Source organism: Peromyscus eremicus, chromosome 19, assembly GCF_949786415.1.
Source record: "Peromyscus eremicus chromosome 19, PerEre_H2_v1, whole genome shotgun sequence".
NCBI lineage: Eukaryota > Metazoa > Chordata > Mammalia > Rodentia > Cricetidae > Peromyscus > Peromyscus eremicus.
In genome coordinates, this window is record NC_081435.1 from 38,480,455 (window position 1) to 38,624,633 (window position 144,179).

General features: G+C 41.3%; 2 protein-coding genes and 1 non-coding gene across 3 annotated transcripts; 2 read left to right on the plus strand and 1 right to left on the minus strand.

Moving 5' to 3' along the window:
- Positions 1 to 4,197: 4,197 nt before the first annotated feature.
- Positions 4,198 to 4,270, plus strand: Trnak-cuu (transfer RNA lysine (anticodon CUU)). Its single transcript has one exon. It is a non-coding gene; the product is annotated as a tRNA-Lys (tRNA).
- An 11,477-nt stretch (positions 4,271 to 15,747) lies between these two features.
- On the plus strand, positions 15,748 to 100,085 carry Hsd17b4 (hydroxysteroid 17-beta dehydrogenase 4). Its single transcript, XM_059246180.1, has 24 exons — positions 15,748 to 15,920; positions 17,894 to 17,947; positions 32,058 to 32,165; positions 34,722 to 34,781; positions 37,571 to 37,592; positions 37,692 to 37,738; positions 39,684 to 39,768; positions 41,345 to 41,532; positions 49,071 to 49,162; positions 52,789 to 52,813; positions 54,862 to 54,990; positions 56,465 to 56,565; positions 62,163 to 62,399; positions 66,649 to 66,700; positions 71,255 to 71,326; positions 72,771 to 72,874; positions 74,081 to 74,146; positions 77,461 to 77,530; positions 78,258 to 78,364; positions 79,439 to 79,525; positions 83,852 to 83,938; positions 85,043 to 85,181; positions 94,484 to 94,611; positions 99,674 to 100,085. The coding sequence occupies exons 1-24, from the start codon at positions 15,863 to 15,865 to the stop codon at positions 99,761 to 99,763; spliced, it is 2,208 nt and encodes a 735-aa protein (XP_059102163.1). The 5' UTR covers positions 15,748 to 15,862; the 3' UTR covers positions 99,764 to 100,085.
- LOC131896100 (large ribosomal subunit protein eL24-like) lies at positions 61,147 to 61,796 on the minus strand. Its single transcript, XM_059246691.1, has 2 exons — positions 61,780 to 61,796; positions 61,147 to 61,516 (listed from the first exon to the last, which is right to left on the minus strand). The coding sequence occupies exons 1-2, from the start codon at positions 61,794 to 61,796 to the stop codon at positions 61,147 to 61,149; spliced, it is 387 nt and encodes a 128-aa protein (XP_059102674.1).
- Positions 100,086 to 144,179: the final 44,094 nt, after the last annotated feature.

Consider the following 144,179-nt stretch of genomic DNA (forward strand, 5'->3'; position numbering starts at 1 on the left):
CCTCCTGTGTGCTGGGACTAAAAGTGTGTATCACTGCCACCTGGCTGCTTAAGCCATTTTTGAATAACATTTCATTACTCATGACTGAGAGAGTTCTGGTTGATACAAGATGCTTTTGTGAGATAGGTTTTGCATTCTCTGTGGAGAGTTCTAACTGGGTTAGGGAGGAGAAACAGCCTAGGGAGCCTTGTAATAGAATACAGACATGGTCAGGGAAGACATGTCAGTCAGAGCCTCAGACTTGAAGTCCTGAAGTATCATGAGGATATATGGATTCAAATCTACACTATTATTTTATTCATTTTTTAATCAAAATTTTTTATATTTGTTATATATTTGTTTATTTTATTATGTTATGTATATGAGTATTTTGCCTATATGGATGTCTGTATACCACATGCATGCCTGGTACCCTCAGAGGTAAAGACTGTTGTGAGTCATTATGTGGGTACTGGGAATTGAACTAGGGTCCTCTGGAATAGCAACAAGTTCTTTAACCACTTAGCCATCTCTCTAATCCCTTTATGCATTTTAAAATTTTCATTTAAAGTATTTTGAAAGTCTATAAAACAAAGAAAACAAGGTTTATAGTTGAAATGTGGGGAACTGACTTATTTTTCCTTGAGTCTCAATGTCCTCTTCTGTAAAGTGGGCATATTATATTCAGAATAGTTATTTCAAGGAGTTATTATAAGCAATGATTTACATAAAGAACCCAGACCAAAATATCTAGTATATCATTCACAAGTAGAAGATATCACTATTATTAATGCTTTGAATTTTTCCTATTTTGGAATATGTGATAATGGATTTTATTGCAACCTTGAGGCAGAAATAGAGTCAACATCACATAAATCAAAAGCACAAACTCTTTAGAAAGAAGCCATTAGATTTATTAAACATTCATTGTGCTGCTCAGATTTAGTCACCAACTCTTCCAAGCTGATAGACAAAGGGACAGCTAAATACAGTTTATTTGCTGAATGTGTTGGCTAGGTGTTTTGTTTGTTTGTCAGCCTGACAAAAGCTGGAGCCATCTGGGAAAGGAAATTTCAACTGAGAAAATATCTTCATCAGATTGGCCTGTAGCAAGTCTGTGGGACAATGTCTTGATTGATGGTTGACGTGGGAAGGCCCAGCCCACTGTGTGCAGTGCCATCCATGGGCAGCTGTATAAGAAAGCAAGCTGAGCAAGCCATGAGAACAAGCCTACCAGCAGCATTTCTCCGTGGCCTCTGTTTCAGTTCCTGCCTCTAGGTCCCTGCCCCCTTGTGAGTCCCTGCCTTGCCTTCTCTCAGTGGTAAGCTGTAAGATGGAATAAACCCTCTCTTCTCCAAGTCACTTTTTGCTCATGGTGCTTATCACAGCATAGGGAGCAAACTTGGACACTAAGTGTCAATGAAGAGTTGAGTATTTGTATTCTCTTTGCTCTGGTTAAGGCTAGAATACCTTGTCGATGGCAGTCCTCCTAATGGATGGGTTCGGGCTAAACTTTTTCCACTGGAACGGTGGGAAAAACAAAGAAACAAACAAACAAACAAACAAACAAAAAGAGCCAACCCAGCACTAATCAAAAGAACCCAATTCTGTGCCTGGCAGGATGTGAACTCCCTGTGGTCTATCTTGTTTCTGTCATAATTCCAGGAGGTAGAAACATCATTGTACAGATGGGAAAACTGAGGCTTTAGAGGGAAGGAATTGTTGAAGGATTCCCAGCTGCTAAGCTGTGGAAGCATTTCTAGCCCAGGCTGTGTGGGTTCAGACCTCCTCCCTCACACTCTTATGCAAACTGTCCACGACCCTCCCCTACCCCCTGTACATCCAGTCGAGCAGGATTTGCCTCTGCCCTCTGGCTCCTGTGTGCGCTATATCAGGTCTCAACTCAACAGGAGACCTAGATTCCAGGCTCAGGATTCCCTGGGTCATCCGCAAGGCTCAGCGTGGGATTTTCCAGTGGCAGTGGGGGCAGAACTGAATCATTTTGAGGAACTAGGATGTCTTTTCTGAGAAGAATTGTTATATTCTGTCTGCCTGTTTCTTTATACATTTGAAGATGTCCCGTTGTGGGAGGACAACCATCCTTTCCTAATGAATCACATGCAGTCGATTTCATTCTACATAGTTGTATTGCGATGATCCAGATGGGAATGAGAGGTAATTGCTTTGATTTATTTTATTTTTATTGATAATGCTCTAATTGGGAGGTGGATATGATTTGAAACAAATGATATTTATTCTATGTGAATTTCGTATTAATAACACATTTTGCTTCACAATGAATTAAAAACAGAACACTTTCTACTGTGCTATAGCATCTTCAAGTTTTCCATGTCATGTGGATGATTATACTATGCCACCTGTGCTGTTTGTCAGCTATGATCATTGTCTTGGCTTGTCTCCTGGAGACGCTGGATATGTAGGTGACTTGGTGACAACAGAAATCAGTGAAAGATGTGGGCAGAAACTTAAACACAGCGCTGAGCCATTGGATACGAGTGATTCTCATGAAAGCAATTTACACACTACAGGTGCTGAAAGTCAAGGCTGTCACATTGTATGACACCAAAGGGTTTGTTTGCATTGTATTTAAAGCTCTAGATAGGCTGTATTAGGCGACTTCTATGGTCTGGATGAGCATTTCAAAAAGTTCCATATGTTAAAGACTTGTTATCCAGAGTGGCATCATAGGGGTGCTGTGGATCCATAGGAGGAAGGACCTAGAGTGCTCTTAGGCCATTGGAAACATGCCCAGAATTATTGTGAGGCCTGTACTCCTCCTGCTTTCTTTTTAGCTTGAGATGTGAACACTTGCACTTGTTCAGCCTTGCATATCCACAATGAAATGAGACCCTCATCAAAGGCTTAGGATAAATTGGCCTAGTCTTGGACTTTAACCTTCAGAAACAAAAGCCCAAATAAGCCTCAACTTCACAAGTAGCTTATCAAGTGTTTCGTTATCATTATACGAGGCTCAGTGATACAGAGGGATGGGCTGGAAAGAGATTGAGGGGACTCGCCTTGGTTCTCGCCTGCTGAGCATTCATTGACTGTATTTGTGTAGCCCACGCCATTCCAGACAATCTGTGCTTGTAGAGATTGTTCCAGTCTTGACGCAGCTTAAGAACAAGTCTGACCAAATCCCCATTGTTCTAGCTTGATTCAGAGATGGGGAATGACAGGCACTAGGGTGCTATCCTCTTTGCTGAAACCTTTAAGATAGATCTTGACTTAATCATGCCTCAGCCCAAGTTCAAGGTTAGCCTTTGTCTCTCTCTGGAATCCCGGGACTTTGGAGCCCAGTTGTAAATAGCATTGGCTCTAGCAGGTCCAGAGCTAGGAAACAGAACGGATAAAATGGCAGGGATGTAAGCTAATGGTGAGTTGGAGTCCTATGTTTCTCCATAACAAACAAGTGTCGTGAAAGAGGGCCAGCATGAACAGTAAAAAGCCTAAGGAAGAGGAGTTTGTGGCATTGCACCAGGAGACTTTTCCCATCTGAAGCCCGTGGGAGGAGTCCAGGATTTGGGTGTGGGTGTGTTAAGCTCCTCCAGAGCTTCTGCCATCGGTGCAGCATTGGACTCCAGTGCCACATTCCTTCCTTTAGCCCTCTGGATAGTTTCACACCAAAAAGATTTAGCTTTTCTTTTCTCACTCTTCTTCCCTCTAAGAACTCTGGATCTCAGTTCGCTTCCTCCCCTGCCTTTCTTCTCCACGATGCCTAGACTACTTTCTGGCAGTGTTCAAGTGAAATTCACATTTTCATTCAGCAAATGTGCTTGAACTCTTTGAAGACATGTTCTAGATGGAATCTAATGGGGGACAAAAAGGGAGCTCCATGACAGGCCTATAATTCCAGCATTTAGGATGCTGAGGCAGGAGGATGTTATCTTTGAAGCCAGGCAGGTAAGACACTCTCTCACAAAACAAAACAAACACAGAAAATGAAGTACCAGATATTTGGTGTTTTTATTGGGCTGTATCAGCCAGGGCCTGAGGAATCACAACCATCAAAGGGTCACAGTCATCATTGACGTACCATTCTATTACTCTTCTAATATACTTTGTCTACTATTTCTGCTGGCAGCCTCTGACTAATTCTGCTGAGGAGAATCATCCTGATTGGCTCTATTAACCATCCCTTTACCAGGCTACATTGTAATGAAAAACCAAATCCCCAAGTGTTACTGGATCCTAATGGCCCAGCTAGCTCAGTCGGTAGAGCATGGGACTCTTAATCCCAGGGTCATGGGTTTGAGCCCCATGTTGGGCACTAGATGTTGCTGAATCCTAATGGCTCCCTCAAGGGAAGGAGGGAGAAGGCATGGTGTCAACAGCACAGACACCAGGAGCCAGTTAAAGGCAAACATCAGACTCATTTATTCAATAATGGGGAAGGCACAGCACCCAAGCTGTGTCCCAATCTGGTGGCATGGCATGGTCATCCTTCATTGGCTGGGCATGATCAGGATGACAGCGATAAGGAACTCTGGCATCACCTGTTGCTAGGCCCTCAGACTCCAGTTTGGCTCATAAAGAAGTACATTATGTCTCAGACCGGCCTCAAATGCTGGTTCTGCCGTGCTGAGTGGATGAAGGAGAGCTGTCTCTGAACGTGGACACCAGAAGCACGTTGCTGGCACTGGACCTTCAGAGAGGCTCCTGTGTCCACCTTCAGCAATGTCTTCCTTCTATTTCCTCTAAGCAAAACTGAGGAAACCAAATGTAACCTTGGACTGGACAATGCAGACAAGAGGCTCCTTTTCCCTGACTGAAACCAAATGTGTTCCCCAGTGGCAGCCACATCCAAATTTCCTTTTTGTTTTAATAAAACAAAATAAATATTTACTTCGGAAAAAAAAAAAGAAGTACATTATGTGCATGCCTCGGCAACTGGTTTGAGTCAATATCCTTGACCCTATGGGCCTGTTCTACTACACCCAAGCCCCTGTGTGGTGCTTGGGTGCAATGTGTTACCATTTATTGTAGCTCTTTTTAGGATTTTTTCTGAGGAGCAAAGTACCCAACAATGATATGCATTGTAGTCGGAGATATGTCCTGTGTCATTCAAGAGCTCGAAGGTTACTCCTGGTCCCTAATGTCATCTAATTGCTTGATGGCCGACTCCAAAGGTAATTGAATGGTTAAACCAGTGATCTAGACTCTGGTGGCAAATCAGGGGACAGAGACAAACACCGAAAGGCACCTTCAGCCCAGAGACAGGAACCCCCTGGTGTGGATTAGTGTTAGCTGCATTCCTTCATAGAGTCAGTCTGGGAACACAGCGGAAGAGGCTGCTCCCAATTTCCTCTACATCTCTTTGCAGCAGGATGCACAGATATTGTCTCTATCTTTCGTCAGCTTATGGATTGTTAGGAGAAAGAGGGCTAGAGTTGATGGAACAGAAGTTGTTGGTGTTTCCCAGCACGGGGGGAGTCTAGCTTGAACATGCTTTCTGACCTGGTGTGATGGCTCACGCCTGTAATCCCAATACTGAGAAAGGAGGACTGTCGTGAGTCCAAGGCCACCTTGAGCTACAGAGTGAGATCCTCTTCAAAGACGTCATTAAGTATATAGATGAATAAATAAATAAACCAATCCACACACTGAATGAGCTGTTACTGTGGCTCTTTACTCCCTCTTGTGGTGGTGTGTTGCCATTGTCATCTATAACACCCAAACCTGTCTGGCTGAATCACCTTAGTTCTTTACCAGCAGAACATAATTGGTGACCATCTTCACGATTTGGTGGGTCATGCCCTCGAGTCTGAGTCGTTGCAGTGATTTCAAGGTTCTCATGTTCTCTATCTATTAAATTCCCAGTTGTACTGTTGGTGAACTCATCATGTTTTAGGGCTGCCCATGTTAAGTCTTGCCTCACAAGGCACCCCACTCCCCACCACTCTTATTTTCTAGTGAAATAGCAAAATCTAGAAAACCCGCCAGAGTTTTGAAATCTTGCTAAGCTTCTCATGGTTTTCAAGATGGTTTGAGCATCTTCTGGGGCCTGGCGTTCTGCAGAACAGAGGATCAGAGGAAGGCTGAGTAAGGCAAAAACAATATTATAAGACAAAAATTGAAAGAGTAGGATATTTAGAGAAATACACAAACAGGAGGATATTCTAGATATCTCAGTAACTAGGGTACAAGTAGTAACAATACCAGTGAGAACATGCATGATGGGGATAATATGAGCTACAGACTTGATCTAACGGCCATATGTAGAGCCTAAGCCCCAGACAACAAAGCAGGCATTCTTGTCAAATACATGTGGAATCCTTATTAACACTGCCAAAACGATGGCTCAGAAGGCCCGTCTGATATATTTCAAAAGATTGAAACCAGTGTGTCTTCTTTGATAGGAATGCATTAAGTTCAAAATCATCAGTAGGAAAGATTATTAGAAAATCCTCCTGTTTGGTAGCAAATAAATTTGTAAAGAACCAACACATGAAAAAAAAAAGGTATGAGAGAGGTGGGTATGGTGGTGGTGTGGGACTACAAGCCCATTGCTTTGGAGGCTCAGGCAGGATGGTTTTTACTTTTATACACTGGTCAGCACCGAGTGCCATCCCTATATCTTGCGCTTTGAAACAAGAATTGATGCAATCTCCTCACACTTCTAAACTAAGATTAACCCAGCTGTAATTCTCTCCTAAATCTTTCTTTTGCCCAACGTACATAACTCACAGGACTGTGGCAACTGCTCACGGCATTCAGAAAACACCAGCAGACGTTACCAAAAACACAAATGACATTGCCAGATTCGGCACAATCCAGACCTGTGTAGCCGTTGCCAGCAAAGTGATTTAAGGCTATCTAGGGATGGAGCAAAGAAAGAAGCTTCCTGTAATGCCTTTGGTGGATTTCTAGTCTACTGTTGCTAGCTGACCAGAGTTGATGAACCTAAACTCCATTGGGAAATATTTTCATGAACAGATTAGTTATGCTTCTGTGTGCTCCTTCTGATACCCTGAACGAACCCAAGGCTTTCTTCCAGCTGTGTTACAGCTACTGTTTCCACTGGGACTGGACTTCAGGTCCAGTAAGGACGCAGGACATAAACTTTGCCATGCCAAAGAATGTGTAAATTTCTTTCCTACAAACGACTTCCTTTTTTCTCCTGCTCCTTCTCCTCTTCTACAGGATATCACTATGTAGTTCAACTGGTCCCAAAACTCCTATGTAGTCCCAACTTATGATCCTCCTGCCTCAGCATCTCCAGTGCTGGGGTAATGGGCTTGTGCCACCACACATGACTTCCTACAAAAATTTTCTTCCTATAGCAGAATCAGTGAATATTATCTGTTTATGGATGGGAAATAAGATAAAGGAGGAAGAAACTTAATCTCAGCACTTGGGAGGTAGATACAGGAGTTCAAGGTCATTCTCAGCTACATTAGCAAATTTGAAGCCAGCCTGGCCTACAAGAGACCCTATCTCAAAAAACAAAACAAAACAAAACAAAACAAATGGAAGACAAACTAAATAAAAAACAAAACAAAACCCATAATACTTGGGTTTAGTGGCTCATGCCTTTAACCCCAGCATTCAGGAAGCAGAGGCAAGAGGGTTTCTAAGAGTTTTAAGTCAGCCTGGTCTACATAGCAAGTTCTAGCCCAGCAAGAACTACACAGTGAGACTAACAAAACAAAACAAAGAATCCAACCAAACAGCATCACTACAAAACCAAACCCAACCAAACAAAAACAAACAACCTGTGTTATATTCATTTTACCAGCTGAGTTTGAGACGAAACCAAATCTAAACTTTGGCAAGATGCAGCTGTCTTGGTTACTGTATCCCCTAGAGGATTTCTTATGACCCTCGAAGAAAGACATTTCCATTTCCATCCATGACTTGACCCTGATTTATGCAGTGTAATTCTTGGACAGCTTGCATTATCCCCAAATCAATCGATTTTCTTATTTACCTCTGCTACTGAGGTCTAAGTGTGAACTCAGCCTGTAAAAGCTGCAGCTGAAACCCAGCTGTTTACTCAATGACGGTGTTTCAATTAGTTGGGAAATGAAATTTTCATCTCAATACTTCAGATTTTGGTTCCAAGAAGGTAGTTCTCACATGTACCACATGTGATCCCAATATGTTTAAAGGTTCAGTGCGGGTCTCTCCCTATTTCACACACCTAGCTCTTCAGCTGGAGACAGGAAAGTGAGGACCACAGGAATCAAGCCTTACAGATGGAAAAAGAAAGATTTACTTCGTCCTACTGCCCAGTCCCAAGTATATCCAGGCTGCCCCTTCATGTCTTAAGTGATAATCTGGACCAAGCTGTCACACAAGAAAGGGGATGGTTGAGTTGCTTACCATCTGAGAAACCGTCTTGGCAGCTTGCTGGTCCACATGTTAAAAGAAAGGAAATAGAAGGAAGAAGCCTCTGGAGAGATGTAGGAAGGGAAAGAGAAATGGCGGGGTGCTGTGGGATGTTCTGTATGGCAAATGTGTTGCTCTGATTGGTTAGTAAATAAAACACTGATTGGCCAGTAGTCAGGCAGGAGGAAGTATAGGTGGGACAAGGAGGAGAATAATTCTGGGAAGCAGAAGGCTGAGTCAGAGACATTGCCAGCCGCTGCCATGACTAGCAGCATGTGAAGATGCTGGTAAGCCACTAGCCACGTGGCAAGGTATAGATTTATAGAAATGGATTAATTTAAGATATAAGAACAGTTAGCAAGAAGCCTGCCACGGCCATACAGTTTGTAAACAATATAAGTCTCTGTGTTTACTTGGTTGGGTCTGAGCGGCTGTGGGACTGGCGGGTGTCCAGGTGTCAGAGATTTGTCCTGACTATGGGCCAGACAGGAAAACTCTAGCTACAGCGGGGCCTTGTTATTATTGCATTTCTCCCATGGTATTCCTCCCTTCCTTCCTTCCTTCCTTCCTTCCTTCCTTCCTTCCTTCCTTTTTTTCTTTCTGAGACAGGGTTTCGCTGTGTAGTTTTGGTGCCTGTCCTGGATCTTGCTCTGTAGACCAGGCTGGCCTCAAACTCACAGAGATCGGCCTAGCTCTGCCTCCCAAGTGCTGGGATTAAAGGTGTGTGCCACCACTGCCTGGCTCTTAAAAGATTTATTTATTTTATGTATATGGTGCTCTATCTACATGTAGACCTTGCATGCCAGAAGAGGGCATCAGATCCCATCATAGATGGCTATGAGCCACCATGAGGTTGCTGGGAATTGAACACAGGATCTTTGGAAGAGCAGTAGGTGCTCACAACTGCTGAGTCAACTCTCAGCCCTATTCTTATCCATTCTTACATGGTTCACCCAGGGAACATCTCTGACATTCTCCAATCATTGATCATTCCTCTTTGAGGAGAAATATAAAGTATGTGGTCTATCAGAGGGTTGAGAAGTGTCTTCTCTTTTGTTTACTGTGACCAAATCTAAAACATGGTTTAAAGCTTAGATACATTTAAATTTAAATCAACTAATGATTGACCCTGGATAAGCTTGTTTAAACACATTCTCTGTGGCACTTGCTGCTGACTCTCCCTTGTTTATTCACCTTTGCGCCGATGCTATTTTATGGACAATTTTTGAATAGAAAATTATGTTTTAAGAGGCTGGGGGCTTAGCTCAGTAGTAGAGCACATCTAGTTTGTACAAGACTCTGGGTTTAATCCTTAGTGCTTTAAAAAATAATTTTTTTATTATAATAATTTTACTCACATAGAAGTTACTAAATTAGCCAGGCGACAGTGGCACACGCCTTTAATCCCAGCACTCTGGAGGCAGAGGCAGGCGGATCTCTGTGAGTTCGAGGACAGCCTGGTCTACAGAGCGAGATCCAGGAGAGGTATCAAAGCTACACGGAAAAAACAAAACAAACAAAGAAGTTGCTAAATTAGTGCAGAGAGTAGATACATTACAGCAGGCTTGAAGAACTCTTAAGTCCACGTACTGATGTAAGATGATTTGAGACTAGCTAGATTTGAGCTGAAGCCAAGTGCAGGTGGGTTGAGGACCACTGAGGGAATTAACTAGACTCTTAATTTGTCACAGTCTGTATCGCTGACCTTAAGGAAATCTCTAGTCTACTAAGTTTTTCCTCTATGCATTTAGTCTAGAAGACAGAAAAGGGAAAAATCCCACAGGTCATTTATTTACCCTAAATGCACCAAGCTATCTTTGTTTCTGTTTTGTTTTGTTTCTGGCAGAGTCTGACTATTTAGTCCTGTCTGGCCTGGAACTTTCTATGTAGACCTGCCAATGGCCATGTCAGAGGAGCAGCAGGTGGCAGTTGACTTCAGGGCATTGGCCTAGCAGCATGCAAGGCACTGATGGGTGAATCTCTAGTAGGCAAAGCCCCGAGAGCCTTGGCCCCAGAATGGCTCTTGCTACTGCTGTGCCTTCACATGTTTGCCGCTGTCATTTTTCTCTGGTATCTGGCATGGTGTGAATGGGCTTGGGGCAATCCCCACTGCCCTTAATGTGGTGTGATCATTTCATGGAAATATCCTGTTCTAGTGGGCATTCTTACCTGTGGATTATTATTGAAGATGATTTCCTCCTAAGCTGTACTGTTTAACTGATGCAATGATTTTATGCAATGATAGTGTTAGTTTAAATAGGATTTTGATGATTGAGGGTCTTTAATAAACATAGTAAGAGATAAAGGTTAGCTTAGTGGAAAAACTAATGGAGGTAAAAGCAAGATGTGGTGTTGCCCCTGGGGCTGCAGAGGATAGAAAATAAGAACAAGGAAGTGTCACACAGCTGGTTTCCCTTGAGGAGCCACATAGACTGTGGTTTAAGTTAATGATTACAAAAAACAACTGAGTCCCAGAAGCTAAGATAGCTCAAGGTCTTTTAATATTAATGTTGAGAGATGTGTTCGTGGGTTTCAGGGTGCACCAGGGCTAAAACAGAGCTTTAAATATGACTTATGGTTAGATTAAGATGTTTCTGTTAATGGATTTTAGGTAGAAAATCTTGGAACACAATTTAAAGTTTAGAAAGGCACACTTTTAATAGCCGAGTGAGGGACTCATTGAGGACAGGGAACAAGGACAGTGACAGCCTGGTTATTGCTGGCTGACATAACTTTCTTGCTAGGATGGGTTGGTGATCATGGGTAATTATTAATTCCTTGGGTCTTTACTAAATATAGTAAGGGATTATTTTATTATTTTGTTATTAATTATTAATAATTTCTGCCCTCAGCTTCCTGATATAAAAACTGTTGATGAGTGGGTTTGTACCCCGAGGATTTAAAATAGAGATGACTGGTTGTTTTTATCTGTAAAACTTTAGATTTCTGATTCCTTTAAGATTTTTTTTATAAGATTACCTTTTGAGATAAACGAAGTGATTAGTCCTTTTTTTTTGTAACCACAAAATACAGCCTGCCAGTAAAAGAACTGGCTGAGAAAAACACCTTGCTTACTTATACTCTGATAATCTATAACCAGTTGCTTGGGTATGAATGTATGTAGGTTCTTGGGACAACTTGTTTTTCACCTGTAATACATAAAATGTTTAATCATGTAAGGAATATGGAAAATATGTTGGTTTTTACTTGTATTCATTGTAGTCATTCACTTAAAAATAGATTGAAACCACATTGTAATTTTTATATTGCTTGAAGGAGTTTGCTGGGGTATATAAGCTATAAGGAAAGAAATAAAGTTAGCTAGAAGGAAGACATCAAGAGAGACAAAAGGGGAAGATTAGGGTAGAAGAACAGAACAGAAAAGAAATAGAGTGGAACTAACAACAGTAAAAATAATGAAATGAAGAACTAAGCTGTGGCCCTCAGAAAAGCCCTCGTGTGTCTATTGGTCTGTCTAATTCGTCTGCTCTGCATCTCCTCTTCAGTTTCTCCGACCTGTGGAAGCCTTGCCATTCATCAGCACTTTAGGGGGAGATCCTGACATGTTGGAGGGGTGTGTGTGTGTGTGTGTGTGTGTGTGTGTGTGTGTGTGTGTTTCCCTTTTTCACTGGGCCCAGAGAATTAAGTTCTCCTCCCTCAGATAGAAAAGTCAAGCTGCCTGTTGGGTCCACCTCAAATCCTGAGCTGTTAGAGGCTGGTTCTCACGGCAGTGGTATAGACCAGACTGGCCTTGAACACATAAAGATCCACCTGCCCCTGTCTTTGAAGAGCTGGGATTAAAAGCATGTGCCACCATGACTGGACTAATGTGCTTTTTTTTTTTTTTTTTTTTTTTTTTTTGGTTTTTCGAGACAGGGTTTCTCTGTGTAGCTTTGGAGCCTTTCCTGGAACTCATTTGGTAGCCCAGGCTGGCCTCGAACTCACAGAGATTCTCCTGGCTCTGCCTCCCGAGTGCTGGGATTAAAGGCGTGCGCCACCACCGCCCGGCCTCCAATGTGCTTTTAATTAGTAAATATAAATCTCTTTTTCTTCTAGGACTCTAGGGCAAGACAATTATATACTCACATACATTATACAATTATATGCAATATATATATATATATACATATACACACATGTATATATATACACACATACAATTATACATATAAATCCATACTTATGTTGCAAACCTCTTTGTAGCATATTAAATCAGACACCTCCTTCTACTTTGACGATTGTAATTTCTAAATATGTAAGCATTCATATTCTAAACATATTTATTCGTAGACTTACTTTGTCACCTGCTTTTACCTATTTCTTTTGGCTGTGGTCCAGGACAAGCTAGAAATAGCCAGGGCTGGGTTTTAAGATTGAGATTGGCTAGTGGAATACCAAGGAAGACTATAAGACAAGATCACAGCTGACATTCTGCAGTGGTTACTTTGAGACCCGAGCTACCCCAAACACCTGTTGGAAGACATTGCTGGCTGGTCAGAGGTCACAGCTTCTCCGTGGCCTAGCAGCTTATCTCAATAAGCTCCCTCCCTCCAGTAGAACTTTCTGCCTCTACCTGCCCTTATCTGGAGAATGTCCCCAGGTCTTATCTAAAAGCTGTTTCTAAAACCAGATGCCCGATTCATCTTTACCTTGACTCTTGGCACAGATCTCTGCTAAGGACACTTGTGCTAGGAACTCTGCTATAGGACCCTACTGCCACATACTATGTCATGTAATAGGAGCGAGCCACTTAATGCAAATTAGGGTTTGTCCCCAGGCTCCCCAGTCCCGTATATTCCTTATACTCTGGAATAAAATTGAGCTGATTTACAGAAATCTGTCTCCAGGAGGGCTGTGTCTGTTCGTGCTCATGGGCTGCCAAAGCTTTCTGTTGCCCTGTCCACCTCTTTCCCCTGTCGAGGTGGTGGCCAACAGGCCCGGGGCTGGGGTCGGGGGGAGATCCTTGCAAACACCAATACACATAATCAATATTTCCCCCTTTGAGCTAGCTTGAGGAAGTTTGGCTCCTCATTGTCACGGTAGCTGTAGAGGTTTCCCCAGAGTGGCTCAGGGTCACGAAACCCACACTGTTACAGAGTGGTCGCTGAGCTCATGCCAGAGTCAGGTTCCCGATTCCCTAGACTATTTTTTATATTTTAACTTAAGCTTCTCTTTTAAAATGCTCGCACACTGGGCTGTGCGTGGTCAGTAAGGAAAGCAGAAAAACCAGCTAGGCGCGGGACAGACGTGCCTTCCGGGCGGAGGTGGCCTCTACCCTCATGGTTGGAAGCCAATGGGTCGGAGAAAAGGTCCCAATGTCCCGAGCTGGACGAGCCCTTGGCATACTGTACTTCCTCCCTGCTTCCCCCCTTAACCACTGTCTGTGGGTGCTGGGCTTAAGGCAGAGCCTGGAGCCGGGTAGGCAAGCGTCACTGGCTCCATATCCCGCCCCTTTTCCCCCTAACTTTCTCCATTGGCTCTGCTTTTCTATTCGAGAATTGTGTGTTCACAGTCTGAGTGAAGGAGGTTGGCTTTACCGACGGAGAAAGACTTAAAAAAAAAAAAAAGCAGAACAGAAAGCAAAGTGGATTGGTAATTTCAAAATTATTTTCCTTGCGAGGAAAGCATAGGAGTCAGGACAATGGGCCAATAAGGGGTTAATTAGCATCGTGTTACTTTATTTTATGTAGATTAAGCTGGAGAGAACCTCATTACCTTGGCAGCTGAAACTCGCCTGTTTGGAAATTTTGGCTGTTAGCTGGCTAATTTTTTTCAAGGACTAAAAAATCTTAAAAAAAATTATGTTGAACCCAGGATCTCACTCATGCCAGGCAAACTTTCCACCACTGAGATGCATCCCCTCACCTGCCTTTTATCTTGAGTCTTGTATGCTCTCTGAGCTGGTCTGTTTGGCTTTCAGGGAACATGGGGATTCAAGGGTCAAATGCGATAAGCAGATTTGAACGGATGGCTGTGAGAACAAAGTACTGGCTGAGCTTTGGGCTGCCAGTGAAAGGCCGTGAACTTCGGAGTTGAAGGTGTGGGTTAGGCAGCTACTCCTCTTGCTCTGCTGGAGCACTGAAGCCACATTTCCAGATCTCAGAACTAAAGTTGTTGGCTAGGTACCTACCCCAGAGTCTTCACTCCCTTTCCTCAAACACAACCGACTAAAACTGAGGCCATATTCTCTTTCAGGAGCGGCTCTTCCTGTTGTTTGCTTTGATGACTGACCCACCATAGCATATCTTGTTAAGGCAGAGTATGTCGTTCAGTTCCTTACCCCTCACACCCAACGACCCAGAAAGACCTATTCATGCCATTCGAAATGCACCCAAAATTTTCCTCTTCAACATTTCCCCTTCTGTCCTCTTTTCTCTCTTTCCAGGTCTTTTATACATTCTTGTCCATCTCTCCTCAGCCCTCCTTAAAAGGACAAAGTGACCTTTTCATAAGTAAATGTATTCTAACCACCCTCCGGAGTAATCCTGCTCAGAACCATTTTCTGCATGAAATTCATACATTGAATATGATCTAACTAGCTCTTTTAGTTTTGTGGCTCCATTCTCTTCCTGCCCCAACCTAGCTATTACCTCCCCTCGCTATCATGCTCCACCCCACCCCAATTTAAACACTTCTGCTTCACTTCCTTGGAACAGCCTTTCTTTTTTCTTTTTCTCTCCATGGGTGCATAGTGTTCCTTTATGTTGCCACCATCTGTCAGCACACCTACACACTTTTCTCACAAGTCCTATCAGGCTGCAGTGCCATTGAAAGTTAATCAGCACACTGCCAATAGCATCCATAGTCTTTTTGCTCAGCTCTAAGTTTGTTTCTAAGACCTGGTTGCTCAATATTTGTTGAATAAATGACTGACACTGTATGGCTGTTCCCAACATGTAAATACTAAACTCACTTAGCCGCCTTTTTTTTTTTTTTTTTTTTTTTTTTTTTTGATCCACTGTGTCTGTTTTGGGAAAGGCAGTGGGGGGGGGGGGGGCTCCAGCATTCTGAGTTTTGACAGTTTCAGAATGATTTTCATATAGTAGATCCAGGGGATACATTCTGAGAAGTCTTGATCACTGCTACGAAGGATAACTTTCTTTTTTAGAAGCTAAGTCAAAAAGCCTCTCCTGAATGGAAGCCAAGTACTATTTATCTAGGTCAGTGGCTGAACTCAGATCACGTCGTTGAGTGAATGACGAAGCTATAGGGAGCTATATGCAAGGAGAGTGCGGGACCAGTCATTTCGCCACACAGATCCTGGCAGCCCTCTCTTCTAAAAGAATTTCCAAGCCAATTCTCTTGGACAAATTTTTCTCACGAAGTGGAATCGTCCTGGACTACATTTCCCAGGATGCCAAGCCAGGCCCCCCCCATCCCCCACGCAGGCGCACTTGGAAACAGACGCCAATTTCCTGAAACCCGTAGGTCGCTCGCTGGTGTCCCGCCCCTTCTCTCCCGGCTCGCTGTCCTGGTCTTGCAGAGCGTACCCAGGGGCACTGCCAGGGTGTGCGTGGTGCAGGGTAGACTCATGGCTTCGCCGCTGAGGTTCGACGGGCGTGTGGTCCTGGTCACCGGCGCCGGGGGAGGTGAGCCTCGCGCCGGGCCCGCTGTCCGGATGGCAGGGCTGCGGGGGTGCAGCTGCGGGCTGCGGAGAGCTCGTGCCGGATTGAGAGGGACCCGGGTGGGCCGGGCACGCAGGGTCACTGGGCACACTGGGACACTGGCCATGCAGGCAGGTGCTCCGGAGTCCCCAGCCGGGAGGGAGCTTTCAGGACCCACGGCTTTCCCAGGGGACATGTCAGGAGGTTGCTTGGTGCACAACTGGGTAAAAGTTCGTCCTCTCTGGTGCGTGGGCATGGAGTGTGAGTTTTGCTGCCTTTGGACGCTTAGGCCTCTGTCAAGTCACATATGGGCTTAAAAAGACTTCTTGGACCTGGCGTTCCACCCAGGGGACTGAGATGCCAGCCCCTTGACTTTGAAAGGTCGGTCGTTGAGTGTTTATTTTCCTCCGTCTCATGATTCAAGTTCTCGAGAGGGCCGCACACACCAAAGTTCACCGGGAATTGTGGCAAAGGTCTCACACTCAAGTGTGTGAAAGGGCGAGAGATGATACGGGGATAAGGTGAGAGGAGAACCTGAGAGCAAAGGCATTTCTGAAGTGAGCCAGCCAGTGGGAAAGCTGCCAATCTTTTATTTCATAATAAGAGAATTGCAATTGAAGCAACACTAATTTTAAGGGACAGGAAATTAACTCACACTTAGGTAGATGTTTTGCAGTGAAATTTCTCGATTAGTTTCACCCCAGTGAGTGGCCTCTAACCTCCAAGTGTAAGGCATTAACTTAATGGAACTTTGATCTCTCGCTCTTAAAGGGGCTGCCATGCACCAATCGTTATTATTGAGACAGGGTCTCATCTATGCCAAGCCGGCTTTAAACTTCCTCCCTCCATCTCCCAGAGGCTGTCATTACCCATGTCTGCCACCAACACTGGGAAAAAGTCTGATTAATTTATCCATTTTGGTTTATTTGTATATGTATTTATCAATTTACCCCAAATATAAATTTCCTATCAAGCTTCTCCACTTAGCAATGAAATGTATCAACTAAAATTGAGAAAAAAAGTTAAAGAAGTTTATGCTAGACAAAAATCTTCCATCCCTGGTTGCTAGCCTCCCTGGTCAATTCCTCAAAGCTCATCTCTACTTGCCAATCTCAGGTATTCAGAGTTAAAATGATTTGCAGTTGACAGCGGCATGTTCAAGGTTCAGCACAGGTTCTAGAAATCACTAGATAGTTTAGGACAGGAAAGAATTCAGCAGAAGCATTTGGGTTTGTGTTGGGGTTTTGGAAGTCACCCCTTTGATCTGTCATTGGATCTCTGCCATAGTCTAAGTGGCCTAGGACATTAGGGACCTGAAAGTATGGAAGCTGACATTCAAGGATTAGGAGACCAGATCAAGTAGTTACCTCTCCAGGCCCGGTTTTTTTTTTTTTTTTTTTTTTTTTTTTTTTTTTTGGTTTTTTGAGACAGGGTTTCTCTGTGTAGCTTTGCGCCTTTCCTGGAACTCACCTTGTAGACCAGGCTGGCCTCGAACTCACAGAGATCCGCCTGGCTCTGCCTCCCGAGTGCTGGGATTAAAGGCGTGCGCCACCACCGCCCGGCTCAGGCCCGGTTTTTTAAATATGAGGATATTTCAAGAAAAGTAGCTTCTTAAGCAGCAAATGCCAGAGTCCTGGTAATGTGGTATCTTTGTCATTTCTACTTTTAAAATTTCACAAAAATTCACCTAGTGATGGACTCTAGTTCACACTTGGCGTCTAGCAGCCAGAGAGGATGCTAGGGAATGGTGGGGAAAATAGATGGGAAAATAGGGTTCTAACTTTTCTAACTTTCACAGCCAGAAGGAGGGTGGACAGGATGTTGAGAGAACCAGGAAGATGCTGCCTGCTATTGTAACTTAATTGTTGACTTGTTATTTTAAAATGGGAGATCAAGTTTCATGAACTAAAATAGTCATACTGACATTTCCCAACTTTCTCTTTATTTTGTTTGACCAGGATTGGGCCGAGCTTATGCCCTGGCTTTTGCAGAAAGAGGAGCATTAGTTGTTGGTAAGTTGTGGTTTTCTTTTAAATTAGTAGCCGTCAGCAAAAACACAGTTTTCCCAAGTGCCCTTTGTCTTCCTAGTACACAATTAGTTAAGGTTTAATTTCATAGTTTTTACTTCTGTCAGAGAATTTTTGAGTTTAAGGCTAACTTTTTTCCTTTTTAAAAGTTGCCTTATTTATTTATTTTAAAAACCTGGCTTGCCGAGATTATAGGTATCCATCACCATGCCCTGCTTTACTCACTTTCTAACGTGAACTATTTTTGTAGACTTTCTCATTTATAAGAATTGATAAAGAGGTATAAACATTGATTCTTGGCTTTAGTCTTGTGGGCTGTTACTTTTTGAGGTAGGAGCTCATCCCCTGACGAGAGATGAAAGGAGAAGCCCTCGGTAAATACCTTGGTAAAAAGTAAATAATTGCAGTTGGAAGTTTGGAGTCAGGAGGCCATAACGATGAGTTATCTATCTCTTAAAAACAATTTCAATGGAAACCTTTTTAAAACTTAAAAAAAATCGAATCCTGATGTCAACTATGTGAGTGTTAGTTCAATGATGGGGTGGAGACTGATGGAAAGGTGAGCTCTTGTGGACTACTGAAGGATTTAGTAACCCGCATAGTTAGGATTGGCCTCGTGTGTTTGTCCACAGTTGGGAAAGAATGAGTGCTAGAGCAGGGGTATATGCAGGGTAGATGATCCGCCCTGATGATATGTTGAAGCGTATTTCCTAGGATGAAACTGTTGGCTGGTAGTGGCCTCCTAAACATGGACACTGTAATATTTGGCAAGGATGTATATTTCAGTCTCTCTTTGACAGGTCTTCTTGAGGATGTTTCATGGCCAGGCCCGAAGACACGTGCTGTTACTATTTTTTCTTTCTTCACGTGCTATGAAGTTCTTAGTATTTCTACCCTGTTTAACCTGTTTATTTATCATGTAAATTCTACTCACAGATCTCGTTCAATCTTTCCTATCTCCTAACGGACCCAAGAACATTTCCGTTTGCAAAGAGAGCATTTTGGTCATTGGTGCTTTTATTGTTGACAAGTTCTTTTCTGGAGGAGAGGCTGCATGAATCCCTCTCCCCACTTTTGTTTTAACTAAGAAATGAACATAGTATGTAAACTTGTTTTAAGCCAGGGGTCATGGGGATCCTTGTAATCCTAGTACTTAGGAGGTGGAGACAGGAGGATCAGAAAGAAGTCCAAGGCCAGCCTAAGTTACATGAGAAACTCTCTCAGAAAAAAAAACAACCCCAAACAAACAAGCAAACACTCCCCTCAAAATCAAACCTCAAACCCTAGAACAGCAAACCAAACACATACAATTGCATAGACACCCTCCACCCCCACATCACCAGTCTTTTTTCTTAAATAATTTCACAGCAGGCAAGCTTGGGCTCTACAGTCAAGCTCTTTCTTAGAGTATTAAAGGAAATAAACTACAGTGTTGTAAGAGCGCACATCAGTTCTTGTTTTCCTACAGCCTTTGAATATGTCAAATTCGGATGGTGAGTGTTTGAGTTCAAAGAAGAGATCAAATATACAAAGACAGCATGTCTATTCATTCTCTCATTGCCTTGGGATGGTTGTTGTGGTATTGCGAAAAGTCCTAGGTGAAAGTTCTAGAAGGCAGAATTCAAGTATTTGCTGAACATGGCAGAAACTGTTTTAGTTAGTTGTTCAAGGGCAGGATTCAGTCTTTGTGAAGCTATAGACAGACAAACAGACACACACACACACACACACACACACACACACACACACACTCTTTTAAGTTTTGAGACAGTTCTTGTAGCCCAGCCTGTCCTGGAATTTGTTATTAACCCTGGCTGGCATTCATCATGCACTCTTTCTGCCTCAGCTTCCCAAATGCCGGGTTACAGGTGTGCACCACCACACCAGGCTTGATACAGCGGACCTTTTTGATGGTTGCTTACCTTTTTCTTCATCGGTGACTTTCCTGAGAACGTTGTGGGCCACCAAGGCAGTTTGTTCCCATCTAATCAGTACTGTGCTCTTCTTCAGCATTAAAAACAAAAAGCATCGATATCTTGCTTCAAGGCCTCAAGGTTGCAGTGTAGAGTGCTAACCTTTTTGTTAATTGTTTTTGTTCATTGAGGTGATTCAGCTTATCTTGTTTCCGGAAGATTGACCTATCATAGATCCTGTACTTGGCTCAGAGGACAGTAAGAAGTGTAAGACCTTGAGAAGTAAAGTAGCTTGTCTCCCATCTAAATCATCTTATGCTAGATTATAATGAGTTTACCGTTTCACATTGTAATGGCTTGTCGCGATAGACATTTATGTGGCCAGATAGACATTTATGTGGCCATTCAGCTGTTCCTGTACTGTGATCTCAGATGACAGATCAACTCTTTTTTTTTTTGTCGGAGCTGAGGATCGAACCCAGGCAGGGCCTTGCGCTTGCTAGGCAAGTGCTCTACCACTGAGCTAAATCCCCAACCCCGACAGATCAACTCTTACCTGGAGCATTGCTATTGGGTCAGAGGGGACATAATGCTGTGTGCCAGACAGTTTATGTCAACTTGACAAAGCTAAAGTCATCTGAGAGGAGGGAACCTCAACTAAGAGAATGCCTCCATAGGAGCCAGCTGTAGGCAAGCCTGTAAGGCATTTTCTTAATCAGTGATTGATTCAGAGGGGCCCAGCCCATTGTGGGTGGTGCTGTCCCTGGGCTGGTGGTCCTGGGTTCCATAAGAAAGCAGGCTGAACAAGCCAGTGAGGATCAAAGCAGTAAGCAGCACTTCTCCATGGCCTCTGCATCAGCTCCTGCCTCCTGCCTTGTTTGAGTTCCTGTGCTGACTTCCTTTGATGATGGACTATGATGTGTAAGTGAAAACCGAATAACCCCTTACCCTCCCCGCCTTGCTCTTGGTCATGGTGTTTCATCACAGCAGTGGAAACCCGAAGACACGCTGGATCTGTGTGCTGGTTGGCTCTAGAAACTCCTCTTCAGAAGTGGCTTGGTGACTTCCCCTCCTGTTTCTGTGACCAAATCCTTTAGCCAAGCCTGAAGCTAAGGGCATCATTTAAGAAATGCTCTAAGTTCATGATAATACAAATGCTGTACTTTATATCCCACTTTAATATAAAGTATTACAGAATATTTAAATTTGAGCATAAGATTTTCTTTTGTTTTAACTAAGATACAAGCTTCATTTTAAACTCAAGCCCCATGTTACTAGTATCACACACCTGTAATCCAGTGCATGGGATTTATACTCTAACAATCCGAATTTGGTTTTGTGTAAATTACAGATTTCAGTGAAGGTTTGCGCATGTCTGAAGTAGGTGCTGGGAACTGAGCAGGAGATGAGCTGTACCCAGTTCTCTCAGTAATGCTTTATCTTGAGAGCATGAACACAAGACAGATGGAGGTCTTCTAGCAGGAACTTCAGCTAAAAGTCAGAAAGTTTTGTCCTCTGGAACTGAGGGAGTAGCATCTTGGACAAGTTAAGTTACACTCTTATGAACTAAGATGGACATGACTTCCTTTCTGCGCTGTACTTACACAATAATGGGTGAACCAGATCTTAATTCCTGTGGGCTACAGTCAGAGTGTTTCCACCCTTGTGTGATCCCGACAGCTGGGAGATAAGTCAATGAGGAAAATCCATTGATTGACTTTGAAACCAGGTGAAAGTTCACATCTTGCCTCTATTGCCTAATTACATGAGCTCTTTGTAGCTACTTTCCCTAATTTGTAGGGTTACAGTGAGATTAAATTGTATGAAAAATTGAAGACCTTCATAGAAGATAAAGGAACCAGCAATTCACCAGAGTACCAAGTATACATTGTGTGCCAGAACTGGACTGAATTCATAAGTCCACATGAAATCTTGCAAAAGAATGGATTTTAAAAAGTTTTTTTAAGTGTGTGTGTGTATGTGTGTGTGTGTATGTGTGTATGTGTGTATGTGTGTATGTATGTGTAGTCGATGGTGTATGTGTGGAGGTCAGAGGACACCTTTCAGGACTTGGTTCTCTCCTTCCACCATGATGGTAGGTCTTGGGGATTAAACTCAGGTCATCAGGCATGGCAGCACAGGAGCTATCTCACTAGCTTGAAGCTGAGATCTTGTTCCCTTAGTGTTATTGGGAGGTCTTGTGTTCCTCCAGCCTCCACCAACCGGCACAGCAGCAGTCTTGGTTCTTGTGTTGAAGAGAAAGAATTCAGAGAGCGGTAGGTAAGGTAGGTAAACCCAGAGTGTTTCTAATAGTAATAAAGTAAAATTGCACTCTTTAAAAAAATCATTTATCATACATGTTATGGGTGTTTTGTCTGCTTATGTCATTCACTGTGTATGCCTGGTGCTCAGGAACTGCAGTTACAGAGGGTTCTAGAACTGACATGTATGTGGGTGCTGGGAATCGAACTTGAGTTCTCTGGAAGAACAGGGAGAGGTCTTAACCATTCAGCTATCTCATCCGCCCTGAAATTACACTCTTGAGGCTAGAGTGGACTGAGTGTGGCAACACTTCTCTGTCTTTGTGGGGTCTGAACATATATACCAGTCTTCTGTTTCTCTCCCTTGGCCCAGCAGGGGCAGCCTAAAGGGGTTGGTCTCTTTCCTGGAATTGGGCAGGATTTTTGGAAGAACCATTTACTCACAATTTATTCTGTTATTAGGTTTGTGAGGTGTAAGGGTATGTATGAGGGTTTAACTAAAGTTTATCTCAAAATGGCAAAGGCATATGGCACATGCCTTGTGGGCACTGGTGGGAACTAGTTGAGACTATTGTCCTTGTTTACTCAGAGCTGGTGGGCAACCTTGGCATTTGGAGGCCTGGTCGAAAGTCTATTTCTCTTTATTTTTTCTTTTCCATACCCATTAGCCCACAGATTCCACATGTGTACCCTAACATGAGGAGGCACCCAGTGCCCTTATTTAAAACACATGTCTCCTCAAGATACTTAAAGAAAAATGCCTGCTTTAGGCATCCATATTCCCTGCAAGTGTAAATACAGTGCTTGTTTGGTAATCCAGAGTGCGCACTGACTGAGTGAGCAAGTGAAACATAGAACATGAGGAGACAGACTGAAGAAGCATATGCAGATGCCAGTGTATAATGAACAGACTGCATTTGCTGGCTCCTCCCTAGATGATTCTATGAGCACCACCAACCCAGTTATGTGAGAAAACCTCCGAGTCACGTTACAGTGCCTCTTACCAGTTAGAGGAAATCTTAATAAACTTAATAGACTTAGCATCAGTTGGAGCTGTTTGTTTACCCTACAGTTACTTATTGAGTGCCTGTTATGAAGAGAACATCATCTGCTAGACAGAGCATTGTAGTGGGAGCTGTATAGGATTTTAGGGTCCCTACTTTGTTTTTTCTTTTTTCTTTTTTTTTAAATTGAAATGAGATCTTGTTGTATAGCTTAGGTTGGCTTTGAACTTGTGAATGTCCTGCCTTAGCCTCATTCCTGCTGCGAGTGTAGGCATGTGCACCTATGCCTGGTGGCCCCTACTTTTAGGAAGCTTAGGTTGTAGTAAGAAGGCAGTAGAAAGATACACAATAATATTATATGTGAAAAGAAAATAAATAATGATAGATGCTGGGAGGGGAAAAAATGAAGACTGATTGGGATAGAAAATGCTGCAAGAGGACTTTGAGGAGAGACCTCCAGAAGTGGATTGTGAAGGACTGACCTGGAGATCGGAGGTTCAAGAGTTTCTGCCAGAGATGCCAGCTGGTGCTGAGGCCCTGAGATGGAGACAGGCTTGATGTGTTTTAAAGTTAGCAAGGGGGTCAGTGTGCCTGGACTTGGTGGGGCCACTGAAGGGAGTGAAAGTTAGAGGTGAGAGCGTCGAGTCAGCAGGAGGCTGGACCGGGTGGCTTTTGACCCGATTCCGATGGTGAAATAGTACAGAGTGTGAGTGGAGGAGCAACGTGACCTGGTGTAGGGGGTTAATGTTGTTTTTTTTTTTTTTTTTTTGGTTTTTCGAGACAGGGTTTCTCTGTGTAGCTTTGCGCCTTTTCCTGGAACTCACTTGGTAGCCCGGGCTGGCCTCGAACTCACAGAGATCCACCTGGCTCTGCCTCCCGAGTGCTGGGATTAAAGGCGTGCGCCACCACCGCCCGGCAGGGGGGGGGGGGTTAATGTTTTATTTGGTTGCCGATTGAGGACTAGATGACCCAGACCAAGAGTGGAAGGGAAATGGAGAGTCATGATGGCTGGGTACATGGGTTGGTGGTTTTTACATAGGCTTTGTAATTTTTTAAAATGAAGATAAACAAGTATAAGCAGAGAGGCAAGCCAGAGCCTATTGTAGTAATCCACCGCATAGGATTTGGTGTCCTCCAAGGCTTCACGTGGGAAAATTTAGTCGCGTGTGTGTGTGAAGAGGGTGAAGTCTAGTCTGATAAAGATGTTTTGAGGTGGGACCTTTGGAGGAGATTAGGTTTCAGTGGACCTTCTGTGCACTGCCCATGAAATCTGGTGGCTTTCTGAGGAATGAAGAGCCAGGGATAGAGAAGCGCCGGTTCCACCTCTTGTCATGTGGTCATGTGGCGTTAACTCTGTCATGTCCTGGCCCCTATGTGTACATACAGGTCACCCTCAGGTACCATTCATCAGGAGCTGGCTCTTACTGGCTTGGAGCTCACTCATTTAGTCAGGCTAGCAAGCTCCAGGTATGCTCCATCTCTGCTTTCCCAGCCCTGGGATTGAGTGCACTGAAAGATCCTAACCTTTCAGGCTTACACCCCCAAGCCTCAGGAAGACAGAAACTTCAAGCACCAGGAAATGAGAAACTAAAAATCTAGTTCCAAGGGCAACCTGACTCAGCCACTACTACTCAATCACCCCTGCCACAATGTAACAATGTAAAAAGATTTCTGTTAAGAGATGTGCTCAACTGTGACTGGGATAGTTGCAGGTGTTCCAGGAAGGACCACTGTGACCTTTGTGTAAACTCCACTCCCGCCCTGATACCCCCTTGAGGTTTCAGGAAGAATGTGCATGCGGACGTGACTGTACCCACTCTGTGATCACCCTGTGATCAGGCTATGAAATTGTATGGGAATTGTAATCTTGTGGGTTTTGTGGGTTTTTTCTTTAAAAGCCCTTATGGGGCTACAGTAAGATGCGACTCTTGCTCTTGGGAGCAGAAAAGCCCTTCTGTACAGAAGCCTTAATAAATTCCTCGTGCTGTTGCATCTTGGGGCACCCACTTGAGACCCTAAACTTTGGGGTCCAACATGCACCACCATACACAGTTCTTTCATGTGGGTTCTGGGGGTTAAACTCAGGGCTTCATGCCTGCAAGGCAAGTCATTTACTGACTGAGCTATATCCCAAGCTCCATGTCCCTCTCCCCTCTTGGACACAAGAACTCATGTAGCCCAGGTTGACCTTGAACTCCATATGTTAACAGAGATGACCTTGAACTTCTGGACTTTCTGCCTCCACCTCCCAAGTGCTGCAATTGCAAGCGTGTGCCTCCTTGCCTAGTTTTTGTGGTACAGGTACTCTAACCCAGGGCTTTGGGCCTGCTAGCAAGTGTTGTACTAATGTAGCTATAGCCCCGGCCCCTCAACCTCTTGTTTCTGTATAAAACAGCCTGCTTCAGGTAGTTAGCTATGGTAAGGAAAAGCACGCCATAAATCCATGTAAGAAGTGGTAGTGCTTTCTAAAGGATGGTAGGGGTGGAGGTTAAACTCTGGATATGTTTTGAAGGTAGGTGGGGTGGGGTTTATTGAATGTTTATATGTGAATTGTAAAGGAAATAAAAGTAAGGATGATCTCAAGGTTTTTGAGTTGAGCATCTGAAGAATTAAGTATGTCTATTTTCTAAGTCTGGGAGGAATGAAGGAGGAGCAGACAGGCAGACAGGAGACATTTCTGTTCCATTTGCTGTAGGCAGTGGGGGCAGCATTCTGAGATGGAGGTCAGGGGTAGGTTGAAAACATATTTCCCTACTTTATTTTCCTCCTCTTCTCTCTCTGTCACTGCCACATGTAGCCCAGGCTAGCCTAGAATTCAATCTGTGGTCAAGGATAGCCTTCAACTCTTGATCCTCCTGCCTCTGCCTCTTGAGTGGCCAGTCTCTGTTACATATCCACTCTTGGTCTCTGACAGATCAGGTCCCAAACAGAAAACAGAATATTAGATTTAGTGCTTAAATCGGCTGGTGCTGCCCTGTGTTCCTCCTCTGACATGTAATCGGAGCATTCTCCTGTACAGGGAGTGTTTAAAGCCAGGGCTCTGATTACGAACTGAGTACAGATGAACAGGAAAAGAGGTCCAAGGATCAGTCAGTTTTCTTTTCCAGTTTTCTTCTCCTTTAAGAAAATGTTGGCCTCCTTGGTGAGGCAAAGAAAATCAATTTGAGGGATTGCTAAGGCTTGGCTGCTGGTGTTGAAACTGATCTCAACTGTGCTGAGCTATTTCGAAGAGGATTAAGCACCCTTCTCAAGGGAAAAGGGCTGAAGGAGCTCTCCCTTAGACTCCAGGCCCTTTTGTCATGTAGGCCTCAGCCTTCTTTCCCTCTGGACGATGCAGCCACAAGGCACCATTGAGGAAACAGAACTGCAGAGGGAGAAAGGCCTTGACACAGATAAGCGCGGAGGAGCCAGCTGCTCTTCCTGGGATGCCAGGAATGATGCGGTTTACAGTCTGGTGACCCTGCTGTCGGATGGGTCAGGGTCCACCTGTATCTCCCACAATCTATGTTTTTACTGAATCCCAGACCCTTCCCCCTAAATCTTGAGTATTGCGTTTGGTCCATAAAACCCATCCTTATGAGAGATGTCATTTGTACTTTACTACTAAGTGACTTCTGTGTTATCTTAGGGCCAGACTAAGCCTGACTCCCACCAGCATTCTGTTGACCTCAGTCATTCTCCCTAGACCCTTGTCTTGAGCATTGTCCCATAAGTCAACGAGAAACCATCTTACAGATGAAGCCATATGTACTTTGTTTTTTTTTTTTTTTTTTTTTTTTTTTGGTTTTTTTTTTTCGAGACAGGGTTTCTCTGTATAGCTTTGTGCCTTTCCTGGGACTCACTTGGTAGCCCAGGCTGGCCTCGAACTCACAGAGATCCGCCTGGCTCTGCCTCCCGAGTGCTGGGATTAAAGGCGTGCACCACCACCGCCCGGCATATGTACTTTGTAAAGAGCTCCAATGTAAACATGTCTTAAGCTTTGCTCTACTTACAGGACTGAGTTAATTGTTATCTGAATACTACTCCCCGCCACCGTCCCCAAATTATGCTGTGCTTAAGTATGGCCAAGGTAAAATGATCTGGGCCAGACTCTAGAAGTCTTGGTCCAGCACCACTTAGAGTAAAATCGGGTTGAGTTCATTCTTACCTCACTCTGATGGTGTTTCCCTGTCTGCTATAAAGCCTGCAGGGGAACCCCCCACAGAGGACAGTCCTCAGGTAATTTTGGGGCTTGGGCATTCTAATCACTAGACCTGTCAAAAACAAATTTTCTTTAGTGTTTATCCAGTCTGTAGTGTTTGGTCTGAGCTGCACAAGTGGGTGAAGTCAGGAAGCTAGTCCAGGGTTTTGCTTTCTGCGTGGCTCTTCACTTCTGAGCCCTTCACACATTTAGATACATTTGTAGCCATTCTAGAAAAGATTCCTCCTGAGCCAAGACTGGATAGGTCTTTTTTTCAGACAGTAGGAACAATATGATAGCCAGCCCGGTTTTTCCCTCTGTTCCCTGGCAGTCAGGTAGCTTAAGATGAAGCTGGACAAGGTCCTCAGCAAACACTGGCTATGCCTTGTAGAAGCTGTTTTTCTCTAACATAAGTATTGGTAAGTCACACACACACACACACACACACACACACACACACACACACATAACACGTCGTTAATTTTTCTTTTCTGTCTCATGAAACAGGTATTATTGTCAGATAACTTAGTTTGCCCTTGAACCCCTGATCATCCTGCCGCCACTGCTAAATGCTGGGGTTGCAGATACTTTATATTTACGTTTTTAAAAATACTTTTGGAGGCCAGTGAGATTGCTCAGCAGGTTAAGGCCCTTGCAGAGAAGCCTTATGACTGAGTTCCTTCCCCAGGACCTATGTGGTGGAAGGAGAGAACTGACTCTTTGCTTTCAACTTCCTTATGAGTCCCATGGCACCTGTGTGGCCCCCAAATGCATACACTTAAAAATTCTTTTTTGGTAGTAATCAGGACATAAATATAAACTGGTTAAGAAAAAAAAATTCATTGGGACCAAGCTATTGTAAACTTAATGAAATGCTTTTTTTGGGATGTGGGAGGTGCTAGGGATTAAATTCAAGGCTTTGTGCCTGCCGCACACATGCACATGTTCTGTTTCTACTGCTCTCCACCCCCAGCTGAATGAAATGACTTTTCTTCTTGTGCTGGGAATTTAACTTAGAATTTTATACATGCTGGGGAAGTGCTTTTCCATTGAGCTATATCCCCAGCCCCAAAGTAATTCTTTTTAAAAACAATTTTTCAAATTATATTATTATTATTATTGGTGTGTGTGTGTATGTGTGTATGGAGGGTGGGGGTGTGCACGCCATAATGTACATATAACATTCAGAGGACAGCTTGTCAGTTCTCCCCTTCCCCCATGGGAGTCCTGGGGTTGAACCCAGGTCATCAGGCTTGGTATAATCTCCTTTACAGCAATGGGTGGAGAGTTAGAAGAAATTTCTTTTGAGACAGGATCTGATGTAGCCCAGGCTGGCCTAGAAATCACTGTGTAGCGAAGGATGACTTCGAAACTCTTGATCTGCTTTCCTCTGTCTCCCGCACATGCTGGGACACCTGGCCTTTAAGTTATTGGGTCATCTGGCTGGCTTTCATCTCCATGGTCAGTGGAACTGGATATGACTCGGTGACAAATCCTTTGAATGTTACATGACTGTGAAAATGTGTACATTACGCAGCACTCTTTAAATTAAACCAGTATTACTCTTGGTGGGTGGGTGGAGAGTTAGAAGAAATTGCTGTATGAACTATTATAAACTATAGTGGAAAGAGTAGCCCGTGATTAATGAAAGCACTGAGTGAGCCTAGATTATATGGCATCTGTGTGTGTGGTCCAGGGGCATTTTAGATTCTGCTGATCCATGAACTTCCAATATAGCTGTTATTTACTGCAACTCTGAGAGTAGATTTTTAGGAGAACCTGCCCCCAACCCAACCAAACCAAACAGAACCAAACAATCCTTAACAGGCTGCCCAGCTAGCTCACCGATGTCTCTAAAATGACAAGAAAAGGGAAAAGAATTTGCTTAAGAAACAAAACCAAAAACCTTCCAGGGTGCGAGCTGATTCTTTTCTTTTGAGACAGGATCTGATGTAGCCCAGGCTGGCCTAGAAATCACTGTGTAGTGAAGGATGACTTCGAGACTCTCAATCCGCTTTCTTCTGTCTCCCGCACATGCTGGGACACCTGGCCTTTGAAAGGGATTTTTAAAGGGAGAATTTACAAATATTTCCCACTTTAGAAACTTGTGATGGATCAGCTGAGAACACTATTCTCAGCTGTCATGATCTTCCCACATACGCCATTAACCCGAGGGGAGTGGCTACTTTCTCCTTTTCTCTGTATCTTCCTCAAGCGAACATGCTTGATTTTCTTAGTAGATATGATTATTCCTTTTAAGGCCAAGTAGCTTGGGGTGATAGTTAGAGGAGCACAGTGCTGCGGCAGTAGGAAGTCCTGGCTCTAGACTCAATTTTGCACATGTGAGTTTGAGTTAAAGTGTAAACCATGTTTTCATCATTGAACACAGGAGCAGTTATTATTGCGAACTCTTGAAGAACCGTGGACAATAGATGCCTCAGTGTATAATTGTTAAAAGATGGGATACCTACATAAATAGAAACTACTTGGCTTGTTGCTATTGCATGTGGAACTTTGAGCATGCATTGGAGTGGCTTGCTGCATAGCATGGGTACCGTCAGTTCTTTTCAGATTTGATTACAAATAAACTTGTAAATCATTGCTCCCTCGGCCATTCAGCGCTTGAACAGCGTGTTTCTAGTTCTGTGATTGAGACCTGGTGATTGAGGGAATTTGTTAGTTTAGTCCTCTAATATAGAGACCTTTTGAATATCTGTTCCAGTACTTTTAACGATGTGTCCTTTTTCTCTGCGTTAGCCAACCTTCCATGTTTGTGTGTCTGGTTGCATTTTCTGACTTCTCCACTTGGGGGCAGTGTTTCACTACACAGTGGAACAATTCTCCACTTAAATGCTATATTTGTCAGTTTTGTCTTGGAAGTTCTTGTGCTATTTTATTTTTTTTAAAGGAGGAAAGGGAAGGGGGAAGTAATGTAATTATATTTTAATTAAAAATGTAAAGTTAATTAAAAAGAGTCATCAAAACTCTTGCTTGTCTTAAAATTTTGATTATTTTTAACTAATTGTTTTCTGGCATTTGAATAATTGCATGGAAATGAGCAATTAATAGAGTTCAGATTTTGAAGAATAATCTCCCTTTCCATGTCTTGAAGGTAATGTAAACGTGTTTATTATTTGTGTCTTTACAGAGAGTTTTCATTTTTAGCAAGGCTGGTAATATTATTAGATTAGGAAAACATCCCTGTCTAAATTTAGGAAAACTCATTTCTTTAAAAAAGAAAAGGACTGAATACTCATATCCTGTGGCTGTTTTTAGTGTGGCTAGGTGTTGACTTTTCTCTTTGTCTTCCCTTAATCACCTAAGTCACCCCACTTCAATTAAAAGGGATGCTTTTCTTCAGAAAAAAAAAAAAAACACCACTCATCAATATTGAAAAACTTAATTGTAGTATATAACTTCTCACCATTGGTAATTAGTAATTTATTAGGTTTATAGTCAAAATCATGTGGTATCCCTGCAAAAATGATCCATTCACAATACAGTCTTCACCCCAAATACTTTTCTCCCCTCTGCCAACATAACATTGTTATTGATGATTTGGGAATTTCACATAATCAGGCACTCTGATCACGCTCATTTCCCAGTCCTCCCGGGTCTGCCCCCCTCCCCTTGTGACCTCCCTTCCTAAGAGGAGGAGGGAGGAGGGAGGAGGGAGGAGGGAGGAGGGAGGCCAGTCCCTTAAAGAAAACCGAATCCTTCCCACCCCACCCCTGCCAGGAGCCATCAACCCCAAATATTTTTCTTCAGTCCTGTTTCCCTCAGTTACTTGGCATTGGTCTGCATGTTTCATTAGTGTTGGCATGTTATTTTTGAATTTCTGTGCAGTTGAATTTGTCATCTGTCCCTAGTACTCGGCTACTTGGCTTTGATAAGTACTCTATACTAAAATCTTCTGTTATTCACGTTCAGTGAGTCAGAGACTCTGAGGGCGAGCACTGTTCTCATGCCTTATGTGTCCCACTGTAGGTGTTCTCTGAGTATAGTCAGTCGATACTTGATGACGGTAATTGTATAATTGAGAGTATGGAGATTTTGTGTGTTTTCTTGAGACTAGTGACTGAAAGAAAACATATTAGTTTGGTATATGATTTGTGATCTCTTTTAATAGATATTTTCCTGAATTCTAGATAATAACATTGTGTTTTAGGAAAATTTACAAGTGTTCTTAGTGGTTTAAAAATCATATGTATGTGCACATATACATTAAATAATGGTTTTTTTGACATGGGGAAGATACTTTATAGAGTGTATTTATTATCTCTAAAAACTTTATTGTAGTAAGAAGACAATGTGATTGCTAACCTCAGTTTTAGGTTTACAGTCACTATTATTATAGGCACTTTGTTGTCATAATAAGTCTGTGTAACTGTTTATCTTGCATAATTAAAACTTTAGGCCTATTAAAATCCCCCAGGTCCAACTTCTCCCAGTTCTGGAACCATCTGTATAGTCTATGAATCTAGCAATCTGACTATTCCAAAAGCCACATATAAGGGGAACTCTTCAGCGTTTGTCCTTTTCTGGTTGTCGTACTTCGCCGAGCAGGACATTGGGCCTGTTTGGATAACACACGTTTATGTATATTTAGTAGGACTTACGATAATGTAGCTGGGAAGTGGGCAGATGATCGAAGAGTTACACCAGTAATCTGGACTTTATATCCAACGTATTTGGGAGATGTGAAAAATGAACTGTTTGCTTGGTTTTGCCTTGCAGTGAATGACTTGGGAGGAGACTTCAAGGGAGTTGGTAAAGGCTCCTCAGCTGCTGACAAAGTTGTGGAAGAGATAAGAAGGAAAGGCGGGAAAGCGGTGGCCAATTATGGTATGTGACAGCTATAGACTGTTGACTCTCCTTCCGCTGATAAAAACTGCTCCCACTAGTCATCGCTGAGACATAACTCAGCACTACACTGGAACTGTGGAACTAGATCTTACCTGTATCTACCAAGCCTTGTGAGAACAGACTTGATATCATGTGAGAAATGTCTAAACTTTTGATGTAGGTAATGTCATAAACTCTTCTGATACTTAAATTGTTGTGTTCTTAACAGGGTTGTTTAAACTAAAGATCTTACAGCTTTCCACAGCATCATCTTTAATTCTTCTTAGCACTCTTAAGAGAGTCTCACAGTATACCGTGCTAAGTGGCGAATGGCCCTTGGCTGTATCAGCTGCCATGTTCTGTTGTGCTCAAGCAGTTGCTACTGAATGTAGCTTTAGCCTTGCAAAAACTCAAGTGTCAAATTAGATGTGAGTAGGACATGGAAAAACCTGCCGATACAGCTTTCACATTTTGATTTGCTAGTCTAGTGGTATTGGAGAGGACTTTGTTGAATAGATTGACTTTTCAAGCTTGTGGCTACTGACTTCTCTGCAGCCAGCTTGTGGTAGCTTGACTTCATTTTGACAACTTACAGGGAAGGAAGCAGAATTTGATCCATATTATTTGAGGGAGTAATGAGATGCTTACTATTTTTTTTCCCCACATTGGTGACTTAGAAAAAAATGTTTCAACATTTTCTTTAAACTTTAGAACCTTAAAAACTTGCGAGGATAAGAACTCAGGCTCCTCCCTTTTGCAGCTCTCATTGGTGTGGTCTGTATCTGTCGATCAAGACTGCAGCCCCAGGCCGGGCGGTGGTGGCGCACGCCTTTAATCCCAGCACTCGGGAGGCAAAGGCAGGCGGATCTCTGTGAGTTCGAGGCCAGCCTGGTCTACAGAGTGAGATCCAGGACAGGCGCAAAGCTACACAGAGAAACCCTGTCTAGAAAAATCAAAAAAAAAAAAAAAAAAAAAAAAACAAAAAAACAAAAAAAAACAAAAAAAAAAAAACAAAACAAAACAAAACAAAAAAAAAAAAAAAAAAGACTGCAGCCCCTCCAGGTTTTCCAAGTGCTCAGGCTTTGCAGGGAATTAGAAGCTCAGCAGCCCTTGGGAGGGCTGGGTAGGCGAGGCCCAGGAAGCTGCCAGTGACCACGGAGCCTGTGCAGGCCTCATAGGCTCCCCTGGATGAGTCCTCAGTCTTACCTGGGAAGTCTGTATTTGCAGCCGTCCAGACAAAGAGCATTGGTGACCCGAAATTCTGAATCCTAAGCTCTGCAGCCTAAAATGTCTTGAGTGCTAACATGGTGTCAGGTGTGGAACATTTCACAGCCGACTTTCACCTGACAGACTGTAGTCAGTTTTGAACAGGCACAGTAGAAATTATATATGAACTTACCTTCAGGTGTGAGTGTAAGGTGAATTCACAGGACATCTGAAAAAATGTTCTGTGTAGAGTTGGGTTATAGCCCCAAGATAGATCATTATGTGTAGGCAAATCCTCCAAAATCTGAGAAAAAAACCCCCAAAACTTCTGGTTCCCAGCATTTTGGGAAATGGCTACATATATATAGCCATTTTACACATATACATAGACACACACACACACACACACACACACACACACACACACACTATTTTGTTGTATAGTTCAGGTTGGCCTGAGACTTGAGACACTCTTCCCCCAAGCCCACCAAATTCTGTGATTACAGGGGTGTGCTACCTGGCCTCAACCTGTATCCCATACCAGGGACTGTGTAGGTCCCATGGAAAGGCGTGACACTACTTCCTGGGTCCTGTGAGAGAGGCTGACATCATTCCTGGGTCTAACAGAAGACATTTCCTGGGTTCTGAGGAGGGAGGGCACTGGTGCTATTCTGCTGTCAGTGGTGATGGAAAGTGACTGTAGGCAGTGCCCCGCCTTCGAGCTTACCAGCTCAATGTGCAAACCCACAATGTCTGCTTCACCTTTTGTGGTTACTGTTTCAAAACTGGGTTTTTATTGACAACTCATGCAGTTATATAATGATGTGTATGCTTTTACAAATTAAATGTGTACCTCCATCTCTCCCAAGTTTTCATTTGCCGTTAAGATGAAATACCTGAGTCGTTATGTAAAAGTAAATATAAATTAAGTTAAACTAGACATTTGCCTGCTGTGCTGGCCACACTTTGGAACATTCAGTAGCCGTATATGACTATTGACTACTATATTGTACAAGGGTGGAAATAGGGCGTTTTCGACTTCACAGGAAATTTAAAAATGTAATTAACATGTAATTACTTCATACCCCTGCCCTTTTCCATAAGCAGTTTTATTGGACAGTGTTGCTGTGGTTAGTTCTCATCAGCATCTCTTGTCCACCCCAGTCCACCCTTATTTTGCTGGTTAATGAGCGGTCTGGCATAAACACTTCCTTGGTAATAGTAGACTGTGTTGATTGCTATGTGCCTTCCTTGAGTTTATTCTGTTTGGTGAGAGTGTCAGTGGCTCTGAGCCACAGAAGGTGACTTGTGTGGAAATGATTGACGTTTCGTCCTCATTGCTCTTCTCAGACTCGGTTGAAGCAGGAGAGAAGCTCGTGAAGACGGCACTGGATGCTTTCGGCAGAATAGGTGATGTTTTCTGGCATTTACGCTTTCTTTACTTTCCATGTCTGTTGCGGTGGTAAAAAACCGCCGGGAAAAGCAACTTGGGGGAAGAAGGGATTCATTTTGACTTGTAAGTCTAGGATACAGTATGTCATCGTGGGGAAGTCATGACAGGAGTTCAAATACCGGTCACCTCAGCAGTCAGCAGCGGGAAGTGAATCTGCGTGCTCCTTGCTTGCTTGTGCTCAGTTCGATTTCCCCGTCTTACACAGTTTAGAAAACCCTGCCTAAACAATGGTGCCACCTAGAGTGGCCCAGGTCTTTACAAATCAATTAGCTTAATTATGATAGTCCTCCACAGACATGCCCGTAGGTGAGCTCAATGTAGACAATCCCTCAGTGGGACTTTCTTCCGGGTGATGGTAGGTTAGGTTAACTTGACAATGAAAGCTAACCATTACATGGCCCTAATGAAACACTTTCTAGCTTCCTAAGATAATATTTTTCAATTGGCATTTGCTTAGTAAACAAATCTCTCTTGCTAATGAGATTTTTGGGTTTGTTTTATAAGTCAAATATTTTATTTAACCTATTTTATTTCATAATAGATTTGAGGTGATAATCTTAATAGCATGTATATATTTAGCTTTTTAAATTTTTTTGTGCCTTAAATGATTAAAAAGTTTTGTGAGCATAAGCTCTTTGCCCCTTTTAATCATAATTCAATTAAGTCTTAAATACATTTCTGAGATAAATCAGTATTTTGGCAATAATGGACCTGGCACATTATTTTTAATAATTATGTTCATTTAAGTGTTTAATGAACATTTTAAAGGTTTAAATGATTTGATGTCTTATAAATTTAGAAGAAATTTGTGTAAGTGTCTTAGTTAGGGTTTCTGTTGCTGTGATGAAACACCATGAGCAAAATGTAAGTTGGGGGAGGAAGGGTTTATTTGGCTTACACTTCCATATCACTGTTCATCATCAAAGGAAGTCAGGACAGGAACTCAAACATGATAGGAACCTTGAGGCAGGAGCTGATGCAGAGGCCATGGAGGGGTGCTGCTTACTGGCTTGCTTCTCATAGCTTGCTTAGCCTGCTTTCTTATAGAACCTAAGGCCACCAGGCCAGGGGTGGCACTACCCACAATAGGCTGGGCCCTGCCCCATCAATCATTAATTAAGAAAATGCCTTACAGGCTTCCAGCCAGATCTTTTTATTTTTTTTTATTTTTTATTTTTCAATAAAGACTTATTTATCACATATACAGTCTTCTGCCTGCACTCCAGAAGAGGGCACCAGATCTCATTACAGATGGTTGTGAGCCACCATGTGGTGGCTGGGAATTGACCTCTGGAAGAGCAGACTGTGCTCTTAACCCCTGAGCCACCTCTCCAGCCCCCTATAGCCAGATCTTAGGAGGCGTTTTCTTAATTGAGGCTCCCTTCTCTCAGATGACTTTAGCTTGTATCAAGTTGACATAGAACTACCCAGCACAATAAGGCTCTTCAGTTTAGGAGTGCTCTCTTGGTCCTTCATATCTAGATACTCCGCCTGGTTTAGTCCCACACATTCTTACTAAAATTAATGGATTGCTAGAGGGAAACAAAATTGTGTTTTCAGTCTGGACGCACCGCTTTTTGTCAATTGAATGTATCCCTTCCTTGTTAGGTCTGACACACTTTTTCTAGTTTGGTTAGGTTGGCTCGTAAGAGCCATGGTCATGTGTCACGTGACAGGGACAGAAACCACAGAGTGTGTGAAGGCAGGATGGGGAGAGCCACAGGGTTCAGGGTTCCAGTCGTTGAATCTTTAAAAGCTTTACTTTTCATAGTGAGATTATGAAGACATATCAAATAGAGCATTGGTTTCTGACTTCAGTGGTTTTGTTTGTTTGCTTCTTTCTTTCTTTCTTTCTTTCTTTCTTTCTTTCTTTCTTTCTTTCTTTCTTTCTTTCTTCCCTTCCCTTCCTTCCTTCCTTCCTTCCTTTCTTTCTTTCTTTCTTTCTTTCTTTCTTTCTTTCTTCCCTTCCTTTCCTTTCTTTCTTTCTTTCTTTCTTTCTTTCTTTCTTTCTTTCTTTCTTTCTTCCCTTCCTTTCCTTTCCTTTTCTTTCTTTCTTTCTTTCTTTCTTTCTTTCTTTCTTTCTTTCTTTCTTTCTTTCTTTCTTTCTTTCTTCCCTTCCCTTCCCTTCCCTTCCCTTCCCTTCCCTTCCCTTCCCTTCCCTTCCCTTCCCTTCCCTTTCTTTCTTTCTTGATTCCTTTTTTTTTGAGACAAGGTCTCAGGTAGTATGGGCTATCCTCAAACTTGCTGTGTAGCTGAGGCTGGCTTTCCTCTGATGAGCTTCCTGGCCTCACCTCCCAAGTGACTGGATTGCAGGCCTGAATCCTGGTGCTTACTTAAGCGGCTTGCTGAAGTTTTGACCTGTCTGTGACTGTTGCGGAGCGAGGAGAGAACTGTTAACTTTCTGATTGGATTTTGAAGTTAAGTACAAGATGGTATACAGCTGATTTCGGAGTCCTCAGAACTCAAGAGGGCATAGCTAGCTCTGTGAGCTAAAAGGGTTTTGGTAGAAGAAAGGAGATTTAAATATTTACGTCTGACAGGAAGCTATGGCGTGATGATTGCGTTTTTGTAAGTTAGTTATTTTTTGCTATAGATATAACATTTTGTTTTGACAGCATTCTTGTTCTATTTAGTTTTTCTTGGGGGGCTTTTAAAAACAGTTTTTAAAATAAATGTGAGTGTGAGCAAGTGCAAATTAATATGCTTGCTTTCACTTATGTAACTTGGCTCTTTTTTTATATTCTAGATGTTGTGGTCAACAATGCTGGGTGAGTTTTTATTTTCATTTTCAGTAAAGTACACACCATTGTGTCTAGCACTACATATTTTCCCTTTCACTCTGACCGTACATGTTATCAATATTCTAGAATCCTGAGGGACCGCTCCTTCTCTAGGATCAGTGATGAAGACTGGGGTAAGCTGTTTTTCATGCTTCTGTGGAATGGAATGATCCATGATCCATTTTGTCCTTTTAATATTTAACAAGTTTTTACAGTTAAGGAAATACCTTGTTTGCTGCCATTGACATAAATGAATTTAGTCTATTGATGATGACTTATATAGGTAGAACTATCATATTTTTAAACATTTAAAAAATAGTGAAGTCATTTGCAGAAGTTACTGAAAACAGTTTTGTTGCCTGCAATGTTTCTCCTTTTCTCTACCAAGGAGGCTGTCAGCTTTTTTCTTTTCTTTTCTTTTTCTTTTTTTTTTTTTTTTACCAGTAAAACTCTTTTTAATAGCTTTTTACCATGTTTTATCTAGCTGTGTCCCTCACACCCTCCCATGAGTAGAGCAGGATTTAGAAGAGCCCAGGGCATTACAAATTAAAGACAAAGCTTTTCAGAAGAGGGCAGGACAAAACCTGCATGTACATCTGACATTTCTAATAAATAGGAAATCTTTTTCATTTCCCTTTCCCGTGTGGCACAGGTTGAGGTTATACAATGATGAAATCCCATGTGTAGTTAATTTTTCTTCTGTTGCTGTTCATGGTGGTTCTCATCAGCCATCACAAGTAAACAAACCGGTGGCTGAGACAGTGGCAGGCGTAGCAGCTGAGCTGGGATGAGCACATCATTGCTAAGAGTTCAGCTTCTGGCCCTAGAACTTGGAAGAGGCGCAGTGTCCTTGTGACCCAGAATTAAGCAGAGGAAAGCTTTTAGTTCCCTTCCCTTGGAACAGTTGGGGAAGGAGGCTGAGAAAGAGAAGATTGGCTGGCAAGTGGGTCTTTTCCGTCTAACTGGAGAGATCCCATCCTACCCGGTCCACTGCCCATCATCCCTTTTTCTAGCCTTGTTTTTGCATTTATCTTCCCTTTCATCTAATATTTGTATTAAAACCTTTTTTGGGGTTCCAAAGTGAAACCAAATAGTTAATAATGGTCAACATTCATTCTAGAGTTGAGAACACTCAATCTAGAGTTGTTTCTCTTAAGTGTTCCCTAGTGGTCCACTCACTGGATTGATGTCTTTGAAGTAGACTCCCTCTAACTCATTTGAAAATCTTGGCAAAAATAGTATTTTATAAATATTCCCTGATGATGAGCAGCGAGGTCTAACTATGTTTTGTTATCTTGAGTACAAGCTATATATGTAAAATTCATGAGTATTATTTATTTAGATTTTTGCTTTTAATGCATGTGTATTAGTTCATGTGTATGTATGTGTGTGTGGGTATGCATATACATTTATATGCCAGAGACAATGCTGGGTTATTATCCTCAGAAATGCCACCTGCCTTCTTGGAGATAGGGCTTTTCATTGGTCTGGAGTTCATTAATTAGGCTAGACTTGCTGGTTAGGCAGTTCCAGGGACCATCTTTACCTCACCAGCACTAGGATTACACACATTTACCACCATGCCTAACTTTTCCACATGGCTCCTGGGACTCAAACTCAGATTCTCACGCTTATGTCACAAGCACTTTGCCAGCTGAGCTCAATCCCTGCACATACTTATTTAAGGGTGGTGGTGGTCAGAATTTGCTGTGGTAGTTTGTGTTGCCTGGTACACATTCAAGCAGAGATGTCTGAGCCATCTCTCTGCACTCTCAGTTTCTATTAACAAGTTTTTATTTTGAAGGGGCATTAATTAAATACAGCATTATATTGAGATATATGCAAGGATTACAATAATTTTATAAATGATAGGAAAAGCTCATAGGTATGGGTATGAATTGTTGATTGGTAGTGTAGTTGTAACAGAGCAAAAGTGGTTACTTGGGTATGACAGTAGGTGGTTATGAATGCTGGGTATAAAATGAGTATGTTTGTGTAAGTTTGTGTAATATGTTTGGATAACTTTAAGACATAGCTAACTTTTGACAAACTATATAATACAAATAATGTCTTTTTTAGATATAATTCAGAGAGTTCATCTGCGAGGCTCCTTCCTGGTGACCCGGGCAGCATGGGAACACATGAAGAAGCAGAAGTATGGAAGGTAAAGTTGCTTGAAGTCACCAGAGAGGCCTGGAGATGTTCGCACCAAGTGCTCCTGAACAGTTGTTTGGGGCTGGGGCAAGAACTCTCACTTGTGTGCAGGCTTTAAAGTGCCGTTTACTGCACACTCTCTAGGTGTGGGTTTTTCTTTTCCCACATGCTTTTCATTATTGATACACTTCCCATGAACCATTGTCACTTTTGGTGTGTGACACTATTCTTGGGGAGACAAGGTGTGAAGCAACGTCTGTTCATCTCAGATAGGGAACCAATAGTAGACAGAAGTACAGAAACCGCCAGAGTTCAGCTTGGCAAAGAAAACAATGAGTTTTACTGGAGTTCATTACAGGAATGTGGGTGAGGGGCCACTAACAGGAGAAATGACTCAAAGACAGCTGCATCCCCCAAATTCCACCTCAGCATGGCTGACAGCTCACAAAAACTGGACACCTGGAGCTAACTGAACAGCCTGCAGGAAGCTCAGCAGGTTGGAGTGACTTTCCAGGGGCCTCAGTGGAGTGGGGCCTCTTCCGGACAGCTCAGCTTGGCCGAGAGTGTCTTTCAGCAGCTGTCTTTGCTACTTATATGCCCTTGGGGAGGGGGAAAAGGATCTAGTGGTCTAGTGAATCCTGTTGGTTTCAGGGACTTCCTGAAGTCTTTGAGTAGTTTACTTACTGAGTTTCCTGAGCTACCCAGCAGTGTGGCATATTTTATCTCCCCTTAGAACATCCTGTTGTTTCCCTCTGTAATCATCATGTGGCTTGATGAGCTTCCTCCCAAGATGGAAGATTTTCAGTTTTGTAGGAAACTGCACACAACAGCGTTAGGAAGCAGTGCAGGCACCAAAGATTTGCTCTTTAATCAGAATCTTGTTTGGTGTGCCCGGTAACCGGCCGGCCGGAGATGAGTTGCCATTTCTTCTGATGCTAGCCCACCATGAGCTAGACTTTGTGAAATGCTTGGCAACAGGACTCCTGTTTATTCCTGTGCGAGTGTAACTTGCCGTGGGTCCATTTATACCATCCACGCCGGTGTCAGGCTCAGCCCTGCCATTCAGGCTTCAGACAGTTGTAGAAGCAAATTTTTACTGATGCTGTTTTTCCTTTTTTTGACTTCTATTTTATCTTGATCTTGACAGTTCTGAAAGTAAATGATGTGACTTATTTTATTTGTTCTAAGTAAAGTGAGGTTGGGTTAGGTTATAAGATGGCATTTAGTATTATCCAGAAACTGAGCAGTCAAGCCATGACCATATTTCCTCCTAAAATTTTAATTTACATGTTGCTAGTTTATATTTATAAATATTATTGTTTTTGATAGATAATATATAAACATTATTATATTTAAATTCAATTGGCTCTGACCAGGTGTTCTGTCTATGCACTTAAATCCTACAGTTGAATTTTGAAATGTCACATTTATGTCAACATTATTCTAACTAATGAGTCACGGCTGTGAGAAGTGAAGGATGGTGTGTGGAGTTGCTTTTAACAGGCACCACAGCATCAGGCTAGAGTTAGCATTTCAGTGTTAGCAGAACATGGGAGAGATAATGCTGAGGGGCTGTTTTCTTTTAGGATCCTTATGACTTCCTCAGCTTCTGGAATATATGGCAACTTTGGCCAGGCAAATTATAGCGCTGCAAAGATGGGCATTCTGGGCCTCTGCAATACTCTGGCCATTGAAGGCAGGAAGAGCAACATTCACTGTAACACCATTGCCCCCAACGCTGGGTCCCGGATGACCCAGACCGTGATGCCGGAAGGTGAGTGTGCTTAGAGCCTGCACATCTCTTGCACCGTGTGTATGCAGTAAGCTTTGCAAAGGGACTTGATCTTCTGAATCCTGAAAAGTTCTTTCCCATTTCAAAAGCATTCCGTGTAATTTATGGCCGTTGTTGAAAAGTTTAGAGTACAGTGGAAAGGATGAAAAGTGACCGTTGATCTCCTCACAGAAGTAAGCTTTCATCCTTTATCTCTGCGTAGTTAGATGTACATGTGTATCTCTGTTGACAGGATAATAAGACAATTATTTATAATAATAGCTTGCTAACATATAATATATAAACTATAATGTGAAATGCATAACATAAATATGAAATGTAACATGCTTTATTTTCAGAGCAGTTTTGCTCTATAGGAAAATGGGGCAGTATGTTCAGAGTTCTCACGTATGTCTCCCTTCATGGTTTCTGTTAATGCCTGGGGTATCTTGTTATAATTGATGAACCAATACTGATTTGTCATTGTTAACCCAGGTTTATAGTTGCATTAGGATTCACCTTGTCTTCCACAGCTGTAATACATACCCTTATGTGTCTACGTTTACAGCATCATGCAGAGCTCACCTGTGCCTCACCTTTTCCTTCCCTTTTTCTTCTGGATGCCTCTAGGGGAGGGGCATTGAAATGCATGTATTGTTTGGACATGTTCCATGGTATGGGAGTACCACAGTTTGTGATTACTTACATATGAGGGCGTCTTGGTTGGTTACTTGGGTTTTGTTAATTGTGAGTAAAGCTACTGTGCTAGGTGTTTTTATGGTAACTTGGCACAGGCTAGAATCATTTGGAAAGACAGAAACCCAATTGTGAAAATGCCCTTATTATACTGGCTTGTAGGGAACTTCTTGACTAATGATTGATGTTGTTGGACACATCCTGTAGTGGGTGGGGCCACACCCCGGGCAGGTTGTCTTGGATGGTATAACAAAGCAGGTTGAGCAAACCATGAGGAACAAGCCCGTAAGGAGTACTGCTTTGTAGCCTCTTCATCAGTTCCTGCCTCAGGGTTCCTGCCCTGAATTCCCTGGAGGATGAAATAACGCCCTTTCTCCCCAAATAGTTGTAAATCTCTCCCCTTCTTGTTTCATGTGTGTTTTTTCTTCAGTCTGGATTCGTCATATGAAAGGTAACGTGTGATTCGTGCCTTTCTTTGTCACTCATGTGCTTTTGGTATCCATCTGCCTTGTATTTTCTTTCTTTTATTATTAGAGCCCTTAGCATATTTCCTCCCAGCTTGATAATTCCCACGTCTCTGCTGTGTTTGAACCCGGCTCTGGCACCTGTTCCTCAGCCTGCATTCTTGTTGCCTTTAGGATGAATCCGTTTTTGTTTAATTCTGAACATGCTGCTTCAGGTCACACGAACTCAGGCAGATTATTTGTATTGTTAAGAGTTAGGCTGTGCTTCCTCTTTGCTTTAGGCGGAGGTATCAAATCTTTTTTTTTTTTTTTTTTTCATTTTTTTGTGCCTTTTTTTAGTTCCCAACATCAGTTTATTGTTACTTACAGATCATCTCTCCACTTCTGCTGTATGAGTTATGTTCTGTCTGTCTGTCTGTCTATTTTACATGTTGACTGAAGTTTCCCCTCTCTCCTCTCCTCCCAGTATCCCCCATCTCCCTTTTGCCTTCCTCCACCATCCACTCCTCCTCCATTTCTATTCAGAAAAGGGCAGACCTCCCATTGATATCTACAAAACATGGCATATCAAGTTGTAGTAAGACTAAGCCCCTCCCCATGTATTAAGGCTGGGCAAGGTGACCCAGTAGGAGGAATAAAGTCTCAAATGCCAGTAAAAGAGTCAGAGTCAGGCCTTGCTCTCACTGTAGGAGTCCCACAAGAAGACCAAGCTACACAACTGTCACATATATGAAGAGGGCCTAGGTCAGTCCCATGCAGGCTTCCTGTTGTAGTTCAGTCTCTGTGAGCTCTTATGAGCCCAAGTTAGTTGATCCTGTGGGTTTTCCTGTAATGTCCTTGATGCTTCTGGCTCCTACAATCCCTCCTCCATCTCTTTAGCATTCCCTGAACTTGGCCTAATGTTTGGCTGTGGGGCTCTGCATCTGTTTGCACCAGTTGCTTAATGAAGCCTCTCTGATGACTATTGGGCTAGGTACCAGTCTATGAGTATAGCAGATGTTGTTAGGCATCATTACATTGACATTTTTTATTCCTCCAGTCAAGTTTTGTTTTATCCCAGGTGTCTGGGCCATCCAGCCTCTGGGTCCTGGCACTCCAGGCAGTATCAGGAGTAGGTTCACTCTCACAGCATGGGTCTCAGACTGGACCAATCATTGGTTGGCCACTCCCACAATCTGTGTCACCCTAATCCCACCAAATCCCATAGGCAGGACGGACTGTGGGTCGAAGGTTATGTGGCTGGGTTGGTATCCCAGTCCCTCCACTGGTAGTCTTGCCTGGTCACAGGAGGTGGTCAGTACAGGCTATGTATCCCCTTTTGCTAGGAGTCTTAGCTGTGTCATCCTTATAGATTCCTGGGAGTTTCCCTTACACCAGGTTTCTACCTGACCCGGAAATGACCCCTTTTCCAGTCGGCTCTTTCCATACTCTTCCCCTGCCCCCACCCACCTGATCCCTCATGTTCCCATTCCCACCTGCCCCCAGTCCACCCATGAAATCTCTTCTATTTCCCCTTCCCAAGGAGATCTGAGTGTCCGCCTTGAGCTCTCCTTGTTACTTAGCTTCTCTTGGTCTGTGGATTGTAACACAGTTATCTTTTACTTTACAGTTAACATCCACATGTAAGAGAGTCCATACCTTGTTTGTCTTTTTGGGTTTGGGTTACCTCACTCAGGATGATTTTTTTCTAGTTCCATCCATTTGCTTTCAAATTTCATGATGTCGTTTTTAACAGCTGAGTAATACTCTGTTATGTATGTGTACCACATTTTCTTTATCCATTCCTTGGTTGAGGAACATCTAGGTTGTTTCCAGGTTCTGGCTATTATGAATAAAGCTGCTGTGAACATAGGTGAGCAAGTGCCCTTGTGGTATGATTGAGCATCAATTGGGTATATGCCCAAGAATGGTATAGCTGGGTCTTGAGATAGATGGATTCCCAAATTTCTGAGAAACTACCCTATTGATTCCCAAAGTGGCTGTACAAATTTGCATTTCCAATGGAGGAGTGTTCCCTTTGCTCCACATCGCCTCCAGCATGAGCTGTCTGTCACTTGTGTTTTTGATTTTAGCCATTCTGACAGTGTAAGGTGAATCTCAGAGTTGTTTTGATTTGCATTTCCCGGATGGCTAAGGATGCTGAACATTCCTTTAAATGTTAAAACATTTCTTTAAATATTTCTCAGTCATTCTGTTGAGAATTCTCCGTTTAGATTTGTACCCCATTTTTTAAATTGGATTATTTGATTTGTTGATGTTTAATTTCTCGAGTTCTTTATATATTTTGGAGATCAGTCCTCTCTCAGATGTGGAGTTGGTAAAGAGCTTTTCCCATCTGTAGGCTGCTGTTTTGTCCTATTGACAGTGTCCTCTGCCTTACAGAAGCTGTTCAGTTTCATGAGGTCCCATTTATTGATTGTTGATCTTAGTGCCTGCACTATTGGTGTCCTATTCAGGAAGCTGCCTCCTATTCCAATGCATTCAAGGCTATTTCCCACTTTCTCTTCTATGAGGTTCAGTGTATCTGGATTTATGTTGAGGTCTGTGATCTGCTTGGACTTGAGTTTTTTTGCAGGGTGATAGATATGGATATATTTGTATTCTTCCACATGCTGACATCCAGTTATACCAGCAGCATTTGTTGAAGATGCTTTATTTTTTTCATTGTATACTTTTGGCTTCTTTGTCGAAAATCAGGTGTTCATAGGTGTGTGGTTTTATGTCTGAGTCTTCAGTTCAATTCCATTGATCCATGTGTCTGTTTTTATGCCAATACCATGCAGTTTTTATAACTACAGCCTTGTGGTAGAGTTTAAAATCTGGGATGGCAATACCTCGAGAAGTTCCGTTATTGTACAGGATTGTTTTAGCTATGCTGGGTTTTTTTGTTTTTCCATATGAAGTTGAGTATTGTTGTTTCAAGGTCTGTAAAGAATTGTGTTGGGATTTTCATGGGGATTGTGTTGAATCTGTAGATTGCTTTTGGTAAAATGGCCATTTTTGCTATGTTAATCCTACCGATCCATGAGCATGGGAGATATTTCCATCTTCTGATTTCTTCTCCAATTTCTTTCTCCAAAGACCTGAAGTTCTTGGCATACAGATCTTTTACTTGCTTGGTTAGAGTTACACTAAGATATTTCATATTATTTGTAGTTATTGTGAAGGGTGTTGTTTCCCTGACCTGTTTATCATTTGTATATAGGAGGGCTACTTTTTTTTTTTTTTAAGTTAATCTTGTATCCAGCCACTTCACTAAAGATGTTTATCAGCTGTAGGAGTTCCCTGGTAGAATTTTTAGGGTCACTTATGTATACTATCATATCATCTGCAAGTAATGATACTTTGACTTCTTCCTTTCCAATTTGTATCCCTTAGATCTCCTTTTGTTGTCTTATTGCTGTAGCTAGAACTTCAATTACTACATTGAATAGATAATGGAGAAAGTGACAGCATTGTTTTGTTCCTGATTTTAGTGGAATTGCTTTGAGTTTCTCTCCATTTAATTTGATGTTGGCTGTCGGCTTGCTGTATATTGCTTTGATCGTGTTTAAGTATGTTCCTTGTATCCCTCATCTCTCCAAGCACTTGTGCTTACCCTACTGTTTAGTTTGGGTTTCCTTAGAGACTCTGTTAAGATAGCGTTTGTGTCATGGAACACTCTGAACTGTAGTCTGTTGTTGCTACATTAGAGCATTATTCATATGGCTGTGCGTTCTATACTTTTATGATTCACTTTCTATTTGTTTAAATGGGCTGGAGTCCTAGTTTGAAACCATTAGAGGTCTCAAATTCTGGTAAGTTATGACTTTGTTTATATTTGATTATAAGATATTAATGTTTCTGATTTATTCACTGTGACCCACACTGGTCACTCAAAAGTGTATGGTTCAGTCTGTAAGTTTTGTGTATTTCTGTGGTTTCTCTTGCTACTGACTTCTCGTATTATCTCACTATGATCTGAGAAGACAGGACGAATTAGTTCTTTTGTATTTGCTGAGACTTGCTTCCTCTCCTAAAATGTGATGTATTTTAGAGGAAGTTCTCTGGGTTGCTGTGAAGAATGTGTATTCTGCATCTGTTAGATGGGCGTTTTGTAAGTAATTGTTAAGTGCATTGAGTCCATAGTATAGATTAATTCTGAAGTTTTTTTTTTTAATTGGTTACCAGTCCATGTAAGTTATCTGCTGATGAGAGAGGGTGTTGAAGTCACCCACTCTTATTTTGTTGGTACCTATCTGTCCTTTTATGTCCATTAGTGTTTGTTTTGTCTGTACATGTATAGCTATGATTGCTATGTATTCTTTTCTTCCTTTTCCCATTGTGTGTGTGTGTGTGTGTGTGTGTGTTGTACATTTGTTTGTGTATGTATGCTTTTACATGTGTGGATGTGGGTGTGCATGTGCATGCATGTGTTTTCTATTTTATGTGAATGTGAAGACCCCAGGTCGATGTTGGGAATCATCCCTCATCTTATACATTGAAGCAGCATCTCTCAATCAAATCAGGAGCTTGCCAGTATAGCTAGTCTTGCTAGCCAGCTTGTTCTGGCATCTCCTGTCACTGCCTTCTGAGGCTAGAATTAGAAGGAGGGTGCCACACCCATCTGGCATTTATGTGGGTTTCTGGGGATCCAAACTCCCATCCTCACAGTTGAGCACAAGCACATTAAGCCGCTGGGCTGTTTCTCTAGTCCCATGTTCTTTGTGGGTTGTCTGTGTTATTAATATGTTTCTGCTGGTCTTTGTCTCTTCTGACTACTCTTGGATTGAAGTTTGCTTTTTCTGTTATCATCCTATCTGCACTGGTGTTTGTCTAGCTTCTGCTTGCTTGGTAAGTTGACACAGATTGTTTTTTCCTCAGTGTGTGTCTTTGCCAGTGAAGTCTATTCCATAGAGACAACAAAAGAAGCATCTTGTTTTAAAACCTAGTCAGTGAATCTGCATATTTTAATTGGGAAATTAAGAGTATTTACATTTTGGATCATTGAGAGAGGTTTTCTAATTCCTTTAATTCATTGTTTTTCCGTTTGCTTGGACTCCTGTTCGTTTCTTCCTGACTTACTATTACGGTCCTCCCCCTCCTCCTCCTCCTCCTCCTCCTCCTCCTCCTCCTCCTCCTCCTCCTCCTCCTCCTCTTCTCCCCACCTCCTCCTCAGCATCATCAGCACCGCCATCAGGGGTTTGTTGGTCTGTAGAGCTGGACGGACTCTTGTTAGTTCTTGATTCTTCCATTGTTCCTGCCATGCAGTTTCTTTCCTGGGTTCTCTTGGTTCAGACTTTCTTCCTTTTCTGTATTTAGGATTCCTTTAAGTTTCTTTTGTAATAACTGCGTCCTTGATGCTTGAGCAACAAAGTAACAGTTTTTCAGGAGAAAAGTAGAGTTGCCTTGGCAAAGATTGGTGAGCAAAACTGCATATAGCATGCAATTAGATTTTATATCAAAATTTTCTCTGGACTGTAGTGGTGCACGCCTTTTATCCCAGCACTCGGGAGGCAGAGGCAGGCAGATCTCTGTGAGCTTGAGGCCAGCCTGGTCTACAGAGTGAGTTCCAGGAAGCCAGGGCCACACAGAGAAATCCTGTCTTGAAAAACCAAATTTTTTTTTTCATGTAAGTATAATTGTATTTGGTTATATCAATTAAAATTTGCACAGTCCTTTAGGTACAACTATAAGGGATTATAAACAAATAAGGTATTATAGGATATAGTCAAATCTTACTTGAGCTTGGAACATCTTAGTACCATAGGCAAGGAAAGTACTTTCAATTACCAGCTTACTCAGGAAGACCCGGGAGCAGGGAGTTGAGTCTTGTGCTTGCAGAGCCAACACTGGAGTCCAGGTCTTCGCTTTCCTTGTGCAGCTCTGTCTGCACTAACATGCTGCTCGCAGAAGTGCAGTGGGAGCTCCTTCTTAGAGGCTTTCCTCTCCTGCACAGCTGCACGCTCCGTCTCATCGTCTGTGCTTACACTGGCCAAGGATGCTTGTAGTTTCCTAGATTCTTGTTCAACGGCAAGCTGAGTAAAATGACTTTGAGAGGGAGTGGCACCTACGATTGTCAATTTTTGTTTTATGTTTCTCAACAGTTCTAGCCTAGGCAGCTCTGGTAATTTGTTTTTTGCAGTGAATATATGCAACCCATCATTGAAAGGCACACATGATACCTATGACTGGAGAAACTCAAGAGTGTGTTAGGTTTTTCTCAGTTGGGATGAAACAGCTCTAAAATCTTTTGAGCTTAGATTAATTATCTAGATATAATTTTGTTCACATTTATTTAAAAAAATCTCTGATTATTTATGTAAAATATTTCCAGAAAGTAAAATGATTTACGAAACCTGTATGTGCTCTTGCTTATAGATGTCCTTGTGTCTATTTCAGATATTGTGGAAGCTCTGAAGCCCGATTACGTGGCCCCTCTAGTACTTTGGCTTTGCCATGAGAGCTGTGAGGAAAATGGCGGTTTGTTTGAGGTATTTTGAGACTTTGTTTTTCTTCTAAAGCCTTGTTTACCTAATTAAATTTTAAAAAGATTGCATATTAGTATTTCCCAGATGCTTACATTTAGAAAAGTCTGTGCTAGTTGTCTGACTTGATTTGTGAAATATTATGTATATGTTGTTAGGGAACAAGGGTTAAACCAGAAAAGGTGGCATATGCTGTCTACACTGTTACATGTAGTCAGCACTCTGGAGGCCGAGGCAGGGGGACCTGAGTTTGTGTTCTGCTGGGCTACATAGCAAGACCCTGTTTTGAACAGACAAGTGTGGATCCATGCCCCCTTTTTAAAATTTTTTTTAAAATGTGACATTATCATTATAAATTCTTTTTTCGAAGCTGTTTGTTTTTAATATATTTTTTTTCTAATTGCACTGTGGCTTATTTGATGTGTTTCGTAAAATATAAAGTCTCTTGATTTAAGAAGCTGAATGATAATGCAGACAGTTCGAGTCAACTAGGCAGGCTTTGAACGTTTGACCTAACACTCGCCAGCTTGCAGGGTCACGGTGTAAATTAACCCTGCAGAGCTTTCGTTTTCTTGGGGTCATTGTGACAATTATAAATCATTAAAGACCCTTGGCATGGGAGCCTAGTACTTCCTTCCTCCACGTTTAGTTATAAATCATATTTGAGTGTGACAGATCAATACATTCAGCTTGTTTATTTTAAATTCAGCAGTAAGCTTTTCTATTTTTCCCTATTATGAAGCTTTCCACGTTTATTATAAAAACAAAAGCTACACACAGTCCCATCATTTGTTGGAATCATTTGTACTGCTAGGGATTGAATTGAAGGCCTTATGCAAGGCAAGGGCTCTTTCACCATCTCAGCTCTATTATGTTTATATTTTTATTTTTAGACAGGGTCTCACCTAGGCCAGCCTTTAACTTAGTTCGTAGCCCCAGGTAGGCCTTGAACTTGAGCTCTTCCTGTCTCAACTGCTCAGGAAGGTGGGATAAACAGATGCACATCACTAGACCTAGCTAATTTACATATTTTAAATGTCCATTTGTGTCTGATCTTATTTTAGCCTAAAGTGTTGTATATTAGATCTCTCCTTACTCCATTTTTGATACTCTGGCAATAATGAACCTATAATGTATAGATTATAGCATTCAAAAAATACTTTTTTTTTTTGGTTTTTTGAGACAGGGTTTCTCTGTGTAGCTTTGTGCCTTTCCTGGATCTCGCTCTGTAGACCAGGCTGGCCTCGAACTCACAGAGATCCACCTGCCTCTTGCCTCCCAAGTGCTGGGATTAAAGGTGTGCACCACCACCGCCTGGCTTCAAAATACTTCTTAATAGCAAAAGAACCTGCCTCAGTTTGAAGTAATATATTATTAGCCAATTTCATTTGAATTAAAAGCTGATGATGAATGAAGGAGAAAAGGTCTCTATATATTTGAGCACAGCTATATGCCTCCACCTTTCTAATCATACCAACTGAATGTAAATTATGGAAATTAAACATAGGAAGAACTTTGCTCTCTTAATTTTACAGGATAGAAAAGTTTAATGATATTGAGCCACTTAGAACTTGAAATTTGGTCTGACCTCTTTTTACCTAGCTAGGAATCAAAATATTACTTATTTCTTTATAATTATGTTATTATTAACTGCACAAAATAGTATATCATCTTTGTGGAAATCTTAAATACATAGGAATGTAAATAGAAGAAAAATAAAACCATACATCAATTACTATCCAGAGAACTACTATTAATTTTTTTTAATATCTCCTTCCAGTCTTCTATTAGGTGTACATTTTACATAGACTGTTCTTTTAGGCGGATACTTTATATACATCCTCATCTCTGTAACCATACAACTGAGATCATGCTTACATATAAATTCTTATGTTGTTATTTTCAGAGTGGACTTTTTTAAAAAATGAGTAATATTTGATGTATATAATTGAAAAATATAGTAAGAAATATATGTAATGACCTGAGTTTAAACTTGAAAGTATGCTTTGCTCAGTTCTGATGGATTCCTGGAGTTGTTCGTGGTAGATGCAGATTGTCCAACTGCTGCAGTTACTTTGGCCTCTGATAAGAGTCTGTAGTTTGTTACTTCACTCACAATATGGTTAAAGGCGATGTCATTACCAGATTGCTGGAGAAACACCTCAGTCAGGTGGGGTGGTCCCAAGTTAGAGATGCTGACCCTTGACCACCTCCCGAAGAGCTAACAGGCAACCAGAGGCAAGGCTTAGTAAGATTCTAATGAGATGGAAGGCAAGACATGAAGTCTACTTGGCAAGAACAGAAGTCGGGCCAGCTGAGGAGGAATGAAGAACCACCTGCTGTGAGAAGGGTTGCTCATAGTGTTTGCTGAGGTGGGCAATGGAACTGTTTTGCCCAGGATGACTTGAGCCTTGAGCAGGAAAAGTGCCCCGTGTCTTCCAGCTAGCAGAGGAGAATAACCACGTTTTGCTATGTCCGCTTTCACTTTGTGGTCAGCTAAGGTGATTCCATGTAGTCCCAAATTTAGAATGAATGTTTAGGAGGAAATATCTAGCCCTATTGTTTACTTTAAAGCTTTGGTCAGTCAGAAAGGTGCCCAGTGCAGGCATGCTTTTAAGTAACCAGTCCAAACAGTTTAAGGATTGTTCATTGAAAGGCTGATGTTTGAAAGTTTGAAGTTGCCTTCTTAAGAATCTGTCTCTTTCCCTGATTCCCCATCACCCTTACCTGTGGTCAAAACTGAAGCTGATTAAGCCACTATTAGTTGGATATATTATAAAAGGTGTGAGCACATTGTCTTTGTTTGGGTTTCTGTTGCTGTGAAGAGACACCATGACCATGGCAACTCTTACAAAGGAAAGCATTTAATTGCTACTGCCTTGCAGTTCAGAGGTGTAGTCCATAATCATCATGGCAGGAAACATGGTGGCATGCAGGCAGACATGGTGTGGAGAGGTAGCTGAGAGTTCTACATCTTGATCCACAGGCAGCAGAAGGGGACTGTGTACCACACTAGGCATATATAGCTTGAGGATGTAAGACCTCAAAGCCCACACCTATAATGACATACTTCTACCAACAAGGCCACACCTCCTAATAGTGCCCCTCCCTATTGTCCAAGAATTCAAACACGAGTCTATGGGGGCCATACCTATTTAAACCAGCCCACACAGTAAAGGCAAAAGGTTATGAAACTTCTTAATGGTGGATCTAGGTCCACTATGTTGTCTGCTATTCATATGTTTCTTCTGTTATGCATGAGGAATTCCGATAAGTTCTGGCCAATAGTAGTGTGTGAAAGTATATGTTTCCTCAATCAGATACTTTCCTCCCCCCACCCCCAAGGTTTACCTGAATGACCTCTAAAATATTGCAGAAAGAAAACGTAGTATCTCTTCCTGTGGAAATAGAATGTGATCTTTTGCCTTATCTCACCTCATGCATCCCCACAGCTTTGCCTGTGGCAGGCTTCTGCTTTGATGCTGTCAGCATTGCGAAGGCTTAGACCAGGGGTGTTGTGCAGAGCTTAAAGCCTCATTCACTGTCATCTAGTGTCCTAGTCCTCCGCATAACTAAAACGTTCTCTTAATGATTTACATCAGGTGATTTTTTTTTTCCCTTCTTTTTGTTAGGTTGGAGCAGGCTGGATTGGAAAATGTAAGTCTCTGTTGGGTTTTGGCTTGTGATAGATTTTTTTTTTAATTTTATAATCTGTCTAACCATTAGAGCTGGATAAGGATTTTGCTTAATCACTAGTGTTCACATACTCAGACTTGAATACTGTTCCAGCAAAACGTACTAAAGCATGGGCGTCATTCTGCAGCCTCTTGTACTCTTAAGGACTTGTCTGCCGTCCCATAGACAGACAAGTTTGTCTTACTCTCTTCAGATAGTGTGGTTTCTTTTGTGTGGACGTTTATACTCCCTCCAGTGACTCTGGCATTCCGCATGCTTCTTGCTGTTCCATCAGAACAGTGAGTCGAAGAGAGAGCTGTCTGAAAGGTGGGAGGAGCCCATTCTAGATGGACAGGCAGATTCTCCAATTCTCTCATGTAATTCTCTTCTGTTCAGATATCAGGAGTAACAGAATATAGTGGACAGCTTTCAGGGACAGAAGCTGCAGCTGGTCTGTGGGATTTGTTTCCCCCACAGGAAATTCATTTGCTTCACTCTTGATGATTTCTTTCTTAAACCTTCTGAGCTTCAAATATTGTAGTTGCTTTATAGAGTTAAAAAATGTGGAAAATTGCCGGGTGTGATGGTGTACTCCTTTAGTCCCAGCACTCAGAGGCACAGGCAGGTGGATCTAGGACAGCCAGGGCTGCATGGAGAAACCTTGTCTTGAAAAACAAAGTAAAACAAAACAAAAAAGTAGAAAATTCAGAATCTCAGCTTGCTTTTAGTTGTCTGCTGGTATCACAATTAATCACAGAATTAACTGAGTTATTTAGGAGACTTATCACTGGAGGACATTGGTACACATATTGTAGAATACATACATACATACATACATACATACATACATGTATATATGCATGCATCAGTGTTTGAGTCGAGTTAAACATAAAGTGACTTATAGTTCTCAAGCATTTTATTATCTTTTTTTTTTTTTTTTTTTTTTTTTTTTTTTTTTTAAAGATTTATTTATTTATTATGTACACAGAAGAGGGCACCAGATCTCATTACAGATAGTTGTAAGCCACCATGTGGGTGCTGGGAATTGAACTCAGGACCTCTGGAAGAGCAGTCAGTGCTTTTAACCTCTGAGCCATCTCTCCAGCCCCCATTTTATTATCTTAATGGCATTTAAATAGCATTTAAAATAGCAAGGTTAATGTTGCAGTAACAGCTGCATATGGGAACTTTTACAGGAAGAAAAAAAAGTCTAGAAACTTGGCATCTTTTTCACTGCTTTAGGATGTCTGAAATTGAGTGGCCACCAGTGCCCGCTCGCCATCATGTTCCAGTGTTATTAGCAGTTAGTTATGCCTGCGGAATGTTGAAAAAAGAAAACAATGTTAAATTTCTCAAGAGAACTTAAGAGCACCGGTACTTCCTGTGACCCTGCAAGGTTCTGTGGGGCTGTGGAGATGCAGGGCCAGCAAAGGAAGGTTGAAGGAGAGTTGTTGGTGGCTGTGTAGTCCAGGATTTGTAACTGGAACCTCTGCTTGCTGCCACATCTAGTTCTCGGTGGGCAGCAGCAGACACTGTCCTGCCAGTCGTCACCTATAAACAAGGAAAGTGGGGTGTCTTTTGCTAAGGGATCTGTGGTGGGTGTGACTACATGTGACTGAGTCTCCAGGTTCAACAGGAGACTGTGCAATTAGCAGTTCCTGACAGAGAAGTCTTCTCTTTGGCTTCAGATATTTCTTTTTTCAATTGAAATTTAATTTAATTTTGTGTTATTTAACTTGGCATATGAAGTGGTAGGTTTTACTACAGCATTATCCTCCATTTACGTTCTTATGCTTCATGTCTATTCATTTCCCCCTGCCCTTCAGCTGCAGATCTTCTTCTAAAAACCGGACATTTCTGCTAATGGGCTTTTAAAGAGAAATGTATTCTCAGGTTTTTGGTAGAGCTCTTCAGAAGCCGGAATGTCTTTCCTCTAGGATTTTCCTTTCTCGTGAAGATGGCTCTCCAACACCTTATGTTCTGTCCATCAAGCTATGTGCTCAGTGTCTTAGTCTTGTCTCCCTAACCAGTGCGCTGGGAGCGGACCCTTGGAGCCATCGTCCGACAGAGGAACCAGCCCATGACTCCCGAGGCAGTGAGGGCCAACTGGGAGAAGATCTGTGACTTCAACAATGCCAGCAAGCCACAGACTGTTCAAGGTACAGTCCCAGCCATTTGGTCCTGGTCAGGGAGCAGAGGCGACAAGCTGTCTTCTCGATAAGTAGTTTCATCTGTTCCAGCTGTGCTGATGCAGACACTTGGGTCTCGGGCACATATGTAGTTTCTGCTCCACTGGGTGCTAGGACTCTTCATCCTTAGGAGAGCATTGATGCTCTCATAGGCAGTTTGCTCAGTGTTTCTCGGTCCTGTGTTTGGTTGGTGGGTTTCTGGTGGATGGACAGTAGTGGGGCGTGTATTCATTTGTACTATATGCACTTTCTCCCCAAATGGTGCTTAGTTTTGGAGTCCTCCATTTTCTAGCCATATGCTCTTTTTATTTTTATATTTCTTTTTAAGTGTGTGTGTGTGTGTGTGCGCAGGTGCCTTTGGAGTTCAGAAGAGGACATCAGATGTCCTGCAGCTGGAGTTAAAGGTTGTGAACTCGCCAGTGTGGGTGTTGGGGACTGAACTCAGGTCCTCCATAAGAGCAGAATGTACTCTTAACCTTGGAGCCATCTCCCCTAGCCACATGCTCTTAGGCGGATGCAGTTTTCTCCATCGCCCTCAATGTGCACTCATCTGGTTTTTGCTCCCGCTTAGCTCTCTTGTTTAGTTATCGAGGTGGCACTGAGTCAGCACATTGGTTTGCTCTTCTCCCTTCCGTCCCGGCTCCTCCTCCTTTTCTCACCTGGACATAGTTTTAGGACTTCAGAAAAGGTCAGACCTCGATTGTTCGGCAAGATTTTCCCAGATATTCTGAGCCATGTTGTTCTTCTGTTAGCTGGACTCCTGCCATGTGAACAGCTAATGTAACTGTTCTTACTGCCTTTGTTTCCGAGGTCTGCCTTATTAACTGCATGCTAAGTTCCTTTGAGGCAGAGACCATTTTACATGTATTTATTTTATGTGGTGCTGAGGGTAGAACCCAGTACCTTGGGCATGCTGGGCAAGCACTGTACCACCAAGTAGAATCCAGTTTATGTGGAATACTTTTTTTTTTTTTGAGACAGGGTTTCTCTGTGTAGCTTTGTTGCTTTTCCTGGATCTCACTCTGTAGAGCAGGCTGGCCTCGAACTCACAGAGATCCACCTGCCTCTGCCTCCCGAGTGCTGGGATTAAAGGCATGCGCCACTACCGCCTGGCTATGTGGAATACCTTTAAAAATATTTTTTAAATTAATTCTTTGGAAATTCCATGTATGTGTACCATGTTTTTTGGTCGTATTTACCCACTCCATCCTTCAACGGCTCCTATATTCGCCTTCTAAGCTCTCACCCTTACCCCAGTCTCAACTTCATGTCCGCTTTGTTGTTGTTTTCCTAACCCATCTAGTTCGGTACCGTGGTTGTGGGGCCACCCACTGGAATGGGAGGGCCAGTGGGAGTGTGTGGTAGATGTTCTCTAGCATATTGTAGTTTTCTTTACTCAGATTTTACAGCAAAGCTCTATCTTTTCTTGTCTTTTTAATTGTAGAATCAACGAGTGGTATAATAGAAGTTTTACATAAGGTAGATTCCGAAGGAGTCTCACAAAATCATACCAGTCACGCGGCATCTACAGCCACACCGGAATTTGTAAGTAGGGGAAGTGCCTGAAGCTTGCCTACAGACCCATCCTCCCATCTTTTCCCGCTTAGCCTTTCCCCTGGAAACAGTCACTCTTTCGTTGATCATGGAGACAGTCAGTGGTGTGTCTTCAGAAGCCGTTTATGACTGTCTTTGGAATAAGATTGAGTTTGAAATATAAGGAATTCATGATGACCACATGAGCATGTGGCTTGAAGTCAATTCTGAAGCTATCCAGATAACTCTGTTCTTCTTTTCCACTTTTCTTTTATCTTGTACTCTGAGAGTTTTCTGGGATGTACCATGCTTTTTGCTTTGATGGAGATCTGTCTTGAGAGGAGGGGATTTGGGTATTGCTTTCCAAAGGTCTTCTTAGTGTGTGAGTTGGAGTAGGAGAGTGGAAGGTACCAGTTCAGCTTCTGCCCTTGGAGTTTCTATGTGATAGGTATAGGAGCTGAAAGCTTTTCTCTGTTTTCAGGGGGATCGTTTTGTGTGTAATTTTTGATAGTCTTTCTTTGGAGTTGTGATTAATCAAGTTAGTTGCCCAGTTGATGTGTTGACTAGCCACACCTTCCTTGCTATTTGAAAAGTAACCCAGGGAAATACTAGATGGAAAACAGAGAAAGCGGTTACCTCTACTGCTGATGTAAAGGACCTGAGATGATGTGGGATCTAGTGGTGATGTGTGGTTCTCCTGTGAGTCTGCCATGATGTGGGATCTAGTGGTGATTGTGGTGCTCCTGTGAGTCTGCCATGATGTGGGATCTAGTGGTGATGTGTGGTTCTCCTGTGAGTCTGCCGTGACGTGGAATCTAGTGGTGATGTGTGGTGCTCCTGTGAGTCTGCCATGATGTGGGATCTAGTGGTGATGTGTGGTGCTCCTGTGAGTCTGCCATGATGTGGGATCTAGTGGTGATGTGTGGTGCTCCTGTGAGTCTGCCGTGACGTGGAATCTAGTGGTGATGTGTGGTGCTCCTGTGAGTCTGCCATGATGTGAGATCTAGTGGTGATGTGTGTGCAGCTGGAGAATTTCTCTCCAGGTCCCGCCACCAAGTCCCGCCAGTCCCAGAGCCCGCTTATAAAATAAACACACAGACTCTTACATTATTTAAACTGCTTGGCCATTAGCTCAGGCCTGTCATTGTCTAGCTCTTACTCTTATATTTAGCCCATTTCTATTAATCTTTACTTTGCCACGTGGCTCATGGCTTACCGGTACTTTACATCTTCCTTGTCCTGGCGGCAGCTCCCGGCAGTCTCTCCCTTCCCATCCTGTTCCCTCAATTCTTTTCTCTGTTAGTCCCGCCTATACTTCCTGTCTGGCTATTGGCCAATCAGAGTTTATTTACATATAGCGATATCCACAGCACTTCCCCTTTCCTTCTTTTTTTTGAAAAGGAAGGTTTTAACTTTAACATAGTAAAATTACATATAACAAAACAATTATCAAGCAAGAATTATAGTTACAATATTAAAGAAGAGATCCTATGGAGCAGACATGTCTCACTGTCCAGAAAGTCTAAATTTTTAAAACATTTTAAATGCCATATTCTGTAGGTCTTTGAAGTGTTTGAAGACTACCTATCTATCTGAAATATATCTATGTATACCTAGAAGACTTAACTAACATGGCTACAAATATGATTATCATAGATGACTAACTATTAATCTATTTTTTAATTATCTGTTACAATTTTAAATGAGTTACATAACATAATACCTCAAACAAGAATAGAAATATATATACAGTATAACAAAATTAAGTTTAAATTTGTATCAATAAACTAAAATCTATAGCAATGTAAAACATTTTAAACAAGTTGTTACTCTTTAAAAGTAGGTTCATTAATCTACCCTTTCATCCTATCATATCTAAACTATCCCCTTTTTTTTTCTTTAGAAAGAGATTGTATTTATAATCAACCTGCTTTAAATAAAAATATTGGTTTTTTTCTGTCCCACACCAGAGGGCTCTTCTGATTTGGGACACAAGAATCTCTTAACCATTTTTTTTTTTTTTTAAAGCAATATGTCTGGGTTTAGAGGGGGAGTGAGCCAATTCCATCTCTAAAGCCAGCTTGGTATATTTGGGAATTTGGGCGTAGCTTCTCTTACTACTTCTTGTTGGAGGGGGCCGCTGTATCTTATGGGGACACAAAGAATATTTTAGGATTATGGAGTAGTCCATGAGGCTGTATTGTCTGAGCCAGTTGCCTGAAGCCGTTTTGGATGTTGGATCATCTGGGCCATGGTGTCATTGGAGACCTTTCAGGCGGTCTTGGCTGGTCAAACCTGATGTATCTTAATCTGGAACAAATCCATAGCCTCTGGCTTTCTGTGGAAACAAAAGCAGAGACTCTTTTCCAAAGCAACATATCCTTATATCCAAATTTTGAAGTCAAGGTACCTTTAAAATTTACATTTTGGCATAATTCAACAGCTTTTGTAATCAAATGTTTTTCTTCAGTTACGAATATCAAAGACAATATAATCCAGATTTTCTGTGTGATAGCCATCTTTACGTGGCTTATTACCTTTAATGTTTTTTAAAGACTTTATTTTTAAAAACTATCTATTTGTTTATATAACTGTATATATATTTTTTCCTTTTAAGCCTACGTACATTTTACACATATTGTAAAGTATTCCATCTGAATCAGTCTTATTGTGAACCTACTCCTTTAAACTGCAGCATTCTAAGACTGAAACAGCCCTGTGGCTGCTGGCTCTGCCCACTTTAGCTTCCCAACATGGTGGTGGTCCGTTTTTTCCCCCAGCTCTGGGAGCCGTAACTCTCAGAAATAGTGGGTCTACGCTTTTATCAAAGTAGCGTGTAGCCCAGAAACCTCTTTTTTTTTTTTAATATATACTAGTAAAGACTAAATCTACCACACAGTGTAATGTGCTGCTGGCAGACGCCTTATTCCTGCCATTCTGCCGGTCAAACGCAGGCCAGGAACCCGCCAGTAGTTCAAACCCGCGTTTTGTGGCGTCTAGCTGCCTGTATGAGACATGAAGCAGGAACCTGGTTTTGGCTCTGTTTAGAATTGGTTATTAAATATTCTCAGGTTTAAGGTGGAAACTCGAGCCGTTGGGCGCCATTTGCAGCTGGAGAATTTCTCTCCAGCTCCCGCCACCAAGTCCCGCCAGTCCCAGAGCCCACTTATAAAATAAACACACAAACTCTTACATTATTTAAACTGCTTGGCCATTAGCTCAGGCCTATCATTGTCTAGCTCTTACTCTTATATTTAGCCCATTTCTATTAATCTTTACTTTGCCACGTGGCTCATGGCTTACCAGTACCTTACATCTTCCTTGTCCTGGCGGCAGCTCCCGGCAGTCTCTCCCTTCCCATCCTGTTCCCTCAATTCTCTTCTCTGTTAGTCCCGCCTATACTTCCTGTCTGGCTATTGGCCAATCAGAGTTTATTTACATATAGCGATATCCACAGCCTGTGTGGTTCTCCTGTGAGTCTGCCGTGACGTGGAATCTAGTGGTGATTGTGGTGCTCCTGTGAGTCTGCCATGATGTGGGATCTAGTGGTGATTGTGGTGCTCCTGTGAGTCTGTCGTGATGTGGGATCTAGTGGTGATTGTGGTGCTCCTGTGAGTCTGCCGTGACGTGGAATCTAGTGGTGATTGTGGTGCTCCTGTGAGTCTGCTGTGACGTGGAATCTAGTGGTGATTGTGGTGCTCCTGTGAGTCTGTTGTGATGTGGGATCTAGTGGTGATTGTGGTGCTCCTGTCTGTTACTCTGCCTCCATGTGCAGTCCTTCTTCTGACCACTCACACTCCCTATCTCTTCATGGCTAACTTTAAATGCTTTGGAAATAGATTTGAATATTTTGACATATTTTGGGGGAGATGGCATCCATAGCTTATGGGGTGTCTGTGCTACAGGTTCTTGGTCATGTTCTTCTTTCTCCTGCCAACCAGAAGCATCACCTCTGTGCTGAAAATGGCTGAATCAATAACACTTAGAAATTTAAATAATTCCAAAACATTTTTAACAAAATGATTCCTTAAGCCATTATTGAAAAATAAGTGACTTTTTGTGAACTATGCCCTAAATGTAGATGGAATGAACACACAAAAGCTGAACATTAAAGTATAACTTTCTTTTTTGTTGTTTTCTTGGCCATTAGTAACCCCTCTTCAGTCACAATTTTTCTAAAATTTTGGAAAAGGATCTTCATTTTAATGGTTCTTCCCCCCCCCCTTTTTTTTTTTTTTTTTGGCTAGCTAAGCCAGATCTTTTCAGGGACAGCATTGATAAACTGTATTACAAAATGTTGACATGGTTGTCAGCCAGAGGCCCCTCACTGTGTGAGGAATAGGACTATGAGTAAGGTTCTAGCTCTTGCTCTGTGACATTTGTCAGTTTACTGTTCACTGGATGTAATGTCAGGTCAGGAGATACAAATATATATATGTATGTATAATTTATGTACATATAGAGTTTTTTATTTTATTATATATATAAAACTAATATAAGATATATCTAATTTTTATTATATAAATATATATTACATATATATGTATATATATTTCTCTCTCTCTTTTTTTTTTTTTTTTTAGAGATTGATCTTTATTCAAAACTCTGATCTACCAAGTTAGCGTTTTCCACCAGCTCAGGAGCAGAGACCTTCACAGGTTTCACAATCTCTTGTTTAGGTGCTGCTTCGGTAGGGGCCTGGGCAGCAGCCCTTGCTGTCTTCTTGGACGCCTGCTCAGCCTTTTCTGCTTCCTCGGCAGCCCTGATAATCGCCTGTTCTCGCTGAGCTTTCCTAACTTCTGGTTTCCGACTCCTCCTGGCCATTATATCAGTAGGAGACGCACCAGTGACAGCCCGCTGGAATTCAACTGCAGGGCGGGTTCTTTGCTTTTGAATTCCTTCCGACTGCCCCTTCTTGTGTTTTCTTCTGCAGAGGACAGTCCAGTTTATCTGCCGAAGATTCCTTTTTTTTTTTTATCTGCCGAGGACAGTCCAGTTTATCTGCCGAGGGTTCCTTATTTTTATTATATATATATTATATATGTATTTCTCTCTTTTTAGCCTACATGTGCTTGATGTATATATTATGGCTTCCAGTTTAATGTTTTTATGGGGATACTGAGTGTGTGAGTGAGTGGGTCTCTGTGTCTATGTCTGCTTCTTGGGCTTTTTCTTCTGTTTCTTTTGTCCTAGTCTGATGTGTTAGTTTTTGCTTTATTCTATCACATTACATTATTTATCATATTATTTATTTATTTATTTACTTATCCCTTAGAAGCCCTGTTTGTTTTCTAATGAGAGACAAATGGGGTGGCTCTGGATGGGAGGGGAGGCAGGGAGGAAGTGGGAGGAGTAGAGGGAGGGAAACCATAATTAGGGTATATTATGTGAGAAAAAAAAATCTATTTTCAATCAAAGGAAAAAAGTGTAGTAGACAAGAAGAAATCATTTTTTTTATTTATTGCCCTGGTATTTTGTGACCCAGGAAGATGTAGTTATGTTAGAAATCTGGCTTTAAGCCTGAGAATATTACTAGCTATAGGTACGATTTGAAGTCCAGCCGTCAGATACTGCTGTGGAGGGTAATAGTCTACCTGTTTTTCTCCTAGACTAGTGGTATTGGCTATAGGCTTCCTTCATTTTCCTCTTCATACACGGAACTGGAGAGTATCATGTATGCCCTTGGAGTAGGAGCGTCAATCAAGAATCCAAAGGATTTGAAGTTTGTGTATGAAGGAAGTGATGACTTTTCCTGTTTGCCCACCTTTGGTGTTGTTATTGCCCAGAAGTCCATGATGAGTGGAGGACTAGCAGAGGTTCCTGGGCTGTCAGTCAACTTTGCAAAGGTATGCCTGCTAAGAAACTTTAGTTGGCTTTTTTTTTTCTTGTTTGTTTGTTTGTTTGTTTATTTATTTATTTATTTATTATGTTTTTGATAAATGTCTCATACTGTATTGAGGGAGACCTGTTCCCTCTTATTCCCCCAGGGTACTCTTGAGCAGGGAGAAATGAGGAATTTGTAGATATAAGGATATATATAGAGAAAGACAGACAGAAACACAGGATAGCCTCAGGAGGGCCTGGGTCCCAACCCACTAGCTCCTTCTGTCTCTACTGAAGGACTGTTTAAAAGAATGCCAAGGGGTGACACAAAAGACCTCCCTGCAGCACAGCCAAATGTAGAACATTCCAGACACTTGGTGACCATGCACGTGGTCAAGCCATCCCCTAGTGCAGCCCTGTAACTGGAGTATTCCTGTGTCCACTCGGCTCCTGTAGCTGCTCAGGCCCAATTAAACACACAGAGACTTACATTATTTATAAACTGTATGGCTGTGGCAGGCTTCTTGCTATCTGTTCTTCTATCTTAAATTAACCCATTTCTATTAATCTATAAGTTGCCATGTGGCTCGTGGCTTACCGGTATCTTTACATGTTGCTTCTCATCGTGGTGGCTGGCAGCGTCTCTCTGACTCAGCCTTTCACTTCCCAGAATTCTCCTCCCTCTTTGTCCCACCTATACTTCCTGCCTAGCTACTGGCTAATCAGCGTTTTATTTATCAATCAATCATAGCAACATATATTCACAGCATACAGGACATCCCACAGCACTGCCCTACTGTATAAAGCAAGCTCAGATCTCAGTAGAAAACCTTTGTGGGCTCCCACATTGTGTTACACACTACATATATATATATATATATATATATATATATATATATATATATATATATAATTAATACATTATATGAATACATGAATACACATACATATATAAAAAGATTATATAAATTATTTCTATTAAAGTAAAATCGACTAAGGTGGTTGGCTTAGGAATAATGTTTAGTATATCTTTTGATTTTTCTTTTCATGACTAAAAGAGGGGAGAGTTAGTTTAAAATTCCAGGAAGAAAATACTTCTGTATAGTCTCGTAATCCTGGAATAGTGTTGTTAATTCTCTCTCCACCATTCACTCGTTACTGTAATTGTAAGTAACTGCCCCAGGCTTTGGCTTCTTTACCCAGAGAGTGGATAGGCTATCTTTACCTCATGACACTGATGAAGGGGAACACCCACTAATTATCTGGGGGAAGGATCTCTAGGACAGAGAAAACAAGTGTGAACAGGCCCGGAGGGAGCATGTACTTGACTTGTTTTGAAACAGCAAGGCATCAGTCTTAACTGGGTGCAGAAGAGGCTCTGTTCATGGCTGTAGGAGAAGGAAGCCTGTGGCAATTAAAGGGTGTTGGTTTACACTCTTTTTGCCCTGTAAGATTTCTTTTTTCAAAACTTTTTTCTTTAGTTCTTTGACAGTTTCATACAATGTGTTTTGATCGTATTCATTCCTGCACCCCCAACTCTTCCCAGATTCACCTCCCATTCTCTACCCACCCAATTCTGGGTCTCTCTCTTTTTTTAAAGCCCAACCAGACAAATTTGTGCTGCCCACATATTATTGGATGTGTGGTCTTCAGCTGAAGCCTGGCTAATGTACCAGGGCTGTGCTCTTGGGGAAAACTCTTTCCTCCCAGCAGCTAACAGTTGCCAACAGCTCCCTGGCTAGCGGTGGGAATGTATGTCTGGCTTCCCTTCAGCTGATGCTGTTCATGAGCATGGGAAGCAGTTTGTGGCCCTTTAAACTGAGGAATGATGTGAACCAGATATGTTCACTTTCTGACTCAATCTTCCTGTGTGGAGAAGGGTATGAGAGGCAAGTGCAGAAGCTGAGAAACCATTAAGGAGTCTATTGTAGTAATCCAAGCAAAGCTCTAAATAAAAGGACAAAGAAGGTAAGGAGGAAGGTGTTTGTTTCAAACAACAGAAATCATGTAGATATAATTATGTATAGATGTATGTATATATGCCCAATATATATAGTATTTGCATATGATATATTATATACAGTCATATAGTTATATACCTTCTGCTTACATGGTTTGAGACAGAGTTTTGCTATATAGCTCCATTCTGTCTTTAAACTTGGAATCCTCTTGTCTCAGCTGTCTGAGTGCTAGAATTATAGGCATGTTCTGTCACTCATAATTTCCCAAACCTTTTTTGTAGTATACATGTGCATGTGGGTACATACATGTATGGGTTCACACAGAGGCCAGAGGTCAATGTAAGGTGCCATTTCTCAGGTGCTATCTACCTTGTTTTTTGAGACAGGGTCTCATTGGTCTGGAGTTTGCTGATAGACTAGGCTGGTTGGCAGCAAGCCCCAGGGATCTGCCTGTGTTCACCCTCTCAGCACCGTGATTCCAAGCATTCACTGCCGTAGCTGGATATTTTACATGGGCTCTGGGCAAACTCAGACCTACATGCTTTTATAGCAAGGACTTTGCCTTCATGTACTTGTTTTAAGGGAGGATGGTCAGGAGATTGTTTAGGACAAGCTTGAGCTGCCTGGTACTTATTTAAGTGGAGATGAAGGAGGCGTAGTTGATTGTGTCTAAAGTGGTAAGGAAAGATCTAACCAGGATCTTCCACATTCAGGTAATGTTTAAAAGTGTGGGACCAGCTAAAATCACCTACTCTGTGAATTTAAGTAGAGAAGACACCTGAGTTTAGGGCCTCTGAAGTGTTTGGAGGTTGAAGAGCAAATCAGATAGGGTAGGACAGCCCATGACATCAGCAGCATGACGTTAAAGAAGCCAGAAGAAAGTGTTTCAAGAAGGAAGAAGTAACTGAAGAAAACTTGAAATCTGCACGGTCTGTTTTAGTGCCTTATGTAGGTGTGAGCTGCCTCCAGCAGTGGTCACTGAATCAGAGCTATGAGCAGGTTTCTGTCTAGTTGAACTGATCAGCGCGTTGCTGATGGCTTTCCTGTCGGAGTAATGGGATCTCATTTTGTTAGAATATTTGATAACGTTGGAAGGAAAGGCTGGAGGCCTGTGTTGGGCACTTTGCCTTTTTTTTTTTTTTTTTTTTTTTGGTTTCTCGAGACAGGGTTTCTCTGTGTAGCTTTGCGCCTTTCCTGGAACTCACTTGGTTGCCCAGGCTGGCCTCGAACTCGCAGAGATCCGCCTGGCTGTGTCTCCCGAGTGCTGGGATTAAAGGCGTGGGCCTCCACCGCCCGGCTCAGTTTGCCTTTTTAATCTCTCTCCTGTGTGATACATGAATCAGGTAAGACGCTCGCTTTCTGTGACCAGGAGTGATAGCCATCTGGAAACCTGCTTCTCAGTTTCCCTAGCTTTGGGATTCAAGGTAGCCTGGCACAGTGAGGAAGGCCCTCCTTCCTGTTTCCCATCGCCCTCGCTGCTCTCTCTCCCTCCCTTCCTTCCGGATTGGGGGCAGGGTTGAAAGCTGTCCTACTGTAGTAGGGTGTGGAGACTCTGCTCAGGTTCACTTGCCACGTGGAGACTCCGCTCAGGTTCACTTGCCACGTGGAGACTCCGCTCAGGTTCACTTGGCACGTGGAGACCCCGCTCAGGTTTACTGGCATGTGGAGACTCCGCTCAGGTTCACTTGGCACGTGGAGACTCTGCTCAGGTTCACTGACACGTGGGGACTCTGCTCAGGTTTACGTGCATGTGGGACTTTGCTGTACTGAGTGCAGGTTGCTGGTTCCTTGCGGTGTGTTTGGTTTCTGCTCAGATAACACAAAGGGAATGTTGACATTAATGATGTTTTTGCCTTTGGATAGGTTTATAAGGTTTGTCTTTGTGTTTTAGTTGAGTCATCTCTATTTAGCTTGTGTTACTTGAAGTTACCAGCTCTGGCCCATTGGTTCATTTTTACCGAGTGGATACTTGCTGAATGCCTATTATATTCTAGGCATTATGATAAGCGCTTGGAACAGAGCCTGATTGATTGGCTCCATTGATAAATCATATATAGTCAATAAGGATCCCTGGATTCTAAGAACACAAATATATCTTATCTCATCCAAAAGATCTGTTTGTCTGTATGTTGCTGTACTAATTATTTCTGCATTGCATGATTAAGAAGTGAAAACTATACTGAGATAGATGACACAGGAAGAACACTGATGTGGGACTTGGATAGTAAAATGTTACCTGTGCTTAGCAGTACCCAAAGGTAGACACTGGTATAAGAAAGTTTGCTAATAAATTGCATTTGTTGTAACATAGGTTCTTCATGGGGAGCAATACTTGGAGTTGTATAAACCATTTCCTCGATCAGGTGAGTTTATGTGAACTAATTGCCTAATATTATGCTTTAATTTTCTGATTAACACCCGAAGCTATCCCATTGTGTTAAACTGACATAGTCCAACCCATCAAGATTTCAGCAGCTTCCATGTGTGTGACCTTAGAGTAGATGATGTTAACCAGTCCCTGACTGTCTTCCACTAACAGTCAAATTATTGATTTAATACTACCGGTTTATCTGTATTGACATATGCACCATTATGATTGTGTGTCAGTTATGGTTCCTGTGGTTGTTTATCTTGATACTGATTTGCATAAAGCAAACAACGCTGAAAGATACAACATTTGTAATTTTTTTCCTATTCCCTTGGAAGAGAAGAAAACCAAACCTGCCTAATCATTTTTTTCTTTTCTTAGTAATACTTTGGATGTTCACAAAAGCTTATCTATCTATCTATCTATCTATCTATCTATCTATCTATCTATCTATCTATCTATCTATCCGTCCATCCATCCATCCACCCATCTATCTAACTATCCATCTCGCTATACTTTTTTGAGATAAGGCCTCTTGTGGCCCAGGGTTTTTTTTTTCCACTAGCAGAGGATGACCTTGAACTTCTGACCCTCCTCCTACTTTCTGATTACTGGGATTAAGGCTTGAGCTACTACACAAGGTTTGTGTGGTGCTTGGAATGGAACCAAGGGGTTTTGTGTGGTAGGCAGCACCCTGCTGACTGTACTATATCCCCAGCTCCATTTTTTCATTTAAAATATGTATTTAATTGAAACAATTATATCACCCCCAGCCCTTTAGTACCTCCCAGCTACCTTCCTTTGAACTTCTGCCATGTTTCCCAACTCTCAAGTTGATGATAGCCTTTACCTTTGACTATTGTTACATATGTATATATACAAATACATAGGAATATAACCCACTGAGTTAGTTTTTGTTGTTTGTGTATATATGGATTCAGGACTGACCACTCCTAGTGGACATCCAAAAGGGGACTCACCCCTGGGAAAGTATGGCTTTCCTCCTTAACAGTCAATAGTTGCCTATAGTTCTTTGTCTGGGAATGGGACTCTGGAATTTCCCTCCTGTGTTAACGTGTCCATTGAGAGTGCCATTGCTCTAGTCCTCTGTATTCAGTCATCTCTAGGAGATTTCCTGAAATTCTGTTCTGGCTCTTTCAATCTTTGTGCCCCCTTCTTCATGATGTCCCTTGAGTTAGAGATGCAGAAATTGTGATGTAGATGTTTGCATTGGGGCTGGGTTTTCCATGATCAGTTGATCATGTGATGTAGATGTAATTATTGGGGCTTGGATCTCCACAATCCATTGATTTGTGCATTGTGTCCAGTTGTGGTTTTCTGTGATCACCTTCATTTGCTATAAAGAGAGGCTTCTTTGATGAAGGGTGGTAGCTACACTCCCTAGGGGTATAAGGATAAGAATTAGAATGTAGTAAGGAATTTATGCTGGTCTGGAAAAATTGGGGTAGTAAGTAGATTCTTTTCTAATGTCCATGACCTCGCTAGCCCGACAAAGTTGGCTAGATTTTCAGTACCAGGCACAATTTCTCTCATATTGAGTGATCCTTAGTCTAATTAGACAGCTGTTGGTTACCACAAACCTCTAAGCACCCTTATTACACCTTTATGCATGTCTTGCCATGCTAGCAATTGCCATGGTTTATAGGTGTTGCATCTGTGTAGAACTGTTTAACTGCCTCCCTCCCTTAGTCGTTTGCATTTTCTGGAATCATGGGAGCTAGAATGCAGGAAAAGATGTTCAGGTTAGGTCCAGGTCAAATCATTCAATCTTGTGCTCTAAGTGTGTGATGTCTTCAGCAATAGGGGCCCACCTTCAACCCCTAAGAGGCAACCAAGCCCTACCTCAGTAATATATGTTGTTTTGCGAGTTACTTGAATTACCCTGACCAGCCATTCAGAAGGAGGTTTCTTGTGCCCAGTACTGGGGGTTTTGTTAGTTTATGGTTCTTGTGGGGACCATTGTCAGCCCAAGTAACTAATTTCTTTTACTACTTTTTGCAGGTATTTATATGTGTATGCATATACATTCGTATGTATTATATAGAACTTTAGGTAAATAGAAAATAGTGTGATGCCTTGAGGCTTTATCAAACATCCTTAGTGCTGTTGGCCCCTCTTCCTGCCCCTCTTCCTTCTGTCTGATCTCTCCCTCCTTTGCAGTTGGAACCCCTTCCTCATTATTCCATTTTCTGCTTCTTATCACCTGTATTCTGCTGTTCCACTCCCATCCCCCTACTCTCCAGTTATTCCTTTATACTTCCCAACTTCTGTGGTCATTACTCCATGTTGTAGGCTTATATCTGAGGATTTGGAGCTGGGAACCACAGATGAGAGAGAACATGTACCCAACCCATATTTTTATTCTTTCACAATAATTTTATGTATTTTTTGATGTCAAAATGTTTGTATATTATATATGTATATTATATAATGTATATATATTATATAATATATATTACCAAATAAGATTGTTAAAAACAAAGGAAGATTTGGTATCTTTTCACATCATATAATGTAGAAGTCAGCAAGTAGACCCCCCTCCCCCCAGCCTTTCTATTTTACAAAAACTTTGAGCTTTGTAACTGCTTTTAAAGTGTAATGGCTTTGTTTCCTTATATTGCAGAATGCATTTCTAGTCTGTTTATTTAGTCTGAGCCAATACACAGTTGGTGGTGACTGTAGGATGCTCACCATTTTCAAGGTATAGCATCAGGTATTAGATGCTTTTTTTTAAAAAACCTGGCTATGTCTGCTATTTTAGTGAAATATAAAATCTGCACCTCAGGTCTTGTGTGTGTGTGCACATGCTTGTATCTCTCTCTCTCTCTCTGTGTGTGTGTGGGAGAGAGGGAGAGGGAGAGAGAGAGAGAGAGAGAGAGAGAGAGAGAGAGAGAGAGAGAGAGAGAGGGAGGTCATTTCATAAAGGTCCCTGCATGTTTCATGTGTAGCCAGCCTAGTGGGTTCCTTTAGGGAACCATTGTTAAAGTAAGTAGATTTGTATTACATATTGCTCTTTGGGATTTTATAATATGAAAAGGGAGTAGATATATACTCCAAATGATTATAATTATATACTGATATAATAGGAACATATGGATAATACTTTTCTTGATTTCTTATACATTTTTATCCTCAAGTTATATTTCTTGGTAGTTCTTTGTCTTCATTAGTGTCTTTTTTTTTTTTTTAAAGATTTATTTATTTATTATGTATACAGTGTTCTGCCTGCATGTATATCTGCAGGCCAGAAGAGGGCACCAGATCTCATTACAGATGGTTGTGAGCCACCATGTGGTTGCTGGGAATTGAACTCAGGACCTCTGGAAGAGCAGTCAGTGCTCTTAACCTCTGAGCCATCTCTCCAGCCCTCATTAGTGTCTTTGTGTGTTTGTTATATAGTTTTCTTTAGGAAGTAAGAATACTGATTTAAGATGCAAGCCAGACATGGGAGTACCATTTTAATCCTAGCACTCTGGAGATAGAGGCTGTTGGGGGATCTGAAGACAGTTTTCCCTAACTTGAGGATGAATTGTGAGTGTAGCAAGATTTGAGAATAAAGAAGCAAGAAGGGTTGTCATAGGCCTTGAAACTCAGATTAAGAAGTTTAGGCTCCTTTCAGAAGGCACTGAGGACTTTACTGAAGAGTCATAAACAGATCGTTTTGGGAAGCATCACACCGACGACCTTTGTGATGCTTTTTTCTCTTTCACCATCTCCCACCAGTAGATACTTGGGAAGTTATTTGGTTCTCTGTGCATCTGGAATCTTTGCTTTCTGTTCATCTGCATGCCCACTCCTTGCTGACTTTGTCCCCCCTCACCTTCCCAGTGTCCTCTGCCTCCATTCCTGTTCCGCAAGGGACTTTCACCTCACTGCAGCCATAGTGCTGAATCTCAGATGCAAACGTGTTTGCTGTTTTCCTATTAAATCCTCAGATAGCTATCCACGGACTTTGGGATTAAGTTAAAAGTGTACCAGTCTCTGTATATTCAAGTATTAACACGGATTTGCTTTCTGTGAGTCAAAGCTGACATTCAAGTTGTGTGGTCGGGGGCTGGGTGTTAGTCTCAGTTGTGTAGAAAAAAGAGAAAAAAGGTCTCAAGGAAATGAATTTTTTTCTTTGACAGTTTCGTACTTGTATATAGTACTGTCTGGTAATCTTCACTCCCTTCTTCTGTTCTCCCACCCTTCCCCACTTCCTCCTTCCCACAGCCCCCCCCCCCCAGTTGTTATTTATATTTTTGTGATTGATTTTGTTATGTTGCCCACGGAGTTTAACCAGTTAGTGAGGAATAAATGTTCAGAAAAGAATGCTTCGAAAGTGTTTCCCAGAAGCCGTAGAGATTTCAGAAGGAATGGGCTAAATGGGATTGGTGCTCACCCAATATTTAGATGCCAGCTGGACATTGCAAGAGGAGTCACTGGAAAATATTTAAAACCATAACTTTTTAGCTTTGCTGAAGTAAGTGGAAACCATGGGAAATTCCTTGATGGCTTAATGTAATTATTTATCTTACTTTGATTTTAGGAGAATTGAAAAGTGAAACAGTTATTGCTGACATCTTGGATAAAGGATCTGGCATAGTGATTGTTGTGGACGGTAACACGTTTATAATTCTTATAACAACATTGTTAGATTGATAGGCTTTGTATGTAACATATTTCATCACAGAGAATGATCCAGTTTGTATTCATTTTATAATTTGTAAGAGAGCAAAGTAAGCATTTTAAAATTTCATAGGGTGTTTAAGAAAAGTGAGGGAGGAGGGGGGCACACCGGGGCTAAGGCTGGGGCAGGTGGGTTGAAACAACATAACCAAAGCACAGAAGTGAGATGCATGTCCCTGTACCAATCTTAGGAAGAGTTGTGCCTGCTGCAGTAGGGTTGATGCAGCTGGGCTACGTCATTGATGCCCTTTTAAGATTTACTAATTTACCATGTATACAGTGGTCTGCCTGCATGTATGCCTGCATGCCACAAGAGGGCACCAGATCTCATTACAGATGGTTGTGAGCCACCTTGTGGTGCTGGGAATTGAACTCAGGACCTCTGGAAGAGCAGCCAGTGCTCTTAACCGCTAAGCCATCTCTCCAGTCCATTGATGCTCTTTTATGTGTTAGCTATTCAGAACTTGATTATTCTAGATTGCAGTTGGGTTTCTCAACTGCATTTAAGACTGTTGAACTCATAATATGGTTTAAACACCATAGCCACATTTTATCTGGGGTAGGAAAAAAGCTTATGGTAGTTTATAAGTATTGGGTTAATAAAGTGTAAGTAATTAAACATAAGCTAAAGACAGTGAAAAAACTTAATTAAGTTTAAGAAGAGGAAAAGAAATAGAGGTGTAAAAGTTTGCTCCTAAGAATAGTAGAAATGTCAGCTCTGCCTGACATGTCGTTTCTGAGGGAAATACTGGAGACCATGCCCATGGTCTTTGACTTACCATGGGGTTGCATCCTGTAAATACATTGAAGTTGAAATATCATTGGTTAAACTGCATTAAAAGCCATGAATGATTGCATGATAATGATCTCAGCATTCAGTTGGCTGAGGCAGGAGGAACCTTTTTTGTATCGGGCACTCTTTTTCTTAGGGATAGAGTAGTGAACAAAACAGGCAGGATGGCATCCCTGGGGCCACTCCTCTGTCTCCGTTCCTGGTCACTGTCTCCTGAAGTCCCATGCTCTTAGTGCTTTGACAGTATTTCAGAGTTTGAGTGTGGTAGATTGAATTGTCTTGAGGAATTGTTTGAAATGTTAGTGGCAGATAAAACTTGAGATATAGGTGGTAGTTGGGGGATTTAAGAGGTCAAATTCCCCACTGTTCATGGTGAAGGGCTGGGGAGCTCTTCCTGCCTTCAGAGACTGGAGGTGAACACACTGCACTAGAGCTTTGCAAACGCCCATGCTCGTTGGAAATGCTGACCTTGGCACTGGCTGTATCTGATTTTTTTAACTAGTAAAGGAAGTGTTAAGCCCATCTTCATTAGCTAGACGTATTTTGTGTAATAATTCTTTTTTCTCTTTTGCTTCTTTTATAGTCCATTCTTATTCTGGGAAGGAACTTATATGCTACAATCAGTTCACTGTCTTTGTTGTTGGCTCTGGGGGCTTTGGTGGAAAACGGACATCAGAAAAACTCAAAGTAAGATTCTTTTGAGATATAATATTTATACATTTTTATGGGGCATATTATAGCAACTCAGTATATGTGTTCAGTGTATGTCAGGAAAAAGCATTTGCATGTCCTGGAACATCGATCGTTCGTGTGTCTTGGGAATTTCATACTCTGGATGTGTGTTGCTTGACCTCCCTACTCTCCTGGTCCCCACTGGCTGCTGGTCATGCCATTGCATTCCTTCCCACCACTCTTTCCTGTCTAGTGACCGCTGTCTACTTTCCCTTTGGAAACCCACTTTTCATTATGTGTGGGTATGTGCGGGTGTCTGGGGAAGCAGAGGCAGCATCCTCCGGAGGGTGCTGGGAATCAAACTGGAGTCCCTTGCAAGAGCCGTATATACTTCATCTCCTGGGCTGCCTCTCTAGCCCCACCCCATTTTTGTTTTTTGTAGAGGAAATCTAATTCTATAGAGCAGGTTGGCTTCAAATTTGTAGTGATCCTCGTGCCTCAGCTTCCCAGGGTGCTAGGGTTGTAGGAGTGAGCCACTGTACCCAGCTTCCTTCACTCCTCTATAAGGCTGACTTAGTCTCCCAGTGAGTCTGTCTGTGGTAACTTTCCTCTCCCCCTTCCCTTCTCCCTCTCCTTCCCGCCCTCCCCCCCCCACACTTAAAAGTGAGTGAAAAGTCTTCTTTGAAAAGCAGCAGCCTCTTACTGTAGAGGTAACCTCTTTCCTCGTGGCCTATAATGTAATTCCAATTACAGGGGAACCTGATGTCTCTGGCCTCCATGTGCACTTTCATTCCTATGCACACTCCACATAATTAATAATAAAAAATCAAATTTTAAAAAGCTGACAAAAATGTATTATTTTGTTAACATGGCAAATTTAAAATATGTAAATTGTTTAATTCTTAGAGTTGTTATCGTCTTTTTACACAGGAAAAACTGTCTTTTTACACAGGAAAAACTGTCTTTTGTCCTCTGTGACCTGGAGAATAGTTCTGATAATATTTCTTATATTGAAAAGAGTCATTTTAGGGAAATTGTAATTTATAAAAAGCTAGGAGTTATGAAATTTTAAATGTCATTTTTCTCTGTGTATAAAATATTAAAAAACCCTTTATCCAGTTTGCAGCGTTTATTATAATGACACATGGTTGTCTATTGGATGTCAGTTTTGTTAGAGAATCACATATATTTAAGTTGATACACAAGGTCTTTTGATTTCAGGCAGCTGTCGCTGTACCGAAACGACCTCCTGATGCTGTACTGAGAGATACCACCTCACTCAATCAGGTGAGAAGTGCTGATCCACCCGGCTATGATACTGCTTTGTTGAAAGTGTGGACACTCTACTTCTGTGTGTCTCTAGTGGAGTAACTAAGGCATCTTATTCCAAGCAAGGAAAAATGAAACACCAGCCTTTGCTCTGTAGAGTAAGTTCTCAGAGAAGGGCACTCCATTGAGTGATAGGCAGAAAGGTTTGCCCGTAATGATTGGCTTTGCAGAAAGATGGTGTATGGATGTTTCCTCCTCAGAGATGGAGGGCTTTCAGTTTGTCAGGGAAGAGGTTGAGAAGTATGGCAGAGGAGGAAGCGTGATGCATGTCAGGGTGTGTGAAGGGTGAAGTCACATTTACATTAGCGGGTAATGGAGGACAATGTGTATGGGCAGATCTTTACAAAAAAAAAATGGAAAAATTGTGCCACTAGAGAATAAACTTTGTGCTGGGTTTTATACATTAGTAAATTTTAGTCAGCAAGTAAACTCAACTGTATAGTTTTAGCTCTACAAATGTTACTTCTTGGATATACTGTTTAAATGTCTATAGGAGAGTTTCTTCACTGGTAGTTGGCTTGACTGTACAAGTAAAACAAGTGTTTCATGAAGACTAGATTTCTGTGCAGTGATGTAAAAAGGTCAAACAGTGAACAGCTCTCAATACCAGGCATTGCATTTGAGGAGAATGAGAAACAAACTGTAGTCTCACAGATTCGTGTCTAATGCTAATTATATTGTTAGGATTTCAGTTGTTGTTGAGTAGGTTGTACTTTCCATTAAAATACAGTTCTTTATTAAAATCGCCACTGTGCTAAATTGAAAGCAGATATGACCTCAAAATCAGTTTTTCTTTTGGGGTATCCTTTCAGATTTAGGCCATCCCTTTGTAGGGCTGAAAATTAAAGCTATCACAAATGCATCATAGGGTCACTTGCATGGACCAGGAAATGGGAATTTTCAGTAAGTTGTACTGAAAGGGATGCTGGTGAAATCTTTAGACATTAAAGATGATTGAAAGACAACAGTGAAGTAACTTGCAGAAGTAGATGGGCATCAGATTTCTCCAGAGCAGGGCAGGGATGGGGCACCATTCTTGAAAAAGAAAAGTTTGTGTCAACCCAGCTGTCCTTCAGGAACGTTCCACACGAAGGAGGGACTTCATCTAACCAAGTACTGCCTGAGGAACCCTGACAGAGGGATGAATGGCCAAGTGCAAACCCAGGACTAGGCTAGAGACTGCAAGGGCAGAAGTGACGCTCGAGAGAGTACAAGTGATACATCCCTATGGGAGCCATAAAAGGGATCCGGAGACGCACTGCTCTTAAGGACCCATGGGAGGTGAACGGCAGCAATTAAAAACAAACACAACTGAGTAATAAGTTGAGAAACTGAGGAAGAAAAAGAACAATGAAATAGAAAATGAAGGGGATTGGAGAGATGGCTCAGGGGTTAAGAGCACTGGCTGCTCTTCCAGAGGACCCAGGGTCAATTCCCAGCTCCCTTGTGGTAGTGGTAGCTCACAACCTTCTGTAACTCCAGTTCCAGGGGACCCAGCAGTTTCTTTTGGCCTCTGTGGGCACTAGGCATGCATGTAGTGCACAGACATACATGCAGGCCAAGTGTCCATACAAATAAAACTAAGTCAGTCCAAGAGAAAAGAAAATCAGAACAGGAACTGAGAGGATAGGTCGAGAATAGTTGGGAGAAAGACTCAAAAGGATCCAGTGTCCTAGATAGAGAGAAAACTGTCAGCAGCTGTGAGAACAACACTGAGATGCAGTCCTGTAAAACTACACATCTGTTTACCTCTGTGTACGCCGTTCATAACGGTGATGGCTTGGCTTCCAAGATTGCTAGTTTGGAACTGTGGCATCCTTTCCCCATAGCAAAGGGCTGTTTGCTAGTTCCTTAATGGATGGCTGTAGGGAGTACTGTAGGGAGGTGTTTTGCTTTGGAAAGGTTTTTTTTTTTTTTAAGCTCTCTATGTCTCGCAGGGCCTCAGATTCCCCTTGGTGCTTTCCATTCATCAGGCAGCTCTTAGGGAATATTTTTGTCTCATCCTCTTCTCCAAAAGAGAAGCTTTCTGGGGCTTGCATCCACAGGCATGCATACTTTGTCCTCTGTGTAGACAGGGCTCTAATCAAGTGCTAATCAGAGACTTTGTTGACTTACACTGTTGCTAAAGCCTTATAAAAAGATTTAGAAATTGCTAATGTTCACCGAGGCAATACCCATGAGTTTTGATCTCATTTAATTTCTCCAGTTGTTCTTTGAAATTGAGTCTTCTTAGCTTGAGGCTTATCTTGGTAGAGAAACTTGCTTAGCAGTGATAGGGATGGATGTGAACCCAGCTCCCTCTGGAATCAAAGCCCATTATGTAGCTCATGTCTGACATCTTCCCTTTGTGGCCCTGAGATGTGTTGATTTTCATAGTATACACACTAGTGAGTAGTGCATAGTTTCCTAGTGTTTACTGTTTGTATACAGCTTTTGAAAAAACAGCCATTTAATTTTCTAACACACCGAATCTTACATTTAAAAGACCACAACTGCAGGAAAGAATACTGAGCCACTGACAAGTGAAGTTTTCTCAAAAGGAGACTTGTGAAGGAAAAGATGTTGAGGCAGGTCCGACGAACTGTAACAAGCTATTATAAAGATGCATAACACCCAGCTGCCGGTGAATCTCTTCCCTTCAATTCTGGAGAGCACTCTAGTTTAAAACCTCACAGTTTAAATACCAGAAAAGGACGGCTTTCCCTGTTGTTGCCTACGTTTTCCTGCTATTCTTGTCTTACCTATGTAAATTAGTAGTGTGAAGTCTGAGCTATACATTCAGAGTCAGACTGACAAGCTATGGGTTTGTTTTTGTGCATGAGTTGAAATTCAGGATTTAATGTGCCAGAAAGATGAAAGTTTGTGAGAAGTCTTTGACATTTATCTATCTGTCCATTATTATGTTATAGACTGAAAATTAAAAAAAAAAAACCATTAAGAAAATTGGCAGATTCTGATTGGCTAAAAGAAACTTTAATGCCTTACCTGTCTACATTGGGTTTTCGCTTTCTGTGAATTTTCTCTTAGGCAGTGGGGTGTAATTCTTGTCTTCCTTTCTTATTGCTTTAATCCCTCACTACTGATTACAGCAAAAGACCTATTAAAACTTAAAGTTACAGATAATCTTGTTTTGTAAAAATTAGTTATCTTTTAGATCACAGTCTAGATTTATGTGCATTATATATTTTAATCAATAGTTGGCCATGCTTCCTGTCCTACACTGAATGCTTTCTCAGGAAACACTGAATTACAGTGATAGTTTTTCTCTGCAGGCTGCTTTGTACCGCCTCAGTGGAGACTGGAATCCTTTACACATTGACCCTAACTTTGCTAGGATTGCTGGTGAGTTGTAAATTCTGTGAGTCACTGAACAGTATTAACTCAGTTAACTACCTATACACTTAAAGAAAGTGCTGCTTATGACTGGTAATTTGAATAACATTTAGAAGATACTTCTTGTGTTTATTCAAAGGCTGTAGAAAGGTATGAAGTATTCAGAAAATGGTGTGTGGTTTGCTTGAAATTCAGATGGTGGATTGAAGCTGCTGCTGTTGTAGGCCTAGGATAAAGCTTTGGGGAAGGATGTGAGCTCTCAAAGTGGTGGGGGGCAAGGTCATTAGGGGGAACATGAGCTTGAAAGGTTAGAAAGGTATGTGAAATCACTCACTGTGATTTGTTTCACACAAAATGAAATGAAAAAGTTCTTTGTGTTCCCAAGATTTTTCAAAAATAGTTTTTGTCATTTATAATCTTAATTTTTCCCTAGGAAGGAGTAAGTACTGTTTACAGAACTTTTTTTATTTTATTTTAAAGATACAGTCTCAATCTGTAGCCTGGCTAGGTTAGAACTTACTGTGTAGGCCAGGCTGGCCTTCAACTTAGAGAGCTCCGCCTGCCTCTGTCTCCCCAGTGCTGTGATGAAAGGAGGTGCCATCTGTCCTGGCATGTTCTTTTTGTTAATACATGGTATAATTCATGGTAAAATTGCAATTTAAAAGACACTCAAATGTTCAAATATATACTTAGATATAGCACTTTTCATGTATAAAAATTATCCCATTTTTTTTAGGTTTTGAGAAGCCCATATTACATGGATTATGTACCTTTGGATTTTCTGCAAGGCATGTTTTGCAGCAGTTTGCAGATAATGATGTGTCAAGATTCAAGGCAATTAAGGTATATGTCTCTTGCATAATTTTTTTTTTTTTGTGGGGTAGGGCAGATTGAGACAGGATTTCTCTGTGTAGTCTTGAATGTCCTGGAACTCACTCTGTAGACCAGGCTGGCCATGAACTCACAGAGATTCACCTGCTTCTGCCTCTGGAGTGCTGTGATTAAAGGTGTAGACCACCCCTGCCCAGCCTCACGTATGTACTTTTAAACTCTATATTGGCCTTAACAGAAGATGTTGGGGGCTGAGTTTGAACTCTGTAACACCGCCTGCAGCACTGATGGGACTTAACCATTTCAGTTTTGTGCTTACCAGTTGATTTCAAGATTTTACTGTTTACTCACTTGGTTAATAACAAAGGAAAATGTTTCTGCCTACAGTATTTCTGTCTGAGTCATAAATTGTGTGCTCGAAAGGCCCTATGGCAGTGTCAAATGGCTTTCAAAGTATTTATTAGTTTATTCTCCATGCAAGAGCGATGATACATTTTCTGATGCCTGGACCTTAATAACACTCATTATTTTCATGCTTTTTATGTAATCACAATTAGTTTTTTTAGTTCAGTAATGTGAGTATAGATTCACACAGTAGCATAAATGATCCTGCTCTAAAATGTGGAAATATTTTGTTCTGTGTACTCACTGACGACTTCAGCTCCCAGATTAATTAGTACTACTTTGAACTCCAAATTGTTCTGGTGGTTGCCGGTATCACTACCTAATAGGATTATGGTTTTGGTTTGTCATGAGAAAATGCTGCTCACTGATGCTGCCTTTTCTTTTATTTTTTTCCAGTGTTGGGAATTGAATTTACCATAACCTGGGCAAGCACTTGCTCCACCAGTGAGCTGCATCCCCAGCCCTGGTTCTCTTGTTCTGAGAGAAAAGAACTAGCTTGTTGTGTGTGCGTTACTGTCAGCGTCCTTTATTAATTTCTACATTTTTGATATCTTCTATGAAGCTTAATATATTTAAATCTCTACTTTTTTCCTTTTATGCTGGCCTTCCCTGACATTTCGCTTCCAAGGAGAAGAGTTTCATTTAAAAATATTTTTAATGCTAAAACTCTTATTTTAATAGGTTCGTTTTGCCAAACCAGTGTATCCCGGACAAACTCTACAAACTGAGATGTGGAAGGAAGGAAACAGAATTCATTTTCAAACCAAGGTATGAATCATGGAGTTGGAAGTATGTGCCGTGTGACCCTTCACCACACACTGTCATTTTGTTTCCTGCTAGTATTTTGTGGTTTGTAATAGGAATCTCTGAGAGAGAAACTTGGGAGTACTTTTAAAGTTAATGCTGACTTTTAGTTGAAACTAAGATTCCTCATGTACCTTTTAAATTCTTTTTTCTCCCCCTAATGAAAGATCTTGCAGCTTAGCTCAAGAGAATCGGAACAGAGTTTATCTAGTTTAACAGGAAAGGCATTTGAAACACATTTTTACTGTGTTAGAGGTACCGCTACTGTGTTCTAGAGAACTGTGAGGTTGGAGCCTTTAGTTTTGCCCTGGACAGAAACCATGTGTTTTTGATCACACACACACAATCTATAAATTAATATTTGTATCATAGAGCCTGGGCCTAATTAATAATCGCCAAGCCAATCAAGGTGTATCTCTGTTGATTTAAGTAATTTTGAGGGAGACTTAGTGGTTTCCAGAAAAGCAACTAAAAGGACATTCAACTTTGTGTCATTATTAACAGTTTACAAAGCAACTTTTGTTGCCACAGTTAAGCAGCTAATAGCTTTCTGTCGTTTCTCTGTGTTCATAGAGCAGGCTTAAGTACTCCAGTAATGGCAGTAATGCTTCTCTTGATGGAGACGCTGTAAACACTGTTGTCTTCAATAGTAACTTTCAGTAACAAGTCTGCATTGAAGCATAAGAAAGTCTTGATGTTGCTAATGACTTGCTGATGGCCACACAGAGGGCGTTTAAGCAGGTGCACACACCCAGCTCCACCTGGCCCCAATGCAGGTGCACACACCCAGCTCCATGTGGCCCCCAAACTTTTTGCTGTAGTTTATTCCTCCAGGAACTGGTAAGTTAGCAGAATTATGCTTTAGTTCAATGCCTTCCTGCTGCTGACAACATGTTCATGTTTTAGGGATATCATTTATTTTGCAAATTTCTTCAATATTAAAGAACTCAGTATGAGTTTTGCCTTACCCTAGGACAGTCTCTCTGATTTTTTTTTTGAAATTTGAACTGAATCGTGTTCTGTAAACCAGGCTGCCCCATTAGAACTTTCAATCCTCCCAATCCTGTCTCTGCCTTCAAAGTGCTGGCAATGCACACATGCACTACCCAGCCCAGCTCCTGTCGTACCTTACACACTAGCCTTCATTCCCACTTTTACGTGCACACGCCCTGGCTTTCTCTGAAGCCTCATTTCACTCAAATCTTTGCCTCTTGTTCTTCAACTCTCTCATTTTCTAATTGTCTTACCTATAAGGTTTGTGGTGGAGTCAGGGTTTTGGACTGGTACTGGGGATTGAACCCAGGGCGTTGCCCATGTTAGGCAAATACTGTATAACCCCAGCCCCAGGGTTCAGAATCTTTCTTGAAAATTAACATGTGCCAATGGGCTAGGAATGTAGCTCAGTGACAGAGCACTTATCTGTTGTGCACTAGGCCCTGGGTTCAGTCCCTGGCACCGTGAAGAAAGCAAGAAAGACACAGACCCAAAAGAACATGAACTCCAAAGTGTGTGGACCAGGACACCACATGAAACGTTATAGGTTTTTGTTTTCACACAACCCCAGCATTAATAGTGCATGGGCACTTTCCGTGAGCTTAAAGAGCTGAGAAATAACCTAAATGTAGTGCATTCTTCCCATTTTAAATGGCTCTAAACGTGCTTTCTCTTTGCAGAGTATTTTCTCCTTCCCCAGTAATTACAGGGACATAGAAGACTCCCACTTCGATTCCCTGCTTTCCAGTGTATTTTAAGAAACATTTAAAACAAGTATTTCAGAACTCTATGCTGATGTGCTTACAAAAAAGCAATTTGCTAAAGTGTATTTTGTTTTTTCCTTAATTGTGTCTGTGCTTTTTACTGCACACACACACACACACACACACACACACATTTTTTAAAAAGAGCACATTGCTGGGAAGGTATTTTCCCTCCTTTCAAGAATGAGAGGAGGGGACTGGAGAGATGGCTCAGAGGTTAAGAGCACTGGTTGTTTTTCCAGAGGTCCTGAGTTCAATTCCCAGCACCCACATGATGACTCACAACCATCTGTAATGAGATCCAGTGCCCTCTTCTGGCCTGCAGGCAGAACACTATATACAAAATAAATAAATCTTAAAAAAAAAAAAAATGAAGGGAGGTAGTAAAGGGGGATTAGTTAAAATCAAAGTTGTAACAATTGCTACCTTCACTTTTGGAAACGTGTTCTCTATATTGTAAATCCTTTGTTTTCTTATGAGATGGTGTTTTGCTATAGCACAGTATGTACAGAAACATGCTTTCATAGTCCTGGCTGGCCTGGAACTTGAAGTTTTCTTGCTTTAGCCTTTTTTTTTCTTCATTTTACATACCAACCACAGTTTCCCCTCTCATCCCTCCTCCTGCTCACCCCTCACCCCCTCCTCTAAAAGGATAAATTCTCCCATGAGGGTACAGTGAAGCCTGGTACATGCAGTTGAGGCAGGACCAAGCCCCTCCCCCCTGCATCAAGGCTGAGCAAGGCATCCCACCATAGGTAATGGGCTCCAAAAAGCCAGCTCATGCACCACGGATAGATCCTGATCACACTGTCAGGGGCCCCTCAAACAGACCCAGCTACACAACTGTCTGTCATATGCAGAGGGCCTAGTCCAGTCTCATGCAGGTTCCACAGCTGTTGGTCTTAAATTCATGAGTTCCCATGAGCTTGGTTCAGTTATGTCTGTAGAATTCCCCATCATGATCTTGACCTCCTCCTTGCTCATATAATCCCTCTTCCCTCTCTTCGACCAGGAGGACTCCTGGAGTGCCTCCTGGTACTTAGTTGTGGATCTCTGCATCTGCTCGATGAAGGCTCTGTGATGACAGGGTATTTACCAATCTGATTACCAGGGTAGGCTAGTTCAGGCACCCTCTCCACTATTGCTAGTAGTCTAGTCTGGGGTCATCCTTGTGGATTCCTGGCAATTTCCCTAGCACCAGGTTTCTCCCTAACCACATACTGTCTCCCTCTATCAAGAGATCTCTTTCATTGCTCTCCCACTCTGTCCCTCCCTAAGCTTGACCATCCTGCTCCCTCATGTTCTCATCCCCTCCCCTCTATTGGCCCCTTCCTCATCCCCAGTTTACTCATGGAGATTTCCTGTTTCCCCTTCCCTAAGTGATCCATGCATCCCTGTTAGGGTCCTCCTTGTTTCCTAGCTTCTCTGAAGCTGTGGGCTGCAGTCTAGTTATCCTTTGCTTTACATCTAGTACCCACTTATGAGTGAGTACATACCATGTTTGTCTTTCTGAGTCTGGGTTACCTCACTCAGGATGGTATTTTCTAGTTCCATCCATTTGCCTGCAAATTTCATTATGTCATTGTTTTTTACTTGCTTCAGCCTTTTGGGTGCTAACATTACAAGCCTGGCTGACAGTATTATTCTTACGGAAGAATAGTTACTGAAATAATTTGAAATACAGGATTAGGAATGAGAGTTTCTCTAATGGCAGGTATAAAAGGTTATTTGGATATTTACTTCATGCGTATACACTTGTGACTTGAAATAAGATCCAGAATTATGACTTTACAAACACTATCATCTGTTCATAGCCTGTTTTAACCTATGTCAACAGAACAAATTTGCTCCATATGGGGGTATCATGACACACCCTCTACTATTTCAACACTTGACAGCTCACTCTGGCTCCCCTCAAAATACATTGGGCTTGGGAAAAGAAAATCTCCAAAATACCAGAGCCCAGGCTCTATCCTAGATCATTTAAATTAGTATTTAGGCTTTAAAAATTTTGTTTTTATTACTTTTAAATTATGTGTAGGTGTGTGTTTCTGTATATGGGTATGTGCACGTGAGTGCAGGTGCTCACAGAAGCCTGAGGGGTCGGATTGCCTGGTGCTCAAGTTGCAGATGATTGTGAGCTGCCTGATGTGGGTGTTGGGAACTAAACTGGGGTCTTCAGCAAGAGTAAGCAGAAAATGCTCTTAGTCACCGAGCCATCTCTCCAGCTCCATTAATTGGTGTTTTGGAAGATGAAACCTGATCATGGTTTTTCTCTCTCTTTTCCCCTTCTTTAAAGGTTACCAATTGATTCTATATCCAGGCTTAGTAACAATTGCATTAATTCAGAAAAATGTTCATGTTTATTATTTTGTTATTTACAACATTGACCTTCTGTTTTATTTGGCTCACTAGTTTTTTTGGTTTCAAAGATAAGTGTGAGGTTTCCTTAAAACGACTGTAGCGTTTCAGGATGGAGCTGTCAACAGTCAGAGTGAACTGTCTTTCTTCCTACCCTGCTTCTGTTCTTCAGGTCCAAGAGACTGGAGACATTGTCATTTCCAATGCATATGTGGATCTTGTGCCTACATCTGGGGTTTCAGCTCAGACACCTTCTAAGGTAGGCTGCAAAGGCTGGCACCCAGTCACTTCTGGTGTGCGAGTCTTAATGTCACTTCAGGATGTTCAGGCTACTTCCTGTAGCTATGAAAAGCCTCTTGAAGGAATGACATAATTTAAAATGATTGGAATGAAATAAATATTTTTACAACTTAGAGTTTTAAAAACCTTTGCAGAATATTGGGATAATTTTAAGAGGAAATAGTTCTCTGTTTTAGTGAGAAATCTTGAAAAGTATTTGGAGAAAAAAAGGTGAAAAGCTAAGTAACCTATTCTTTTTTCTTGATTTAAAGGTTTGTATGCAGATATGAAGACAATAGCATGTCTTATTTATTAAAATATTAATATTTTATAAGGTTAAGGCTTTTGACAAAAATATTTATATCCTATGTCCAAAATATTAACTTAATAATGTTGAGACATTCACATCCATGATCTTTTACCTTCATAAACTATGTTATTAGATAACTAACAAGAATTAACATCCTTGTAAGAATAATCTAAGGTCCAAGCCTATGACATCTTCCAGCCAGAAGAAATTAAAGGCTTCATGGAATTTACTCCTGATTATTTGCTCAGGGTTTTTGAGAACTTAATTAGACCTAGGAGGACAGTTTACTTTTTTCCATTAGTTGACTTGTGTGGGGAGTGAGCAGGCACACATGCAGAGGTTGTCATCAGATGTCTTCCTCATTGCTTCTCCCCCTTATGTTTTAGACGAGGTGCCTCACTGAACCTGGACCATACCATTTTAGCTAGACTGGCTTCCCAGGGAACCCTCGACCAGTGCTGGGGATAGAACATGCACTTCCATGACCAGCTTTTGACATGGGTGCTTGGGATTCAATCAGGACCTCATGGTTATACAGGAGGCACTTTACCCCATATTTCTAATATTATTTTCAGCTTATGGTTAAAAATAGAATTTTCTGAGAAGGTAAACCAGTTCTGGGTTGTATAATACAAGGAAAATGTGCAATAAGCCTAGTGTGAAGAAAATAGTTTAGCTGTGTTATTTTTGAACCGGATAAAAATCACTTCGATTGCAGGTGTTTGTAATAATTTCTTTGTGAAGTTTTCCAATAAACTTTCCTCTTTTTGTCAGGGTGGGGAGCTTCAGAGTGCTCTCGTGTTTGGGGAAATAGGTCGCCGCCTTAAGGACGTTGGACATGAGGTGGTAAAGAAAGTAAATGCTGTGTTTGAATGGCATATCACAAAAGGTGGAAATATTGCAGCCAAGTGGAGTAAGTAATATTTCTGATTTTATGTTAGTCTAAGGTAACTTTTAGTGGAGATAAAGTATATTTTATAATTGGTAAATCTGACCTACATAGTTTTTTGTTTTCAATGAGAACTAATAGGTCTCAGGACATTTAAAGGCATGCATTTTTTTTCCTTAAATTACATACGTCATTTGGCAATTTCATGCACATATATAATGCATTCTAATTATGCTGACCCACCCTAACCTTTTAAACCTCTCCTTCTCCCTACCAATTCCTCACCCACATCCGTATCTTTTTGTTTTGTGACCCACTGACTTTAAGCAACACTGTCCATGTGAGCATAGGTGTGGAGCTATCCACTCCGGTGGTGCACTCACTAGTGGCTGATAACTGAAGACATGATTATGATTCCCCCACCTCCCAGCATCCATGAGTAGCCAGTAGTTCCCCAGGGAGGGCTAGGACCCCAAAAGAATGCCCCCATCCACTACTGGCTGTTGACTAGCCCTGTCTTGTGTAGGTCCAGTGCATATAGACACAGCTGCTGTGAGCTCATGATTCTATTATAATACCTAAAATCAGTACACTTGGCATTCCATATCCCTGGTTTCAGTCAGCGAGTGATTGACAGTGCATGAGGCCATGTGATGATTAGCCCTGGTACTGTTTTCTAAAGAAAGAAAAATTGGAAAATTTAAAAAGAGTGAAACATATTTCTAGATCTTTAGCATGTGCTGTACAGTTTTATCTTTATTCTATCCTGTAGGAATGTGGGAGAAATCAGGCTGATCAGTGAATACTCCCGGGGACGTTTTGCTTACTCCTAGCTTTTGTCCTGGAAGCCCAAGGACACAATATTTTCACTGGAAGTCTAGCAGCTTTTTTCTCCTAAATCTCCATAGTAACACAGGAAAAGTGGCCTACAGGGTATTTTTAGAAAAGGACTTTTCCCACATAGGTGCTGTGGCATGCATGCCCCCCATCCATAAATTTATAAAGGATTTTTAAGTTTTATTTTTAACTGAGAAAATGAGATTCCCATGTAGTTTAGGTTGCTATGAGCCCCTGAAAGGGGCTGGAGAGATAGCCTAGCAGTTAAGAGCAGTTGTTGCTCTTCCAGAGGACCCAGGTTCAATTCCCAGAAACCACATGGCAGCTCACAATTATTTGTAACTCCAATTCCAGAGAATCTGATGCCCTTTTCTGGTGTCTGCGTGTACTGCTTGCCTGTGGTGCATAGCCACACTCAGGCAAAACTCAAATACACATTAAAAGTGTAAATAAGTAAGGCTTAAAAAAGAAAAAAAGCCCACGCAATCCCGTGAAAGCCTGGAGGAGGCCTGGGATTTGCTTAGACTGTAGACCTGTGCAGACTTTTAGGTTCAGCTTGGTTTTGGTAGTAATCCTCCAGAAACAGTATATTACATGCAACACTTAACTAATCGACTGTGTTCATGACTGAGAGCAAGAAGACTGTACTTTGGATAGCCCACAGCTGATGGATGGGACCTCCTTTAAACTAGGATTTTTGTATTACATACCATGTGGGCAATGTGCTGGTGCATATTAATGAAAATGTGTGTGTTTGGTTTTTTACTTGGTAGCTATTGAGAGAACATGTTTAGGGCTCAAGATGTACTGTATGAAGATGCTTAGCTACCATGCAGAGGCCTTGGGTTTGATCTGTAGCACTGGAGGAAGAAAATAGTTCCCACTTGGGTCCTTTAAAATCACACAGTTCATTATTCATTACAACTCATACACCTAAAGCTTGTCTAAATCATTTAGAACTTTGATTTTCTATTTCTTGTTCTTTTTAACATTTACTGTTTCTTTTAGGCAGCGTATGTCCACTGTATAAAACATAGTCTGTATTAATAAAAGAGGAAAAAGCAACAGTGTGTCTGCTAAAAAGAAAAACCACAGGTCGTCTGTTGGTTTTTCCTTAAGGGAAATGTGCTTGCAGTGGGTTAGTTGAGAAAGGAGAGGAAGGAAGGCAGAAGAGGAAGAGTCTGCCTTCCCCAGATTTCGGCTTGCCTCATGGTTTCTGAGCTAGGTTAACAGTGTGCATAACTGCTGTTGCATGCTCTCCTTTTTTCTTTTTTCCATTTTTCCCCGTGGTGGAAGTCAACTTTCCTCTATGGAAAAAGTACACTAGCAGCTGAGTTGCAGAGCATAGGCTTAGTGAAGAGTGAGCGCCACAGGAACAAGAAAAGGGCGACAAGTATGAGTCTCGAAGCTGGCAGTATACTATAGGGCTTCATATTGAAGACAAGTGATTGACCTAGGCAAGCAGGTCTGTTTCCTGCAGTATGATGTAAGTGGTTAATAACTAACTAAGATTTCATTTGGAAGAGAATGTGCTTACATTGGAAAGTTACCTGTTGTTAACACAAAAAGTTTCCCCCATTAATTTCCATTAGAAATAAATGAGACTATTGGAGTCTTGTTCATTGCTGCCTGCCATCAGTTCTCTGCAGCTTTTGTGTGTCTTCGTGTCTCTCCAGGTCCTTACCTAGCAAAGCCAGCAGTGACAGGCTCTAGACCTCCCCTGAAAGGGTTCGTCTTTCCCTGTGCTCGATTGCCTTTGTCTGTCAGCTTGGCTTGATACACAGCTGTGAAACTGTTTTCCCACCAGTCTTTGTGTCTCTGACATAAACCACCGCATTTGGCTGCAGTGAGAATCCCTTTTGGCAGCCCTGTGGTGCTTACTGATACAGAATAGGTATTTAAAGGCTACCTTAGGGAATACCTTGCCTCTACTTTTTCCCCCACAAGCGGTTTTAAGATGTTTTGCCAAATGCTGAAGTACCAAATATTGTGTGTTTTATATTGTTGATATAAGCCCAGCCACGCTCATATTATGGCACACCAGAAACAGGGTAGAGAGAATGGAAATGAGCATACAGGCTGGGTGTGCTATCATTGTCATTGAGCAAATGTAGGAACTGATGGGTCACATTCCAACCCAAAGATCCCAGACCACGCCCATCTCTTCCTTTCCCTCCCTGGCAGAATGTGTGTGTGTATTGGGGGAATTTTTTCAAATCCAATTAAATCTAGATCTGGAGAGGATGTGGGTATCAGCTGAGACACTGTTGGTGTTGATTGTGGAGACAGAGGAGTCATAGGTGTGCCTTGAAGTTTGCCACGTCTAAGGCCCAGCACATATTGTTAGGTAGGAACAGGAGGGCTGCCTGAGTGAGGGCGGTGTTGCCTCTGCTGGCAGGGCTGCTGAGAAAATCTAAAGCCTCTCCTCCTGCCAATGAAAGGGGAGAGGTAAAGCCCCTGGTTAATATAGCAAGTCAGAAAGGGCCTCGGTGCAGGCAGGGCTTTGGGGAGGGAAGGCAATCTGTGTCATGCTTTCATTTTCATACCTCAGGGGCAGTGTTTAGTCACAGCAATATTCATAGATAGGACATCCTTAAGCTAGGGGCCAAGTTCACACTTGTCTTTCTTCAAGAACAGTGACTGTTAGTGTCATTTTATTACATATGGAATAAATAATTGGAGCTGAATGTCTGGACATAAACAGTCATTTCCAAGGTTCTAGGTCATTCGTGGTTTCACCTTTGAATAAAGGCCATCCTTTATTTTTCTAGGGATCTTTGATGGGGCTGAAAATGTGAGTAAAGAAGTCTCTGAGTCCCCTTGGAACAGACTCTTGCTTGTCCTGATACCCTGTTGTACTTTGGTCGTTTCTAGTTACATGTCCCTTTTCGTCTGACCTTGGGCTTAACTCTGAGAAAGGACTGCACTCAGTCTGTTGGCAGCTCCTAGTCAGGTCTGTAGCACATGTCCAGTATGTACCGGCTCAGGCTGGTAAGTGCTAAAATCCATATGGGAGTCACAGGGATGAGATCATTGTCCTTTTGGAAGAACAAAAATGGATGCTTGTTTTCTGTTGTGTAGTGGGGAAATGTACCATTGAAACATTTTACCAGCAACGATCTTATTTATTTCTAAAACCATCCAGAAATTGTCTAGGAAGCTATTTGGTCCTATTCTGGTATTCTGTTAACAGTAAAGTTTAGAGGAATGAAAGTTGGCAGAATAAGCAGCTTAGTCGCAGGAGGCCCTGGGTTCCATTTCCAGCACCCACAACAAAGAAAGGAAGAGTAGGAGGCTTTAGGTTCTACAGAATCATTTGTGGCTGAAAATTAAAGCAGTTATTCTGATCTGAAATTTGGAAGCAGAAAAATTTGAAGGTAGAAAACTTTCCTCTTAGAACTCACTGCTAACAAAACTTGACCCCAGCTTAGGTGGTATTACTGCCTTTCTTTACTTCACCTAGTGTCAATTAGAGTGCAGAAATAATATACTTGGTTATATAATGTTGCATCACTGAGGGGTCTTTTTTAATTCAAAATAACTAAAATCAGAACAATTCTAAATTCTAAACACATCCAGGCTGGAAATTGAGATTCAGAATTACAGACCTGCACATGTGCATGGGGACCACAGGTGATAGATAGAGGCCTGGAAAAGATGAGCTTGGCTTCAGAGGATTGGAAAACTGGCTCACTCAGGGACAAGTTCAGTATTTATGTGCCATGCCCCCTCTGGGTATGAAAAGACCAGAAGGAAGGCAGACCCGAGTTAGTCATGATGATAATGGAGAGAGAGGAGAGGACCGATGGGAAACCATTGCTAGGGTAGAACCAACCTCCGTGACCACTGTTTAGGTCTGACTATCAGAAGAAATGAAGACAACTGGGTAAACTGAGGTTTTGAACCCGTACCCTTGAGAATGGTGACTCATTAGTGAAGAGCAAAATGGGGAAGAGGAAGGAGTTTGTAGAGAGAAAATGAACTGTGGTGCCAGAACTAGGGCTAGATTGTATGGGCTGTGTGCCTCCTGTGGCTCATGGCTGAGTGACCGCTGTAAGCAGAGTCCATTGGCTTTGCCACCTTGATAATGTCATGCAAAAGGAAAATGGAATGGGACTTTGGCTGTGGAGGATTGTCTGCCATTCCTGTCACATAGAATTTGGCTTACAAATTTTCACTGTATAATTTATTGTAATGCTAAGTACTTAATACATGTTTCCAATTAATTTGTTTGTTGCTTGAATATTTATAGTTATAGGATACATTCAAACTATTGAAACTTAACAAGTACTTATTATAGACTAAAGACACCATGTTGTTGAACATAATGTGTTCCATATTTCTCAGAGTGATAGGTTTAAGCAAATGGCTTGGAACAGGTTGGTTTCTCTCCAATCTCATATCTGTAATCTTTTACATTGTATGAACATGTATAAAAATTTAATCTAGATACCACGATCATACAGATACTATGCATTTTTGAGTATTGTTTGGTGAAGTGAATTGGTTGAGTTTTAATGATATATATTTTAATTAAGTGTCCAGAACTAACTGTGTATCTGGACCGAATCCAGGCGTCTCTTGTGCACTGTATCACAGTGACTGGATGACGATGCTCTTTGAATGTTCGTGTTCATACATTTTGGAAACTTGTCACCATGTGGAAGGAAGTGTAGAGATTTGAGAACTGGCATTCCTTGCAGATGAGACTCCAACCTTCTTGAGGAAGCCATCTGATCAGAACCTATAAGCTCTGGGTTGCAATTCATCTTCTGAAGTCAAATTGGATTATCCTTTATCTTTTAAGGCCAGATCTTGCTTTGTAGCCTTTATAGCCCAGGCTGGCCTTAAACCTGAAACTCTCCTGCCTTAAGCTTCGTAAGTGGTTGGAGTATAGGCCCTATACACTAAAATTTAAAGATGCCAGATTTGGGATTGAGATTCATAAATGTCTCATGAATTTGAAGAAAACAGTTTGTGTTTGGAAAGACTCTGCTATCTCTTCATCAGTTAAGGGTTTCCCCAACCATGAACAGCCGCTCCCCTCCAGAGCAGTTCCTGACTCCGTGCCCTCAGAACAGCACCGCTTCACAGGCCGTCAGTCCTCTCTGTATGCAACATGTCCTAACATCATTTGCAATTTTTTTTTTAACAGTAAATTCTGACATAGAGATAAAACTGCAAAAATTATAAAGAGAAGTAACAGTTATCTTTCATCTAGTACTTCAAACTGTTAAAATTTTACCCCATTTTGTAAAAGTTAGAGTACTTTAGAGTAACTTGAAGACTTCGTATTGTAAGGGTAAAGGCTACTCTATTATTTCAAGAACAAAGACATTCTCTGACCACAGAGTAGTTATCAATGTCAGGAAGTTAACATTTATATACTGTTCTTATCTCCTCTACCACCTTATTAATGCTTCACCATTTGTCCCAATAGTGTCATTTAAAGCAAAGGAGTAATAACAGTAATAGTAGCAACAGTAGAAGTGAAGAGATAGAGGGGATGAATGCTCCCTGACTGGCTTGCTCACACTCTGCATTTAAGTCCCTAGCTGCTGGAGCCCAGATACATTGTCTGTCTTATTTATCATCTTGATGTTTGGGAAAAGGTATTTTGAAAAATATTCTTTATGATTAGGTTTATGAATTTTTGGACAGAATAGTAGCAAAGTATTATGTCCTTACTATCTCTTTTTTTTTTCTTCTTCTAAAAAACTTATATTTTAGTAGGGAGTGGTGGCTCCCTTCTAGCTCTGGGCTTACACAAGTGCCAGTTCCATCATTTTCACACATGTGTGGGGACTTGAACCCAGCAACGTAGACTTAAACAGCAAGAGCTCTCAACTACTGAGCCGTCTCTCCAGACAGCTCCTCCCCACCCCACCCCATTTTTCAAAAGGGTGGCCTTGCTCCGTAGTCTCCCAGCATTTAGGAGGCAGAGGTAGGAGGGATAACCCATGAGTTTGAGGACAGCCTAGGCTCCTGTGTGAAAGGTTTTCATTTGCTGCTACTCTTTGGGGGCATAGAGAGCCTTCTTATGCCCTTTCACTTACTTAACACTTCCGAAACATTCTCTTCAAAGAAGTATATGGGATTAGGTGACAAGATGGGTCTGCGCCCACAAAGACTTGCTGTCTTAGGCATTGGAGGCAGAAGCAGCGCTTTTTTTTTCTGTAGCCCCTTTTGTGATTTTACCTCACCCCTTCTCTGGAAAGGCTGTAAATTCTAGTGGAAATTTCCCTCAACTCTTTTAGAAACTTGATGATCATAAATTTGAATTATAATCATTCAAACACAGTCACCTCTGCCACTGGGTGGAGGTGCAATTTTTTTATTCTTACAGAAGACTAGTAGTGACCTATAGGCATCTAGGCATCTGGATTCTAATGATTCCAGTGGATGCTTCTCCCACCAAAGCCCCTGCGCATTTGAGTGTTTTGCTCCTTTACCCCAAATGTCTACATTCTTGCTAAGCACCATCTTTCTTGTATCAGTGTAGCCGTTAGCTTCTCACACCCTCAAGTCTCACGTCTGCGATGGTGAGTTGATAAGTGTGAGGGAAAGTGTGACTGAACAACCATGGGTTACTGTTGACTGGAGACTTACCCCTTTACTCTAGTGTTAATGTGTGCAAATTACAGTTTTATTACTGAGCAGAATTTTCATGTACATCCCGGCCCAGTGAGTGGGGCCTGGGCAGAGTTGTGCAGAATTAAAACCACAGATTGTAAGTCTACTGGTTGGCAGAGGTTTGCTTTCCTTTAAACTTTACCATACCCCCTCCTTCCTGTCCCCTTCTGTTACCTTTCTTTTTGATCATAGAAATAATACACACGATGAAAGTGTACTCATGGACGTCCCAGTGAGAATAGGGCCTTTGTTCTTCATGTTATACTCCTAGTACCTCTGATACCTTTTCTAATAGTCACACTGGAAACGTCCAATAAGGAAGTGCGTGAAGTCTCCAAAGCAAAATGGGCCTTCCTCGCTCTTTACCTTCCTAGATTAAGCGTTAAGTTTTTATTTTTATTTTTTTCCTTAAACTTTTTGTTTGCTTGCTTGGCAGAATTCTCTTCTGTAGAGACCTGGGTGGTTCACTTTTCCTTTTTTAGCACTTGGTAACAGGAAGCTAATTAAGCATTCTGGATGTTCTTATGGACCTTCAGCTTGCCTTATGAAAGTTGGGAGTTCTTTACATCCTCTAGGAGGGTTGATGTAGCTGCAACAACCTGACCCCAGTGTCATGAGGCTGACCCTGAAGATGCTGATTGGCTTTTCCTGTAAGCATGATAGCAATCATAGGGGAGACAACTCAGACTTTGTACTGTAACTTCGGTAAAGTTCTGTAAGTGTTACAGAAACCGTCAAGTTAAACTGGTGAAGAGTTTTCTCAACTACTAAGCCTGTTTCTGAGATAGTTAACCTTTCTACAAAAAGTTTGTTAATGGAAGAAAAGCTAGTTAAAATAATGAACAACCTAGCATCTTCTTGAAGTAGATGGTAATTAACACAGAGACCTACAACTGGACAACACACCAAGAGTGAGAGACTCCAGAGCACCCAGTCCTAAATGAGAGGACTTCATCAAACCCCTCCCGTCAAGGCTCAGGAGGGGTGTGGAGGTGGGAAGATTCTAAGAGCCAGAGGTGATGGATGACTTCAAGGAAACCATGTCTTTCAGACATAACAGGACTGCTGAGCATCTGAACTCAGAGACTGGCAGCACACACACTGCCTGGCCTGCACAGGTTCAAACCAGATGCTGTCCCAGCACTAAGAGGGGAAGTGGATGCAAAGTTCCACCCCGACCCTTTTTTTAAATTTTTATTTTTTTAAACAGGGTCTTTCTACATAGCCCTGGCTGTCCTAAAACTCACTATGTAGACCAGGCTGGCCTCAAACTCACAGAGATACACCTGCCTTCTGAATGCTAGGATTAAAAGTATGTGCCGCCATGCCCAGCCTAAGAAGCCATTTGCAATTGCATTTGATTCCTGCTGGAAAAGGGAAAGTCAGTTTTCTCCGATAGTGTCAGGTACATTAATCAATTAACTAAAAGTCTTTGCTGACTGCATTTTAAAGACCCTAGTTAGATACAGTCCAGCAACTTCACTTCTTGTTAGTAACTTATTCGACATTTAATTAACATTTATATGAGTATTTCTATCATGAAATTCTTCATTAATAAAAAACTATTATTGACTTGACTGTTTCAAAGAACTTTATAAAAGGTCGCATCTAAAACAGATTTACACTGGATGGTGCCCACTGCAGGAGGATTGCTGTGAGTTCAAGGCCAGTCTTGGTAACTGGGTGAGACCCTGTCTCAACAACAACAAAGCTTTTCTAAGTGCCAGGGAGTACGGGTTCTAGAAGTAGAGCACGAGTAGAATACAGGAACGTTGCCACAGTGTCCATTTTAGTTCACTTCGTGCTATGATGATTTTGAGAAAAAAGTGACACACATTGTTTTCTTGTTTTCCCAGCCATCGACCTGAAGAGCGGCTCTGGAGACGTGTACCAAGGCCCTGCAAAAGGTTCCGCTGATACGACCATCATAATTTCCGATGAAGATTTCATGGAAGTGGTCATGGGCAAGCTTGACCCTCAGAAGGTAATGAAGGTTATACTTATATTCTCATTAGCAAGTCATATTTTAAAAATTACTATTTCAGTTATAGTTTTGAAAAAAATTTTTTGGGGGGTGTAAGTCCTGCTTGCCATTTACTAAAATAATTTAAAACCCACACTAGGCATTTTGAATATATAGTTTGAGGTATAAAACTTGTATGTGATACAAGTTGAATATTTCTTACTTGTAATTTCTGTTGTGTTTCAACTTTTAGCTAGTGGATTTTGGGATATTTGCACAGATTTTACTGGGTTAGAATCTCTAGTCCAAAAATTTGAAATCTGAAATGCTCCAAAATTAAAAAAATTAAAACAAAACCTTGATTTGCTTTTTTCAGGAAGTTTCAATTTTTGAAGCATTTAGGAAGTCTTAGTTTTGTGTTAGTGACATCCAGCCAATATAAATATTAATAACTCATTGAAAACCTAGAAATAGGCTATTTAACTAATAGTCACTGTGTCATGGAAGTTGAAGCATTCCAAGGCATTTCAGTGAAAATCATCAGAAAGACAGGAGTGCCTTCTGTTGACATTAATTTTTAATATTTTCACGCACAAAATTGAAGTAGCCAATGTAGTAATTTGCATAAAGGAGAAAAACTAGTTATTTTCAGTTTGTGATGGTCCTTACAATGAATGGTCTCAGACTGTTTGAATGGACTAGTATTAAAACATAACTTCCACACAGTAGCAAAACTCATGAGATGAAAGAACTGAAGAAAGCCTGTTTAAAAGTTACATACTTATATGCTATATAAAAACCTGTTTATAAGTTATTTTCGAAATTTGAAAACTTTCTTAGAAATGCAACTTCCACTCAGTCCCTGGTGAGAATTGGGAACAAACAACAAAACCAACCCTGGCTGTTGTTTCCTTCCCCAGGGTTCACAGCTAGGGGTTTGGGGGTGTCTGCACCCCCAACAGTGGAGAAGGGGAATTGTAACTTGTTGTTGCTCCACCTTGTGGGCCTCCGCTGCTCCTCTCCCTTACTGATCGGGGGCTGCTGACAAAGCTGCATGTGAATACAACCAAGTGTCTCCTGTGAAACCCCTGGGCTTGTGCCAGCGTTACTGCTTCAGGCACTCATCACTGGGAGCAGCCAGTCCCAGAGACCCTTTCAAGTACCAAAGCCAGTATTAACAGTCAGTGCATGCCCCTGCTAGAAGTCACTGCTCCATCATTACACACAGTGTGCGCCCACTCTGCTGTCTAGACCACACCCATCCGGATAGCTTGAGTCCCCCAACTATTCCACAATCTGCAGCGACAGTAGTTCTCTGACTCAAGCATGTTGTACTGCCCAAACACTAATGATGGTCAAAAGAACCTACAAGAACCCATGGTGCCAAACTCAAAATTGCATAACAAACCAGAATCCCAAGACACATTTTCAGGAGAAATTTGCTTTCTAAGAAGACCATCCCATGAAAGTAGTAGGGATATCCATTCTACCACACAACATAAATCTCAATATAACACATATGAGAAACAAACACTATACTATGATACCCCCTGACTGTGACAGCTCCTTAGTAACGGGTCCTAAAGATGCTAAAGTAGATGGGGTTAGAGAGATGAGTGGTTAAGAACACTCTCCGCTGCTGGAGAGGACCCAGATTCAGTTTCCAGCACCCATATCAGGTGGCTATGAGTTACCTGTAACTCCAGTTCCAAGGTATCTGATGCCCTCTGGCCTCTTCAAACACCATACACATGTGGTACACATAAACATAATAAATCAACCAATAATCTTTTTAATAAAAGAGCTCATAAGATCATAGTTGAATGAAATTAGGAATACATGCAGGATATAAATGAGATAATTCTGCAAATAGGAAATCTTGGAAAATAAAGAGCTCAATAACACAGATAAAAACTTTAGTCAAAGCCTAAATGAGATAATTCTGCAAATAGGAAATCTTGGAAAACAAAGAGCTCAATAACACAGATAAAAACTTTAGTCAAAGCCTTCAACTAGATCAAGTATAAAAAAGAATATTAGCTTGAAGATAGGTCTTTCAAAATGTCACATTCAGACAGAAAGAAACAAAATAAAGAATTAAGAGACTCAGTATGTGTGAGACACCATGAAAACACTGAACTTTTGCATCAATATACTTACTTAGAAGTTCAGGTTACAGACATAGAAACTACTCAGTCCAATTGTGGTTGAAAACTTCCCTAATGTTGGGAAAGACATGAACATCCAGATACAGGATTCATTCCCACTCACTGTGATATAGTCAGACTGTCAAACTACAGGGCAAAGGAGGATTCTTTAAACCTGAGAAAGTGCCAAATCACATGTGAGTGCTAACAGCCCCATTAGACTGATAGCAGACTTCTGAGCAGAAACACCACAGGGCAGGAGAACTGGAAGGATGCATTTCAAGGCCTGAAAAGAAGTAACTGCCAACTAAAGTTACAATATCAGTAAAGCTCTCCTTCAGAATGGGAGGAGAAGTGGAGCCCTTTGGAGGTAAGCAGCAGTGAAGAAGATGGACTACCCATCATACCTAGAAGTGGGGAGGAGTTAGGAAAGTAAATCCTATTAGACAAGCAGACTTATAAAAGAATAAAAACATTGTCAGTACAGTCAATCATAACTATAAATCATTGTAAGAAAGAAAAAAATTAGCAGAAAATTCCAATAGAAGAAAATCAACACATGATAAATATAAATCTATACCATCCAGTAGTGACCAAGTGTAAATGGTTATAATTCACCATCTAAAAGATATGGAATAAGGTCTAACAATGTTCTGCCTACAAGAAACTCATCTTACTAAGTAAAATCCCAAAATGAACTGAAAGAAAAATTGGAAGATGACATTCTGAAGTAAATAGAAATGCTGAGTGGGAATGTGTGTAGCTATATTTACATCTGACAAAGGAGACAAAAATAAAAGCAGATGAAGCTCACTGTACAGTGACCAAAGGCCAATTCATCAAAGAGTGGGATGATTATGAATGAATGTGTATCTATTATTAGAGCACTGAGTTTTAGAAAACAAACACTGTTAGACTAAAGGGAAAGACAGACTTCAATACATTAAGTAGTGGGAAAGTTCTACACCCCATATAACAGTGAATAGATAGATTACTCATTAAAAAAAAAACAGAGTTAAACTCTACTATAGATCAACTGTATCATAGATCAAATGACTTTACCCATTCTTCTCACTAGGATATGGAACTTTCTCTAGAATAGACAAAATATTAAGCTATAAAATAAATGTTAACCATGAATAACATTTCTGATAAGAGTGAAAAACCTAGGATCAGATGACTTCCCTACTGAATTTCATCCTACTTTTAAACAAGAACTAACGTCAGTGTTTGCAAGGGCTGGAGTCCTTCAAACTCATTGAGGACAGCATCACTCTGTGACTCAGACCTGACAAAGACATACATGCATATATCATTGTCCCAGATGAACAGAATAGTTCTCAACAAAAACACTAGGAAAGCAAACTCAACAGCCTGTGTATGTATCTAAGTGAGCACACAGCCAAAGGGGGGGGGAGATGAATTTAATTCCAGGCATGCAAGATGATTCAACATATGCTAATATGTCATATCAACAGAAGGAAGGGAAAAATCATATGAATATGACCATCTGTAAATGCATTAAAAGCATTTGGTAAAATGCAACACACCTTTCATGATAATATGAGCCCCAATCAAATTCTATATAGAAGGATCAAATTCCAGCATAGTAAAGGGTCATATGACAAACCCACAGGCACTATCACATGGAATGGGGAAAGGCTGAAAGCATTTACCAGCATGAGCAGTACCTGGGTGTTACTCTCCCCTACTCTTAATAGTACTGTTAGCCAGAACACGAGGACACCAGGAAGACATAAAAGATGTACATAGACTACATCTAGGAAGTCTCATCAATACAGCTCCTAAACAAGACCTGAAGGAAAATACTAAGAGATATGCTAACATGGAAGGGAAAATCTCATGGGGCCTCAACCCTAACGAAGAACTACAGTCAAATAAGGGATACTGAGAGCGGGAGAACTGGTCTTACTCAGGGAAGAGCCCTCAAAGTGGTTATCCAGTACCAAGTGGTCAGCCCTGAAAACATACCTACAAGTAACATATGGGCTGAGCAGGTTGTTTTTATATATTTAGGAATAGACTTTGTGTGTTTGTGTGTATGCATGTGTTTAACCACAATTAAAGAAATAGATGCCATAAATTTGAGAAAGAGCAAAGTATGTGAATGGAAAGGGTAGAGGGAGGACAAAGAAGAGAAGAAATTATGTATTTTAATTTCAAGGCCTACCTTTAAAAAGAAACGTACATAGAGGACACGAGAAAGTTAAAACATTCTTTTTGGCAGATTCTATCAAGACTTAGAAATATTAAAATGTTCAGAGTTTACAAAATTTATTTAACATGTCAGCCTTCTGCTTGGCTTCTTACAATCTTACCATATACCCTGCACATTATTTAACTCACATGACAAAGGTGTGTTACTTCAGTGCTGCCGTCTCGAGTTTTCATAGATGTAGAGATTAACTGGTTTGCCCAAGTTAACACTGCTGATGAGTGACAGAGCCTGGACTTAACCCCAGGGTTCCTGTGCTGTTATCTATTCACCGAAGTGTGCTACTCTCTTATTTTGACATTATATGGCCTCTGTATGATAGGGATGTAATTAACATCTTCAGTCTGCTCCCCAAGTTCTGAGTAGAATAGTCTTTTATCCAGGCATTCCCAACTCCACGTGCAATAACAGAGTAAAGCCAGAGTGCAGATTCAGACAGAACTGCCAGGCCTGTCAAGTCTTATGACATAATCTTATGACAAAAATCATACTTAGTCTATGATTTTTATAAACACACAGGAGTCCTTTTCTTAGCTAAAATTATGTATGCTCTCCATACCTGTTCAATTCTACAGCCAGCCTGGAGCCGCCTTTGTTGTCCAGTCCCTAACTTACCTGCTGTCCATCTGAACAAGTGTCCTTCTGGAAAAAGGTCCAGTGCCAGGGTAACAGCTGTTCTCTCTCCCCTGTCCCTTTGCAGGCCTTCTTCAGTGGCAGACTGAAGGCCAGAGGGAACATCATGCTGAGCCAGAAGCTTCAGATGATTCTTAAAGACTATGCCAAGCTCTGAAGGGCCTGCTGTTCTGTTACCGTGACTCACTAACTACTCTCCGTCCAATTATGCTCCAATATTCTGTGATGTGATCAACAGTAACATGCAGCAGAAATCACTTAACATTTTCAGATTTCAGATAACTCAGATTTTCATTTTCTACTAATTTTTCACACATTATTTTTACAAGGAACTGTAATCTAGCTAGCAAGGAATTGTTCTGTTCATAGATCTGTATCTTAATAAAAATTTTTCAACTAAGTCTGGTTCCTTTAGAATTTGTAATAGCGTTAGTATGTTGAAAGGAAAATTGAATGAATAAAAGCCACTTTAATTCTCATCTCACTTTCTTTTCTCTTCATTGATATCCCGTATTTCATGAATTTCCCAGTATGTACTCATTTTCCACTGTTAGAATAGTGCTGTGCTTCAGAACAAAGTCTTTGTGCTCTCAAATCATCCTTTGATCCCCTCTGCTTGAAACTTTATATTTTTCATCATGTTTTTAAATCCACCAAAGAGAGGACATTTTTGCTTCATTGGTAGCCTGAATTCATAAAGATAGTTACTAGCAAGTATGATCACAAAGCTCTTTCCCCCTACAGTTCCTTCAGATGCAGTGTGTGGGAATGTGCTGTTGGTGGCTTGTCTGCAACGGACAAAGGGAAGTGTGGATGGTAAGGCTGGGATGGAGTAAGCTTCAGTTTTGTTGCATTCAGAGTTCCCATTCTTAGCTGATTCTTTGAGAATCAGACTTTGCAGTGGAGATTTCATGGGTAGAAAGTTGATGTGGCTTGGTTTATCCAGTAACTGTTGGAATCAGATGCAGAGATCCACAACCAAGCACCAGGCCGAGCTCTGGGAGTCCAGTTGAAGACAGGGAAGGAGGATTATATGAGCAAGGGTGGGTCAAGATCATGATGGGGAAATCTACAGAGACAACTGAACCAAGCTCAAAGGAACCCACGAACTTTAGACCGACAGCTGTGGAACCTGCATGGGACCAGACTAGAGTCTCTGCATACAGGAGACAATTGTGTATCTGGGTCTGTTTGGGGGGCCCCTGGTAGTGAGATCAGGATCTATCCCTGGTGCATGAGCTGGCTTTCTGGATCCCATTACCTATGGAGGAACACCTTACTCACCCTTGAGGCAGGGTGGAGGGGCTTGGTCCTGCCTCAACTGAATGTACCAGGCTTAGCTGTCCCCCCATGGGAGAACTTACCCTTTTGGAGGAGGGGATGAGGGGGGGCTAAATGGGGGTGGGGGAGTGGGAGGAGGGATGAGGGGGATATGTGGTTAGTATGTAAAATGAATAAAAAATTTTTTTTTAATGAAAAAAAGTGGGCTCAGTGCAAAGAACATTACACAGCCTCAGATTTTCTTTGAAGGCATTTCTGAAGCTGGGATATTCCTTAAGAGGTATCCTGAGGCAACTAATAATTGACTATGGTCAGTCTTGAAGAGGGTTGTGACCTTGGGCCAAGGGGCAAAGGAATTCCTGGAGTAGGCTTACCGTCACTTGTCTTCCCTGCGGCTGAGGAAGTGGGTCCCTCAGTCTTGACCTTAGTGCAGAGTGCTCTACTTTCTGCCAATTTAATTTTATTAAAGCCATGGCAGTCTTACAGTGTTGGTCTTTATTATACTAAACTCCTGCTCGGGATGAGCTTGGGAATGGTATACCAGTAGAAATAGCTTACCTAGTCAAATGTCACAGTTCACTAATAAAAGTGTTGATTATTAGATGCTGAATTCTTGTCTTAAGTAAGTTGTGTTTTAATCATCTTATCTACCTCTCTGTCAGTCTCAAAGGGCAGAGAACTACTAATATCCAGATAAGAAAGCATATTATTAGCCTTACATTCCTTAGCAGTTTGGGATTATTTAATATTGTTGAATGATTATATTCTTTATATAATATATATATAATATATATATATATATATATAATCATTATATACCAATGATTATATTCTCCAATAAGCAATATATAAAATTTCAATGAACCTCTATGACTTCTATTTGTCTCTTATTTTTGTCTACAATCAAAGTTTATTAGACATTTGGCATTCAGTGTTTTTACTGGGAAATGTGCATATATTCCTTCCTCAGCATATCAAAACTAAACGGAAGGAAAGCAGGCATGTAGTATAAGCTTTATTACTGGTACATACTGTGGGGTACAGCGTCAGTAAGAGAGTGGTCAGAACTATTTCCCTTGATGCTCCTAGAGAGCAGATGAGGTGGGGCATGCAGGAACATCGTCTCATAAAGACTTTCTCAAGGGCAGTTGTGTTCTCTCATCTACAGTGTTAAGATTGGTCCCACTCAAGCAACATACCCTAAAACCAATCACCATTGCCCACTCCAGAGGCTGTTTAACATTTCTCAGTGAGGATGAGTTCAGGGACATTGTGATCAAAACTAAATTCTGGAAGCAACTTTGCAGGCACATATAGAAGTGTTTTTTACTAATTTCTCTCACTCTTATTAAATTGACAATTAAGATTAACCATCATAATAGCCAAAGAGACACTGAGCATGATAATGAAGCTGGAGGTGTGAGAATGCCCATGACAATGCCTGTCTACAAAATAACAGAACATCATCACACACGGACAAATGAAGCCAAATAGAGAAACCAGACATTAATCCACATAATTGGGCCAGCTGACCTTTAACAAGATCTCCACGAACATCCAATGGAAAGTGAGCAGTTTTTGGGGTCATACGGATATATATTTACAGAGAAGTGGAATAGGATGGCTTCCCTTACATTATACAAAAATCAACTCCATGGAACAAAGTTCCAAATGTTCAATTGGAAATGAAGAAATTGCTAGAAGAAACATTGGGGAAACTTCAGACAATGTATGTAATAATCTTTCTAGATGGGCCTCAAAAAGCATGTCCATCAAACAAAAATAGACAAATGGGGTTATATCAAACTCAGAAACATTTGCACAGCAAATAAACACTAAAAGGCAACCTATAGGATGAAAATCTTTTTACACTTGTCATCTGACAAAAGATTTATCCAGAAATAAAAAGAACAGAAAAACTGAGCAATAGAAAAAAAACTGAGTTAAAATATGCTGATGATCTGAACATAAAAAAAAAATGACAAGCAAATGGATAACAAATAGTGAGAAAACATTCCATGTCACCAACTATTAGGGAATTGCAAATTAAAACCACAGTAAGATACCATCTTACTTCAGTGAGAATGACTACCGCCAAATAAACTCCAACAAATTCTAGTGAGGATGTAGAAAAAGAGAACTCAGTACACTTAGGAGCAGACATAAGTACAGTCACTATGGAAAACAGTGGAGAATCATTTAAAAGCTAAAATGTAGACCTGCCATGTGTATGGTGATATTTTATTTGTGCTGAAATGTGGTGATGTTTTATTTGTATGTTAATAATAAAGTTTTCCTGGAGATCAGAGTTCATAGCCAGCCATAAACAAAAGTCAGGTGATCGTAGCACATGCCCTTAATCTGATCACATGGCAAGCAGAGTCTCTGTGTGTTCAAGGACATAGCCAAGCGTGCTAACACATGCCTTTAATCCCAGTATCAACCATAAAGACCAGGAGGTCTGTATAGACAAGCAGTGACGAGGAAGTGATGTGGCTGGGCTAAGAGCCAAAGAGAAGGCAGAACAGCAAGGCAATAAAGGCGCAGGTTAGACAGGAAGAAGCTGGTTCTGTGGTAAGCTAAGGTTAGTTGGTGGCTATTCCTATTTCTCTGATCTCTACGGCTTTCACCCCTGGATTTGGCTCTGTGTTTCTTATTTAATAAGACTGTTTAGAAATTGGTCTACACATGTGAGTCACCATTTTTATTAGTGGGCATCCAAATGAAATGAAATAGTTGTATCAAAATGATAGCTGCACTCTCGTGTTTATGGCAGTATTGCCCATAGTAGCTAAGATATGAAGTCAACTAGATGCCATCAGTGGATGAATGAAGAAACTATGATCATATATATATATATATATATATATATATATATATATATATATATATATATATATGAATGAATATTCTGTTATAAAAAGGACAGTCTGTCATTTGCAGCAACAAAATGGTACAGCAGGATATCATTATGTTAAGTGGAATTAGCCAGGCACAAATAGACAAACGGCACATGCCACATCTTCTCACTTGTTTGTAGAAATGAGTAAGCTGATCTTACAGAACAGAACAGAATGTTGGTCATTAGAGAGTGGGAAGGGCAGAGGAAGGAGGACAGAAAGTTCCTAAATAAGGGCACCAAAAATGAGAAGAGGACCTGCCCTGCTTTTCTACCAGAATAGGGAACGATTCAAACTTACTGGGTGGGTCCCAAATTTCTCTCTCTAGGTGTCTCTGTGTCTGTCTGTCTGTCTGTCTGTCTGTCTGTCTCTCTCTCTCTCTCTCACACACACACACACACACACACACACACACACACACACACGAGCAAAGGAGATGGCAAAGTCATCTTTAAATTGCTGCTTAAGCACATGGATAAGATTCTGGTTCCCAGAGCCTATGTAAACACTGGGTGGATGTGGCAGTTTTCTGTAATCCCATTCTAGAGGGTGGGGCCTTCATTCCCAGAACAAGCTGACTAGTGAGAGGAGCCATATAGGCAAACTCTGGGTTTGACTGAGACTCTTGCCTCATTGATTAAGGTGCAAGAGCAATCAGGAATGATTTTTTTTTTTTTTTGAGACAGGGTTTCTCTGTGTAGCTTTGCGCCTTTCCTGGAACTCACTTTGGAGACCAGGCTGGCCTCGAACTCACAGAGATCCGCCTGCCTCTGCCTCCTGAGTGCTGGGATTAAAGGAGTATGCCACCACCGCCCGGCTCAGGAATGGTTCCTGACAGCAATCTGGGGCCTCTGCATTTGTGTTGGTGCATGTACATGTAAACAAGCACAAATACACACATATACATATGAACATAGAAAAATGATTGCTGTTTTTAGAGACAGAAATTCTCACTGCTCTTGATTATTATTCAGTGTGTGTAAGTATAAAGTTAATATGCCCCATAAAATTCATATAAATACATCCCAATAAAAAAATAACAACAATCCCACAATGTGTTATCTTCTCACACAAAGTGGCTGTTGTTGACTGAAGACACGATTCTAGTGAGAAGGACACCTGAACAATATAGTCCTTCTGGATGGAGACCTGGGACACTAGAGGGAGGTCTGCTTGTACTCTTCCTTTCTGGCCCACTACACACTGCACACCAGTCTGTTTCTCTCTGTTTCTCCCTCCCTACCCGTCCCGTCCCTCCCTCTCCTATTAAAGAGTATACCAGCCTAATTGTGTGGGTTAAGACAGAGGAGAAGAACCCCCCCCCCCCCCTGAATGCGCCATGTTTCTGCTTCATTTGGGGGTATTCTTTTTAGGTGTGTGTGTGTGTGTGTGTGTGTGTGTGTGTGTGTGTGTGTGTGTGTGTGTGACATGTGTGCAGGTGTCTGAGGAGGCTAGAGGAGCACCTGGGAACTCCATGGAGCTGGTGGTTGTGGGTCCTCCACAGGAGCAGCAAGTGCTCTTAACCATTGAACCATCTCTCTAGCCTCCCATATTGTTTCCTAAACAGACCAGGAACTGTTTTAATGGACTGAGTAGTTAGTTCAACTAATCTATTGTATAACAGGAATTTAGATGTCAATAAGAAAAACATCCTACTTTAAATAGCTGATAATATTCAATAAGTAAATGTAATTTTATTGTACTTTTTCCCCATGCTATCAATCATATGTTTTATTTTTAAAAATTCTTTTTATTCTTTGTGTGTGTCTTCCACATCATGCCGATCCTACCCACCTCTTGCCCCACCCCAAAATAAAACAAAATAAAATTTAAGAGAAAAAAAGAAAAAAATAATAAAAAGAAAGGAAGAAGGGGAAAATCTCATCGTGGGAGCTGGAGTGTGACACAGTAAGTCACACAGAAAACCCCTTTATCCACATATTTTTATATGCAGGCATTTACCAAAAGCAATCCGGGTTTGGTTCAAGGCCCCTAGTCTCTGCTACACCACTGATGCTGGGCCCTCCTTCAGCAGGATTCCCTGAGCTCGGGCTAATGTGATGAGCCCAACTTGGCCCAGCAAAGTGACTAGGACATCATGGGTATCCTGCACTACTGGAGATGAGTTCTGCAATGTGACAGTGAATATAGGGAGCCACCCTCAAGAACCAGATCAGGGTGTTAGCCCTCTGAGACCAAATGTCTGGATAGCTTTGTGTGGACTCATACCAGTGTCAAAAATGAAAATAAATGCCCGTGCAGTTCCCAGAACATCTCCTCACTGAGTCATACTCAGCTGCCTGCTTCTGAAGGACGGGAAAGGAAAAACTATGATTACCAGCCCTGACCCTCCTCTAAAGGAGAGTGTGAAAGAAAACTTAAGCATCTGTGAGGTTCTGATTATTGTCCTGCCCCCAGACACAGCAGTCTAAGTGAGGGAAGACTGTAACTTTGCCCAGCTCTAGCCAACATCCTACTTTGAGTTGTCCACTACAGCTGAAGGAATGTGGAGGTCAGTTCCCTGGTTACCAATCCGTCTCTAGCCACGCATGTTCAAAGGCATCCTAGAGAAGAACTTGGCCTAGTTCCAGCTAACATCCCATTCCTGGGCAAGCTCTACTACTGCAGCAACAGAGAGAAATACTGTATTTCCTGCTGCCACCATATTTGTACAGTTGCCTCTGTTGCCCTGTCCCCAAGCTGTCTCAGTATGCACCAACATCATAATGGAGTGTGAACACTATAGAGGGGATACTTTGGTCTCCATCACTGCCTCTGTCCATATAACACCTGAGCTTGTACTACTGACTGGTCATGAGGCACACGTGTCAGGTCCCCTACCACTTCTGGTGTTGTCAAGGCCATGGGCCCTTGTTAGCAGTAGCACTTGTGGGGACAGTTCTGAAGAAAAGTTCCATTGCATTATGGGGCCACCATACACAATTTATGAATAGCTGCACAGTGAGCCCAAACACACACTGAAAAGCAAGTAAGCAAACAAGCAAGAAGAGAACATTCAAACTGTCCAGGACATCATAAATGGAACAAAAATATGAATCTTTGAGATACTCAAAGGTCAAGATGGTAAGGAAAACGAAGCTAGTAGCAGAGAAAACATTTTTGTACAGGAACATTGCATAACCTGAATAAATATGACCAGAGAAGACCCTAGTGATAAAATTTTATAGTTCAACTTTCAAAAGTACAAGACAAAGAAAAAAAGTCCAACTTCCATGCTAGAAAGTGCAAAATCACACTTAAGAACATCTTCATTAGACTACTAGTAGATTTCTTAGAAGATTTGGAGGAAATGGGATTATATATTCTCAGTCCTGAAACCTAATAACTGCCACTCAAGATTATTATACCTTACAAAACTACCCTTCATGATGAATAAGAAATCGTAAACCTTTGAAGACATAAAAACTGAATGAAGTTTTGAGATCCAGATCAGCTTTATAAAAGATGCTTAAGAGAGGACTAGGGAGATGGCTTGGTGGGTAGATTGTTTTCAGGGCAAGCATGAGGACCTGAGTTTTGGTTCCCAGTACCTGTATAAAGAGCTGGGTTTGGTGACATGAACCTGTAACTCTATACTGGGAGTGATGGGGGCATGGAGAGAGGAAGATATGTATGTATTAGGGGTTTGCCTGGCCAGCCAGTCTGGATGAATCAGAATTGGTAAATTCCATTTTCAGTGAGAGATCCTGTCTAAGAATAAATAGTGACATGGGTATATCAACCTCCACAGAACAGGCTGCTCATCTTCAGAAGTAGTTGAGCAACATATAATGAATGCCACAGTGTGTGTGTGTGTGTGTGTGTGTGTGTGTGTGTGTGTGTGTGTGTGTGCTTTTATTTGGTTACATTTTCGTGTTGTTTTTCCTTTTGGGTGTAGTTTTGTTTTCTTGATTTTGGGGGGCTTTATTGTATTGGGTTTTTGATTTTTTTTTGTGAAAGAACTTAAGGTTGGGTGGGGAGGCAAGGATCTGGAAGAACTTAGGGTAGGGGAAGAACATGATCAAAATATATTTAAATTTAAAAACTGTTTTAAATAGTAAAAAAATTAATGATGAAAGAGGCTACAATGTAATAAAATGAGCAAGATAAACTCACACAGGCAACACATACAAATAAATAATACATGAAAAATAAAAAAATGGTGGGGAGTGACAGAAGATGACAACCTAAAGTAACCTATAGACTTTATACATGCATGCACAAGTGTCCATATCCCCACTAACATGTACACACATGCATGTACCATATGCATGCACAAGTGTCCATATCGCAACTAACATGTACACACATGCATGTACCATATGCATGCCCAAGTGTCCATATCCCCACTAACATGGACAAACATGCATGTGCCATATGCATGCACAAGTGTCCATATCCCCACTAACATGGACACACATGCATGTGCCATATGCATGTGTACACACACAACACAATAATAGTAAAGATGCTTAAGGGCGTTCTACATCCAAAGTGAAAAACCATTACTAGCATAAACTATAAATTCCATTAGAAGAGAAGAAAAAGAGAAAAGAATCAGAATCAATTATTATCTACACAGTAAACCATTAAACTACAAAAGTGAATAAGGAATAAGAGAAAAAATGTTTGAAATTATTAGAAGTAAAGTAAGACAAAGATGGAAAGAAGTCTTAACTATTAATAAGAACCTGAGATGCAAATGGAACAGTTTATGTTGTTAAAAGATACAAACTAGAAGAATGGAATAAAAAATAAGACTCAACAACATACTATCTCAGAGAAATTCACTTCAGCAGTAAAGAGATGTGACTGATAGCAGAAGAATGGAAAACAGTATTCCAGACAGATGTGAACATAAAGTGTAGAGGTATTGCTATACTTACATCTCACAAGATAGGGTTTGAGGTGAGGTTGGAAGAAAAGACAGAAAAGGTCATTACATATGATCAAGGGCCATAATTCAACAAGAGCCATAATAATCAGAAACCTTTATCTACTTAATGTTGGAGTATCCAATCTTAGAAAACAAATAAATACCAATAGGTCTATTAATTGTGATTGAAATAATATTTTATATATTGTTCTGATTACAATGGACTAAAATGAAAAGACAAAAACAAAAGAAATTTCAGAATGTATACAAATACTTGGTGCCTGACAGGACATTTTTGGATGTACTATAGGTAATCAAGGAAATCAGAATGGAAATGAAACATTTTGGAGTATGAAATGGAAATATATCAAAAATATAAGATACAAAAAAGAAACTATAGCATGAGTGATTACATATTAAAATAGAAGAATTCAAATAAACAGCATAACTTTCCTCATGGACAAATGAAACATGAAATTAGTTGAAGAAATAGAAAAATCAGAGAAGAAATAGATGAAAGAGACTGAAAACACCAAAGACAAAATCAATTGGTTATAGGAAAAGATAAATAAAATTGGCAAATTAGCTAGACTGACTAACTGACATGGAAGCATTTTCTAGATATTCATATATTAAACTTGATAAAACAAGAAGACCAAGCCGGGCAGTGGTGGTGCATGCCTTTAATCCCAGCACTCCGGAGGCAGAGCCAGGCAGATCTCTGTGAGTTCAAGGCAAGCCTGGTCTACAGAGTGAGATTCAGGACAGGCACCAAAGCTACACAGAGAAACCCTGTCTCAAAAACAACAACAACAACAATCAAAAGAAGAAAGAAAACCATGTCCTAAATAAATAATATTAAGATTAAAAATGAGATATTATAATCAATATATAAAAATAAAAAAAACAATTAGAAATTAATATGGAAAACTATGTGATAACATTTTATAAAATCTAGAAGACATGGAAGCATTTTCTAGACATTGATTATGAATTAAACTTGAATCATGAAGATATAAAAAATCCTAAATATACCAATAACAAGTAATGAAATTGAGTCAGTAGTAAAAAGTCTCCCAGTGAGGAAAAGTTCAGGATCAGCTGGGTTCATTGCTGCCTCTTACCATGCTTTAAGAATTAATGCTGATTTTTCTCAAACTATTCCACAGGATTACAAGGGAGGGAACCCTTCCAAACTCATTGTATGAGGCAACTATTGTTACCCAAACGGGAGAACATAAGAAAAGGAGACTATGGACTATGATAGCAATAGGTGTAAACATTCTTAACAAGATATTAGCATGTCATATTCAATAGCACATCAAATTGGCCATTCCATGCAGCCAAGTTATTTTCATCCCAGGGATACAAGGATGCTTCAGTATATGGAAACCAATGTGAGTGTGGTACTTTTTAATCTATAAAATGAAATATAAAAAGTTGTATCACCATCTGAATGGATGCAGAAAATCATTTCTTAAATTTCAGCATTCCTTCCTGGTAAAATCCCTGAACATTTTAAGTACAGAAGGCTCACACTTCAAAGTAACAAGGCTATATATGAAGGCCCCAGCCAAAGCACTATGCTGACTGAGAAAAAGCTGAAAGATTTCCTGTAAGAGCCAGAACAAGAGTGGAGTTTACTCTCATTATTCTTATCAATATACTAGTAGAGGTTTAAGCCAGAGCAATTTCCCAAGAGAAAGAAATGAAAGACATGCAAATAAGATGGAAAGAACTCAAATTATCATCTGTCTGCAGATGATTCTGTACTTAGTAAAAGCTTCAATCAAACCAAACCAAACCAACAAAAAGCAAGCAAACAAACAAAAAACCCTATAAGAATGAGTAAATTCATTAAAGCTGCATGAACAAAACCAGTATATAAATTATTAGCTTTTCCATACACAATCAGGAATTTGCTGAAAAAGAAATCATAAAAGCATTCCTGTTCAAATAGCTACAGAAAGATCCCAAGAAATAACTTTAACCTACTAAATAAAAGATGTACACCATGCAAATGACAACACATGGAAGAAAGAAAGTGAGGAAAACACAAAGGGATGGAATGATCTTCCAAGTTCATGGATTGGAAGATTAATGTTGATACACTGAAAGCAATACAAAGACTCAATGTATTACCCATTCCAGTTACAATGACATCTTCACAGAGCTAGAAAAATTGGTCCCAGAATTGACAAGGAAGTAAAATGGACCACAAATAGACAAAGCAATACTTAGCAAAAAGAACAAAATTGGAGACATCATTGGAGCTATAGCGCCATAGCAATCAAAACACCATGATACTGGCATAAAAATAGATACATAAACCAACAGAATATGGATCCCAGAAATAGAGATATGTATTTACAGTCAACAAATTCTCATTAATGATGCTAGAAACATGCATTGGAGATGGGATAGCTTCTTTAATAAACGGAGCTGTGAAAAATGGGTTATCTGTAAAAACATTGAAACTTGACTCACTCTCTAGCTCTACCCATAAATCAACTCGATGGACTAAAACTTGAAACATGAAACGAAATAGAGAAAGATTTAGGGGAAATACTTGAAGACATTGGGACAGGCAGTGATTTTTAAAGTAAGATCTCCCAAAATACATACAGAAAATAAACAAAAAAATTGACAAATAGCATTATGTCAAAATAAAAAGCTTTCCCACAGCAATTAAAATGGTGAAGAGATGACCAATAATAAGCAACTGTACATCTGGCAGATGTCTAGTTTCTAGACTATATAAATAAACGCAAAAACTTAATAAAACACAAGCAATTCATAAAATGGGGAGATGATGTGATTAGGGAAAATACAAATGACTAATAAACATATAAACAAATGCTTAATACCATTAGCTATCACGGAAATACAGATTAAAACTACAGATACCATTGTCCTCAGTTAGAATGATATTCTGTTGTAAAGAATAAAGGCTTGTTAGAGTGTGGGACATGAGGTGCTCTGGTACATGGATGGATGGGATGTAAACTAATCTATCCATTTTTCAGAACAGTATAAATGTTCTTCAAAATCCAAGGAATTTCACAAGCAGAATTTTTACTGATTCTATTAAAAAAAAGTAAGATTTTATAATAAGGAATGCAGAGCTGATATTTAAAGGACATTTTTTAAGAGTTTAGTTAAACGGAAAAAGAAAATTTTTAAAAAGGTTAAAGACAATTCTTTTGTAAAGATGTCTTTGGGCAAGAAATATACCTGGGATCAGTATTGTTCTAGTTTAAGGACGCTAAAGCTATGAATCAATAGAATTAAATGCATGAGGTCTACCCAATGAATGTTAATCCCTTTGTCAACATCCATGACAAGTGGTTGTGAAACCTTCTTTCCTTTCCTCCAGTGCTGGAGAACCTCATTGGTGCTAAGGCTGCAGGGGACTGAACTAGGAAAGTATAGTGTTGTGTTAGGAAACTCAGTGCTGTATTTTTTATTTTATTTTATAATTTAATATTTTACATTTCAGCCATGGATTCCCCTGTCCTCCCTCCCCCCAACCCACCCCCCATCTTCTCCAGGGCAAGGACTCCCCTGGAGATTCAGCTCAGCCTGGTAGATTCAGTCGAGGCAGGTCCAGTCCCCTCCTCCCTTCACCCAGGCTGCTGTATTAACATGTTACCTGCTAGAATCTGTTGACTCTGGTTTTTGCTTAATGAAACAGGAGAGGATAAAGCTCTCCTGTCTTAGAGAGTTGGCTGAAATCCATTCCACAAAAGAATACATTCTATCAAGGATGGCTAAGACCTGGCTTTCTGGACCACACGGTTTGATACATGGATGTTCTTTTGTCTCATTTCCATGAAGTGAGTTAGATGAGAATGAGTATGAAAATCTGATAACTCTGCCTTATTGTCCTGTGCTTCACGTTTCATGAAGATGGTGTTGGACAGTGGTCTGAGTGTAGGTGAATGAAAATAGTCTTCCATTATAAAGATACTGTTTCATCCTATATGAACCCTCGAGCCCTGAAGATGTGAGTTGGTCTCTGTGGGATGACGCTGTGTTCTGCCTGCCAAAGATCTGATGCCAGGGGAGGAAACATACATCATGGCATGTGTGTAAATGGCTCTGCTTCTTCTAGGCTGGTGACATTTTTCCACCTTGAGACCCTCTACCCCAGAGAATTTCTTAACCTAGGACCCTTCCGCAACCTTTTGTCTGCTTTGCCCAGGAGGCCTGGCCCTGACCTGACTCCAACAGGCAAATCAGGTCAGTGGGATGCTTCTTAGCTCTGTCCAATGTTCCCAGGAGAGACTTGAACCCTATCCTGGTAGTGAAGGGCCTCCCCGCTAGAACAGATTTCTAGGGTTCAACCTTTACTCACTCTTTTTTTTCCCCCATTGGTAGCTTAGTTTTTTTTTTTTTGATGTCTTTTAAGGATGGATTTGTCCAATATCCAACAACTTTCTAAATAATACATCATTTTCCTAAACTTCTGAGACACTGTATCTTAGACCAGTGGTTCTAAAATAGAGTTCCTGAGCTAGTCAGACCAACATCTCCTGGGAACTTGTTAGAAAGGAAAGGTTTCAGGCTTCACTCCAGACCTATTGGATCAGAAACTCTGGGGTGAGGTCCAGAAATATGCTTTAACAAGCTCTCTAGGGGACTGTGATGCACAGTAATGTTTGAGAATTCTGTCTTTGACTTTTGCATGGTCCTTTGTGGACACAGGTGAGGCCACTTTATTTCCTCTTCCTCTCTGTCCTAGTCAGTGTTGGTTGCTCTGCATTGCATCTCCACAGTCTCCTGAAATGCAGCAGGAGGACCACCATTGTATTTACGGACTGATGAATAGCAGGTCACAGTTACCATGAGACCACCATGAGCCACATATCTGATGCTGTGATTCAGGCATCACTTCCTATTGACATTAAAATAGACATGCACACATCATGGCAAGTAATATACAACTCTTTCAGAAAAGATGAGAGTGGTGGGTTGAAGATCCCAGGTAAGGGAAGGAGGTCAAGATGATTCCCCATTTCACACAGAATAACTTCTCTTTATTTCCCCCCTTTCTTCTTTTTCCTTCTAGCTATGGCATGCTTTCTTCCTAAAGGAACAGGTGAGCACTTTGACAACGTTATTAGCTAATGAATAGAAGAGAACAGTGTATTATTTATAGATCAGGGTGTTAAATGTGAGAACTAAGGGGACTCTTCAGGGTCGCTACTCAATTTCCTCAGAAATAACTATGGGGAAACTACAATACATCTTTGTTTGGAAGCCATGGTTTTCATTAAATTTAATTAAGTCTCTCCACAAGCTTTAAATTTAAGATGACTTCAAAATGCAGGTGGCTTCTGTTAAGTATAATTATGTTCCCTTTATAGCCACAGTTTGGGAAAGCTGGGGCATCAGGCATTGACTCTATAATGAGTGCCAGATCTCTGGTAGGTGCGTCCATTCCTCAGCATGTCTTTCCTTCCCTCGGCCTCTCTTTCTACTCTTCTTCCTTTGTCCCCTTTGGCAGATGCCCAAAGCGAATGTGAACTTAACAAGAGCTGTCCAGCCACACTTACCACTTTGCTAATTAGTTGCTAGCATTTCAGAGGTTCTCCAAGGGAGTCTAGGTTTGGTTGATCACTGGGCTGGTGTTAAGTATTTGATTTCAAATTTTATTTTGTACAAGAAAGCCACAAGACCTGGGAACAGGCAAGAACGAAAATATGGGGCAAAAGCAAATCCAGAGAGTGGATGGGACCCTGAATACACCGAGTGCCCGCTTGCCTTGTGTTTAGTCCTTTGTCCTCCAAACCAAGTTCATTGTTCTGGTTCCATTTTAGAAAGGAATTGGTAAGTAGTTCTTGTGTTCAGTGCAGGAGTACTGCAGAAAGCCTTCTTATGTAACCAGCAGTGTTTCCTAAATGACAATCTGAGTCATGGAAGCAATTTACTCAAGGTCACACAGAATAGAATATCTGTTTTCTCAAACCTAGACTATGTGCAGTCTTCTAAATTGAGATGGTTTAGGGAGTAGGAAGAGAAGGGAATGGTGTTAGTAAATAGCTATGATGTGCAAAATAGGCCTCAGGGACCCAACATTTCCACATGAAAAGAATTCCCCTTCGAGATTCCAGAACTGTATTTTCTGCAACCACTCAAGTCTTATATCAGCATTTTTTTTTTTTTTTAGACCTAAGAGCATAATCAACCATTGCCACAGTAATGAAAGCAGGCTGTCAGTTTGATGTACTCTTAGATTCGACTACACCTCCCTCAGCCTGGAAGCAGATTATCTAGGTCAATTTGGTTTCTTTTGAAACAGACATTTCCCTTTAAAGCTGCAGGCAGTATTACTCATACACACTTTACTTGATTCTAACCCTAATCTGGCACATATTTAATGACATGAAAAATTGTTATTGTGATCTCTGGTTGTTAGGGACAAGTGTCAGAAAGTTGGAAAAGATTGTTTTAGTGTTTTTTTTTTTTAACAAACAAAATGTGGGTTTTTTGATTTTCCTTGATAATTCTTTAGTATCTATAATTGGTGTTACTATAAACAATTTTAAAATCAAACCTCATGACATTATTGAAAAGTAAAACATTTCAATTCAGGACTGAATATAGACTGGGTTTTAGTTGAATTAAATGATTTTATTATATGTACTAATGCTTCTGTAGATGTTAAAATGTTTCCATTATTAGCTTTAAAGTAAAGGATGACCATGGTACAATCCATGGCCCCAGAGAGGATAGGTGTCAAGGAAGGCCCAAAGGGGGATAGGAATACATGGATTTCCCTGGGAAGGGGAAATAGAAGAGATCTCCTGGGTAGACTGGGGGCCAGCAGAAATAGGAACACGAGGGATTGTTTTGTTGCGGGGTGGGGGTGGGGGTGAATGGAAGGGGAAAGTAATGAAAGAGACATATTGATGGGGGACATTTTGGAGTCAGGTAGAAACCTGGTGCAAGGGAAATTCCCATGTATCTAAAGGATGACCCCAGCTAAGACTCCTAGCACTGGTGGATAGGTAGCCTGAACTGGCCAACTCCTGTAATGTGGGGCGTTTACCCAACCACCCCCACAGTTCCCCAGAGTTTTCTTGAGTGCGAGCAGCAGGAAATATTAGATAGAAGGATTTATTGCGGAGAATATTGCGGAGATAAACAGATAGAAAATAAAGGATAGCCTCGAGAGGGCCTGGAACCTATTCCAACGGGCCCTGACTGTCTCTGCCCCAGGGTTTTTATAGAGACGCCAAGGGGTGGAGCAAAAGACCTCCTCCCCCAGCACAGCCAAGTGCAGACCATCCCGGACACCTGCACTTAGGCCCGTGGTCTAATCATCCTCTATGCGGACCTGCTGGGTAAAGCCACGAGGAACCCGAGAACGGGCTCCCACACTGTAATCGGAGTAACTACCCCAATTGTCATCAGAGAACCTTCCTCCAGTGACTGATGGAAACTGACAGAGATTTACAGCCAAGCACTGGACCGAGCCCGGGGAATCCTGTCGGAGAGAGGGAGGAAGGATTGTACGAGTGGGGTGGGGGTGGGGGCAGTGTCAAGGTCATCACAAGAGAACTCACAGAAACAACTAACCTGGGCTCACAGGAGCTCACAGACTCTGGACTCATAGCTAGGGAGCCTGCATGGGACCGACCTGGGCCTCTACATATGTGTGACAGTTGCATAGCTTGATCTTCTTGTGAGACTCCTAGTACTGGAAGCAAGGCCTGTCCCTCATGCTTTGGCTGGCTTCCAGGAACCTATTCTTCTTTATACTGACTTGCCTTGCCCAGCCTTAATACAAGGGGAGGAGCTTAGTCCTACCTCAACTTGATATGCCATGCTTTGTGGACACACATGGGAGGCCTGCCCCTTTCTGAATAGACACAGAGGAGGAGTGGGCTGGGGGTGGGCAGCGGGGAGGGAGAAGGCCATGGGAGGAGAGAAGGGAGAGGGAACTGTGGTCAACATGTAAAACGAATAAGTAAACTTAATTAGTAATAACAAAGGACACATAAAATGTTTCCATGTTACAGAATGTGTGCTGACTTGTGTAATATGATGGTTGATTATTTTGTTCTCTCTGCTTTCTTTGTGTATTTGAACAGGTCATGAAAGCAAGATAGCCCTCTAGTAAATGCGCTTTAAAACAGAGACTAGGTCTGATCTGCACCGAGAATGTGATCCAAATACAGCCTGAAACAAAGATGGCTGTCTTTGCTGGGATACTCAACTGCTTTTTGGGGAGGGTTTTCCTGTAGCCCTTGATATTCTTAACGCAAAGTCATATTCCCTCTGATAATTCCTGGGCTTATAGGACACAGTTGCAAAGCTTAGGTAAAAAATTTCGTTTATAGGTTGTAGCAGATCTAAACTGCATTTCCAGTTCTATTTACCTGAAATCCCTCATTTAGGGAAATCACTGTACATCAGTGTTACCCAACAAAGACAATTGGTAGAATAGCCTGCCACCCTTGATATGTCCATAAAGGATGAAGAAGGAAGCCTGGGAAATGTTACTACCAAGCTCTTTTGACAACTGGACAACCCTCCCCCTACCATGTCTAAACTGGTTCAGGACCTTGGCATTTGTATCACTAGATCCAAAGTGGGTGGGTGAGAAAGGAGAGGCTTGGTGTCCTCATTCAGGCTGAAACAGTCTGAAGGCTGGAGTACTCATTCATGAGGAAGGCAGGGATGGAGTCTTCAAGGCTGTGCCTATGGCATGCCACTTTGCTTTGCCTTAAGCCTTTCACCCAATTACTTATATTTATAAAACACCTTAACTGCTCTCCACAATATTTCCCTCCATTTACTTGCATGCTTATAAAGAAATGTCTTAACTGTGATAAAACACCTGGTGGTAAACCATCTTATTAACACGAAGCATTGGGATTCACTTGTCCTGAAGGACAGGTGAGTCCTAAGCCATGGTATCAGAGCCTTTCCTAACGAAGGGGAAAGCACCGGTGTGCGTGATGTGTGGATTATCTGCTTCAGTTGCTCCTCACTCATTATGTGGACCAATGACGCTTTTCTCTCTTCTGTGGTCCTACATGCTTCAGGCATGGAAGACCTGAGGGGAAACCTGATGTGTGTTTTTGAAGCCTGAAGAATCCCTGTTATATGTGGCTCAAGGAAACCTGTCTCACCAGTATGAGATTTTCTTTCTCTAAATGCAATGGAGAAAGAGGCCCAAGACCCCCATAAAAGAGTAGATTAGAACCTGGGAGAAAGGCAAGAGTGGCTGACATGTTTTCTCTGCCGTTGGGTGCTAAGAGGGTCACTTCGTTCTGTGTTTATTTAGTTTTTAACAAACGAGTTTCTTTCTCTGAGTCTGTTGCATAGAGATTGGGGTTGCAGAAGTGAAAACAGGAGAGCTACAATTCCCAGCACAGGTTTTTTTTTTTTGTTTGTTTGTTTTTTGTTTTTGCTTGCGCTTTTAAGTCTCTTCCATAAATTTCTTGTGGTTATTAGCATGCTTTGAGATTATGTGCAATAGTTAGGTGGCTGGGAGGGTTACTAAAATATTTTTTAAATATTTCATGACTGTTCCTTAAGCTATCTCACATGTAGTATCAGATACAAGGTAATCAACACTTTATTTTACTCCATAATGAAAATAATAAGGGCTGTGTTTGGGGCTTATCTGTGCTAGGGATCCTGGCAGAGCATAAGTTGCATATTAAGCACGTTTGAAAGTGGATTAGGGGCTGGAGAGATGGCTCAGGGGTTAAGAGCACTGACTGCTCTTCCAGAGGTCCTGAGTTCAATTCCCAGCAACCACATGGTGGCTCACAACCATCTGTAATGAGATCTGGTGCCTTCTTCTGGCCTGCAGGCATACGTGCAGACAGAACACTGTATACATAATAAATAAATAAATAAATCTTAAAAAAAATAATTCTTAAAAAAAAAAAAGAAAGTGAATTAGAATCAGAAATAAGATGCTGATGATGAGTGCGTATGTTCCAATGCAATGGCTCCTCTTCTGGTTGATCAGTCTCCATTGTAGCCATTTAACTCATTGAGGACCATGGAAAACCCCTGACTTTCTCATTATTGATCATAAGCTTTAAAGCAATCACAGGGGTGGAAGCCAATGTAAGTCTTTTCTCTCAGTGAATGTGGAGATGTTTAAAAATGTGTATGGGGCTGGCAGAAGGGCTCAGTGGGTAAGAGTGCTTGCTGCACAAGTGTGCCCCTTGAGTCCAACTGTCTGAACCCATATTAAGCAAACTGGCTTTGGTGGCACTCATCTGTAATCCCAGCTCTCCTACCATGAAGAGGTAGGCAGAGAGAGAAGACTCTCCCAGGAACTCACAGGCCAGCTAGACTACAGTACACCATCCGGCAGAAACAAGAGAGAGTCTACATCAAAAACAAGATGAGAGGAAAGAACTGACTTTTAAAAGTTTTCTTCTGACCTCCATACACATGTGCACATAGGCATGTACATGCTCATATTTATACACACACACATATACTGCAGAGAGCGGGGGGGGGGGGGGGGGGATGGGTCTAATAATAAATTTTACAATGTATGGGGACTTATTAAATTGCTAATAATAATTACCTCTTAAAAGCACTTTTTAGATTAAGGGTAACTGGATGAACAAGTTATATCTGCCTTCCCAAAATGGCTAATTTTTCTCTTCATTGGGCTTTTGTCTGAATCAGAAGATAAACAACAGGCCAAAAACTGGATCCTGAGGATTTTAGCCCTGTAGAAGGTCTTCTTAACCTTTGAAGTAGACACGGACTTAGGAAAGGTAGTTTCTTCTAAAAATCTGGGAGATACCTTTTCTTTGCCATATAAAATATTTCTGGCAGCTGGTGAGAAGGCTCAATGGGCAACATGCTGGCCACACAAGCCTGGAAACTGGAGTTTGATCCAAGGAACACATGCAGAATTGATACGAGAGAGCCAGTTTTACAAGTTAGATTCACATTTGTGCTGTGGCATGTGCTCCCTCCGACCATCTCTCTCTCTCTCTTCCTCTCTCTCTGTCTGTCTCTCTGTCTCTGTCTCTCTGTCTCTCTGTCTCTGTCTCTCTCTCTCTCTCTCTCTCTCTCTCTCTCTCTCTCTCTCTCTCTCTCTCTCTCACACACACACACACACACACACACCCCACCCCCACACACATACCCACCCAAATAAAAAAATTGGAAAAATACTTCTGGACCTAAGAAGGGAGAAAAAACAAAAAGGATGATTCCAAGAAACATTAACTCACAGACTTGATTTAGGATTACCAAGTTGACAATATGACAATCCCTACACTCCAAGGGGAACTTATTTGATGATATTGGATACATGCTATCCTAGATTAAATGCATAATATAAACATATTAATTGAATGTGTCATAGAAAATTAAACTTGGGTGGGTAATCAATAAAATTGTTAAAATTTCTATATAGGCGGTTGTCCTCTGCAAAGATTTCACTGTTAACTCTGCACAAATGAGAGATAGGATGAAAGTCACCTGTAACTGTCACAGGATTACTATAGCCTAGTGTAACTTGGAGAAGTTACATTTGGGGGGTCCATGTTCAGAATTCAATGGTACATGTAGAAATATGAAGTCTTTCTTAAAATAATCCGGTGGGCAAAGTTATCCTGCAGTAAGTTTGATTCATTCACTAAGGTGCAAACAGTCAATGGAATACAGAACCTTATGTGGAATACAGAACCTTATGTGGAATACAGAACCTTATGTGGAATACAGAACCTTATGCATCTTTCCTTTCATCAATGTGACCAGCAGCACAGTTCTTTGTGGGTGGTCGCATAGCAATGTTCTCTTCCTTTCTCCAAGCAATAATAGAAAGAAAGCCATACCACGTGAAGAGTAAGTAAACTATGTGATTACAGACAACTTAAAAAAAAATACAACAAGCAATGCTGACCTCAAGCAAAGCCCAAGGCTTTTGAAAATGAAATACTTTATATAGATAAGGGAGGAACCATTACCTTTGGGATCTTGGACTCTTGTTCCCCTTCCCTCTTGTATATAATGTGCTGAACTAATGACCCTTTGTTGAGTATCATTTTGACCAGATTATCTATCATGAATGGTTTGAAATGGTGAATAGTCAAACTGTTTAGAAAGGGAAGTTGGAATCCTAGCACTCAGGAGGCGGAGGCAAGAGGATTTCTCTGAATTCGAGGTTAGCCTGGTCGATGCAGTAAGTTCCAGACCAGGCAGGACTGCATAGTAAGACCTTGTTGCAAAACAAAACAAAATTAAAAAACAAAAACAAAATAAAAGAACAACAAAAGCAAAACAAAAAACAAAAAATGAAAGAAAAGTTGGACACAGACTAGAAAAAGATTCCTCAGTTCCTCATATATTTACTCCATGACTTATTATTTCCATTACATATTTTAGAAATAATGAGTCTGATTTCCATATGCTGTTTTGATAAACTCTAGTCTTTTAAATAAAATATGTGCTTTCTGCTCTTAGATATCCAGAAAAAAATGAAGTAATATATCTTCTTTTGAGTTCTAGTCAGGAGTCTTTTATGTTAATGCATTTTTAAACAAATGAAGCTTCAGGACTTCAGGATAAAAGTCCATTTAGCATTATCTTTGGGAAATAAACGTGAAGCAACAAATTGGAATCAGAAATACATTCAGAAAACATGACTAGCTCTTAACAAGCATAGGTTTTTTCCAACCCCATGGGATGTAAACCCACATGTAAAACATAATATTATAATAGTGTTTTAAAAATGTAGTTATACAATATTTCATAGTTATGTATTATATATGGTTAACTATATGTAGGCAGAAATAACAGGTAACTATAACAACAGATAAGGAAAACTATCACTATATCTATACACTTATGTGGTTATGTAAGCTACTCCCTATTGTAGGCTAACCAAACAATTTATCATTCACAGTGAAGGAAGAACATTGTACTTATACTTTAGACATTGAAAGGTATGATGTAGGAAACAAGGGGTTATTGCCCAGAATATAAAATATTTAAATAGCTCACTACAACTCTCTCTCTCTCTCTCTCTCTCTCTCTCTCTCTCTCTCTCTCACACACACACACACACACACACACACACACTAATTTTAAGATGATAAATGACATGAATAGACATTGCTCAAGAGAATAAGAGGGTGTAATATGGCCAAAAAGCTTATAAAAACGCTTTCCATCACTAAAATTACCAGTGAAAAGTAAGTAAAAATTTATCGCAGTATCATCTTACTTACCCAGTCAGAATAGCTACTATTACAAAGAGGAACACAGCAAATTCTGGTGAGGAGTCACCAGAAGGGACAACTCTATAACAACTTAATGCAGCTATGGTTGTATTGTTGGTACAACTATAAATTATTATAGTTACTACAAAAAGCACCATGCAAGTTCTTTAAGAACAAAACAATGTTATGATCCAGAACTCCTATAACCACAAATACATATTCAAAGGAAATGAAATCAGTGTCTTGGAGAAATATTACCACTGACTTGCTGACTACTCAAGCTTGTTTCCAGTTGCTGTGATAAAACACTGTGATGGAAAGCAACTTGAGCAAGAAAGAGTTTATTTTGTTTTATATTTTCAGGTTGCAGTCCATCATTGAGGGTATAAAGTCAAGCAGGAACTGAAGCAGAAACCTCAGAGGAAATTCTGCGTATTGACTCACTTCTCAGCTTGCTCTCTGCTGGCTTTCTTATACAGTCCAGGACTATCTGCTTAGAGATGGTGCTGCCCACAGTGTGCTTGGGTCCTCTCACATCAATCACCAATCAAGACAATTCCTCAAAGACATGATAACAGGGGATTTTGATTGAAGCAATTCTTCAACAGAGGTTCCCTTGCTATGGGATAATGCTTTTGTACACTGGTTTAATAAAACGCTGATTGGCCAGTAGCCAGGCAGAAAGTATAGGCAGGGCATTAATTTTGGTTCACAGTTTCATGCAGGTAGGTGTGGCAGATGAGATTCTGTCTGTGGTAATGGGAGCAGGTGACACGACCTATTTTATTTCCCAGATCAGAAAACATAGGCCTTGGGCTGGAAGGCATAACCCCCTCCCCCTGTTGATATGGCCTTGTGTCTTTCAGTTAGGCTCCATGTCCCAGAGTTTACACAACCTCCCCAGATAGAACTACCAGTTGGGGACTAAGTATTCAAATACATGAACCTGTGGGTGACACTTTACCATCAAATCATAACAATAATTAATTTGCTTAAAGTGTTAGATACTTAAAGTCTACACTTCATCATAATAAATACTCATTCCTTTCAAGGATTCAAGCACATTTATAAAACATGGGGTATTTATTAGGCATTGATAAAAGTCAGAGGATCAATAAAATAGTGCCATAAAATGAGAAATTGAGCCAAAGCACAGAAAAAAATCACATGTAGAGGGACTTAGTTGCATATTAAATAACCTTTGAAAGAAAAGCATAAAAGTTTCATAAAAACTATGAAATAATTAAGATCAGTGGATTGTGGGGAGCCCAGCACCAGTGGATAGATCTATATCACAGCTTCTGTATCTATGGCTCAGGGAACATCATGGAAGAGTGGGCAGAAAGATTCTAAGACCTAGAATATCAGAAAGTCTTTTGTGAAACATTGTCTCTTAGAGATGGCTGCATAAACAAGTCAGGAACAACATACTATCAGTGGGATGTTAATGTGGAAGGGGGAAATTTCACAGGGTCCCACTCCTAGACTAAACACTACAGGAAACTAATAACTTCTAGGAAAGGGAGAACCAGCAGGTTATATTTATGCATATATGGTATATGTATTATATTATATATATATGATATCTATCTACCTATCTATCTATCTATCTATCTATCTATCTATCTATCTATCTATCTATCTATCTACCTACCTACCTACCTACCTACCACCTGTCTGTCTGTCTGTCTATCTATCAAACAAAGAAAAAGAGTCCATGGATTTCTGAGGGCCCAAGAGGCACATAGGAGGAGTTGGAGTGACAAAGTTGAAGAAGAGAAACGAGGTAATTATATTTTAACTTGAAACTCAAGTCTATTGATGCTAGCGAAAGAGTTCCTCAAGGCTGCAGGACACTGTCAGTCTACAAAAGTGTATTTGCAATGAAAAAAATAAGATTAAGAAAACAATTCCATCTTGAATAGCATCACAAGAATAAAGCACTCAGGAATAAATTTAACCAAACAGCAAGTCCTGTATAGCAAAACTATAAAACACCATCAAAATCCTAAGTCAATGAAAAGACATTTTTTTTTTTTTGGTTTGGCTTTTTTTTTTTCTTTCTGAGACAGGGTCTCTCTAGATAGTCTTGGCTGTCCTGAAACCCACTATGTAGACCAGACAGACCTCGAACTCATGGAGATCTGCCTACTTCTTCCTCCCAATTGCTGGGATTAAAAGCCCGTGCCACCATGATGGTGAGAAGACATTTCTTGTTTGTAGATGGAAGATACGTTAAGGTGGAACTGTTCCCCCAAATGACATACACGTCACTGGACTGTCTACTGAAACGTTGGCTACCATCCTCGTAGAAATGGAAGGTGTTCAGCTTGAAAGGCCACATACTGTGTGATATCTCATTTCTATGAACTATCTAGGCTGTGGTAGAATCATCTCTGCAGACAGGAGGAAGCTTAGCGGCAGACAGAGGCTGCGAGAAAGCAGGAAACAGCAAGTGAGGGCTGATGGGAAGAGGGGCTTTGGGGGTAAAAATGTTCTGAAATTGGATAGTGCTAAGACTTACCTAATAAAACTAATACACAAACCACTGGCTCAAATGGCTTTATGGTATACAAATTCCACATAGTTAAAAAAAACGAAATAAAAAGTTGATTGATAAAACTGAAAGCAATTTGATAAGATTGACAAACTTATGGCAACAGAGAGGAAAGTGAATAAAATTAAATACAACACAGAAAGATGATGGCCAAATACATACCAATACGATAAGAATAATTAAGAGGAACGACACTGACAACGTGAATTTAATGGCCTGGGATTGGTGCCCTTATCATCTCCCTGTCCTCAAATGGTGGTGGGCTCATGTTGACCTTTTTGGGGAACAACAAGAAGTCACTTCCGTGGAAGTCTTAAAGGCAGTAGGCATTCCTTTGGCCTAACCCTGCAGCAGCAGACAATTGAGTGTGTGCTCACCACACTGAACTCTGGGAATTGTCGCGGATCTGCGTTAGCCATTGTTCTAGAAGCTGTCCCGTCAATATCCAAACCAGAGAGAAAAGCTACCACTAGGTGGCAGCACAGGGCAACACACTGCAGCTCTCCAGGCTAAACCTGCGCTAAGTAACTCCTGAAACTTCTGGGCATTTCATCAATTTCATAATCAGACATTCCCTCATTTATAGGTTCAATATTTTTCCAGCAACAAATAAGCAAACATTGACCAGAACCATAAATGTTAAATAAATTGAAATGGTGTTTAATAACTTCCCCTCCTTTGAACTCCAGACTCCAATGGTTTCACTGGAAAGTTCTGCTGACCTTTTAAGAAACAGTTGATTTCTCACGCAGATTAAGCTGGGAAACAGAAAATAATGAAAACCGTTTATGGGTCTAGAGTGATGAACATGATCCTCAGAGCACAGGCAGGGGACGTCCTCTACCAGGGTGTGAGGTGTCTTTAGTACTGGCTGCTCTTGGAAGCCTGGACAACGCTCACGGTGCATAAAAGTGTGCCACAGGGTCCCAGGCGCCTTGCTTCACCCCGTGTGGCCCAGAGGATGAACATGCAGTGTGTTCCTGCCCAAGGAGTCTCTCTCTCTCTCTCTCTCTCTCTCTCTCTCTCTCTCTCTCTCTCTCTCTCTCTCTATATATATATATATATATATATATATATATATGTGTGTGTGTGTGTGTGGTATGTATGTATGTATGTATGTATGTATGTATGTATATCAGGCCCAGGGCACTGAATATCATCCTAGCACTTCCCTTGACAGGAATTTGGTTTCATGCACAGGTGTGGTTTCGAGGGTGAGACTGTGTGATTAAGCAGGCACTCAAGAAACTGGCAATCACCAAATGACAGATTTGAAGTGCCTACAGAGATCTTCGTATTGGTTTCCAGACAGCAAGGGCATCATTTCTCTCTGATCAGGCTGAGGGAACGCTCTCTTTACTGGAGTGAGGTCACAGGTTATTTGGTAGCCACGCCCTCCTAACAGCGGCCTCAAACCTCTCTCCTTACATTCCCCTGAAATCTGCTGCTTGCAGGCAGGTACCGCCTGGGAAAGGATAAGCCAAGAGTGCCGGATGTGGAAACTGAGCATCAACTGGCCAGGAAAAAAAAAAAAAAAAAAAAAGGACTCGTTGGATCTTAGGTGCTTTGGTACTGGGTGACCAGGTTCTGGGAAGGGTCAAGTTGCCACAGAACTAGGACTTAAGTCAGATGGAGGCCAGATATGGGTAGAATAGAACCCTGAGGAGACAGGTGAGTGGGCAGTTGGAGTAGTTATTTTGTTTCTAGCTGATGTTGTTGGGTGGTACATGGTGTTAGGATGTTAATGTGCTGAGGGAAGTCATACTAATCAGAGCCTTCTGTAAAACTGGAATTATTTCTGTGTCTCTATCCAGGAAACACTTGAATACAGACCGAATTTAATTCATTCAAGAATGCACAGGAACCCTATAAAATACAAGTTCAATCTGTAACTGACAGAAAGAATAAATAATAAATGGAGAGATGCTCCTTGGGCAAGACAAGATAACAGGGTAGGTAGGTGTGTGTGTTTCTAAGTTATTATAATAACTTTACATATTTTGTAGTTAAAGTTGTTTTTGGTGAACTTGATTTCTTTGCTTTAAAATTTACTTAGGAAAATGGAAGTTCACAAATACTAAGTTAGCTTTTTTAAAAGTAATTTAAAAACACCTATCTATCCATCCATCCATCCATCCATCCATCCATCAATCTAACTTTCATTAATCTATGAGGAAAGGTCTTATTAAAAGTTTAGGCTGGTCTTGAACTCAAGTGATCCTTCAGCCTCAGTCTCCAAGTGTGTTCTACTTACAAGTGTGTTCTTTTGTGTGCAGCAAGCCAGCTATTTCAAGAGATAAACATATGAGACCAATCTCCCGGTGGAGGTGTGATCCAGCCCCATCAAGTCTTTTTTTTTTTTTTTGCCTTTAATGCAGCAAATCAATTTTGGAAAAGAGAAACAGGATATCATGTCCCGGCAAATGTTAAGACAGCCCATAAAACTGGTGAAAAACAGTGTTACCCTGGTACAAAGAAGCCAAACTGATCAGCAAGGCAAAGAAGAGCCAACAAAAACCTCATAAGCAGACTGGAAGAAAACAAAGCCAGGCGGTGGTGGTGCACACCTTTCATCCCAGCACTTCGGAGGCAGAGACAGGCAGATCTCCATGAGTTCGAGGTCAGCCTTGTCTACAGAGTGAGTGCCAGGATAGCCAAAGCTACACATTTGAATTTTTATTTAATAAATCCTTCCTACCTAAAGGTCAGAAAGCTAATTCTTCACTTTATTTCCAATTCACTTCCTGGTTTTGACATTCATATTTGTCAAAAACATTGTCTCAAGAAAAAACAAAACAAAACAGACTGGAAGAAAATATAGTGAGGTGGGACCCTGGTCCACGGGGAAGGAGGACAGCAGCAGTAGATGTGGCCAGACGAACAGGATCATTACAGGCAGAAGATCGAGCTTTACACCTTGTATAAAGGTAGGGCTCAGATGGCTTAAAGTTACAAATATGAATGTCAAAACCAGGAAGTGAATTGGAAATAAAGTGAAGAATTAGCTTTCTGACCTTTAGGTAGGAAGGATTTATTAAATAAAAATTCAAATGTGACATCTATAGGAAGAAGTTGATTTCGATTACAGCTAAGCAACATTGTTAGAAAGATCTGAATGTTAATAGACTATAAATCAAGTTTCTAATGCCAGCAAGGGACTAGTATCCAGTACACCTAGGAGAACTAAATTAATAAGAAAAAGAAACTAATCTCAGTGGAAAGAGCTAACTCTAGGAAACCAAAATGCATAAAATATGCACAAAATTTGTAAGACTATATACAAATAATAGAACTTTTATATTTATCTATGAAGATGGAGGGAAATTCTAGTATGATGTGGGGATTTAAAACATACGTGGGGCCCAGTGAGATGGCCCAGCAGGTGAAGGTGCTTGCTGCCTAGCTTGATGACCCGAGTTTGATTCCCAGGCCTCACATGGTATAAAGAGGGAACAGACTCCTTGCAAATTGTCCTGTGGGCTCCACATGTGTGTGGTGGTACCCATGGGCCCGTGGGCCCCCCACAAATAAATAAACGCAATAAAACATACACATGGGGAAAAGCAAAAGGATTAAGGAGTAAGTAAGAGATGGGGCCGGTGTAGACCAATAACCTGAGTACTTTACCTTTGCCAACAGACACCCAAAGAGAAAATAAAAATGATATTATTCTTTTTTAAGCTTGAAGGCAACTCCTCCCCCTTTCCAAGCTTTATCTATTGAAGCCATGTGACCATCTTCCCTTTTAATTAGGTAGCCCACGGGGCCTTGCTGATGACTGCCTAAACTCGTGTATACAGGACACCTGGTCCAGAAGTGTACCCAAATGCTAGATTTTCTTTTTTCAATGTTTTTTCATTTCATTTGCTTCCTCCCTATTAGTCCTTGATTTTTAAATTTAACAAATTGAGTTTTTGGAAGTATGTTTTTGTTTGGAGACATGGTCTTTCCCTGTAGCCCAGGCTGGCCTCAAATTTGAGATCTCTCTGCTCTCCCCATTCCTGAGCCTAGAGATTACAGGTGTTTATCATTACTTTGTTTCCCACAACTCTCTGAAAACTTAAAAGCAATCCTTACCTGTTGAGTTCATTTTCCTCTGTTTTTCTGTGTTGAAGTGCAGTCACTCTGGCTTACTCCAGGTAACTCCCCTGCCTACCTCTTTATGGAGATGGCGGGGGTTGAATGCAGTCCTAGGAAGCACAGGTAATTTCTGTAGCCACACCACCAGATGACCGTATCGTGACTGGCCACCATTTGCCATCATTCAGCCAGAAATTTGTCCTGGCACTCACGCTGCTACAGCCTTCGCTTTCTGAGCCTTTCCTAAGGAAAATGTCCCATGGAATTAGAGTAGATGGCAGGCAAAGATGACAGCCCTCCATTGTGGAGTTACCCAAGGCAGGGAGAATGGGCGGAGTATGTGTGCCCACTAATGATATACAAAGGAAAAGGGGCCGGATCAGCTTAAGTTCATAACAACTGCCTCAAGCAGCCCTTTAAAGGAAACAGCTGATTGGGTAGAGCAAACCTGTAATCCCCAACACGTGGGAGGCTGAGTCAGAAGGAGGATTGATGGGAATTTGAAGTTGTTGGGCTATAAAATGAGTTCAAGGTCAGTCGCGGATACAGCAAAACACTTTTTCAAGTCTGCTTTGCCCAAAGGAAACATCTGAAAAGCTGGGGAGCCCGTTGTGCTAGGTGGGAGTGACGCCTCTGAGTTTTGTCTAGACACCAGCTTAAGCCCCTGCGTAGGTATAGGACTAGGACTGTGGAAAGAAGGATCTGGCTTCTGCTACAACTAAACCAAATGAAAAGACTTGACTATACTCCAAAACAAAGGAAAGCTTAATAAAAACAAAACCAAACAAAACACAGGCTGTTCTGCAAATGAATTTCCACAAGGATGCTTGTCATTGGAGATTCCAAATGTGGCCCCTGATCAAGCTGGGCTGCCACAGTCCTGTGGCTCTCAGTTCCTGCCATGCTGGAACAAAGGTTTTTAAACTGCTCAGAGCTTGTCCCCTCCCCTAAGGTATTTTTTTATAATTGATGTGGCATGGGAACATACATCCAGTTTCTCTTTTAGAAGCTCCCAAGGCGAATCCAATGTGGCCCACAGAGCTAAGAACATCTAATTGTAAGAAAAACTGCAAAGCCTAGGCTGCAAAAGTTGGATGTGATGGCCCCACTTCCCCCTTTGATTTCTGAAATTCTGTTATTTTAACTTCAAGTTCTGAATAAGGATTGGTATTTAGGTACTTTTGGATGCTTTACTCCATTTTTCTCCCCATGTTTTCTGCTATGGAGGCATTCTTCCTGTGTTCACACTGGAGCTGAATGCGCAAAGTGGCCTCAGCAGTTGCAATTGCTTTTAAAAACTCCTGGGCACTGAGTTATTTTGCTCCCTCTGAGATCAATTGCCTTAAAGTACCCTGTTACCCCTCAAATTGGAAATCACAGCACTTTCTCCAAAGCCATAATGTGTATACAATTGGCTATTTAAATGGGAGCACAAGATTGAAGACAGCACATTTAACTACGAAAAGATTATCCACAGTGTATGGGTTTTCTGGTCCTTATGTTGAGTTGGTTTAGAAAACTCCAGAATCTTGTTAACTTGTCAGTTGGAAGAAACTAAAGGACAATTTCGAGAGCCTTGGCCACACGTGCTGGTTAATTATCTGCATCCTGCAGAGAAGGGGGCGAGGATGGGTGGTGAATACTGGCTGGGAGAAAGCTGTTGCCGCTCTTCTGCCTGCAGTGAGAAGTCACCACCTGAAGGCCCTTCAGAATCTGCCTTTATTTTTCTGCAGAATGAACTTTTCATCAAATCTGAGTCCCCAAATGCCTTGTGTCCTTTTCAGCCTTGTCTGTACTTATCTCCCTCAAGGGCAGATAGGTAGGCTGGCTTCCCTGTGCTACAGTGCCATTTTATTGAGTTAATTCTTATGTCTCCTGCCTCCTTTGAAGAAAAAGATCAGGGCTTGACATTATAACAGACCCCCTTTAAATACTCACGGGAGAAGAAAGATCACAAAAACATAATCAGTTGCTTCTAGATGAATAACAGCAATTCTTGCTCCCAAACCTTAACCTTCCAGCTATTAAAATGTTAAGTGTAAACAAGTTAGACCCATAGGTTGCCTCAGATAAATGCCTTCTTTTGAGTGAAAGTTCTCTCTCAGATAGAATTTTCCAGCGAGTTTCATAACTTCTGGCAATCCAGTGGTTGTCCATGTTGACTCCCTCCTGAATTCTCACACTGTGGGCAGTGGGGTGCATGGGAGAATTTTTTTTTTTAAGGCATGAAGGAAATTCTGTGTTCTGACTGCCTTACTTTTGAATGCTCATGGTTTCCTGCAGTTGCAGTGACCAGGCCAGCTCCTGACTGAAAGTGTGGATGAAGAGGCCGATACTCATACAAGGCCCAACCAGCGTGTTCCTTTCCCAGTGACCTGTTGTGTAGCATCAACCTGGCTCCTCAAGAAACTCACCAAGTGACAGGATTGGGAAGAAGTTTTCCCTTTGGCCTTGCTCTTAATGACAATCAGGTACTTCAATTCAGAAAACCCACTTCCTCCTATAACTGAAGGGGAATATATTCTTTTAATTCTGGGAGTTCATTTTATCAGTTCTAAGTGCTTTTGGGGATCATCTGTATGACATGGGAATCTTGACCTAAAGAATTTCTGTGTTACACAGTGTCCCGGTATGGTTATAAATACCTAAGACAATGAACTTAAAGAGAGGAAACGTTTATTTTGTCTCTCTGACAGTTTCAGTCCACTGTGCATTGGACTGTTGCTTGGGGCCTGTAGGAATGGAGTATATCATGTGGGAGTGTGCCACAGAAGAAGTGCTTTTTCTGTATGGCCAGAAATGAAAGAGAGAAAGGGACCACGGTTCTGCAATTTCTTTTGAAAGCCCACCCCAAACCTAAGTATTTCCCTGTAGGCTGCTATGGACCAAAGCTTTAACATCTGGACCTTTGGATGACTTTTGGCATCCAGTCTGTAGCAACTTCTTAACCAAGGACCAGTACCCTGTAGCCTGGTGAAGGCTGACAACGTTGGCATGACCAGTGTGGTAGATTCACAACCTTCCTTGAGCCTTCTGGGAGCCTTTCTACATAGGCCCAGGCACCATAGCCATGGAAAGAAAACTACTACAACCAAAAAGACTTCTTTGTGTATTGGCTGGTGGTCAGTAAGTTCAATGTAGTTCCCTAACTCTTAGATTTTGAGTTTGTTTGAAACTTTTGATTAACAACCACTAAACAAAACATATATGCAAGTCAGCTCCTGTTGTATATGTCAGTGCCTTCAGGAATCACAGAGCAGATGTGAAGGGAATGAGTTTTATTAACTATAAACTTTTGAACTGTATAGTTCAGCCAAAATCATATCATACCCACTTGACAAATAGATTATGAACACAGTACATGTTAGTATGTATTTGTCTTACAGTTGAATAAAATTTCATATTTATATACCAATCATGGGTCTTATGTAGCCATAGTCATTTTAAGTTCAAGCACTTTTCTTATATGTTTTTACTTCCATACAACCTGCTATGGAAACCAAAACATGGATGCCCCTGATTTAGAACTGCCTGGCTTCTGATTTTTTTTTTGCTTTTGCCTGTGGTATTCTTTCATTGTAGAACTGACTTATGAGGGTTGTTATGCACCACATTTCTGTGGGAGGTCCCCTCTGTGTACTGGTTGTTGTTTTTTTTTTTTTTTTTTTTTTTTTTTTTTTTTTTGTCAATTTGACACAAACCTAGACCTATCAGGGAAGAGGGAATCTCAATTGAGAAAATGCTTCCATAAGATTGGCCTATAGGAGGTAAGTTTGTTGGAAATTTTCTTGATTAATGATTGATGTAAGAGGGCCTGGATCACTGTGAGCAGTGCAGCCCCTGGGCAGGTGGTCCTGGATTGTTCAAGAAACCAATTCCTGAAGATCAAGTCAGTAAGCAGCATTTCCCCTTGGCCCCTGCTTCAGTTCCTTCCTACAGATTCCTGCCTTGTGTTCCTGCCCAGAATTCCCTCCGGGATAGACTGTGACCTGAGAACTGGGAGATGAAATGAACCAGTGGGATGAGTTCAATTAGTGGAAGACATTAATGATGGGAGAGGGGTGGAGTGAGGAGAAAGAGAGAAGCTGGGGTATTCTCCCCTTCTTCTGTTCTGCCTTGAGTGATTCTTGTACATCAGCTAAATTTATTCCATGCTCCAGTTCTCATAGGGTCAGCCCATCACTGCTTCAGCCTCTGTAAGATTATTGACCTGCCTATGTTCTGGAGTACCAGTGCTTCTGTCTAATGTGGTATTGGCTTCCTGTTGTTGCTAATATCTGAGTTACTACATCACATCACCCTGGCTGTCAACTTCTCTATGACCTGTGTAAATCATTCTGTACACTAGGTTCCCTCTGTTACAAATATTTACAGTGGTACATACTTACCCTGCTCATTTTATATGGCAGGAATTTGAAGTCTGTATGCTCCCTGAGGTTATCTAGAAGACATGTTTCTTACATTTCAATCACTGACAATGCAGTTTGAATTGACACTAAAACTATATTGTTAATGTAAGTAGCTGTAGAAAAGGGCTTTGCACCAGTACCCACGTACCAGCCCTTTTGAACAGACCATGGTTCAGTCTGCTATTTCTGTTTTGTTAGGCAATTATTCAAGTTGCTTTCACTATTAAGTTATCCAAAGAAACTGGTGCTCGTATTTGACTGGTGACCACATTACTCCTCTGGTGTTATTTCATTCAACAGAACTCTCTCAGCCCAGAACAATGAATTCATCTCTCCAGACATCCAATTTACTATTAACTAGGGAATCAGCAAGTGGAAGGAATCTGGGTCAACAATTCATAGACCACAGTGAATTGAAACATCAGTACAGAGTACTAAATAAATTAGGGGTTTAATTTTTCTCATGCAATGAGAATCTAGAGGTGATATGTTTGAAGCAGGGCTTGGAAGGTTACTTGTAGTGGGTAGCTGTTCCAGCTTTGACCTGGAAGTACTGCCCCCACTGAGGCTTCCGGTAACTGTCACACCTATGAGGCAGAGCCGAGACAGGAGCCCTTAAGACCTAAGATCCAGATGTGCCAGCTCTCTTGGTTCCTGGATCTTGGATGCTGGAGGTAGACTGAGCAGAGTTCTCCAGAGAACACCGCCGCCGGCGGACTGCACTTCACCTCTCCCAGACCCTGTAACCTATCCCTTTACTTGTAAGTTACCCCACAAAATAAAACTTCCTTTTAACTACGTGGAGTTGCCTTAATACTGCTACCAATAGTTGCTGGCAGTAATTCTAGCACTAAGATATCAGAGCTAACACCTTCACTGCAGTAGAAGCCGTGATCATGGAGGTGCAGGGCTCCAGTCTCCTTTCAATGAAGAATTTGTCATCCTGAGAAACCACCAAATTCATTGTCTTTTGGATATTCCTCAACTTTGGAACAAAGGCTACAATTTCTTTAGGAATATTCCAGGTAGTAGTGGAATATGGCAGGAGACACTTGGCTAGGCCATATCTGTTCAATGTAGGCTAACAGGCAATCTTTGCTCAGGAAGTTTTCTCTGGGTTTGGTGAAATATGGTGGGTTGGCCACATTTCAGCTTAACGCACCTCCTGCCAAATGTTGCCTTTTTGCATTTTCTTCTTTCACAGGCATTGTGGTGGTCTGAATGACAGCGGTTCCCAAAGCTCACATGTTTGAATAGTTTCCAGCTGATGGAATTGTTTGGGAAAGTATCAGAGGTATGGTTTGTTGAAGGAGGTGTATCACTCAGCCTTTGAGGTTTCAAAAGCCCACACCATTCCCAGTTAGCTCTCTCTGCCTTGTGCTTGTGCATTTTGATGTAAGCTCTCGGCTAGTGCTCCAGCACCATGCCTGCCTGACTGCTGCCATGCTCCCCGCCATGATGGCCAGTTTCCTCGGTCATTGTGTTTTGTCACAGTGATGGAAAGGGGAAATAGCATAGATAGTTATGGATGGCTGGGGGAGGGGCTGGAACAGGAGGATCAAATGGGGAGGGGTAGAGAGGAGGACAGTGTGGGGGGACTACAGGGAGGGACAGCTAAATATTGAAAACTAAGGGCCATTTGAGGGCTTGTGTGGAAACCTAATACAGCAGAAGCTTCCTAAATGATACACATATATGATGTCAACTTAAATGAAATTGCCAAATAACAGAGAAGTCAGAGCCCCAAGTGGGCATCTCTCATCACCAAACAGAGCTTCCAGTACCAGAAATGTGTTACATCTCATTGAGCTGTTAATCAAAAGGGTCCCATGGGAATCCCCGAACAACCCAGGCTATTACCAAGGCTATTAGTTACACTCCACAAACTGATGGTAAGACCCTATTGCTAAAGACAACATCCACACAACTCATTGAACATGAAGAAGTCTAACTGGTGCCTAGGTAGAGCCTTCACCTCTATGTGTTAGTATCTTTGGTACAGGAAGGTACTCTGCGTGTTACCAATGGGGAAACATAAACATCAACCCAGACACAAACCCTGTGATCTTCAGTGATATTCTGCCTGCAAGATACACTGATGCAGTAGTGGCACAGAGCTTGTGGGAACAACCAACCAATATCTGACTGGATTTAATGCCCACTCCATGAGATGGAATCCATGCTTAACACTGTTCAGGTGGCCAAGAACCTGAGACTAGATAGGTCAGGGACCTAGAGGAAAACCAAATACGACTGTCCTGCTAAAAGGAATGTAGCAATAAACTGACTCCTAAAGGACATTCTTCTATACTCATAGATCAGTGTTTTGCTCAGTCATAACCAGAGAAGCTTCCTTCTGCAGTAGATGGGAACAAATATAAAGATCCACAGCCAAACATCATGTCAAGAGTGAGAGACCTTGGGACACTCAGCCCTTAACAGGATGTCTCCATTAAATCGTTCCCCTCAAGGCTCAGGGAACCCTGTGAAAGAGGAGGCCAGAAGGGATGGAGAACACTGCCTGACTGACGCACATATGAACTCACAGAGTATGTGGCAGCATGCACAAGACATTCACGGGTCTGCATCAGGTGGGGTCCTGGAGATGAGAGGAGAGGTAGACACATGCTCCCATACCTAACCCAGAAGCTGTCTCCAATTGGTAACCACTTGCAAATGAAAAATCAGTTTTTTTCTGATTTTTCACGTGAGTGTCACTGGGGAAACAACCCCCTCTTAAGGGTGGGCCCCATGCCCAGCAGGAGATGGCCAACACAAAACGAACTAAATGTCATCTTTGCATATTTGGCATTTTTGGGGGTTCTTTGTCTCATAATTGTGTCTCAAGTATTTTATTTAACTTTGCATGTCCTTTACATATATATTATGGCTTCCAGTTTTTATGTTTTTATGGGATTCCTGTGTATGAATGTGTGTGTATGTAAACCTGTGTGTGTCTGCATTGTGTGTGTTTCTCATGATTTTTCTTTTAGTCTTTTTCTTCTGATGGTTTTGTCCCATCCCAACTTGTCTGTTTTTTGTTTTATCTGTTAAAAATTATTATTCCTTAGGTGCCTGTCCCCCCGCCCCTCAAGGAAAGACAGAAAAGGTGTGGATCCAGAATGGGAGGGGAAGGGAGAGAAGGAGAAAATGGGAGGGGTTAGGGGAGGGGAAATAGCAATCAGAATATATTGTATGAAAAAAACCCCTATTTTCAGCAGACCCCAGCAGCTGGCCAACAGGTGAGAGACCTGCAGGCAGGCCGTACCACCAATGCTGCCACCCACTGGACTCTGTTCCCACAAGACCCACTCTGCTGCCCAAACCCACTTACTCCAGTGTCCTCCCCAAGGACAGTGCTCTCTGGCGATATCAGCAGACCCTATAGGCACAAGTGCCACCCACACCAATTGGAAGAACAAGTGAGTGACTGGTCTCCCAGCGAAACCACCCCAATCTCTAGGCCCTAAACCCCAGGCAAATCCTGTGCCCCTCCCTTGTGAACATTTTTGACTGTCATATCTAAATGTGCATAATAAAAGTTTTACTTTTTTTTTACACAATCACTTCAGATGAAGATAGATCTTTTCTAAAGATGCTATTAATTAATGTACTTTGGAATTTTTCCTACTCAAGTTGTTTCGAGCTAGTTTACTGTCTCTAGGTTGGTATATTTTATTATTAGGAGTGCCGGAACAATGCCACAGACCCTACTTCACTCATATATACCCTGTTGGAAATTTAAACATTTTTTAAAAAATATTTAATTTTACTTATTTACGTGTATGTGTGTGTGTGTGTGTGTGTGTGTGTGTGTGTGTGTGTGTATGTGTAAATGCAAGTGTACAAGTGCAATGGTATACAGGTGGGGTCAAAATATAACCTCAGATGTCTATCCTTACCACCCGTGTTGGAGACAGTGTTCATCAATGCATTCACCTGGCTATCTGGCCTGGGAGTGTTGGAATACAGTCCAAGAATGGAGTCATGTGAGGAGACTTCTGAGTGCTTATGAGAAAACTCCTAGAAACCAAGACAAGAGTCTTGTGACCTCAGTTTCTTCAAAAACAGGGAATTTTTCTTGGATGATGCTTTCATACTCCATCCAGGTGTAGCAGACAGGAGTGAGTTTGCTTCAGATTATCTACTACAATTGGCTATGGCTATTTATTTATACGCCTCTATGGAAAACCACGTTTTTGCCACATGCAGCTTGTCAGCCATGTGTGTGCCCTTGCGACTGTACACTTTACTTATGTGATTCTTCTTAACTCTCAGAGTAGAAATTGCCTAATGCTCTGAATAAAGTTGGTTACTCTATGAGACTTTGGTCTACCTCATTTATTGGCTCCATTCTCCCAGATCCCACCAACTCTACAGCAGGGCACATGAGCCTCTGAGAATTCTGTGTCTCTCGCCCATCCTGTGTGGGAGCACTGGGATTACGTGTGCACCATGCACACTCAATTTTACATAGGTTCTGGGGATTCGAACTCAGGTCCTTACACTCACACAGCATGGACTTTACTCTTGAGCCATCTCTCCACCAAAGTATGACCCTTTATTTTGGCAGGTATTTAGATACTTCTTTGTAGAAAGATTGATCTTGAAACAAATTCTTGGAATTTATAGGTGTGGATAAAATATTTCATTGTAAAATAATTATAGAAATATACATATTTTTCCTTTGGATTTTTACCACTTGCAAGAACATGCTCAAGACCAAAATCTCTGTTGATAAAACAAAATAAAAACTTGTTGATTTACTTTGGTATTTTATCTTTTGATATTTTTAAAAGAAATAGCTATAAACATCTTGTAGAATGCCAATTTGGGAGGTAGTCTAGCAAGACAATTCTTTATTTCGACTACAGATCAAAGAACAACTCTATAATTAGATGGGCTTACAAATTAGAAATACTACACACTTATATGTGTCCATTTTTCCAGGTCTTAAAAATACCATAAAGGAGCTAATTATAGGTAGCAGAGTTTAGCAAGGATGGAATGATATAGCTGTTAGTAAGATGTGATGCTATAAAAGTTTAAAGTTTTTTTTTTTCTTTAAAAGGGGAGGAAAAACAAATTTCCTTCTATTCTCCTAAGTTATTGACTGGAACCTTCATAACAAAAACATATTCCTAAGTAAAAACAATGAAGTTGAACATGTATGTTTCAAATATATGTGGAGAAACATGGGAATTGAAAAACACAAGTTCATCTAGCCTATTCTGTAGTTGTAATTCTGAATGGTGTTAATAAGAAACACAGAGCCAAATGTAGAGTTAAAAGCCAAGAGGTCAGAGCAGCAGCCAAGAGCTAAGACCAAGACCGTCTTTGTTGTCCTTCCCCTCAGAAAGAGACCTACTTCCTGTATGTCTGTATTTTTATTGACTTTCTGTTCTGCCTTCTCATTAGTTGTAAACCCAACCACATGACCTCCTCGTCACTGCCTGTCTATACAGACCTCCAGGTCTCTATGGTTGGTATTGAGATTAAAGGTGTGTGTCTCCAAGCTGGCTATGTCCTTGACCACACAGACTCTGCCTGCCATGTGATTGGATTAAGGGCGTGTGCTACCACTGCCAGACTTCTGCTAAATGGCCTGCTCTTAGCTCTGACCCCCAGGCAACTTTATTTATTAACATACAAATAAAATCACATTTCAGCACAAATAAAATACCACCATACTACTCAATATTTTTAGGGATGTCACAAGCTAAAGAAGAAGGAGCTTAGTCTTTAGGGCCAGCAAAATTTGAGAACATTATTATGTGGGAAATTAGTGGGAGGGTAGAGCAGTTGGTAAATGTGAGCATTTTTTTGGAGTATCCCCAGGTTGGCAATGATCTACAACTGTGTCAGTGATGAAATTTTGCGAATTTGTGTCCTTTTAGCAAAATGTTTAGGGTGGGGGGGCATAGAACTCTTCTGTTTTTGAGTTCCTTTTGGCTCAAATAATCCTGATACCGAAGTGGCATACTTTGGGGTATGTACTCTACAGTCCTTCACCTTGTTAGGCACAGAATACTTTCAAAATCAACTGGGAATTTGTTCAAATTGTAATGAAAGCTGAAGAGAACGTAGTTATGGTTCATTCAAAATATATTTCAATGTTTGAATAAATTATCAAGGATATTACTCAGATGTAGCATTTGACACATTACCTGAAGGCATTTGTTATAGCTATTAAGGAGGAGATATGTTTACAATGATAATATCAGTGCAATTTTATGTTAAATGCAGGCGATCTCAAAATGGTTTGGCTGGTGTCAGATGAGGAACAATGATGTCGAAGCTATGCAAATGAAGAACAGTATTAGCCATGGTAGCTTGTCTTCCCCGTTAGGTAATTTGTATGTATCTTGCCTCTCGGAAGCCTTCACTCTCCTCTGCTTTTACTACTGGGTTGAAGTATTGCCAAACCTTACCCTTCATTATGGAGTCCATCTCCTCTATGAGCTCTGCTTTGAACTTCTCCAGCTGCAGATATCTCTCTCTCTAGACCTGTGACCCTGGGAAAGTGTGTATTTGTCTTATGACATCTGTTTTCTGCCTTGTAGTCTTGTCAAGACTATTTCATAAGCCTACACCCATGTTAGACTTAGCCAGTATGCAGGCAGTTTCTAATATTATGCTATTACATTAACTAATAGGAACAAAATCCCAATCTATCTACTACTTTTAAGTATCCTCATATACATAGCAATTGCTAAGGACAAAAGAATCACTTCAGTTCGTTTTTTTCTTTCTTTCTTGGCTTTAGTATTGATGTTCTCATCAACTATCTTGTACCAGAGGAAGAAATTAAAGTATGGCTATCATTCCATCATTGTGCCTCTAAGAGGCAACACTAAATTAACTAACAAAATATTATCATTATATTTATTGTATAGTCTATGTTTTACTGTGGTTGTTTTAGGGTGTTTAAATTGTGGCAGCTGTCTGGCTTAAACAAATAAACAAAAGCTAAGGATGCTATGAAATAAGACCATTTACAAGGTCCATTACCTTTTGACTTTGAGTAATTGCCTAATTATCTTATGTTCCAAGCTAATTCATGGAATTACGTCTAATAATACCTTACATTTGTCTAGTGTTCTGAGGTTTACAAGGTACTTTCATTTGCAGGACTTGTTCAATCAATCAATCAACTACTCAATTAACAAATCAGTACTTTAATAGAAATTTCTTTGAAACCATAGCAGGACAAACATCAGTAATCTTGATCTGAGTCTTCTTAAGATATGTACCACAAATGTCTTGCTCTTCAAAGCTTTAAGTCTAGTTGAAGAAGAAGGAAATATCAAGAAATAAATGGGCTAAAATGTTGGCTGCATACATTTTGTGGGAGCACAATGTGAAAGCAGGGGCTGTTCCCACTGGCGGGAGGGGGGCAAGGGGCAAGTGGATAAAAAGCATTCATAGAGGGGATGCAATGGAATGAAGTCTTAGATGACTCTTGCTAAGTTTTCTGTTATCCAGGCTGATGGGATAGAGGATCCTGATTCACAGGGAGGGCTTAAGCATCTTCTTGGAGTTACTCCTAGGATTTCAAAGGAACTTTCCTCCTCTACAGCATTTCCTACCCTGCCCCATACAGTTCCTGGAATGCAAATCATGTTTTAGCTGGGATGAGAAAGAGAAGTCTGAAATGGAGAATTATGCTTATAGAAAGAGCCTGGTCTCCTATTCCTTGTTCTCCCTCTCTGTTGTTGATCCAGCTGGGATCTCCCGCTCCCCCAAGCTCTCTTTCCCTTGACCCTCGCCCTTCATTACCCCCACTCATGTCCAGGCTGTTCATGTAGATCTCTTCCATTTCTCCGTCATTGGGTGATCCTCGTGTCTTTCTTGGGGTCCTGTTTTTCAGGTAGCCTCCCTGGTGATGTGAGTAGCAGTCCAGTTATCCTTGTTCCACATCTAGTATCCTCCTATGAGTGAGTACATACCATGTTTGTCTTTCTGAGTCTGGGTTACCTCACTCAGGATGATTTTTTCTAGATCCATCTATTTGCCTGCAAACCTCATGATGTCATTGTTTTTCTCTGCTGAGTAGTATTCCATTGTGTATATGTACCACATTTTGTTTATCCATTCTTTAGTTGAAGGGCATCTAGGTTGTTTCCATGTTCTGTCTATTACAAACAATGCTGATATGAACATAGCTGAACAAGTGCTCTTGTGGTGTGATTGAGCATTCCTTGGGTATATGCCCAAGGAATAGGAGACCATGGTAAATGAAGACCACATGAGAATAGGAAGAAGCAAAGTGCTAGAGAGGCCCACAGAAATCCACAAAGATACCCCCACAACAGACTGCTGGCAATGGTCGAGAGACAGCCTGAACTGACCTACTCTGGTGATGGGATGGCCAAACACCCTAATTGTCATGCTAGAAACCCCATCCAACTACTGAGGGATCTGGATGCAGAGATCCATGGCTAGGCCCCGGGTGGATCTCTGGGAGTCCAATTAGCGAGAATGAGGAGGGTTTATATGAGTGAGAATTGTTGAGACCAAGGTTGGATAAAGCACAGGGACAAATAGCCAAATGAATGGAAACACATAAACTATGAACCAATGGCTGAGGGGTCACCAACTGGATGAGGCCCTCTGAATGGGTGAGACAGTTGATTGGCTTGATCTGTTTGGGAGGCATCCAGGCAGTGGGACCAGGTCCTGTGCTCATTGCATGAGTTGGCTGTTTGAAACCTGGGGCCTATGCAGGATCGCTTGGCTCGGCCTGGGAGGAGGGGACTGGACCTACCTGGACTGAGCCTACCAGGTTGATCTCAGTCCGCGGGGGAGGCTTTGCCCTGGAGGAGGTGGGAATGGGGGGTGGGCTAGGGGAAAGGTGAGGGGGGCCGGAGGGGGGAGAACAAGGGAATCCGTGGCTGATATGTAGAACTGAATTGTATAGCAAAATAAAAATAAAAATTTAAAAAAAAAAAGAGCCTGGTTCCCAGAGTAACAAGAGAAACAACTTGATTGAAAAGGTTATTCATCCATAACTGAAGAAAGAATGCCAAACCCAAATGCAGGAAATAAGTGCTTTGCTAAGACCCATAGTCTTGGGGGTTCTCAGTTGCATATGGTATTAAGGCAAGTTATTCAAAAAGTATTCAGATTACTGCAGCATCACTTCCTGTAGGTCCGTGGTCCTCAACCTTCCTAATGCTGTGACCCTTTAATACAGTTCTTCACATTGTGGTGACCCACAATCATAAGATTATTTCATTGCTAACTCATAACTGTAATTTTTCTACTGTTGTGAATTGCAATGTAGATATCTGCTATGCGACCCCTGTGGGGTTAGAGGCCCACAGGTTGAGAACTACCGCTGTAGTTATGGAAACACATTTTGGAGGTGGGACTTCTGTTAGCACGAATTCTCTAAGGAAGCGGGATTTAAAAGAATGATCCGCTTCTGCCGTCACCATCCACAGACTCTAATCTAATTTCTTCCTTTCTCAGTTCACTAAAAGCCACTGGTGTTTGTTTGTTTTTTATAGGAAAGATGTTTCTCTTTTATCACACTTTTTGTATGTGAAGCCACACGTCACTAAGTTGGTGCATTGAAGAGAACAGCAAAAGCAATTTCGTATTGGTACATATTCTCTTTGTTTTCTGAAAGAAATCTTGATTTTGGATTCTAGTATGTAGCATCCATCAAAGATTTCCAGTATGAGCTGTGACTGCCAGAAGACTAGTGGGAGGGTTTTGGTCTGTATCTTTCTGACCCCCATATTTCATGTGACCACAGAAGAATGAGGAACTAGAATGGCTCACTGGATAACTGATTCGATTTGACTACCAACAGCTAGGTTGCCATGTTAACTCACCCATAAACTTGTTTCTGTTTTTCCAATGAACCAAGCAATTGGATCCCTTATAGGAAAATAAAGCTTTCAAACAATCTGTTCTGACCCTCATGAGAATGCAGGGAAGAGGTAGGTATTAAAAGAGATTATCTGCAAGATTATTTATAATTTATGAAGGAACTGCGGCCAAGATAGGCTAAGGGTAGGCTCTATGATAATGCATATTTTTTTTTAATGTTCTGAACCAGCTTTCCTTAGTTACACATATTATATATAACGCGTTTTTACATAGTGATTCTGTCAAGGGCACAGACTCCCTCTAACCCTGACCTAGTCTTTCTGAAGTGTATGTGATCAACTGCAAGAGAAACTGAAGGAGAAAACAGGTGATTCAGTACCAACCTCTTACACCGCTATGAAAAGAAACCAAATCCGTGTATCTCAGCAGAACAATAATGTGAATGACGAAACTCTAAGTACCAAAATCAAAATTTCCCACCCTCCTGGGAACTACAAAGAGTGGAGTTAGTTGGGATAAACAGCCTGCTAGAGATCCTCATCATAACTCTGTAGGGAGTTCAAATTACAGAGGAAGAAAAGGTGGTGTCAGGTCTCAAGCCCAGGACAAATGGCTAACTGAGGTGCCTATTTAACACATCAAGGCAGACCTGGTTGCCAGGTTTCCCAGCATCCCTCAGTCCCTACCTGTTATAGGGTATGGATGGCATACCACACCCCCTACCCTAAACTTCTCCAATCCAGGGGCTGGGCTGCCCTTCCCTCAGCTGCCCTTCCCTGTATAATCCAGCCATTAAGGTTATGGAGTCTTTTTATCTACCCTTTACTCTCCTGACTCCTCCCTCTCTCCTCCCCCATTTCCTCACATGGCTCTGGTTCATGTTCACTCCGGAATTTCCCAGAAGTCTTTGTCTCTGTCTCTGACTATGCTCTCCCTCAAATATGCAATAAACTTCTCCACCATACCTAGGAGCAGTCATGTCCTTCCTTTTTATTTCTTTCTATTATTCAGATGGGAGTGTTTCTAATGCAGATATCGTTTCTCAGGTCATAGAAGCCTGTAGCTTGAGAGAGTCAGATCAATGGTAATATCACACAACTTTAGCTTTTGATTTCTCTGTTGATTACACATCATGTTACTCCTATTCACCCCAGTGGACTCCCCCAGGGGCTTTCTTACATGTGTTTCCTAGTTCTACCAAACACCCTGAGGAGTTTAGAATGCATATTTTTCATTTTCCTGCATCAGGCCCCATGGTGTCAGGATGGCTACCCTCGTAAGGGACACATCCTCTACTTTCAGCTGGTAGCCAGTAGTTGGCAGCCTCCCTGGCTACCATGTCTGTCTCTAACTTTTGTTTCCTTCCTTGAGGTCTTGATGTGGGCCAGGCTGAAGCAGCTTTTCATTATA

Coding starts and splice junctions, on each gene's coding strand:
- Hsd17b4 (XM_059246180.1), top strand. CDS start 15,863: ATGGCTTCGCCGCTGAGGTTCGACGGGCGTGTGGTCCTGGTCACCGGC. Junction 37,593..37,691: donor GTTGTGGTCAACAATGCTGG/GTGAGTTTTTAT, acceptor TCAATATTCTAG/AATCCTGAGGGACCGCTCCT. Junction 54,991..56,464: donor CAAGCCACAGACTGTTCAAG/GTACAGTCCCAG, acceptor TTTTAATTGTAG/AATCAACGAGTGGTATAATA.